This window comes from Pelodiscus sinensis, chromosome 1 (assembly GCF_049634645.1).
Source record: "Pelodiscus sinensis isolate JC-2024 chromosome 1, ASM4963464v1, whole genome shotgun sequence".
NCBI classification, from domain to species: domain Eukaryota; kingdom Metazoa; phylum Chordata; order Testudines; family Trionychidae; genus Pelodiscus; species Pelodiscus sinensis.
Window position 1 is genome coordinate 113,249,386 of NC_134711.1, and position 144,179 is coordinate 113,393,564.

A 144,179-nucleotide genomic window follows, 5' to 3' on the forward strand; every position below is an offset into this window, starting at 1 on the left:
AGACTGCAGCCGCGTTCTTTCGAAATTAAATCGAAAGAATGCGGCTTTTCTTTCGAAGGTGGTAAGCCTAATTCCACGAGGAAGAACGCCTTCTTTCAAAAGTGCTCTTTCGAAAGAAGGCATTCTTGAAAGCAAACAGGCTTTTTAGAAAGAGAGCATCCGGACTCACTGGGTGCTTTCTTTCGAAAAAGCGGCTTGCTTTTTCGAAATTCCGCGTGCAGTCTAGACGCTCTCTTTCGAAAGAGGCTCTTTCAAAAGTATCTTTCGAAAGAGCCTCTTTCGAAAGAGGCATGCAGTCTAGACATAGCCCTAGATCCCTTTCCGCCATGCTCCTTCCTAGACAATCGCTTCCCATCTTGTATGTATGGAACTGATTGTTCCTTCCTAAGTGGAGCACTTTGCATTTCTCTTTATTAAACCTCATCCTGTTTACCTCTGACCATTTCTCTAACTTGCTAAGGTCATTTTGAATTATGTCCCTATCCTCCAAAGAAGTTGCAACCCCACCCAGTTTGGTATCATCTGCAAACTTAATAAGCGTACTCTCTATCCCAATATCTACATCATTGATGAAGATATTGAACAGTACAGGTCCCAAAAGAGACCCTTGAGGAACTCCACTTGTTATCCCTTTCCAGCAGGATTTAGAACCGTTAACAACAACTCTCTGACTACGGTTATCCAGCCAATTATGCACCCACCTTATCGTGGCCCTATCTAAGTTATATTTGCCTAGTTTATCAATAAGAATATCATGCGAGACCGTATCAAATGCCTTGCTAAAGTCTAGGTATATGACATCCACCGCTTCTCCCTTATCCACAAGGCTCGTTATCCTATCAAAGAAAGCTATCAGATTAGTTTGGCATGACTTGTTCTTCACAAACCCATGCTGGCTATTCCCTATCACTTTATTACCTTCCAAGTGTTTGCATATGATTTCCTTAATTACCTGATCCATTATCTTCCCTGGGACAGACGTTAAACTGACCGGTCTGTAGTTTCCTGGGTTGTTCTTATTCCCCTTTTTATAGATGGGCACAATATTTGCCCTTTTCCAGTCTTCTGGAATCTTCCCTGTCTGCCATGATTTTTCAAAAATCATAGCTAAAGGCTCAGATACCCCCTCTCTCAGCTCCTTGAGTATCCTGGGATGCATTTCATCAGGACCTGGTGACTTGCTGACATCTAACTTTCCTAAGTGATTTTTAATTTGTTCTTTGTGTATCCTATCTTCTAAACTTTCCCTCTCTCTGCTTGTATTCACTACGTTATGCACACCTCCAGACTTCTCGGTGAAGACCAAAACAAAGAAGTCATTGAGCATCTCTGCCATTTCCAAGTTTCCTGTTACTGCTTCTCCCTCCTCACTAAGCAGTGGGCCTACCCTGTCCTTGGTCTTCCTCTTGCGTTTAATGTATTTATAAAAGGTCTTCTTGTTTCCCTTTATGCCTGTAGCTAGTTTGATCTCATTTTGTGCCTTTCATAGAACCATAGAATAATAGGACTGGAAGGGACCTCAAGAGGTCATCGAGTCCAGCCCCCCGCCCTCAAGACAGGACCAAGCTCCACCTACACCATCCCTGACAGATGTCTATCTAACCTGTTCTTAAATATCTCCAGAGAGGGAGATTCCACCACCTCCCTTGGCAATTTATTCCAATATTTGACCACCCTGACAGTTAGGAATTTTTTCCTAATGTCCCATCTAAACCTCCCCTGCTGCACTTTAAGCCCATTACTCCTTGTCCTGTCCTCAGAAACCAAGAGGAACAAATTTTCGCCTTCCTCCTTGTGACACCCTTTTAGATATTTGAAAACCGCTATCATGTCCCCCCTTAATATTCTTTTTTCCAAACTAAACAAGCCCAGTTCATGAAGCCTGGCTTCATAGGTCATGTTCTCTAAACCTTTAATCATTCTTGTCGCTCTTCTCTGTACCCTTTCCAATTTCTCCATATCTTTCTTGAAATGTGGCACCCAGAACTGGACACAGTACTCCAGCTGAGGCCTAACTAGTGCAGAGTAGAGCGGCAGAATGACTTCACGAGTTTTGCTTACAACACACCTGTTGATACAACCTAGAATCATATTTGCTTTTTTTGCAACAGCGTCACACTGTTGACTCATATTCAACTTGTGGTCCACTATGACCCCTAGATCCCTTTCTGCCATGCTCCTTCCTAGACAGTCGCTTCCCATCTTGTATGTATGGAACTGATTGTTCCTTTCTAAGTGGAGCACTTTGCATTTCTCTTTATTAAACCTCATCCTGTTTACCTCTGACCATTTCTCTAACTTGCTAAGGTCATTTTGAATTATGTCCCTATCCTCCAAAGAAGTTGCAACCCCACCCAGTTTGGTATCATCTGCAAACTTTGCCTTTCTAATCTTGCCCCTGCATTCTCGTGTTGCTTGCCTATATTCATCCTTTGTTATTTGTCCTAGTTTCCATTTTTTTATGACTCCTTTTTTATTTTGAGATCATGCAAGATCTCCTTGTTAAGCCAAGCTGGTCTTTTGCCATATTTTCTATCTTTCCTACACAGCGGAATTGTTTGCTTTTGGGCCCTTAACAACGTCCCTTTGAAATACTTCCATCTCTCCTCAGTTGTTTTTCCCTTCAGTCTTGCTTCCCATGGGACCTTACCTACAAGTTCTCTGAGCTTATCAAAATATGCCTTCCTGAAATCCATTACCTCAACTGTGCTGGTCTCCCTTCTACCTTTCCTTAAGATCATGAACTCTATTATTTCATGATCACTGTCCTCTATACTGTCTTCCACTTTTAAGTTCTCAACTAGTTCCTCCCTATTTGTTAAAACCAAATCCAGAACAGCTTTTCCTCTGGTAGCTTTTTCAACCTTCTGAAACAGAAAGTTGTCTCCAATGCAGTCCAGAAACTTATTGGATAGCCTGTGCCCCGCTGTGTTAGTTTCCCAACAAATGTCTGGATAGTTGAAGTCCCCCATCACCACCAAATCTTGGGCTTTGGATAGTTTTGTTAATTGTTTAAAAAAGGCCTCATCCACCTCTTCCACCTGGCTAGGTGGCCTGTAGTAGACTCCTAGCATGATATCACCCTCGTTTTTTACCCCTTTTAGCTTAACCCAGAGACTCTCTACACAGCTATCTCCTACGTTCATCTCCACTTCAGTCCAAGTGTGTACATTTTTAATATACAAGGCAACCCCTCCTCCCTTTTTTCCCTGTCTGTCCTTCCTGAGCAAGCTGTACCCTTCCATACCAACATTCCAATCATGCGTCCCATCCCACCAGGATTCTGTAATACCAATGATGTCATAGTTGTATTTATTGGTTAGCAATTCCAGTTCTTCCTGCTTATTACCCATACTTCTCGCATTTGTATATAGGCATCTAAGATACTGATTTGATCTTGCCTCCCTGTTGTGCCCTGACCCTCCTTTCTCCTTGCCATTATAGGCCATAGTCCCCCCCATTTCCAACCCATCTCCCAGTCCCGCACATTCAGCACTTACCTGTGGGATTTGCTCACCTTTCCCCGTCGAACCTAGTTTAAAGCCCTCCTCATAAGGTTAGCCAGTCTGTGTCCAAACAAGGCCTTCCCGCTCCTGGAAAGGTGAACTCCATCTCCGCCAAGCAGTCCTTCCTGGAAGAGCACATAGATGTGTTAGGTAGTTGAGATGCTGTGGCTGGTCATGTGCAGCAAATGTTGAGTTTCCCTCATGTGAATTCTCCTCCTCTCTCTCTCACAGTGGGTGCTGCAACAAACTGCCATTTTCCAAATCATCCGATTGGCTAAAAGAGCAAGAATGTCACTTGTTAAAGAATATGTGAGGATGTGGTGGTTTTCTTAAGTTCAGGAGAAGAACTGTGTCAAACAGGATTCCCCAGTTTTATTCTATAAAGATGACAGGATACACAAAACATGGACATAAATATCCCCAGGACATAAACAACCAGTCTTGGTTCTGTAGGCTTGCAGAGAGAAGGAAGTTAGCTAAAGCTAATTCTGGCTGTCAGCTTTAGGGCTGCATGGTCAACCATGGCTGCAGTGAGTTCTGGTTCTTTTCTCCAGTTTTCTTTCTTCTGGTAGCAGGCCTTTTAAGCCTGTGTGGGCCAACCAGTTGCAGGTGTAATTGGTCTTTTATGTAAATGCTGTGCTTGTAGGTTGTATTTCCTTCCCTTCTAGCTAGTATTCTGACTGCTTCTTCTTTACTCTTTCTCTTTACTTTTGTTTTGTGTACGAGCTTCTCAATACTAGAGAAGGGTATGAACTGTAAAATCCAGATCTGGATCCAAACTTCCCTAAACTAATGAACATACTTTATGAATAATTTATCTTTATTATTAATAATAAATAGGGAAACAGGGGAGAAGGATAACACTTTGGAAACCCTATGGTGCTCTCCAGCTAGTTAGTTAATATCTTTGAATTTCCTCTTAACCATGATAACTCAATGTCTAAGATCTTGAAAATTACCTAATTGCAGATAGTTGTCTTGATTTGGCCATTTTGTTTCTGCAGTCCATTGATCTGCTGATATATTACAGCCACCCTGCTCAATGCACTATTGAAATACTTTATTGTAGCACATTAACAGAGCAATATTCATTGATTGATAACAGGGGAGCACAGCAAGATTTCTTCTATATGTTTTGCATAATGTAAAATGAAAGGCATATTCTGTGTTCACATTGTAAATCCAATAGTTTCATTGTAGTCAATGGAGTTATTTCAGTGGTGCAAGTAAACAAAAGCCCTTCCTGCTATGGGAGGGGGAGGGGATACCAGCTAAGGAGGGTGCCATGTGACCTCCCCAACTGATCCCCATGTGACTCCACTCCACCCCGGGACTGGGACCCTCATTCTCTTCCCCTCCTCATATCCGCATCCCATGTTACCAAGGGAGGAGAGGGGGATGGCTGCCATAATAGCACAACTCCCAGTCCTGCCCCTCCATGGAACTGCCATGTCTGTGTACAGAGCTGGGGATGGGGTGGGGCTGAGATTTCTGCTCCTTTTCCCTGCTGGAAGGGGCAACGAGGAAAGGAGCAGAACACTGATAGCACCTCCAGCTTCCACAGTGCTCCCAGCCTCATTCCCAGGCCTCAGCCCTGTACACAGAGACCCAGCAGCTAATGAAGGGGATGGGGATGGCTTGTAAGTTACCGGTATAGTATATCAGTCCATGTCAGCCCACTTGCACCATTTACTCTAGATTACAGTAGTATGAGTAAGAGCAGAATTTGACTTATGTAAAACAGCTGAAAATCATTGTACTTTTTAGTACATAACCCTTAGGGATAAATTCTGGTTTTGAATGCATCCAAGTGACACCTTGGGACTTCAATGATAGTCTCATGTAAGATTACAACATTTGGCTGAGTATAATGATCACACATTTCTAACTGAGCCCTCTAATAGTTCACACATACTTACACCTGAGGAAAAATATTGAAAAACAATTCTTATGCTGCCTCCATTCTGTGGCTATAGTTTAGCTATTTTTTCCCCTTTTCCCTCATTGCTAAGGATATTTTTGTAAAGGCAACACTGCTGCTTGAAGAATTCCATGCTGCCCTTCAAGGTGTATCTCAACTCTGATCAAAAGAACCACTTCTAGGGTAAAAAAATATTGTTTGGTTCTGACACCAATTTAATTATTGGACCTTTCTGTTAAAAAACCACCAGAACGGGTGTTAATTAGTAAGTGTAGTGAGTTTTGTAATGTGGACACCTGTTTATGGTGGTACCGGAGTCATGCAAAAATATTCCAGAATGTTGTTCTGGCACTTGTTTGGGGAGCTGCAACAGTGTTCTGGTATTTCGCTCAATATCGCTTTCCTCAAGGTGTGGAAGTACTGGGAAACTGTCAGGGCTTCAGAGTATCTCCTCTCGTGCTCTACTGGTTATCTTGTCCTTGGCACATGCTAGGACTTCCTTCCCCATTTTTAGTCCTACAACCCTTCCCCCGGCTACCTGTGGTGTCTGCCAGTTATAAGTTAAGCTGAATCCATGAGGCACGCTGCACCTCATTGTTTTCTCTGCCGTGGCACGTGCACCCTACTGGGGAGGCAACCTCTTCCTGGAGCTCCTCCTTAAGAAAATTCTGTGTGCCTCTGGTTTCAGAACTCCTTTTTATGGTCTCTGAGGTGCTGTAACTGAGATGTCCCTTCTCATTTCAAAACTACTATGTGTAGGAGAAAATATAGTCATTACTAATGAGGTGGAATTTGTTTTAAAAAAAAATTAAAAAAAAAAAAAACCTCAGGGGCTGTAGTCTCATTGAAGGACTTGGACTTCTCCATCTATGGTAAAATAGGTGGGCTAATACAAAGTAATTGAATTTTAAAGAAGAGCCTTATATGCATTATGAGCTATATTTTAGATCAGGTTGGGCAAATTCCAGCCCACAGTCCAGATCTGGTTGGCAGAATTAGACCCCGGGGGTCCCCCACCTCCATATTTACCTGCACCTCCAGAGATATTGGAGGATTGCGGTTCTCATTGGCTGCGAATCACTGTTCGCAGTCAATGAGAGTGGCAGGAAGCAGTGTCCTGGTCCACAATGCTTCCTGCCACTTGCATTGGCTGCGAACAGTGATTTGCAGCCAACAAGAGTTGTGATACTTCAATACCTGTGGAGGCGCAGGTAAACATAATGGCAGCAGCCCACCAGGGACTAATTCTGTGGGCTGCCACTCTTTTTATTGCCCACCTCTGGTTTAGAATATGAAAACACATTTTTATGTAGCCCTTCTGCCAGGTGAAGTCAGCAGCAAAAAGGGGCGATTCAGTATTTAGTGGTTCCTTTTAATAATACAAAACAGAACTGACTTGAGTCCCCACCCAGTAATCTAAGAAAATCTAACATCATCCCTAAGTGTCTTGAAGATGCAGTACTTCCCCCTCTTGCAAGCATTTAGTCTATGTATACAAACCGAGAACTTTTATTAAAAGAGTTCATTTAGGAAAACACTACTACCACATTCAAAAGCTTGTGACCATAAGCAAACCAAATCCACAGTGCACTGCCATTTGTCTCAGTTTCTCAGCTGGCTATGGGAAAATCTGGTGAATGAATGCCCCTTTAACACACCTCTCCCCTCTTTGCTGCACCCCTCTCACAACTGGCTTTCCGAAGTTAGTGAAGACCCAATGTTCAGTGGCTCATTCACAGGGTTCACCTCCAAACTCTGGGAGGAGGCATCCAGCAATGCCTCTGCAGTTGCCCCTGCAACTGGCTCACACCTGTTGCTGCTGGCTGCTGCTGCCACTGGTGACCGACCACTGGCTGATGTTGCTACTGGCAACCACTAGTTGCTGTCTCTCTGCAGCCACTCCTCTGCAATAGCTGCTGCTGGTCTCTCCCATGATTGGCCACAGTCTCTGCTGCCACTTGCTTCTCTCACAACATTGTGTTCTGAGATTCTGGCACTTAGTTCAGCAACACTATATTGAAATAACTAGCGCTATTCCGAAATAACTTAGTCCGCGTCTACACGGGAGGCAGTTTTTAGGAAATAGTGTCAAAATACCGTCAAGCTGGTGGACTTCTTACTCTGACTCCTGTAACCCTCCTTGTATGTGGAGTAAGGGAAGTCAGAGGAAGAGTGCTCTATTTTGAAATAAGTGCTGTGTAGACTGTCTTTATTTCAAAATAAGCTATTTTAAAATAAGCTACACAATTGACGTAGCTCAATTTGCATAGCTTATTTCGGGTTAAGCCTTGCTGTGTAGACGTACCTTTAGGCTGTGTCTAGACTGCATCCCTTTTCTGTAAAAGGGATGCAAATTAGACACATCGCAATTGCAAATGAAGCAGGGATTTAAATCCCCCCCGCTTGGAGCTTTGCTGGAAAAAAGCGCCAGTCTAGACGGGGATCTTTCGGAAAATAAAACCTTTTCCGAAAGATCCCTTATTCCTTTTATTAAGAAAAAGATCCCTTTTTCCTTCATTTACAATTGCGATGTGTCTAATTTGCATCCCTTTTACGGAAAAGGGATGCAGTCTAGACACAGCCTTAGTGATTTCAGTTCTCAGTGATTTCAGTAGATAGAGTGGAACCTCATATCCAGCGTTGTGTCTGTGTTGTCTGACCTCACACAAGATCTAAGGTCAGAAACAAGGACTCTTAATTGAGTCTAATCAATGCTGCCATTAAATACTAGAGAGAAACAGGTCAAATGGTATCTAGGAATCTTTACGCAGAGTCTACACCTCCAGGCAGGCATCTCCTGCCTTCCCCTGTCTTCCCACTCACTCTCATCTCTACAGATATGTGGCATTCCTACTCCTGCTTAGCAAGTGAGGTTTTGCTTAGGGTGACCCCTCAATCATGCTAAGCACAGTTCAACTGCCCTTTAATCAGACAGTAAAAGTAACATTTCATTACCCCTTCATTCACATTCTAGAGTGATCTGTTACTGAAAAGAAGCCAAAATTGATCATTTTGGCAAAACAGCACCATCTGCTCGCAAGTAGGCAGAGTAGGTGTGTCTTTCCAAACACGGGCTGTTCCTGAAATCTTGTTCGTAAGTACATCACTAGATGTCAGTGGAGAGCTCATTCAGAGCCTGCTTGCATCTAAAACCATATTCACTTTTCACTCAGTTATGTTGCATTATTTACAAAAATAGGCAGGTCAGTTTCACATCTTTCTCGGTCATTTTTGTTTCCTAGTCTAATGATGCACTAGACCAATGGAGCTGTATCTGGGTTTGCAAAGCTGCAGTGGAATGAACCATATTTGTTTTTAAGTCTACACTGTAATTTGGAAAACAATTTCTGAAAGCATTTCTGTTCATCTTACAGTGATATACCCTTCTAATGCACACTTTTGAATGTTGGGACTGTATTTTGCTGATTTTGTAGCTTTTGCATATTTAAAAGTAACAATGATATGTTCTTGTACTTTAGTGTTCCTACAATCAGCAATGTTTTGAAAGACACTATGGGCTGTGTCTCATTTCTAGAGGTCTGAAAATGAATTATTTGAATTTGGAAATGATGCTCCAGTGCCTCATGTTCTTATTTCCTTCTAGGGTATGTCTACACAGTCACACATAGCTTGAAATAAGCTATGTAATTTGTGCTACGCAGTGCCAAATTTTGAAATAAAGTGCTATTCCGGCTTCTTCCTTATTCCTCATGCAATGAGGTTTACAGGAAGCTAGAATAAGATGCCCATTATTTCAAATGTATTTCAAAATAATGGACATGCTGTTAAGATGTGCACAATGCTATTTTGGGATAACGGACGTTATCCTGAAATAGCACCGCTATTTCACAAGAAAAAGAGTAACTTCTTTCCTTTGTACCGCTATAGGCAAGATGTACCGCTATAGGCAAGGCTGTCTATGTTTACTATAGCTTCCATGATGCATTATGGTCTCCCTTCTTAGTCTGGAAAGGGACCCAAGACTATGGAAGAGAAAGAAATATGAGGTACCCAAACTACAGCTCTCATAAAGCACTGCAGTAGCCTATCCAAATTGTGTGTGTATGTGTGTTTTCATGATTTTCTTTTTTAGAAAGCAAATACTTAAAAATTATCATTTTGTCAAAATTTCAGTTTTTATCTGACCTTACTCCCTTCTTTTTGAGATAGTTGGTCTGAATTTTTGGCTTAAGCCCAATTGTACAAATTTCCAGTAACAGTCAGAGGGATAACCATGTTAGTCTGTAACTTTAAAAACATCAAGTAGTCCTGTGGCACATTAGAGACTAACAAAAATATATAAGTATCATGAGCTTTTGTGGGTAAGACCCACTTCATCAGATGAGTTGGAATTAAGTCTTTTTTTTTTTTGTATGAGAAACAAATGCTTACAAAGGAAAGAAGTTACTCTTTTTCTTGTGAACCATCATTTTCTAACTCACTAGTTCCTCGTAAATTGGTTTCCACTTTAGTAGCATGGAGTTATCTTAGTTCCTGGAAACAAGCTTCAGTGAATCATCAATCACTGTCTGAAGCATGATAGTGGGTTTTTTATACAGCTGTGTGAAATGTTCAGTATGAAAGACCACGCCACACTAAATCCTCCTAGTTTAGTCCTTCGTTATAGACTCTGACCAGATTCAATGAAAACTTATGACTTTAAATAAATCAGGTCTCTCTTCAGAACTAATTTAGAATTTCACTTCAAAGCGGGGGATAGAATTAATATTACAGGCAGTCCCCGGGTTACGTACAAGATAGAGACTGTAGGTTTGTTCTTAAGTTGAATCTGTATGTAAGTCGGAACTGGCGTCAGCCGCTGCTGAAACTGATCAGTTTCAACCGCGGCTGAATCTGGACGCCAGTTCTGACTTACATACAGATTCAACTTAAGAACCCCAGGCGTCCCCAAGTCAGCTGCTGCTGAAACTGATCAGCGGCTGATTCCAGGAAGCCTGGGGCAGAGCAACTCTGCCTCGGGCTTCCTGTAGTCAGCCGCTGGTCAGTTTCAGCAGCGGCTGACTTGGGGACGCCTGGGGCAGAGCAGCTGGGGTGCTGCTGGGTTGCTCCAGTAGCGCAGCTCCTCGGCACTACTGGAGCAACCCAGCAGCACCCCAGCTGCTCTGCCCCAGGCGTCCTGATTCAGCCGCTGCTGAAACTGACCAGCAGCGGCTGAATCAGGACGCCTGGGGCAGAGCAGCTGGGGTGCTGCCGGGTTGGTCCGGAGCGGCGCTGCGGGACCAACCCAGCAGCCCCCAGCTTCTCTACCCCAGGGGTAGGCAAGAAAAGCCTGGTCTGCTGGGGGGGGGGCACTAGCTGCTCCCCCCCCCCAGCAGACCAGGGAGACGGGGGTGGCGGGACCGCCCAAGTCCTCCACGGCTTTGCTCCGTCTCCCTGGTCTGATAACCTGGGAGACGCGGAGCAAAGCCGCAGAGCACGCGGGCAGCAGGACAGTCCAGGCGCGCCGCAGCTGTCCCACTGCTGGCGTGCTCCGAGGCTTTGCTCCCCATCTCCCTGGTCTGCTGGTCAGACCAGGGAGACGGGGAGCAAAGCCGCGGAGCACGCCCGCAGCGGGACAGCTCGGGCGTGCTTGAGCTGTCCCCCTGCGGGCGTGCTCCGCGGCTTTGCTCCCCGTCTCCCTGGTCTGCTGGTCGAGAGACGGGGAGCAAAGCCGCGGAGCATACCCACAGGGGGACAGCTCAAGCGCGCCCGGGCTGTCCCGCTGCGGGCGTGCTCCAAGGCTTTGCTCCCCATCTCCCTGCAGACCAGGGAGACGGGGAGCAGCTTTTCTCGCCCCAGAGGATGGGGGCGGTGGACCACAGCGCACCTGGGCGTCCCGCCGCTCCTGTCCTCCGGGGCGAGAAAAGCCCCGTTCGTAACTGCGGACCGCGTAACTCGGGGACTGACTGTATTTACCATGAACACTCTATGGATTGAACTATACTTTTCTTAGCTTTTCACAAGTTGTCTATAAACAAATTGCCAAAGAATTTTTTTATTCTACTTTTTCAGTGAAGATATTGTGCTGACAAATTTCAGCATATGGACAGCTCACAAACTGTTCACTGTAGGTATTGCTTCTGAATTTTGTTTTCAAGCTGTTTGGTCACTTTAATCATGTTGTATTTCTTTGTTCCTCAACTGGATGATTTAATTGTTATAAATGGAAGGCGTGGAGGGGATTTTAGGAACATTTGAAAGATCAGTAAGTAGGCCTTACAAAATGTAGTTAGGATTATTTACCTTTTCAAATCTTTAAACAAATCCATTATATTTTGGCCATGTGCATGAAGGCTGGAATTTAGAATAGTCTCAATTACTTCCCAAATGAGGGAGCAAACCCTACGTCACTGAATGTAAGATTGATTGCAAAGGTTTTGTATTTAATTTTCTCTTAACACAGTCTCACCAGGTAATAATGTGTGCACTCCAGCTTGTGAAGGATGTGGTCAGGTGATCCTTGTCATGTAATTGTGTCTTGATCAGGGGCAAGCTATACAGTCCTAGCAATGCAGCAAATGTAACATCCTAATCAAGGAAGTTTCATTCACATAATCATACCCTCACATGTGATTAGATGCCAGACCTCTGACTTGGTGCTTTGGAGCCCTGCCATATTGTGTTGTTAAACATATCTCATCTAATATGCTACAATAATTTGCAGTAGTTAGCAAGTGCTCCCAGCACAAATGATGTTCTCACAGGAATGTCCATACTTGCACAAGAACACAATTGCCTCCCCGAAACTGGTGACACAAATAGTCACAGAAAAGTGAATAAAAAAGGTGTGACCTGAAATCCTACTTCAAAATTTGTGAATTTTCTCAAGTACTTTTCACACTGTTTGCACAGCTATAATCATATGGCATTTATGGCTTTCTTGTGAATGTTTAAGTCCATAAGTGAAAGTGAAACTTGAAGTATGCAACTCCGATTGACTCACGTAAGAAAAAATTAATATAAATCACTGGAAACCAAACCTACAGCCAAACTGGAAATTTTATATTTCAAGCCTGAAAGTTGAGTGAAAGTAATTCTTACTCAAAGCAAAAATGGTTCTCTAGATTAAGTTCCTATATAGGCCCAATTTCAGAAGTCAATCAAATCAAAGTAACCAGGCCTTTCTGGAAAATTCCAGGTTCCTGTTTTTCTCCAGCACTAAATTTGAATTTGACCCATAATGCTGAGTCATTTTCATTCATAGTTATAAAAATGGAAAGTGTTTTCTTAGAATCTGTATTGTGGTAATATGACTAGGACCCAGGCTAAGTCTAGATGTTTTGATGTTGTAAGCAAACCAGAAAATAGCCTTTTAGCCCACTGTGATCCACACAAAGTTTGTGTCTTCAATCAAAAAAAGATTTTTTTTTACATAAAGGGTGCATCTACACAGCACAGTTATTTCAAAATAACTGACGCTATTTCATAATAACAAGCGTCTACATAGCAATTCTGTTATTTTGAAATAAATTTGAAATAACAGACGGCTTATCCCGATTTCTGTAAACCTCATTCCACGAGAAATAATGCCTATTCCAAAATAGCTATTCCAGAATAGCAGTAGTGTGGATGCTCCACTGCTGCTATTTTGAAATAGCTCCTCCCTAGAGCCATTTGTAGTAATTACTCCCCAGTGCCTCCTAGGGCTCTAAATCAAGGTAGCATGTCCACATTAGGGAAGCCTCCCTCGGACTAATTTTGAGGCTTCCCTGTAGAGTAGATGTACTATTTTGAAATAAGGGTATGTCTACACTACCCCGCTAGTTCGAACTAGCGGGGTAATGTATGCATACCACACTTGCTAATGAAGCCCGGGATTTGAATTTCCCGGGCTTCATTAGCATAAGCGGGGAGCCGCCATTTTTAAATCCCCGCTGCTTCGAACCCCGTGCAGCGCGGCTACACGGGGCTCGAACTAGGTAGTTCGGACTAGGTTCCTATTCCGAACTACCGTTACTCCTCGTGAAACGAGGTGTACCGGTAGTTCGGAATAGGCACCCTAGTCCGAACTACCTAGTTCGAGCCCCGTGTAGCCGTGCTGCACGGGGTTCGAAGCAGCGGGGATTTAAAAATGGCGGCTCCCCGCTTATGCTAATGAAGCCCGGGAAATTCAAATCCCGGGCTTCATTAGCAAGTGCGGTATGCATACATTACCCTCCTAGTTCGAACTAGGAGGGTAGTGTAGACATACCCTCAGCTATTTTGGAGTATTTCTTCCAGAATAGTCTATTTTGAAATAAACGTGCAGTGTAGGTGTACCTAAAGAGAACTATCTTGATGTAAAATCTTAGTGCAGGCCAGGCACCAACAGGTTTTACTTCAGTTCAGCGAGTGGAGGTCAATCCTACACCCTGCTTGAGGAAATTATCTTGATTAGAGAGAGTGACACAAAATTTTTTATCTTCCTCAGGAACCTGCCTTGTTCACTTGTATGATGTGTTGGCATTTTTCCATGCTTTGCAGTACAGATGAATACAGCCAGAAATAAAGCAATATCTATAAAGTTTCTTCTTTGATTCAAAGCATTGGATAACAACACTGTTTCCATATGTTAACATTAGCTTTACTAAATAGCTTTTACTTCTGTATATCACAGTTACAATTAGTTAGATGATAGCATCACAATACTAAACAAAGAATGGATTGGGCAGTGTTTGGTAAGAAGCTTGGCTCTATATGTGAAATCGAAGAGGCAGGTACGGAGAAAAGGAAAACAATGTGATGTTATATTGTTAAAATAAACAATGTTGTAGAGTCTATTTTCACTGTTGTTGCTCAAGTAATTAGCCTATTCAGTTCACTTTTAAAAAAATATTTGTACAACCCTGAGGTGTGGTGAATTCATAAGAAGTGGAGTAGACACAGACAACTGGAAATTAATAAGCGGGAAATAGAATTTCATAATATTTGTCCTTTTCCCAAAAAGGATAAAGCAAAGTGAGAGATGAGGGCACTAAACAGCTCTTAGACTTAGGACAACAGATCTGAAGCTCAAGTCAATGCAAAGACTCTTCATGCCTTAAGTAGGCTTTGGACTAGGCATGTCTTTTTGTTTTATTTTTAAATGAAACATTTTAAGAAAATGAAGATGTTTGAAAGGAGTAAAATAAATGCTTCAAGAAACAAAATCACAGGATAATACTGCTGCTGAAGGGAATGACTGAATTATATATATATAACCTGGGAAATGTAATCATTGTCTGTACATATACTGCCTGACGGTAACACAATCCCCCCAAATTTGTATTTAAAGCTATATTTGATAAAAGCTCCCTGGCAAAAATCAATACAAAGCTTTAGTGGGCAGAATGTGTGTAATGCTAACAAGTAGAAAGGTTAGTGTAGAAGTTAATGGCTCTATCCAGAGTAAAACTGAGTTGGAAGTGTGAAGGAAAGCTTTACCACAAGTGGTCCATTAACCTTTTGGAGCTCTAGTCTATCTTACAAGTAAAAATTACAACAAACCTGACTTAGGCCCAACTAGCAATTGCTAGTTCTTGGCTTCATAAACCAATATGTTTTACATTTCCCTTATGAAACCATTGCAAAACTATACTATAGCTAAGGGCTACGTCTACACTGGCCCCTATTACGGAATAGGCATGCTAATGTAGAACTTTGGAAAAGGCAAATGCGCGGGGGATTTAAATATCCCCCGCGGCATTTGCATTTTCATGGCCGCCGCTTTTTTCCGGCTTGGAGATAAGCCGGAGAAAAGCGTCCAGACTGGCGCGATCCTCCGGAATAAAGCCCTATTCCGGAGGATCTCTTATTCCTACTTGCAAGTAAAAAAAGATGTTTAACCCTGTATAGTAACGAGTTTAATTAAATTGGGGTTATATGTCTAGGTGGGAGGAAAGATAACTATCTACCTAAACTCTGCTCACAGTTCCAGGATATAAGTTTATCTTAAAATGATCAGCACTGAGCTAGTTATCAGTGTTGACAGCTAAATGACATATTTAGAATTAACACCACATTGAGGTAAATGGGGGAAATTTGTAGACACTTGCAGTCTGTCTATCTGAAGACTCAGGAGGAAGCACACTGTATTGATTTTTTTCACAATTAATTTCGATCAATTTCTATCTTTATATGAATGCTAAAATTACTGCAGAAGTTCATGTGGCCAAGAGAGACATAGTGGGATAGTTTATTACTGTGGACTAGCTCAGTTGAAATCTTGTGAAAAAGACTGGAAGGATTTGCAATGGATTACTTTCACAATGACCTAAGTTAAAATTTTCAAAAGCATCCAGATGACTTTGGATCCCAGATCTGAAAGGGATTTATGTGCTTAAGTCACATTGGGAGTCAATGGCATTTAGGCCCCTGAATATCTGAGTTCAAAATGAAAAATAAATCCATAGAGCTAGTGGAAAAAATAATTCTTCCAGCAGAAAAAATTGATACAAATGCTACAATTTTGGCCAATAACCAAAATATTTTGATTTGGAAATATTGCCTCAAGTAGTTGAAGAATGCCTCATGCTCCCATTCTTATCTAACAACCAGGCAACCCATACTATACTTGCTTTGTAATACATAAAATCCACAGTTTTTTCTTCTTGGATATGCCTAGACTACATGCCTCTGTTGCCAGAGACATGTAAATTAGACTACCCGATATAGTCAATTAAGCCGGTTTTTAAATATCCCTGGCTTCATTAAAGTAAAAATGGCCACCGGGCTGTGCTGGCTCAGATGATCATCGGCACAGCGCACAAGTTAAGATGCAGATTGGTCAACAAGGGAAGCCTTTGTTGACAGCTCCATTATGCCTCATGATACAAGGTTTACAGGAGTGGTCGACAAAGGCTTCTCTTGTCGACCGATCCGTGTCTTGACTCATGTGCTGTGTTGACAATCAGCTGAGCCGGCACAGAGCAGCAGCCATTTTTATTTTAATGAATCCAGGGATATTTAAATCACAGCTTCATTGACTACGTTGGGTAGTCTAATTTACATGCCTCTGGCAACAGTGGCATGTAGTCTACACATACCCCTAGAGGTTGAACCTCTCTAGTCTGGCACTCTCTGCTCCAGCACCATTCATGGTCCAGCATGATTTTAGTTAGCTGGATGTCCACTTATCCTGGGTATAATTAAGTTTCCTGTGGTCCCATAATGTTTGTTTACAGCCACCAGTCCTAGCTCTTAGTGTTCTGTGCTGTTAATTTATTCTTAAATGTCTTCTAAGAGCCCAGTAAGCTGTGGAAGTGTTGAAAATGCTGGTAGATAATATTCACTTCCCGTGGTTCTGCAATTTTTCTTGTTCAGCACCAGTCAAGTCCCGAGGGTGCCGGCCTAGAGAGGTTCAACCTATATTAGCATGTGACCATCACTGCAAAAATTCCAATTAATTTTGTTAGACGGTGGTATGGGGGACTGAAGATGATTGTTGTATTTATTATTTTATAATAGCTCAAAAATAAAGATTAAACAGTGGCAGTAAAAGGGACAATTGGAAATCAAATGATATTAGTACACATACAAGATTTGGATGTTGTTGTGCAGTAGGCCAGTTTATTTCGGTTTCCAGTCCTCCTAATTTTCTTCCATGTTAATGTTCCCATCTTCTTGCACTTACTGCCAGCAACTTTTAGGATAGAAGTTTAAATAACAGCTGCACAGCAGAGAATGTCATTGGTCACTAACGAATCCACTAACAGGGGATACTCTTAAACAGGCTGATTGGTCCTCTTCAGAGATTGAACCTAACCTTTCTGACTCATTCTGATTTCACCACTTGATGCCTGAAAACCTGGGTTCTTATTTGTCTCTAAGTTTTTGGCAATACATCCTGCTGGTCTGACTCTTGTAAATTTCTTTATAACTCAAAATTGTTTGTCTGCATGGCTTTTTTTTAAAAAAGCAATTCAGTTCATAATTAGGGAGTAGTTTTCGACCCATTCTCTAACATAAAATCTGTTATAAATAGATTCTGCCAAAATGTTGAACAGAGTGCAAATTTTGTAATGTGCCAATTTTTAATAGGCTTAGTTCTTTGGACACTTTCTGAAGTCCAACCCTTGTGTCATTTCACCAACATTTTGTCCTTGAAAGCCTTATTCTGCAACCTTCTTTTAAGGCTACATGAAACACATGCTTAAGCTTCCCAGCTGTGACAGTTCAAGACAAAAAAATCAGCATAGGTTTTGGCACACCTAGAGTCTTCTTAAAGTAATCTCATTTTTTCTTGTCCTAGAACTGTTTCTATTAGTCAGCATCCTTATCTCATAGTCACAGCTGAGGATGGCATTGTGGCTCTCCAAATCATAGTGACTATATTGGCTAAAGGGACATCCAGATTTTAGTCACAGCAGACACCAACTTTGGAATTGACTCGGATGAAAACATTGCAGAAGCTCTTCATCTGTTTTATTCCTCTTTCTTGAATTGTGAGTTCAATAGGCATACTTGTGAGCACAATAGCACCAGCTATTTGAAATGCTAATTTTCATCTTGGCCACAATATGTTGAGCATTTCGATTCCTTTTTTTTATAGGCTATTGGTTGTGAAGATAATGAAATTCTTCTACAAAGAACAGCACACAATCCATGATATTCAACATCCAGCTTCCCTCTCAGTTCCATGTCAAATCTTGCCTATGTACACAAAGACTGAGCGCAAATATAGTCTCAAGAAAAGGCTGTTTAGATTTACAACGTATCATGTTAGAACTTTAACAAAGGTGGAAAGCAGTTCTTTACTTTTCGTGAAGGAATCCAACAGATGCTGAAATTTGTCCCTGAAGGTATTCTTCTGGGGCCTGTTGAATAATCTATATTTTTTCTTGGCTTCTAATCAAATGAGCTACACATATATTTTTTCAGTTGAGTGGAAAGTCAGATTTTATTCAAATCTCTCATAAAAATTGCTTTATTCATCCACATTGTCTGCAGATGACCCAATCTGTTCTTTCATTTTTCATGTTTAGTAAACATTTTCAGGACAGATGTTGCAAGAGCTGTCAGTTATGAATTCTCAGTTTCAAAGATATATTTCAAAATGGGGTAATTGCACTTATCTGCTCCTTGCATATATTTTGATTGATAAAATAATTCCAAAATATGACTGACACTTTAATTCTCTCACCATACATGAGTGTATGGTGCAGGAAGAATACAGCTAGATTTTTAGTTATCAGTGGACCTTGTAGCACTATGAGTGGAGAAATATGACCGAAACGATAGTGAGCAAATTTTGTTATAGAAGTCACTGAAGTGAAGATGTAGAACATCAAATGAAGACCTGTCAGTTTTGCCCAATTGCTTTTAGACATGTACCAGGGTCCACTGTATAGATCAGCCTGAGAAGTAAAGTTCAGCTTTGAGAATTTGAGAAATTTTAGCTTTGTGGTTACAGTTCAGGCGAAATAATAGATGTTCCCTTATATCAGTGTGCCACTTCAGACTTGTAAACCACACACTCTCACTGTTAGATCTCGTCAAACATTTTTCATGGAAACTTCTTTTTGATGAAAACTGGGATTTTTTAGAAAAATATAATTAAACATATATTTGAAAAGAAAAATCAATAGTTTTTTTTATTTTTAACATAATCTGTATCATTTGTAAAGCTAGATAATCCAGAAGGAATCCATCTTGAATCTTATATCCCAGGTAGAGTTTGTGGAGATGGGGATAGAGCACTACAACTCAGCTGATTATCCTCAAAAGCAGAGTTCAGTTATTCACAGGAGAGGAATGACCTCAGGGAGCCAATTCTATCTTCCCAATCCTGTCTGCTGGTCTCACTTTAAACTGTAGGAAACTATGTAATAACAATGACATGTAGGGCATGTCTAGACTACATGGCTCCGTCGACAGAACCATGTAGATTTGTTTACTCGGCAAAGGGAAATGAAGCAGTGATTTAAATAATCGCCGCTTCATTTGAACTAAAATGGCTGCTGTGCTGTGCTAATTAGCTGTTTGGCGGCACAGCGCTGTAGTCTAGATGCTCCGCGGTCGACATCAAAGGCATTTGTTGACCTCCCTGATATACCTCATCCCATGAAGCATAAAGACAAATGCCTTTGATGTCGACCGTGGAGCGTCCAGACTACAGCACTGTGCTGCCAAACAGCTGATTGGCACAGCGCGGCAGCCATTTTAATTTAAATGAAGCGATGATTATTTAAATTGCCGCTTTATTTCCCTTTGCCTACAACCCTAATCTACACGGCTCCATCGACAGAGCCATGTAGTAGACGTGTCTGTGGTAACAATCTGGCATTTTATAGTTTCCCAGACTAGATTTAATTGATTTTAAAACCATATTAGGTTTGGTGGTTTCTTCTGCTTTTTGTATTACTACAGATAAGAGTTAAGGATATAGCCACATTTTTCACTTCCACACCTTCACACATTTGAATTTCTTTTAAGTTTAACCTTAACTCTGATTTTCCTGAATTAATAAGACTTGATCTGGGGAAAATTACAACATCCCTGCATGTATTTTACCCTGCATTCTTTATGTCCTTATGTATATAGTCTCACAATCTTAACTTAATTGTAAAGTAGTTAATGTCTAGGAATTTCCCCAGATTTCATGAAGATTAAACATTTCATATATATCAGCAGTAAACAAAAATGCACAAATTTTTACTAAATTATTTTTCTAATGCTACCTCATTATTTTAAATAAGTTTGTAAGTATTTATTTCTTTAAATATTTATGACCATATTCACTAGTGTATTCTCTCTGATTTATACCACTCAGGAGCAGCATAAAGTAAGCAGAGCATACTGGCCAATTAAGTTGCATTTACAGCTGCTTTGGATTGACAGAGAGCACAAAGCAACCAGGCTGTGTGCCCTAGTTTTCTCCCTACCTTCTGTCCTCCAAATTCCCCCTCTCTCTTCTACCTCCTCATTTCCCCCTGCATGATGGGCATGCATCTCTGCATCCCTCTTCCTCACTTATAGCGTCTCCCCCCTATTCGTTGATGCAATGTATGGCTTTTGAAAATAATTGTTTAGAGGAATTATCATTTATGTCACTCATTTTTGTAACTGCAAGTGTATCTGCTAGCAGGGGCCAGTGCGTACAAATCTTCTCCAGAGAAACTAGTGAAGAATTGGTTTCTGTCAAAATGGCTGCCATCTCCCATTGCCTTCAGTGAGAGGACTGGGAAGATATCTGCCTGAAGTTAGCATGCTTTCTTTAAAAATGACCCCTATATTGTTTGTTCTGAGTGTGAAATCTGCAGCTATTTTTGTTAAAAGCAGCCTTTTGCCCGAAATCTATTGAGGTCAATGGGCGATAGATGTCCTTATTAAAATGTCCACCTAAATGTGGGCAAATTCTGACCTTACTATAATTGGCTATGTCTGCATTACGGGGTATCCTGGAAAAACTCTGCTGCGTCCAAGGAACACGTCTGCTCTTCCGCTTTTTTTTATGGAAGAGCAGACGCATTCTTTTGGAAGCCGTGTCTTTCGCCTCCCACGAAGAAGAAGGACTCTCTTGTAGTCAGGCCAAATTTCCGAAAAAGCCTGAAAAAACTGTCCGTTGCGTACCTTTTTCTGATAGATCATTGTAGTATAGACAGAGCCATTGAGAACAATGGAAGAGGGCAGCCAATTTGAAATGGGACAGTTGTATGTTGAAAATTATTAGACAGCCTTTGCTGAAGAAGAAAATGTCAAGTATGAAGAACAATGGATAAAAAAATAAGCATTGACACTGAAACAAAACAAATGTAGCTTATGTACAAGGTTTCAGTATTGACAACTCAGTCATTGAAAAATATGAGTCTGTTCTATTCAATATCTTCATCAATGATTTAGACGATTGGCGTAGAGAGTAAGATTATTAAGTTTGCAGATGATACCAAGCTAGGAGGGATTTCAAGTGCTTTGGAGGATAGGGTCACAATTCAAAATGATCTGGACAAACCAGAGAAATGATCTGAAGTAAACAGGATGAAGTTTAATAAGGACAAATGTAAAGTACTCCAATTAGGAAGGAACAATCAGTTTCACACATACAGAATGGGAAGTGACTATTTAGGAAGGAATACTGCAGAAAGGGATTTAGGGATTATAGTGGACCACAAGTTAAACATGAGTCAACAGTGTGCCACTGTTGCAAAAAAAAGCAAACATGATTGTGGGACGCATTAACGGGAGTGTTGTGAGCAAGACATAAGTCGTTCTTCTGTTCTACTCTGCACTGATTAGGCCTCAATTGGAGTATTGTGTCCAGTTCTGGGCACCACATTTCAAGAAACGTGTGGAGAAATTGGAGACGGTCCAGAGAAGAGCAACAAGAATGATTAAAGGTCTAGAAAACATGACCTATGAGGGAAGACTGAAAGATATGGGCTTGTTTAATTTAGAAAAGAGAAGACTGAGAGGGGACATGATAGCGATTTTCACGTATCTAAAAGGGTATCATAGGAAGTAGGGAGAAAATTGTTCTCCTTGGCCTCTGATGACAAGAAGGAATGGGCTTAAACTGCAGCAAGGAAGATTTAGGTTGGACATTAGGAAAAACTTCCTAACTGTCAGGTTGGTTAAATGCTGGAATAAAGTGCTTATAGGGGTTGTGGAATCTTCATCACTGGAGATATTTAAGAGCAGGTTAGACAGACACCTGTCAGGGATGAGCTGGACACTGCTTCGTCTTGCAGTAAGGTCAGGCTACTGTACTTGATGATCTCTCGAGGTCCCTTCCATTTCTATGATTCTATGAGTCAACCTCCCCAAACTAAGAAATTGTCCTAAAATCCATGAGTTTTTTTTTTAAATAATTCATTTTGGATTCTTTGTATTTGCCTTCTAGTTTCTGATTTTTTAGGGTACACTTCGGTCACATTTTCATGATATTCTCCACAGAGAAGAGGAAGAAATGCTGGTCACGGCATGGAAGAAGGATTAGAAACATGAGGGTTAGAAACTGACTTTTATCTTTACATGAAAGCTGTGGTTCTGGCATGAATCACATGAATCCTGAAGCTCCTAAAGTCTGTTAGAGAGAAGAATCTACTGCAAATGTTCTGAGGAGAAAAAATGTCTTCTTTTTGACAAGCCTCTCTATCAGTTACCTTGTACTCTATATCTGCAAAGGTCTAGAGGCTTCATTTTAAAATCTTTGAATGGAAGCTTAGGTCTCAAGCAGTTATTTGATGTGTTATGATAGGTACTCTAGAATCTGTGTTCCCTGGTGATGTTACTAAATCAAGTGTTAATAGCTCTTGTAATCAGATTTTAATCAACTATATTTTGGTCCTGGGTATTAGATCTCAGTTAGGGGAGTCAGTGAAACTATCTTTATTTCTCTCCTATGTTTATTTGCTGCAATATAGTGCGGGGGGAGGAGGGAGAGACTTTTGGAGTGCTGTTTCAGACCTCTATATTTTAGGAAGTCAGAGCTGAGGAAACTTAGTTCAACTTCAAGTTTTTCAGTTTAACTTTGACCCAGATAAAATATATCAAGTTTGGGACCAATGAAATTTAATTTTTAATTTTCTTTTTGTTAGTTTTAGCTTCTAATACATTTAACATTGGGAAGTATTCTTTTTTACTTTTGCATTTTTATGTATCTAAATTAAGTATGTTAATTGATTTTTTATTTATATGCATGCTCCTCCCTAGGAAAGCAAGACACCTGCCTTTCTGACATGAATAAAAAAGCCTAACTGTGCTACAGACATGTTTCCATTTTGGCTACTCAGATCAAGAGGGAGTGTATTGTATGATGTGATAGTTGTTTTCATGAGTCTGGTCAGATGCCATCATCTCCAAGCTCACACAGCCAGAGATAGAGGCCATTGCATTAGATCACATCATTGAAGAAAGAAATGGATTGACATTAGGTGCTAAATAATTTTAATTTCTAAATTAATGAACCAATCTATTTGTAAGTTTTCAGAAAACTCCCTCTGTATCAAAGCATGAAAGACTATAATTTTGATGAGGATACACTCTATTCTTCATATTTAAGAAAGTAGAGAGTAGAGGTGGTCTTGATTTTGAAGCAAAACTCAGCTCAACTTTAACTATGGAACTTTAAGCTATTATATGTCTAGTATAAATTACCAGATTCAGACATAACATAGCTCCAGGATGCACATATTTAGAAGCTATAATGTATTTAACCAAGTGTCATTGAGTGATAAGGCGAAGGGACAGTTCTAAGATCTATACTTACACAAAGTCAATAAATGCTTGTGCAGTCCAAAAAAGTGACAGACATATTGTATAAAGAGGATTTCTTGGACATGTTCTGTCAATATAAATACATTCTGTCGACATACATGGGCCTTGTCATACTGCCTTTTCATAATTGTAGTCTCAAGAGCTTTAATTATCTTTTTAAACCATCAGTATTTACATTTGGTTTGTCTCATCGTCTTCGTTGCTAATGTGTCACAGGTTTTTTTTTCTCATGTTGGGGTGACAACTGGTCACTCATCATTAATAAAATGACAAGTCTCCTATTCATGCTGCACTCACAATAGGCTGGAGAAAGTTAGACTTTGAGAGATCAAATTCCCTCTGTGGTTTTCCTACAGAGTGTACACTTCAACAGAAAACAGTTACACATCGGCACTTTTCTCCTGTAAGGCACAATTATTTCCAAGGCACAATTATTTTTTACATATTTGTATGGTTTTGAGAAACCGTCTGTGATTCTGAGAATTCTGTAGTGAAATATTCCCTTACAAATAATACTAGTAAATGTATTTAATCTTTGCATTCAAGAAATTAGGAAAATAGAATGTTTCTGTGATTTAGAGCAAACTTCTGGTTAGCGCCACATGTTTATAAAAGAAATTTTCTAACATATTTTGCAGACATCCAGGCTGCTTGTTTCTATCTCAACTCAATGGAATGGAACTGAAAAATAGTATATCAGTAATGTAGAGAAAGGAAAACTTGGGTAGGTTATCCAGTCCATCCTGCCACAAACTCACATCTTTTATTTCCTAATATTCCCAGCTAGTTTTGAAAGCCCTACATTTCTTCTAATTTAGGGTTTGATCTTCTTATGACATGCTCAGCACCTTTCACTCCCTTAGAAGTCAGTGGGAGTTGAAGGACTCAGGACTGAGCCCTAAGGCCAGTGTAAATGAATCAATTACAGCCTCTGTTTATGCTTTCCTGATCTCTTTCACACTACAGGTTGGACCTTTTTCGTCCAGCACCCTCGGGACCTGAGGTGACCCAGACTAGGGAGTTTGCCAGACTAAGGAAGGTCAGTGCTCCCCTTCTGGCTGCCCCACTCCTGGGCTCCTCTCCTGGGGACTCCTTGCCCTGCTGTTGGCCCCCCTAACACTGGCCCAGCAGGGCTCCCCCCACCCTACTGCCTGCCCACTGCCCCAAGGTCTCCTGGGGTTCCCCACAAGGACTGCTTGGCTACTGCTGGCCCCACTGCCATGGGTGTTCCCTGGGATTCCCAGCTGGGGCCACCTGGTCGTTTCTGACCCTGCTGCTGCCGGGGTTTCTGCAGCCAGGGCATATGGCCACCCCACTGCTAGAGCCACCCCACTGCTAGAGCCATCCCACTGCCACTGGGGATTCTGGTTGCCTGCCTTTGCCAGCCCTGCTTCAGCTGGGGGGTTCCCCGGCAGAAGCTGCCCAATCACCCCAACCTCACTGCCACTGGGAGTTTGCTGGGATTCCTGGCTGGGGCTGTCCATCTGCCAACATCTCCACTGCAACCGGGGGTTCTCTGGCTGGGGCTAAGGCTCCCCATATTCTGCCTGGCCCAGCTGGGGCTCCCCAGCTCATGTGTTGCTCCTGCCTCTGGGGCTCTTTGGTCTAGCAGGGTCCGTGGCCCTGCTGGATCACAGATGTTGCTGAACCAGAGAGTCCCAGATTTGGGAGGTTCAGTCTGTAGTGAATTCTTTGTCCTATGTGATTTCAGTGGGAACTGTGGGGCTTAGTGTATGCTGAGTGCTTAACTGATGTTCTAGAAATGCTAAAGTAGTGGTTACAATTAACTTGAAAACACAGTCATACATATGTGAGGTGGACTTTGGCTTTTCTAGAAGATGAGTCCTGAAAACAAACAATGAGAATAACACTATGAACATGTGTGTGAGTCCATATTTCCTGCAGACCTCTGTCACGTGCTTAAATCAATGGCAATCATAAGCCTGAGAAATATGGGCCTGATCCAAAGCTTATTAACTCAAAGGGAAGTCTTCCTGTAACTTCAGTGAACTTTGGAGCAAGCCCTAAGTTAATATGAAACCATGAAAAATACAGCCCCAAATTCCATTTTTTAGCATTTGGAAACATAGGGCCATGATTCTACATGGTTGTGAATCCTTCCTGGAGGATGGTGATCAGTCTGAAATCCATAGAAGTGTTTGTCATCTTGAAAGACCGAGCTCTTAAGCACACATTTAGTCTTTACATGTAAAATTATAAAAGCGCCTAAGTTTTAGGAGGCTAAGGGCTTACCTTTTTCTGAGACTTATGGCGAACAACAAATTAGACTGTGAATCTACAGCTTATTACAGACTAACTGGCAATGTGAAGCATGCACAAAAATTTCCCTTCAGCTATTGCCAATGTCAGAGTGCACGACAGAAACTTTAGTGCTTGGTAGCAAGGTCCTCATGGCCAGTTAGCCTATGGCAGGAGAATGGGCACAGATTGACATCCTGGTTTGCCGTGCACTAGATCTCCATAAAGACAAACCCTATGCTCCATTTTCAAAAGGAATGAGGCACTTAACTCTCATTGTCTTTCAGTGAGACTGAGGCTATGTCTATATGGCCTTGCAGGTCTGACCACAAGGGTTCAATTGCAGTCTTTACTAGCATGGTGTGGTGTAACTCCCCCATATGGACACTGCAAGCATGAACTAAAAGATACCTAGTTCACATTAATGCAGTCCTCTACCCCAGTGGTTTTCAAACTTTTTTTCTCATGGCCCAATTGAAGAAAATTGTTGCCTGTGACCCAACATAATTTGACTAAAGTGAGGGCTCTGACATGGGGCTGAGGATGAGTGCTTTGACATGCAGGGATCAGGGCTGGGCTTAACTTGAGCAGCTCCTGACACCATAGACTGTGCTGCACCCCAGAAGCAGCCAGTACCAGGTTCCTATCCAGTGGGAGAACAGAGCTCGTGCTCAGGGCAGGGGTAGTTTGCAGAGCCCTGTGTGCTCTTCCTCTTATAACCGCCCCCCTTCCACCACCACCACCTAAGAGCTGGACCTGCTGCTGGTCACTGGCCACTTCTGGAGTGCAGCGTAGTCTGCAGTGTGAGGACAAGCCCATAGCCTGTCTTAGCAACCCCCACCTGATCCACTTATAGCAACGAGACCCAGTGCCTGACATTCTGAGATCCAGTCCTGGGCTGCAACCCATAGTTTGAAAACTACTGCTCTATACCATTTAGACTGTGCTCACAATGCCTACATGGAGTATTTATAGCACAGCATACCAGTTTGTGCTGAAGTTCAGTTTCCCCATCATCAGAATTGTGGACTGTGTCAACAAGCCCTTAGTCTCCTATTTGCCTTCGTTGCTTTTGAAAATGGCACTTAAATTGCTGCACATTTGAAAATTGTGTCCTCCTTGAATGACTACCGTAGTTCTGTGGATGTGTCTTCGATATGATGAGGAGAGGTATGCTGAGGAAATATACCACTCCTAACCAATGGGACCAATTTGAATGAAGATCAGTCATAAAACTTAACAAATGTTAGAGACATTTACAGCTCTCTGCAGATATAATGGCACCTATATCAAATATTTATATTAAATTGCAAATTTTATGTACCATAATGCTATGCACAATAAATTAGCAATGCCCTTATCAATCTCATGCTGAATATGGAGACGCACTAGAAAAATCATGTTTATTGTTAAGGATAAATAAAGTAAAACACTTTATTGCTCTGTGACAAAAGGTTATAAAATATCTTACAATAATAGAGCACATGCCTTAGTTCAGAAGAGCAGAGAGATTGTCTGATTATGGAAAAGGCCTAAAATTCAAGTAGGGGGGAAAGATTAGGTTCAAAGGTATTATTTGGTATTAAATCTTAACTTATTCCAAAGATAGAGCAATAAAAGCTTTAAGGAAATAAATTCCCATCACAGAAAAAGTTTCTTTTGAAGGTAGGCACTGTTTCTGTAGAAGTAAATGACGGATTCCGTGGAAAACAGTAGGATTTGGCCTTCTATAGGAGTTCTATTTTGTTTTCTCAAATCTGAAAATGATAAAACTCGCTTTCTTTCTGCCTTTCTCTGTGAGGTCATGACTAGGGACATACCTTTACTATTAGAAAAAGCGAACTAATCATCAAAGTAACCTACATTTATGTAGCGCTTTTCATCGTGAAGGATCACAGAGAGCGCTGCAACCATGTAAGAAATGTAAGAAAAACCCTGGAAGAAAAACCCTGGAAGAAATTGTCCAGACTGCCTTTAAGCAATATGGCTATCCCTGAAACAAGTGAAGGGATGCTGGCAACAGAATAGTAAGAGAAGTGTCTTGCTGGTGCATGACAAGATAGCTTAGTATGAGCAGGGAGTGAATCTGTTGGGCTGCACAGCGCCTTCTCTCCAAAGCAGAATAGTGGAAGCCCTCCGCTTCAGATGCATTATAACTTTGTGGTCAAGGCACTGGGCTGGGACTCTGGGACTCTAGCTTCTATTCCTATCTCTGTTGAAGATTTCCTATATGACATTGGACTTCAACCTAACACAAATGAAGCCCTGATCTCATTCAGGGTTTCCAGGCACTGTTGTAATACAAATAGTAATAAAAAGATGCTTGCATTCATTGAGACTAACTGTATCTTTGTAGACTTAATAAATATCGCATTTATTAGCTAATGGAAAACAAGCTCTTTTCCTCTAAAATTGAATTTTATAAGTTTACAATGCAGATAAGAGGCATCTGCTTCTTTTCTTTTGGAACAAATTATCGAATACGACAGATGTGAGTAAATATGGGTGCACTTAATTTTTATAACCTTTTAAACATGTAGTAATTTCTACCCTCCCCCCTAAAGTATGAATATTGTTCTTCAAAAATAATAAATATTTCAATAGTGTAAAGAATAACCAACACTGGAACACACATGAGACGAAAGATGTTCTGGACACAAATGCATGACCTTGACACAAACATAAAAAGTGAAGCATGTGATTGTATTTCCAAGTTGATCCTGGGTAGACTTTCATTCCAGGTAGTAGAGCCCTGATTTCAAAAAACATCATTTAGCACACCATTCCTATTTAGCAAAGCACCTAAACAAGTGTTTAAAGTTAAGCAAATATTTATGTCCTATTTACTTTAATTGGAGTTAAGCATATATTTAAGTGTTGTGCTAAATCAGGGCCTAAGCAAATCAGATTAAAACTTTACTAGGTAAGGGGTGAGTTCCAGTCAACCAGTTTTCCCTCTTGTATGTCTATATTGCACCTGTAGCTTGAAATAGTAGCTTATTTCGAGTCAATTTTGAAATAGCTTATTTCATAGCCCAAATTACAAAATAACCCACTATTCTGAAATGTCCCTTACTCCTCATGGAATGAAGTTTACAGGGATGTCAGAATAGCGAGCCCATTATATTTTGAAATAACAAGCTTGCTGTTAAGACGTGGGATAGCTATTTCGGGATACCTCTGCTATCCTGAAATAGTGCTGCAATGTAGACATAGATTAATTCTCTTCTTTAATTATTTCACCTCACTTTGCCAGTTTCTTAAATCCCTCTCCATTCCCTTGCTATTGTTAACTGTATCTCACTATTCTTTTCACAGTCAAAAATAATTTAAGCTGTTCTGAAACAATGATTACAGTTACATATAAGCAATCAACATATTTGTAAGCCAGAGGGCAGAAGACAGAGATGAAGGCAGAAGGCAGATAGAGATGGAACTGTATGTTATCTCTACAGAGGATAAAGGGGAAATGCCAGTTCTAGATAGTCTCATTTATGTGAATTATAATATTGGTTAACCAATACTTTAATTGAAATTTATATTTTGTGTAAATGATAATACATTATTATTATTGTATTCGTGAAAGGGCATGGAAGTTGTGCAGGATATGAATGGTTTACCCTGAATGTTTGGGTAGTGGATCTTGGTATGGCACTGAGACTCACAGGGTCATGAAAAGACTTCAGTCCTATGCCTTATCCTTACTCCAAGGATCAGATGGAGTTAATACAACCAAGTCCATCTACTGGAGCTAGCCTAGCTGAAATGAGTGCAGTGTAAGAATTACCAGCCTGTGAAACAACACTTGAGCTACAGAGAGTGATTTGATTAACATCATAGAATGTTTGAATTACCAAGAATGATTGCACCAGCAGCTGATGAGTTGTAATTCCATCTTCTGCACCCCCACTGCATTATTAGTTCCCATGTTAGCAACTCTGGAGCTTCAACCACCCTATTGCTGAACCAGCTACTTCAAATACAAAACGCCATTTAACTCAAGCTAGAGATTCTTATATGTGGAAGCGGTGAGGAGTCCTGTGGCACCTTATAGACTAACTGAAGTGTTGGAGCATAAGCTTTCATGGGCAAAGACCCACTTCGTCAGATGCATATAGTAGAAATTTCCAGAGGCAGGTATAAATATGCAGGCCAGAATCAGGCTGGAGATGATGAGGTGGATCCAATCAGGGAGGATGAGGCCCACTTCTAGAAGCTGAACTGGAGGTATGAATTCCAAGAGAGGAGAAGCTGCTTTTGTAGTTTAGCGAGCCATTCACAGTCTTTGTTTAATCCAGAGTTGATTGTGTCAAACTTGAAGATGAACTATAGCCCAGCAGTTTCTCTTTGAAGTCTGGTCCTGAAGTTTTTTTGCTGCAGGATGGCTACCTTTAGATCTGCAATAGTGTGTCCAGGAAGATTGAAATGTTCCCCTACAGGTTTTTGTATGTTGCCATTCCTAATATCTGATTTGTGTCCATTGATTCTTTTACGTAGGGACTGTCCAGTTTGGCCGATGTATATAGCAGTGGGGCATTGTTGGCACATGATGGCATATATTACATTAGTAGATGTGCAGGAGAATGAACCAGTGGCAGTATGGCTGATCTGGTTAGGTCCTGTGATGGTGTTGCTGGTGTATATATGTGGGCAGAGTTGGCACCGAAGTTTGTTGCATGGATTGTTTCCTGAGTTAGAGTTGTTATGGTGCGGTGTGTAGTTGCTGGTGAGAATATGCTTCAGGTTCGCGGGTTGTCTGTGGGCAAGGACTGGCCTGCCTCCCAAGGCCATCACCACTGGCCATCACCTACAGTCCTCAGCTAAAACCTCTCCAATGCATCATTAGTGATCTACAACCCATCCTGGACAATGATCCCTCGCTTTCACAGGCTTTGGGAGGCAGGCTTTGGGCACATCCCCTGTTGTGCCAGTCAGAGGTTTAGGGACACCTGGACAAGTTAGGGGTTGTGTCCCTAACTATCTTGGCTAATTGCCATTGATGGATCTATCCTCTATTTGTGGTGAGTTCTGAACCTCCATGAACTGGACAACTATGATTTGGAACTGTGGAGCTGACCAAATTCCTGGTGAGTTGATTTGGGTTGCTCATTTTTTCCCCATGTAAACACGAGGAAAACTTTTGTGTTTCTTTTTACTGTTTTTTTCCATTTCCTCTGTTTAAATATAATTTTATTTACCATGTTTCTTAATGGATTGTGAGTGCTTATGAATGTGGAAGACCCACTTGTAAGGTGACCAATGTAGCTTTTTTTTTATTATTGAAAATGAAACCACAATATAACAGAGGCTTGGGTGGTGAAGGGCCAAGCCATCATTTTTGTAAAAAAGCTCTCCTGGTTTGACTGAACTCAAGCTCTTGTTTTTGCCATTGGCGTGTGGCAGTATGGTTATGTACACATATACCCATAACACTGAAAAACCACTACAACCATACCTCTCTCTTGTCAATCCTCACACATTAAACAGGATTGGATTATGTGAGTGCTTGGATTGGAGGCTACCAAAGGAACACCAGAGATGCAGGAATAGCATTAGGGGTTTCAATATGTGGCTTTCTTTTGATTCAATAATGAACCATTCCATAGATAGTGGGCACAATTCTGCTAGGAATGCCCTCTTTCCGAAAGGATAAAGAGCTGAGCTTCTTAATTCCATGATAGATCTTCTAGGTCTCTGATTGATTTGGCCTGTGCATATGGTGAACCATGGTGCCACTTTCAGTTGGGTATCAAGGACAGCATGGGTCTGATATAAGATCTGAAATTCTAATTTACTAGTAGGTGAGGCCCATTGTTGACCAGGCAAAGTAATTTTGTGTATATTACACTTATAGGAAAGATCCCAGAAATTAAATAAATGTAATAGAATTTTTTATTAATGTGCTTGCAAAAGGGAAGTAAAATAACAGTTTGAAATTTGTAAGATTTCAACTTCAAACATTATTCATTTTATTAAATAATTACCATGCATAGTAAATTTGAATCAGAAACTCCTAAAGCTTTCATTACTCTTTCTATAACTAATTTGAATTAGTATATGATTTGTAACAGTAAAAATTTTCTTTGCACTAAAATGAATAGAAGGTTCAATTTTAATTTTGCTAGCAAATATTTTTATGAACTCTAATACAACCATGATGACATTTTTCCAATGAAAACTAAAATAATTATTTAAACCTTTCACCCAGCATATTCCGGTGTAAAAAGTAGTGCAATCAGTTAATTTAAGTGACAGGATTGTTTATGCAAAATTTGGTATCTGTAGGTAATCACGAAGTATGGTTTTATTTTACACAAGAAATCCACAAACAAACTCTTCAAAATATATAATAGATCTCCACAGATATAAATCTATATGGATAAAATCACTATTTGTTATACTTAGGAATAAATAAGGGAGGTTTTTTTTTATTTTATTCGGTTTTCATAGAAGTTCAAGGGCTATAGGTCTACCCCAATCTGTAGGGCTTTTAAGAACCTTTTGTTTCAACCTGCCAACCAGTGACATGTTAATAGTAACTAGAACTCAGAGCTTGACTCAAAAAATCTCCAGGCCTGGGGGTCCAGTTTGTTTCCCAGCTTCTAATTACAGGCAGTCCCCGGGTTACGTACAAGATAGGGACTGTAGGTTTGTTCTTAAGTTGAATCTGTATGTGTCGGAACTGGCGTCCAGATTCAGCCGCTGCTGAAACTGACCGCCAGTTCTGATTTACATACAGAATCAACTTAAGAACCCCAGGCGTCCCCAAGTCAGCTGCTGCTGAAACTGATCAGCAGCTGATTCCAGGAAGCCCGGGGCAGAGCAACTCTGCCTCGGGCTTCCTGTAGTCAGCGCTGGTCAGTTTCAGCAGAAGCTGACTTAGGGACGCCTGGGGCAGAGCAGCTGGGGTGCTTCTGGGTTGCTCCAGTAGCGCCGCTCCTCGGTGCTACTGGACCAACCCAGCAGCACCCCATCTGCTCTGCCCCAGGCGTCCTGATTCAGCCGCTGCTAAAACTGACCAGCAGTGGCTGAATCAGGACCTGGGGCAGAGCAGCTGGGGTGCTGCCGGGTTGGTCCAGTAGTGCCCAGAGCGGTGCTGCAGGACCAATCGGCAGCGCCCCAGCTGCTCTGCCCCAGGGTCCAAAACAAAAGCCTGGTCTGCTGTGGGGGGGGCACACTAGCTGCGCCCCCCACCCCAGCAGACCAGGGACACGGGAAGCAGAGCCGCAGCGGCAGCGGGGTGCCGTGCCTCTGAGGCTTTGCTCTGGCAAAGCCTCAGAGGCGCGGGACCCCGCCGCGGCTACAGCTTCAGTCCCGGTGCCTGTGGTCTGCTGGGGACGGTCCCCAGCAGACCACAGGCACCGGGACTGAAGCGGCAGCAGCGGCGGTTCCCCGCGCTTCTGAGGCTTTGCTCTGGCAAAGCCTCAGAAGCGCAGGAACCCGCCCGGTGCCCCTGGTCTGCTGGAGACGGTCTCCAGCAGACCAGGGGCACCGGAGCAGCTTACGAATGGGGCTTTCTCGCCCTAGAGCTCGCAGGTAGCAATCCGCCACCTCGACCTCCGGGGCGAGAAAGCCCTGTTTGTAAGTGCGGATCCGACGTAAGTCGGATCCGCGTAAGTCGGGGACTGCCTGTAAATCAAGCAGAGAAACAGAAAATTATCGGTATAACTGAATTTCCCCCACTTAGGACTATCTCCTGTACACAACCTATTTCTACTGTTTGACTTGGGAATCCTGGTAACACGATCCTGCCTGTATCCTGCCATCTGACTCTTAGTCTGTCCTTTCTTGAACTCTGTTCTTTTGGCTTCTGATTCCTGTTATGACCACTCAGCCTGATTCCATATCTCAGTTGTAACAGGGAGTTGAGGGATTTGGCAAAAATGAAAACGGCATTAATTTTATCATAAAGTGGAAAATGTTATTACTTCTTTAGTATTTTTTTACTTTCCAGGACAGATATCTCTAAGGCTATGTCTAGACTGCAAGCCTCTTTCGAAAGAGAGCGTCTAGACTGCACGCGGAACTTTCGAAAGAGCAAGCCGCTTTTTTGAAAGAAAGCACCCAGTGAGTCTGGATGCTCTCTTTCGAAGAAGCCCTATTTACATTCAAGAACGCCTTCTTTCGAAAGAAGCTCTTTCGAAAGAAGGCGTTCTTCCTCGTGAAATGAGGTTTACCTCCGTCGAAAGAAAAGCCGCGTTCTTTCGATTTAATTTCGAAAGAACACGGCTGCAGTCTAGACGCAGGTGAAGTTTTTTCGGAAAAAGGCTACTTTTCCAAAAAAAAACCCTGAGTCTGGACACAGCCTAACTTCCAGGATATTTCCTTATTTGCAGAGTGTAGGGATGCCCTGTTGTAATTCTAGCTAAATGCAAAGTATTCTAATTTTATACTGCAGAATTGTGTTTTCTGACTGTTAGACTTACTACCAAAAAAAAAAAAAAAAAAAAGCAGAAACTTGAACGTTCATTCCTCTGTGTCTTAAAGGTAATGTTCCTAGAATATCTATCAGAAACCAGCAAGAAAATGAAGCTGGTCAGCAAAAGCACTATCAAAGACTGAACCGCACACGATGTTTCTTGGAAGGAGGCAGCATTCACAAGGAGACATAACTAGACTGTGGAACAGGGAAAAGGCAAGGAGCAGCACAGTTTTTCATCAATGTCCACTTCTGACCAGGCAGGTTCCCCTCCAAACGGCAGAGAGAGGCTCTCTTACATTTAATTTGAGTTTAAAATATATATTCCCTAACAAGGATGAAGCTATTAAGGGATAAGTTCTTGTCATAATGCTTGATAGAGAAGTGAACGATTGTACTGTATCAATTGATAATGCTATCATACTTTGGGTTGCAATCCAAACTAGTAAGGGGTTGTGTAATAGCACACCTTTCAGTTCTGGGTGTCTAACAGTGCTTTGCTATTGTAGCACCTAAGCAGGCTGTTGTCAGGCACCATAGACCTCAGATGCTGGTCAACAGGTCTCTGCTAAGCTAGCAGATTCCATCCTGCAAGCCAAGCCTGACTTTGCTTATTTATCCTTGGTTCTTCTCTCAAGCTTGTCTTCTGCTTCTGATCTCCTGGTAACCTGACTCTGCCTGCCTTTTGGTCTCTTGGTTTGCCTCCAACCTCCTGGTATCTGATCTGTCCTGACTCCTGCTTTGACCACTGGGTCAGACTGCCCACATTCTGGTCATAACAGCTGCTCACAAACAACATGCAAGTCATACTCTGAGTACACACAGCTATAGGCCTGGTCCAGCAACTCTGAACTCAGGATTCTGCCAGCAACACACCAGCCACAGATTTCAGCAGCCTTTACTACTGCCTGCAGGGTGATCCCAACATAGTCCCACATTTCCCCAACAATGCATTTTCTGCACTGCCTAGCCCTCTCCTGAACAGTCCAGATATAAGGTCAGTTGTCACTATATGGGGTCAACATACAACCATTTGTCTGTGGCAGTGAATCCTCTACTGACCTAGTTTTCTTAATTTTATTGTAAGCTAACTTCTGGTTTACAATGTCAATGTGACAGAGTTGTTCGTTTCATAAACTTTCCACAGGAACAGTGCTTGTCCCGTTGTTTCTATGCTTCTCTGTTAGACAGCTTAGTGGTCACAACTGCACACATTAGATCCTGACTTTGATTCTTAATGGTGACTCTTTCTAGTGACTGAAGAACATCAGGAAGTTTGGCAGTTTGGCTTAAATGAATACAAAAGCATACATGGCCTGTCAATGGCTGTCCTAGCTCTCTGAGTGGAGTTGTAAGTCTCTGAATATGCGAGCTGACTACGGACACATTAGAATCTTTGGGCATGTCTATGCTTGCGAGATGATTAATCCTCTGGAGGTCGATTTTCTAGAAAAATAACAAGTCCTGTGGCACCTTATAGACTAACAGAGGGTATGTCTACACTACAGCACTAATTCGAACTAACTTAGTTCGAATTAGTTAATTCGAACTAAGCTAATTCGAACTAACGGATCCAGACTAAAAAACTAGTTCGAATTAGCGTTTTGCTAATTCGAACTAGCATGTCCACATTAAGTGGACCCTGAACCGGGGTTAAGGATGGCTGGAAGCAGTGCCGGCAGGGCATCAGAGGAGGACTTAGAGCGTGGAGATGCTGTCTCAGGCTAGCCGAGGGCTGTGCTTAAAAGGTCCCGACCCCCACCCCGGACAGACAGTTCTCAGGGGTGCCCCACTTGCAAAGCAGCCCTGGCTTGGATTGCCCGGACTACCCACACTGGGCACATCACACCACTCGGCCATCAGCCCGGCTGCACTTGCCACAGGCTGCCATCTGGGGAGAGTGGGCAATTGGGGAGCTGCAGGAGAGCTTCCACCCCCAGAAGCCCACAGAGCCAGCCCAGTCCTCCCCATCGGGGGCTCGTGCCCCATTCCTCCCTCACCTCCTTCCACTTACCCTTCCCTAGCCCCTCTTCTTGATGTACAAAATAAAGATAACGTGTCTTCCAACATTGACTCTGTCTTTATTGAACAAAACTGGGGGAGACTGGGAAAAGGAGGTGGGAGAGGGGAAGAGAGAGGCTGGGAGAGGGGAGGGCAACTAAAATGATCAGGGGTTGGGAACAGGTCCCATATGAAGAGAGGCTAAAGAGACTGTGACTTTTCAGCTTAGAAAAGAGGAGACGGAGGGGGGACAGGATAGAGGTCTCTAAAAGCAGGAGTTGGGTGGAGAGGGTGCATCCAGAAAAGTTCTTCATTAGTTCCCATAAAGAAGGACTAGAGGACACCAAAGGAAAGGAATGGGTAGCAGGCTTCAAACTAGTAACAGAAAGTTGTTCTTCACAAAGCAAAGAGTCAACCTGTGGAACTCCTTGCTGCAGGAGGCTGTGAAGGCTAGAACTAGAACAGAGTTTAAAGGGAAGTGAGATCAAGTCATGGAGGTTGGGTCCATGGAGTGCTATTAGCCAGGTGGTAGGAGTGGTGTCCCTGCCCAAGGTTTGTGGAAGGCTGGAGAGGGATGGCACGAGACAAATGGCTTGGTCACTGTCTTCGGTCCATCCCCTCCAGGGTCCCTAGGGTTGGCCGCTGTCGGCAGACAGGCTACTGGGCTAGATGGACCTTTGGTCTGACCCAGGATGGCCTTTGTAAGCTCAGGGCTCAGGGTCGGGGGTCTCAGTGGACATCCTTGATTCTCTTGCACACCTGCTCCTGGGTGGCCAGGCTAGCAGCTCTCCTGCCCTAGCCGGCCACTTTCCTGTGCCTAGTGCGGAGGTCGTGGATGAGGTCCACGATGTCCGCACTAGCCCAGGCGGGTGCCCGCCTCTTGCAGTCCCGGGCAAGCTCCCGGGAGCCGCCAGCCTGGTCCCGGGAAGAGGGGGAGGGCTGGGGCGCATAGGGTGGGTGGCTCGATCCGTGCCAGGTGCAGGGTCTGCTGGCTGGGTGCTGGCAGGCTTGCACCTGGCACGGGCACCGTAGCCAGCCCGTGCCCCTTTAAGAGGTCCGGGGCCGGGAGGGGGGCAGACGAGTTTCCCTGGTGCTGGCCAGAGTGGCCACCAGGGAACCCTGGGGAGGACTAGCCTCCCACTAGTTCGAATTAAGGGTCTACACAGCCCTTAATTCGAACTAGTAAATTCGAACTAGGCTTAATCCTCGTGGAATGAGGATTACCTAGTTCGAACTAAGCGCTCCGTTAGTTCGAATTAAATTTGAACTAATGGAGCGCTAGTGTAGCGCCTATGAAAGTTAGTTCGAACTAACGTCTGTTAATTCGAACTAACTTTGTAGTGTAGACATACCCAGATTTATGGAGCATAACCTTTCATGGGCAAAGACATGCATCTGATGAAGTGGGTCTTTACCCACGAAAGCTTATGCTCCAATAAATCTGCTAGTCTATAAGGTGCCACAGTACCTGTCTTTAGTTTTTGCAGATTCAGACTAACACGGCTACCTGTCAGCCGATGGCCGGGGCAGTGAGTGGTGTGTGTGAGTACTGTTATACACCCGAGTCTTTAACTGCTAGGACACAAAGTCCCTTCGCAGTGGGCAGCCTGTGAAGACTGACGGGTGCCCCAAGGGTCTGTCCCATGGAGGCGACAGGACCCAAACGCCCAGCTCTGCCTGCGTCTGCCCCTTTGACTGGCTGAAGTTCTTTTAATTGTGTCTGGTTCTGTTGCAGCAACAGAAAGAGTCAGGTTAAAACTTAAAGTTACAGGTTTATTAAAGAAACTTATAAAGCATATGGTTACAATGGCTATTGTTCTACTTCTTAACTGCTAGCAAATACAGATCTTAAAAATTGTTACAAAGGAAAAGGAAGATAGAAAATAACGGTACCAAGTGACAGCTTAATCTTTAAAGAGCTCTAGTCTATGTATGCACTAAAACAAAAGGACACATACTGGTACAATTTTTACCCCTTTCTGCATCTCTTGATTCCATCGTGTCAGGCCAGATTGGTCATTCAATTCCTTGGAAAGAGAAACACGAGGCTGGGCGTCCCTGTGTGGACCTCGGAGGCAATTACCTAGCCCGACCAGCAGCTAGATGGTAGATTGACGCTCAAAGTGAGTGTGCTGCTGGGCCCATCTTTATACCCGTGGGGTCACATATTCTCTTTTTTATCTATGGTGCTAAATTGTGCTGGTTTGTCTTTGTGACGCCAGTTCTTACAAGGGAGTTGTGAACGTAATTTACACTTGTAATAGAGATAGCTAAATTGGGAGTACTGGACATTCTTTACTCAGCGGGAGATTCCTCTGGCGGGACGGTTGTGTGATTGTATCAACACAGGTGCCAGCCAAGGGCAGTTTTCTGCAGCCTCTTGGTCAACGGTTAGCTTGGTCACCCTCTTATCTATGTTTATAGTTGTCCAGGGTCATGATGAGCCAGCATATCCGGGCCTCTGTCAAGGCATCAAAGACTATGCTGATTTTATTGCTTTCTGTGCCCTGTCTGCTCTGAGGCATCTTGGAGGGGCAAGCAAGATGGATGTGATGGGGGGGGGGGCCCTGTCTGGCTACACTACCCCTCTGACCTTCTAGCATTCAATTTAGCTGGTCTAATATACTCTGCAAGGAGTAAGGGAAGCCGACAGAGACATGTGCTTCCATTAGCCTTCTGCTGTGTTGACACTGCCACAGCTCAGTTTAACATAAGTGAACTCCAGCTACACGTTTTGCATAGCTGGAGTTGCCTATCTTAAGACGACCTGCCTGGACTAGTATAGCACATAGAGAGCCATTCAGGGCACGGAAACTAAAGCTTTAGTGTCCATGCCCTGAATGACCTTAGTGTCCATGCCTTGAATGGCTCTCTATGTGCCCCAGTAGTGCTTCCCAGGCCTACACTGTTATTTTTAGCAGTGTAGTGTCTTGCTGTAGTTGGAACCTTTCTCCACTCAGAGATAGGCTCCTGGAGTAAGAAAAGGCTCTGACAGAGGAGGAAATGGGGAAAGGCTCTGGCAGTTTGTTATTGTTTCAGAGCATGTCGACGCTACAGAGTTTTTTCAGAAAAAAAGGCTGTTTTTCTGAAAAAAAACTTCACTTTTACATCCACACTGCAATTGCGTTCTTTCAAAAGAAAATTGAAAGAACAGGGGGGGTTTTCCGACATCAGTAAACCTCTTTCTGCAAGGAAGAAGCCTTTTTCCGAAAAAGCTTGTTAGAAAAAAGGAGTGCGTGGCTGGGGAAGAGTGAGTTCTTTTGCAAGAAGAGGAAAGAGGAAAAAGCACAGTTGGCCACTCCACCCATAGTAATCACAGCTTAAATGCAAGATAGCATCCATTCAGTGTGGATGCTATCTTTCAAAAAAGCAGATCACTTTTTTGATGCTCTTTTGCTGTGTAGACACGTTCTTTTGGAAGAAGTTTTTTCGGAAGATCTCTTCTGGAAAAGCTTCTTCCAAAAGAAGCCTGCAGTCTAGACATAGCCACAGTCTTTCCTCACTGCAGGGCTCTGCGGGATATTTCCCTACTGCCTCCCACCAGCTCCAGAGCCTTTCACTGTGGCACGTAACGGTGTGTACCTGACATGCCACTATCAGTGTGGACGAGATTCTACACTGCTGCAGAGGGGGAAAATAGACTTGGAGACGTGTGCTCTTAGGACTTCAATTCCAGGAGCAGGGATCATGAATCTGCAGCAGCCGTTCAACCAGTTCAGGAGTAGTGTTGATCTGTGGTTGTAAGGCACAACAAGTCCTCTTCAGCCAAAAGCAAAATCACTATACCACAGGCCTTTGTGCTGGTAGTGAGGGTGGTGAATAATGAGAAAACGAAGGGTTACCATCTGATCTTACAGATACCCTCTCTTTAGACATGAGATAATATCTTAAATAAAATATCTTAAATATTAATAACATTGTACAAAGTATTGAAAATCACAAAGAAAATATTTTATTAGTATCCTTATGTGCCTATGACCTAGAGAGATAATTAATTTGAAACCTAATAGCCTACCTGATACTGTACAATTTCCAAATCCTGATATAGCAGAATTATATTATACCTATAATATTGTTAATAATGTAAAATATAATAAAATGCCAAACAACATTATGGAAAACAGGAAAAGTAGATAATTATCAATATTATAATATCCTAAGTACCAGAACAAATGGCTTAAATGCTACATGGACAAATGAAACTCTGATGATCCAGTAATTTCTTCATCTGAGAATGATTACACTATTGGAAAAAGTGGACAGAATTTTTGTCTTGACTAAAAAATAGGCTTTTGAGAAAATTAGAAGTGCAATACAGTAGATTTTTCTCACTTAAAATATAATTTAAATGATTAGAAAGCACTGTACTTTTTTTCAGATCAAGGATACTTGATTGTCCTTATCATTTGTACTTTTTCTGCATCTCTGCCTATATTACCTCCTTACCACTTAACTAGCTAATCAATCACTAGCCTTTTCTTACATTTTAAGAACATCTTCATTTAGTAGGAAAGGTGGCAACATGTCCTTATTTTGAGTCGCCTTTGGTCATGCTATCATGTGGTCCCTAAGGCTATGTCTAGATTGCAAGCCTCTTTCGAAAGAGAGCGTCTAGACTGTACATGGAACTTTCGAAAAAGCAAGCCGCTTTTTCGAAAGAAAGCAGCAAGTGAGTCTGGATGCTCTCTTTCTAAAAAGCCCTGTTTGCTTTCAAGAATGCCTTTTTTCGAAAGAGCACTTTCGAAAAAAGGCGTTCTTCCTCGTGGAATTAGGTTTACCACCGTCGAAAGAAAAGCCGCATTCTTTCGATTTAATTTCAAAAGAACGCAACTGCAGTCTAGACGCAGGTGAAGTTTTTTCAAAAAAAGGCTACTTTTTTCGAAAAAACCCCTGAGTCTGGACACAGCCTAAAAGCTTAAAATAAAGATATTACATATTTTAATTCAACAGGCATTTGAAGGTTTACATGAGTAATAGGTATTAATTACTCACTTTTTTAGGATTAAGATTGCCTGTAATTGTAGAAATCTTCTAGAAAGGGAAAAAAGTAATTAAAAAGAATGAACCGAAAATATATGTTGTAGCAGTCTGCACAGGCCATTCATGCCTCTAGTGGATCATTGCTTTAATTACATCTGAACTAGTACAGGCTCAAAGAAAAGCACAGAAATGCTTGCCACAAAGTGCTTCTTAAAAACCAGCCATGCCTGGCTTAGCCTGCCAGTTCATTATCATACCATTGAGTGAGACACATGCTATGAGTCAAGTAGCTCAAAAGACACAAAGAAATCTCAATTTTTCAACAGCCTCATATGCTTATTTATTTCTTTTTTCTAAGGACAGAATTAGTTGTGTGCTACCTCCCAATTCCTGCAGCCTCACTAAAATCACTGAAATCATTGCCCTGCATGTCTACAAAAGAAAGGTGGAAATTCTTGATTAATCAGGATCAAAAGACTATGGAGAAGACATCGACTGAGCTATGAAGGAGCATGGATGAGTTTGTATGTAAGACACTGCATAGGGATTCATAAAATGAAGGTTTTATATCCAGCTGTGGCACAGAGTTTCTTTGTCACTGTGACTTGTGGGCAAGTCACTTAATCTCTTTCTCATTCTCCATTCTCTTCTGACAATAATTCTCTCTCCCACAATGAAATGGGGGCTGTGGCTTACTCATCAAAAAGAATGGTTTTGCTTTCTAGAGGGTTTGTCTCTCCCACCTTTTGCTCTGATCACACTTTGGCACTTCAAATGCAGAAGGGGAGGGGGGCAGGTGAGACTACAATAGACTTTAAAATACACTACCACTAAAAGCTTCGGTTTAAAAATTTCCCATGATCACAAATTCCCTGACCTAGCATGGTACACTACCACCACCCAAATGCAACCCTCCCCTTTGACAACTCAGGAAGGTGCACTTGCAAATTTCTTCCTGTGGGTTACTTCCAAGCTCTCTAATCCTCCCTCAGGAGACAATTTGAAAAATCACCTGTAATTTCTTAATAGCTGACCTTTCAGTCTCAGACACATGCACACAGAACCTTTTGCCTTCTAGGACACAGGAATCAGATCATAATCTTAAAAGGGTGATTTTATTAACAAAACAAGACATACTTGGTAAGGCATATTTGGTTGCGAGGTGTCACAGAACAACTGAAAAAAGGCAGATTAAAAAACATAGGGAATTGTTTCCCCAGGATTCAGTTTAAAAGTTACGTCTATTGGGAGATACATGGGGTTAAAACAGAGGAGTTCAACAAGCCCTCCCACCCCAATCCAATCATGTCTAACTAAACATTCCCTGTTCTAATTTCATCTCTGTTATTCCAATCATAATCTCTTTTCACTGGCTCCCCAGCTCCCTACCAACACTTCCTGGAGACTCTCAAGGACCCACAACCTCTGGGCTTAACTCTTACAGGCAATTTAGTTAACTGAGAGTCTGGGATGTCCAGAAATGGGTAGTTCCCCCTCCCATTCATCAAAGAGTTCAATTATCTTGGGTAGAAAATGACTGTTTTGCTTTTTATCCGATGGAACTGTGTATTTTGGGAACTGATTGTCATTTCCAGAAGGGCATTCTACTGTTCTTCCCACTGATGTTTGAGTTCAGTATAATGTCATTTATTGGTGCTAAAAGAACACTTTTGTGCGCAGCAGCATGCACAAAATAACAGTACCCACTCGTAGGTGGGTATCCGCTCACGGGTGGATTAAGGTTAAATGGGCTACAGACTGATCATATAGTTGAGTATCCAGATTTATGTGAATTTCTCTAAAAAGTAGAAGGGGGGAACTATTTGACATACTTCCTGACAAGTTAGATTTCCTTCCTTCCTCACCATGTTTTTATCTAACCAGTTATGGAAACCCCAACTGAATATGTGATTAAATCAGCTGAAGTGTTTGGTCCTGCTTACATCCTTAACTTGACAGTTGACTTTATGTTCCCCAGTGAAATTATGCTAAATAAATACTTATGTGGAGGTATTTCTGTGCATGTTTTGAAGAAACTGTGTACTGTTAATTTAGTGGTTACTAGGGGGCTGTGCCCCCTGCTTGCTACGTTTGTTAGTCCCCTCTCCCTAGGGGTAGGCAGCCCTGGCTCTATCCCCAGCCACTGGGAGGGCCATGCCATGCCTTGGCCTCTCCCCCCGGCTGCTGTCCCTCTCCCCATTCCCCCCCTCCCCAAGGCCAGGCCAGCCCCTGCTCTCCCACCCTCCCTCCCAGTGGGTTGGCCAGGTTGAGGCTGGCCCAGCTCTCTCCCTTTGGCCACTGGGGGGTTGAGCGAGGCTGAGGCTGGTCCAACTTTCTCCCTCCAGCTGCCAGGAAGGGTTGGGTTGGGCTGACATTGGCCCAGCTCTCTTCTTCCAGCCGCTGTCAGGGCTGTGGCAGATACAGCTCTCTCCCTCTGCCTGTGAGGAGGGAGGTTGTGTGGCTCTTGCCTCCCCCTGCAAAGGGAGAGGCCTCAGGGCTCCACTCCCCCATGAGGAAGGAGGTATCCAGCAAAGGGACAGAAAATGCAGTTCACCCCCCTGTCAGGGGGGAGAGGGGAAGTCACATGGCTCCTGCCCTGCCAGAGTATTGAGGAAGGGGAGGAGAGAGAGGGAGGAGGCAGGGCAGCTGAGGGCGAAGAGAGGGGCTGTGGGACGCGGAATGACATGATTATGTCACTCTGCCATCCTGCAGGAGATTTTTTTATATATAGAGAGAGAGAGGTTAGATTCTATGAATGACAGCTTCCAAGAGAATAGAAAACTTTCCAGCTACCCATGATTGTTAGGAAAGTGAAAAGGTAAATCTTAATGTATCTGTAATCGATACATACGTGTAGATTCACAGTGATGATTTACAAGTAAATTATGAGAAGTTACAAACAAGAAGCATGTACTGTGACACTAACATAAGGGTGTTGGAATCATTCAGAGTGCAAACAGGTAGCCAAAAGAGGAGGGATCATGTTCATTTGTACAGCCCCTATTGTAGCGAGAATGACTATAAAGGATGATGCTCCTTCTCATTACCCCCTCTCTCCATGCAGGGCAGCCAACAGCCATGCCAGGCCCCTGGGCAAGGTGGAGGGGTTGGCTCTGTGCTCCTGGAAGGGGTGGGGCCATGAGCAGAAGGGGAAGAGCCGAGAGAAGCCAGCCCTCAGTACCACCCAGACCACACCATGATACCTCCCCCAGACCTTAGAGCCACCCAGAGTGTACTACATTGTGCTCTAATGGTGATTTAAAGGGCTTGGGCCTTTGAGACCTTCCACTGCCACTGTAGCAGCATCTACAGGAGCCCCAAATCCTTTAGAATTGCTGAGCCCCAAGGCAGTTGCCCCATTTGCCCTGCCCCTACCCCACCCCCACTTCTGTTGGGTGGGCCTGTCTCCAGGTCTTAGTTTCATCACATTCACAGGCATTACAAGTGAAGCCAGCCATACTTTTGTCTATTCTTTATCTCTTCAGTAGAACAGGAGTAAGAATATGCTTTTATGGGTGTGTCTAGACTACAGGGTTTTGTCGACAAAAAAGAACTTTTGTCAACAAAACTATACCTGCGTCTACACTATGTGTTTTGGGATATGTCTAGACTACAGGCTTTTGTTGACAGAAGCTTTGTCGACAGATACTGTCGACAAAGCTTCTGTCAACAAAGAGAGTCTAGACTGCATCCAGTTCTGTCGACAAAGCGGCCCAGCTCTCTTCTTCCAGCCGCTTTGTCGACATGCGAGTGTAGATGCAAAGGACAGTGTAGATGCAATAATGCCTTTTGTCGACAGAACTCTGTCAATAAAAGGTGTTATTCCTCGTAGAATGAGGTTTACCACCGTCAACAAAACTGCCGAGTTCCATCGACGTTCTGTTGACAGAACTCAGCGGTAGTGTAGACGCAGGTATAGTTTCGTCAACAAAAGTCCACTTTTGTCAACAAAACCCTATAGTCTAGACCCACCCTTAGATTCTTGCCTTTTGTTCCACTGAGTCTTTCCTTCAGGCATAATAAAACCAGTTCTCTTAGCCTTTCATTATCTTTATCTTTATATTGCAAACTAGTTTGAATTGTTCTCTTCTCTTACGAGGCTCCTCAACATGAATTCCAGTCTCCTGGTAGATAGAGAAAGAAGCCACTGGAGAAGTATCAGATAGGGAAAGAGTGGGTAACGTGGAAAGAAAAAGTCTGGTTAAATTTAAATAGATTTCAGTAAATAAATGGAAACGTTTGTGATTTTTGGAAACATTTTAGAAAATTAGAACCTATTGAAGTATAAAGGCATATCATTTTGCAGTTTTTAGAGGACCCATCAGAAAGGCCTTGTGTAGATGTAAAACTATTCTGAATAAGAAATTTTAACAAACCCAATCCACATAATCGAAAAAAGAATGGGCCATTCTTCTGGTCTTAGATGATCCTTGAAAAATATTAACCAAGAAAAGATTACTGCTCCTGCAGACAGAAAAATACTCATCCACTTTAAATACATTGGTAGTGCAGTTGCAATCAAGACTCATGGGCTACCACAGGATTAGGTGCAAACCCTGAAAAAAAACCTACTGAATCTAGCAGCTATAAAAATCTTCTAATCTATCAATTTAGCTAAGAAATCAAAGAAAAAGGAGTAAGATGGTAATTGGGAGAATTTAAACCAAATTCTTAAAGCGGTCTAAAGGGACAAGTGAAAGAAACTGGTAATATAGTCATGGATGTCACATGTAGAATTCACTCACTATGTGCATTTGGCTATTCTTGAATAGCCATTATGGTATGTATATTACCAGTTCTGATTTGGGTAATTTAGTATGTCACTAAGCTATATTCTCAATATGCTCAAGCTATATTACTCTGTATAATGCATATGAAATCTACAAGAAGTCAGCATGTAACGACTTTTTTCTTTCATGCTTAAATCAACTGTTGGCAAAGGTTATTATTTTTTTAAAAAAAGATTTAATAGGAAACAATCTGCTTTCTGGGGCTTTGGGTATGTTTTTATTTTTCTTGTCAGCCCCTGGTCTTTATTATGGCTTGTTTTTCTATAAAAAAAACCTAGTTGATGTTAATTTGGACACGAGTAAATCCTTTTAAAAACTCATTCCTACTATGATGCCTATCAGAAGTTATCTGACTAATAATGATGAGTCAGATTCAGGAGTGAATTTATATTTGCAATTTCTGCAGAACTTTATGTTGTATTATTAAAATGTGCCCCATTGCCATCTTGAGTATTATGTTTATATTTCTGTCACCTACCTTTTGTCAGTCTGTTGTTTAGGCCCTGATTCTGATAACTATGCACATGATTATTCTTAGTCAGAGGTACCTCCTATGCTTACAAGTAAACACAAGTTATAGTGTTTCCTTGATTGAGATCTTTGATTGTTAAGTCTTTAAGGCTAGATCTTCCTTTGTCTGTTTTACATGGGTGTTATCAGAAGCAAATAATTTGTTTTTGTACTTTCTAAATCTTTCATGCAGACTGTACATGGAAAATGGATACTTAAAATGCACTTTAGCTTCCTTCTCTGATTATTTCTTATAGACCCTCATGTTCTTTCCACACAATTCAAGATAAATAACATCGTCTGTAAATGTATAGCGCCAAATTTTCAAACACTAACCTTTTTTTGCAGTCTCAAATTGTAGGCTTAAATAACTCTGGGTGCAAAGATGCCTCAGCAGTTATTTGTAGGTATGACTTATTGTATTATAAACATGAGCCCAATTTGCCATCTTGATTACTTTTTTTGTTGCTTTCTAAGTACCCATTTGGACCTGTGTCTAAATTAGCTGAATTACACATGCAAGTCATTTTGAACATGGAACTGTGCCAGCTGAAAAAGACTCATGACTAGATTGAAACTGTCCCCTTTGGGATCATTTTGTGCTTATTAACAATAGGGAATCTGATTTAAATCACTGGTGTACCTGAGGGCATAATCTGGACTAGCATTTTCTTATAGAATGCTTGGAATATTTATTGCCACAAGCTCCCTGCCAGAGATTGAGCATGTTGACTTATAGAAGTTAGAGATGCTAAAAGATCTATTAGATCCTTTTTTTCCATTCCAAATATAGGTGAGTGCCCTCACCAGTCTTTCCTGCTGGAACTATTTGATCTTGTATAAATAATGTTTGTTGGACGAGAGAGACAGACTGGCTCTATAACCTGATCCTACCTAAATTAGAGTATATAAGAATGGTCATGCTGTGTCAGACCAAAGATCCGTATTATGTATCTTGTCTTCTGACAGTGGCCAATGCCAAGTGTCCCAGAGGGAATGGGCAGAACAGGTAATCATCAAGTGATCCAGCCCTTGTTGCCCATTCTCAGTTCCTGGCAAACAAAGACTAGGGAAACCATCTCTGTCCATCCTAGCTAATAGCCATTCATAGATCAATCCTCTATGAATTTATCTAGTTCTTTTTTGAGCCCTATAGTCTTGGTCTTCACAACATTCTCTGGCAGGGACTCCCACAGGGGAAGTTGCATGGGGGGCGGAATACTTCCTTTGTAAACTGAACTTGGATCTCCTACAATGAAGATGAGTGACTTAACTTTTAGATTATTGGGTGTTATGTCACCCACCAGAAATTCCTTCTGGGAGCTAAAAGTCTTCCCGATGAAAATTTTATTTCTGAAAAAAGTTTCAGATTGAAAGAATTGTCATTTTTCTGGTGGAAAAAAACCATTTTGTCAGAAAATTCTGAACCTGCTCTACTTAGGACAGACTTTGGCTCCTGTAGTCATTCTCCTGTATTTCGGTATACTTCCCCACCGTAAATTCTCATGCATAAATGTATTTCCCCTGTGATGTGTAAACTCTGATACGTTGTATATACATGTACAGTATGATTTGTATTACCAGGCGGATATATTCTGCAATCATCAACTATTTCTATTTGAGTCAGTGAACACTTTCCATTTTGTCTTCATATGCTCTAAGGGGCATAGCAAGATACTGCAGGATAATGTTCATACTGAATCGTACAGATAGCATCAATGAAAGGATGTTAAGTCATCTACATAATTAAATAGCAATTGGCCTTAACCATTACTCATTATGGTGCAGCTTTTTGTCATTCTGTTTGATGCTAAAGGATGTTCAGTTGCTTGTAATTGATAAAGAGGTTTCATCTGTCGTGGTTTCCATCTAATGAGTAAATCAGTGAAATCATTTTTTATTTTTTTAAATGGGTAAAAGACCCTTGTTTAGGTGTATGTATTGCCCCGATACACCCCGGAGCCTGGCAATTCAAAGGGACCTGGAGTTTCCGACCACCACATGCCGCAAGCTCTGTGTATCTCTGAGGACTGTGGGAGCAGCATGGAAGGCTGGCTGCCCCTGGTCCTGTCCTTCCTTTCTGAAGCCCCGCCCCTCCCAAGAGAGGTGAGCTGCCCTCCCCCACCTTTTTCAGGGGTCCGCGAAGACTGTTGGGTCCCCTGCACTGGAATAATTATTTTGTATGTTGTCACAGACTAGAAGCTTTGAAGACGACTTTCATTTTCATTTTAAAACTGCATCTCTACCATATTAATGAGCATGACTGGACATAATATGTAATTCACATGACTTTAGCTAAATCAGTAACTCCAGGGGTATGTGAGAGGAAGAAGAAATGTCCTGGTTGACTTCTTTTGAGTCAGTTTACCAGAATGGAGGAAGAGAGGAAAGGACCTTGGCCTGACATCAGAGTTTATCAGAAGTGTACCTAAAAGGCACAGAAAATCAAAAGCAAGGAGATCCTCTTCTCCTTAATTTGCAGAGAGGTTCCTGCAGACGTCAGTTCCAAAAGAAACATGCAGACTGAGATATTAGGAAAATGTAGGCTATGGGAAACATTAACAGCAAAACAAGAAAAACATCAACACTATTCGTTGTTTTTAAAGTTTTTTATTAAAACACAGATTACTCATATTGAAGTAACAGGGAGGTTGTTGAAAGACTGTGTTTGTCTGAAACTCAAGAACACTTCGGAGAAGTGCCTGTAATCTGAGTATGTTGTCTAGCTTTGGGAAAAATCATGCAGGAAGAGTTGCCACACATTTGTGAAGCTCATAAGGACAAAGGGAAAGGACTCCTCTCCCAAGGATCTAGAGATCAAAGAAGCTATGAGGAGCTTACTGTATTCGGGGACATTTCAGAGCTAAAGGCTCCACTGCTGCCCAGATCCTCTACTATTTCCCCTCTTTGTATATAATATATATGTCAGAAGCTGTGGAAGGTGATGTCTTCCATAGGATAGAGTAAAACAATTCTCTGTAATTTGGAGAAGAAGCTTCCCTCTTCCTCACCTTTACCTCATCATGATGTATCTAGGTAAAGCACAGCTCCCTGCACACAGACCAGCCACTTGAACTGGCCACTAGAAACAGGACTTCAATATATATACCTCCGGGTGAGGAAAATGCTTAGGCCAAATTTTTTTCTGTGTTTATGCAAGGATACAGGATGGAGAAAGCTCCTTCCCTGGGAAGCAGATGATTATTTCCTTGGGGAAAACTGTTTACACTAAGTTGAATATGACTGAAATGTGATGGGAACATTCTTAAATAAAGAAATTGAAGCTGCCGAGATGAAAAGAAACGAATTGCCTAGTACATGGGGGGAAATGCATAAGAGAGTAACATGGTTGTCTTGTTTTCTAGATCATGGATTTGCTATGTGTGGGATAGGCAAATGTCTTAAATTACCCACTAAGAGATGATGATTGCGACTCTTCCTGCAGACTGGAGTCTGCTACAATGACAAATTTCTAAAATTTCGGGTATCGAAAGAGCTTCACAGTGTTCTAAGGGTGTCAACTCAACAGATGGCTGCACAGAAAGACCCAGAGGGACTTGAGAATCATTTTTTAAAACTTTATACTTTTTCATAGTGATCGAGAAAGCCATGCAGCAGTATATAAAAAACTGGGAAACAATAGAGAGTCATCCAAAACACACTGAGAAATCACATTGATCACTGCTGAAATATAGCAATGGGCATGGCAGCTATTTAGCAGTGCATAGTGGGCATAAAATAAATCAATTAATATTAAATTATTTATCTTGGTTTCAAAGTGACCCCTAATCCCTAAAATAATTAGTTTAATTCCAAAAGATTCCTTAAACACTTCAAAAATGTTATAGTTAGCTAAATCACACTAATCACTGCTGAATGGACCACTGCTGGATGGCAGCTATTTAGCAGTGAACAGCTACTGTATGATAGAGTTCTAAGAAGGGAAATCAAGAATAGAAGACTATAGACTGTCAGAACCTAATTACTGATGCTGGAATTTGGCCAGGACACTGAGATTAACACTCCTACCCTTGAATAAAATGTCATGGGCTCTTAATGACCACAAGTGTCTAGGAGTTTGGATTTATGTCTCATGCAAAAGACAGACAGAGCACAGATTTGGTATAGAACTGGCCAGTAGCGTACTAGTCATCAAGTATGTTATTTGGCATTTTTTCCATTTCTTGTCAAATAATGTATTTGGTGAATAATATTGTACTGCATTTGACCAGCTTCTGTGGCTGTGATGATTACATTATTTGATGAATGACAATAACATACATCAAATAATGTAATCTGGGGATGGGGGGGGGGATGGTATTTGACCTATGCTAATACAGTATGCAAATAAAACATATCAGAAAAATGGAAGCAATGGAAATATAGTGATAAGAATGTATGCAGTTGCCCCCAGAAGGTTTCACAAAATGGATTGGAAATGAAAAATTGCTGTGAGTCATGTGGCTCATGTTTTCTTTCTGTTTTCTTGACTTATTTATCTTTAAGACACACACAATAATTAATGGTTTAATTGGTGCTGTAAAGAAATCATGTCACTGGATACCTGACGCTATTCATTTAGGCAAGAATACAACTGGGTTCTTGGAAATGAAAAGAACAAAAAAAAACCCTATATCACTGTTTGAAGAGATATTTTTGAGTTGTTCAATGAGGCAAACAGATACATTAATAATTAGCATTCACTTCAAGGCTTACTTTTTTGCTTAGAACAGAAAAGAACACAGTGTAGCATGCCAACGTGTGCTAGGAGAAAAAGGAAGTGGAGGGAGAGGTCAGAAGTGGTTGGCCATGTGAGCAAATTTGTTTGTTGCACTGTGCTGCTGTTAGATTTGAAAAAATGTGATAATGAATCCTATTGCTTGAAGTCTGTAGTGATTTGTTTTGCTCAGCTGTGCTTAATGTGCCGTATCCACCTCTGGAGTAACTCCACTGACTTCAGTGGAGTTAAAGAAAGGAAGAATTTACCCCCTCTTGACTACCATTGAGATATTTATGGCAGATCTTCAAGAAATTCAGGAGGTGTGGTGTATTGGAAGCACTCAGAGGAGACATATTGGATGCTCTACAAATCTAGGAGTCATGAGTAATCTCAGCATCTAAGCATCTTTTATATCTACATAGAAGATTGGTGCTAGAACTAATAGTACTGGGAATACTCCCTCTCCCCCCGACTTGAAGTGGTTTCCATTACACACAAGATCTAGAGTTTGGATCAATGGCTCTCAGAGCACACATACATGCTCCATACAAATTGTTTTAGCAGCACTGCCATAGAAATGAGAAGTAGGGATTCTGGAAAGCTTCAGCATTAAGGTCCTGATCCACAGTCCATCTGAAATCAATGAGTCTTCCCATTGACTTCTTGTATGATTTGGTCCGGCCTTAGATTATGACTGATCAAAGGTTACACTTGATTGTCCAAAGGTTTGTGGGAGGAAACTTAACTACTATAGTAAGATAAGTTTTTTAGCTCCAGATGCTCTTGGTTCATGGTTCTGGGTTAGTGTGTCTTTTTAGCAGCACAGTAATAGGCTACAACTGATGAAGTAAACACATACTTCATAAAATTATAGGTCCATGTATTTCTGGTATTCAGTACTGATGCATTTGTCACTACTAATTGGGTCCTAAAGTGGGCAAAAGCAGTTCACAGCATGCCCTCTGTGAGCTGTCATAAACAGAAATCTGAGGTAGTGCCAAATTCTCTAAGGCTTGACAGCAAATGATTAGGATGTTTTAATTTACTGAACATACAAAACTCCCTCTGACATCTAAATGGGTGCATGCCATCAGAAATCCAAGTACAAATATTTGGAACAAAAGTGATTTGTTTTAAGTTTTGAGGAAATGGACGCTTTCAGAATGAATATATAATAGTGTGGTGTGGGGAGATGAAGGAATGGCACACTTAGAAAGATGGTATAATGTGAAAGACAAGAATAGAGATTTTAGAATTTGATCCCTGTTTTATTGCCATCCCATCTTGGTTCCCAGTGTATAAACATCTACAGCACAAATTGGGCTTTGTGAGCTTTACAATTCTACAGCCCTTACTATGAGAAAGGTCTTCTGGACTGGCCCCCTGTGACTAGAATTACAGTGGGGCAGAAGGCAGAGGTCTTTGAAAATGGGATCCTGCTGCTTTTCTCTTTGAATTTTGTAACTCTGGGGGTGTCCGATAAAGATAATTTTAGCATGGACCCTGGGAAACCTCACCTCACTAGTCTGGAAACATCTGTGGTCTGGCATGATTTTAGATAACTGAATGCTCATTTATCATGGATATGACCAAGTTTCCTATGCTCCCATAAAGTTTGTTTACAGCTGCCAGTCCTGGCTCTCAGTGTTCTTTAGCTCTAATTTATCCTTAAATGTTTTCCAAGAGCCCAGTAAGCTGTGGAAGTGTTGGTAAAGCTGCTAAACAATATTGACTTCCCATGGTTCAGCAAATTCTCTGGTTTGGCACCGGTCTGATCTCAAGGTCATCAGACCAGATAGGTTCAATCTGTACAACAAAAACAAGATTATGCGAAATGGTAGGTAATATACTTAGGTGTATTTGAGCTACTTTCTGACCCACTATCTGCAAAACTTTATTGAAATGAGTAGTATCAATTTAGAACTTGAGGTGTTGACTTTGAGAAAGGTTGCCAGTCCATGTATATACCTCCTGCAATGCGTGTCACCTTTATTCACAATTAGCAGAAGTTGTCACCCTTATTTCAATGCCTCACAGTCTCCTTGTTAAGTTTTTTTCCCCTCATTCATGGTCTTCTCAGGATTTACAGCATGCAAATATATTGAAATACCTTTAAAACTGCTATAAAAATTGTAAGGTAAGTATACCATGACCTCCTCGGGAAAATGAGTGCTTTAGAGATTTAAAATCATTATTGTGTTGCCCCTAAATTCATCTTCACCCAATGCTCCCATGTGGGTTATGAGAGTGCACTTTGAATGCATTCAGATGATGCTTCAGCTTCAGAACTAAGGGTGTGTCTAGACTACATCCCTCTATCGAAAGAGGGTAACTTTGGGTAACTTTGTCATATGAGGTTTTTCTCTTTGAAACTAAATCCTCTGTTTTATCCAGACAGCCCTGCCCACAGTGGAACCCGGGAAGTTCTGCTGGGAGATGGGCAGGATTTAGGGAGCCTGCACTGATCTGTGCACCATTCTACATTCTCACCAAGAAGCATAGGAAGAAGTAATTTTTGCTGTCATTAATGTATCACTTGATGGTCTCATGGTATTTCAATGGATTTCTTTGAGGAACTTGTCAAACCTGTTTCATAGGGAAAACTGGATGATATTTGAGTTTAGCAAAACATCACAATTGTTTTGTTTCATTCTTTCTTTTCATTTTGGGGTTCTAGAAAATATTTAATTAATAGATGAAATGCGTTGTCTTTTCTGAACCGCTGCATAATGCACAATAACTCGGGGTGGAGCTAGAGCTTATCATTCACAAAGACCTCAAATCTTATTTAAAGCCTTCAAGTGATGAAGAATTTATTACTTGACTCTTTCCTTGAAAGCTGTTCCAAGGAATAATTATCCTCATTGTTATAAGACTGTGTCTTATTTCTAGTTTGATTTTAGCTTCAACTTCCAGACGTTGGATCTTGTTTTGCCTTTGTCCGCTAGATTAAAGAGCCCTGTAGGCAGATAGAGTTTCTTAAATCATTTTTCATTTTATTTAAATGATTGATATTTACAAAGGGAAAAAATTGATTGCACAGCATCAGCTTTTATTCCATTAAAAACATTTTTAAGCAAGAATCTAGTTTGAAGACTGTGAAGAATAGTTTTGTGGAGTGGGCCCTAAACTACCAGTGCAGATGCCTCAATTCAGTTCCTCATTCTGTGACCTTGGGCTCCTCCTGTGACAAATCATTCAGTTCTGCAAGGCTCTGAACAGTCTGACCCAATCCAGCAAAGCATTTAAGCTACAATCTTAAAATCAATGGAGCTATTCACATGCTTATAGTTGGATACAAGTTTAAGAGCTTCATTTGATTGAGCCAGAATACTCAGCATCCTCCAGAGACTCAGGTCCTTGTGGCTGTTCCGCATTTGTAAAATGGGGATAACTCTCCCCTTCACACACTTTTTGACTTGTCTATTTAGACAATCAGCTCTTTAGGGAAGGATTGCTTCTTACTACATCAGTGGTCACCAACCAGTAGATTGGGATCCACTGGTAGATTTTGGATCCTCTGACAGGTGATCCTGACTGGTTTTGCAATGAGGCTATCAAATACCAGCACTTCAGCTGCCCCTTCTCCCACTGCTGCACATTTCCTGCCCTTTGTCTTGGCGTTCCCCCACCCCCAGAAGCATCTTGCTTTCTGTGCAGAGAAGGGGAGGGAGAGGAAGGGTGCTGATGTCAAGGTGCCCCACTCCCACTCTGTATTTTTTCTCCACAGAGCAGAGAGGGGGCACAACAGGGCTTGGGTTGGAGGGACTTTACTGGCTGCTTTTGGGAGTGGTGCAGAGGTGAGCCTGCCTTAGCCCCACTGCATCTCCAACCAGGAGCCACCTGAGGTAAGCAGTGCCCCGCTGGAGCCCACATTCCAAACTCTTACCCAGCCATGAGCCCCCTTTTACACCCCAAGACCCTGTCCTAGTCCTCAGCACCCTTGCATCCAAACGTCCTCCCAGACTGCCTGCCCCCACAGCAGTTCACAGTCCTTCACATTCCAGATCCCTTAATCGAAGACCAGAACCTGCACTCCAATCCTCTGCCCCAGCCTGGTGAAAGTGAGGGAGGATGGGTGAGAGAGGGAGAATGGAGAGAGTAGGGGCAGGGCCTTGGAAAAGGGGCACAAAAGAGGCAGGGCCAGGATATTTGGGTTTGAGGTAGATCTTGGATTCATTTAAATTCAAAAAGTGATTTTGTACTTAAAAAGGTTGGAGACTACTTTACTACATGTTTGACTGATGAAAATGTTGCACAATGGAGTCCTGATCTTAGTCAGAGCCTCGAGGTACAACCACAGTACAAATTATACATAAATTAAGTTTGAAAGGAGGAATTTTTTTCCTGTTTCTAGGACCAATGGAGAAATAAAACATATGAACATAAAGCAACTAAGAATTTATATTTTGCTAGAACCAAACAGAACATAAAACTCAAAGCCTGGCACTCATTTTTCAATCTAGAACTTTCTCTTTACAAGTGGGTTTGAATGTGGCAAAACAATTTCTCTTATCTCCACTAGCAAATACCTTTCAACTCCTACCTATGAAACAGAAGCATTTTCTGAAGAAAAAAAAAAGTTAAAAGATAAGTGGCTTATGAACTACAGTAATTAAAATCTAAAAGATGCTTTCCCAGCTGTTGCTTTTGAAGTTGGGCTTAGTTGGTGGCTAGGTGCCAGGATTCAATTAGAAGTAGGGAATTTTATTAACAGAATATCATGTGTTATATTGTGTCAATAATTCCCTTTAAATTAATTCTTTTTATTTCTTGAGATAGTCACAGGTGTACAAATCATCAATTATTAAAACATGGCCCCATTGCTAATTGTGGAGCATTTTATGTTTGCTTTATTCACACACCATTTGAAGTTCAAAATTATAATATCTCTGAACTTTTTAGATGGAAGTTTTGGCTAAGATGAATACCCAAGGACACAGCTACACAGCCAAAATAAGCTACGCAACTTCAGCTATGTCAATTGTGTAGCCTAAATGGAAACAGCTTATTTTGGCTTTTGGTGCTGTCTACAAAGAAGGAAGTCTGAGGTAGAGCACTCTTCCTCTGACTTCCCTTCCTTCTTATAAAATGAGGGTTACGGGAGTCAGAGTAAGCAGTCCTCCAGCTCACCATTATTTTGACATTATGTCAAAATAACTGCTTGTAGTGTAGATGCAGACTATATTATTTTGGAATAACGTCAGTTATTTTACAACTCAAAACACAGTTAGGCTCTCCTGTGCCTACCCTTTGGGCTCATCTCTCTCTGAGTCTTAGCACTGTCTCAACCATGAGAGGGATAGAGGGTACAGCAGGGTGGGGACCTCAGCCTATGCGGGCCACAAGGTCTGACTTCAGCCATCAAAGGCCACAACATCTCACCCTATCACATGAGCTGAAGGCTCAGCTCCAAAATCTCAGGCTTTTCATCTGTGGGACGCCATCTGCAAATGTTATGGGGACTATGAGATGCGATAATATATTGAGATTAATATTTATTAAAATTGCATTGTGTCCCCCCCTGCTTTTTATGTTTATTGCTAGTAAAAAGTGCTGAACTAACAGCCATATTGTAGACAGAGGATATCAATCAGTACAGCTGCAGAGCATGGGTACAGTGTGCTTCGTTATCACTGACCTCAAGGAGCCACTTCTAGTTGTACAGAACAACTTAGCCTGTATTCTGATTTAGTCCTTGGTTCTTCTGATGAGGCTCCCAGTGTAGGAACTATAGGATTACCCTCACAGATTTGCTCCTTCCTCTCTCTTATGATGACTTGGTAGAATTGAAAGATTTTTTTTCAGTAAACTGTTTCATTACTATTAGTAACAGCAATAGTATGACTTAATGGATTGTGGCAGAGTTCTGGCTGTATTCTCAGGGTCCTCTGCTTCCAGCAGATAGTATTTGTCTCAGAGGCTCGCTATGACCCTTTACACAGCCTCTTTTCCTTTGCTAGAGGCCAGGGTCACAGCCTACTGAGCCATCTTCATCATAGATTAGTCCACAGTTTGGAGTGAATACCCCTCCATAGTCCTGGTCTCCCCTCTCAAGGGAAGACTCTGAATGGCATGAGGAGGGTTGGGGAGAACTCAAGCCTGCCCATTACTCCAGGCTGTGGTCCAGGGACCTTAAGGCAGCAGCAACAGACAGAGTTGCCTTTGCTCCCAGTCTGGCAGCTTCTTCCCCGGGCCACTTCCCCAAATGATCCCTCCCAGTACCTTTCCTCTGGTACCTGAGAAAGTCAGTCCTACTCCATCATGGCACTCTCAGTCCTCAGCTCTCTCCCAGTGCACCTCTTCATTCTCTCACCTTGTGCACCTGCCATCCTTGCAGGGAGATCTTTTAAACAAATTCTGGCAGAAGTTTGCATGTAAGAGAAAACTGAAGTTAAATGAAGCTGATTTGATCAAACTCAAAGCTGAGAATAGAAGCCATGTGCCCTGATTCTAAATCTTATGTTGGTAGTGTCTTTTAATTTGGCTAATAAAATACTATTTCTTGAAGGTTTGGGATTTGCCAGGATTTGATACAGTTGGGCTGCGTCTAGACTGGTATGATTTTGCGCAAAAGCACCTGCTTTTGCACAAAATCTAGCCGACTGTCCACACTGCCCGCGAGTATTTGCGCAAGAACACTGACTTTATAATGTACAAAATCAGTGGTTCTTGTGCAAATACTCTGATGCTCCCGCTCAGGGATAAGCCCTTTTGCGCAAATATTCTTGCACAAGAGGCCCGGTGTAGACAGCAACGTTAATTTCTTGCTAAAATGGCCATCAGAGCTTTCTTGCGCAAGAGAGCATCCACACTGGCATAGATGCTTTTGCGGAAAAGCAACATGACAGTATAGACGCTCTCTTGCACAAATACTTTTAACGGAAAAACTTTTCTGTTAAAAGTATTTGCGCAAACTCATGCCAGTCTAGACACAGCCTCAGTGGATAGCAGAAGAGATAATAGTGTGGATTTTTAGGCACAATTGCCTCCCACCACATCTTTGTCAATCTCAGTAGGGTTAAGCAAAGGCCCAGGTGGGACAAAACAATGGAGTGCACCATTAGAAAAGAACAAAAGAGACCAGATAACAGTGATGGAGGCATTGGAGAATAAGGCAAATTGAATTTATGAATTCTCTCCTGGTAACACCTTTTCAGAATGATTTAATTAGAAAATACAATTGTTGTCTTGACCTGTTAGTCATTGTTCATTGTACTTTTGAAGTTTCAGATTACAATGCAGTTCTTAACCATGTGCAAATAGCTAAAGAAAAATGTAACGCTCCTGTATTGTGCTTTGAAAATTGGTAATATCCCATGGAGCACTCAGACAATAAACTGCAATAGTTATTTCATTTAAACATGGCTCAGATGGTGGCTTTAGACACAATCCTGTGCAGAGGGTGGTGCTTTAGCTGTGCCATCCCAGGGCGCAATTCTATTAAGTCACCCTTCTGAGGCACAGCTCTTCCCCCTACTTTTTCCTTCCTACTGGCCTATACCAGCAGCAAATTACAATATCTCTTACACCAGCTCCACTGCACTGGCCAACAAGTGAAGGGGAATGGGAAACAGGAGACATCAAGGTTTTTTTCTGATCCTTGCTCTTCTTCACCTACTGCCTGCCCAGCTGTTCCTAGAGGGGGAAATAAGGAGGTTTGCAATGAGCAGAGTCAGGAGAACCCATGCATAGCTACAAGGAGAAATCTTACTTCAATTTCTTCCTCTATATGGGGTATGAAGGCCATACCATCAGCTCTTGGCAGAAGCTTTCAAAGTAGAGGGAATTTAGTTGTTCTAATTTCTTACTCCTGCCTATATAAGGGTTAATCATGTGCTTTTTAAATTCCTTGCTGGCCATGCGAGTGATGTGAACAACTGGCTTCTAGAAAATGGATGAAGATTATTAATTCATTTTACACAGGTGACCAAAAAGACATAAGTCAAATACCTGTTGTAACTACTATCATATTGGATCAAATCCACAGGTGAAAGATTCCTTATCCTATTACTCTTCTCCAATGAGTCATTTTTCAAACTTGTCAGTTAGTTAACTTAGATCCAGTATGTAGAACTATTGTATTAGGGAGAGTGGAAAAATTAAATTTTCCTTAACTTCTGTTTTCAGCTCGTGGTGTGATTTTTTTTGTTTGTTTGTTTTTTTTGTTCTTGGAAATATATTTTATTTTATTAGGGATGACACCAATTGCGGTGAAAACAGACAAGAGAGACTTTATATCATGAGTCTGAAGCAACTGCTCAATGATTCAAAACTCAAATGTAACAAGAAAGGAAGACTCACAAGAAAGAAAAATGTATGCAGCCACAGTTATGGGTAGAGCTGTGTAGAACTAGTTGGTCTCAGTCCATAGGGATTTGTTCAAACCCTTCCATTGATCTGTGAGGACTCAGAACTGTTGGCTCATGTTTAATGATACTCAAAGGCTGAAAGTGAAAGTACAGAGTTTCAAGTTACATTATCTCAAAACCATAAGGTGGACCTCTGTCATAACCCAAATTCCTCCAATTTTTGGAGTAAAGGGAAGACAGATTTGAACTTTGCAGTTGATCCCTTTTTTGCATCAAAATTCTTTGTGCCTGATTTTTCAGATCCTTGTATTTTGAGAAATCATTTACATTGGTTCCTAGAGGTCTTGACCTTTTATTAAATCCAGACAAGCTTTTTACCCAATCTCTTTATACAGATAAATAAGTATAATAGAGCAATGTACTAAATAACTAAGTCCCAGATCTAAAGCGGGCATTAAATATTGGAGAAGAGGAGACAAAAATTATTCAAAGGTTAGAAAAAAATATAGTGAAACAGAAGTTACAACTTACAATTGGAAAAATGGTGCAAATTTGAAACTGTGTGGGTGATTAACCACTGGAAAAAAAACATCCCGGGAAAGTGATGGATTCTCCATCCCTTGAAGTCTTCCAGTCAAGATCAGATGCCTATCTGAGGTAAGCTTTGGTCAAACATGAATTATTGGGATCAATGCAGGAATAACTGGATAAAATTCTATGGTCTGTATTGTAGAAGGGGTCCAACTACATGACCTAATGGTCTCTTGTGGCGTTAGAGGTCTGTTAACGTGGTGCCTCAGGCCTACTTTAGGTTTTGATGCACAACTTTTACTTTAGCCTAGGTGTGTTGAAAAGAGCTGAAGTTATTGGAGAACTTGTTGAGGAACCTGCACTAAGTTTAAGTTTGAAACAAATGTCAAAACTAGGCTAAGCTTCAAAAATTTCTCACTGCTCATATTCTGCACCTACTCTCATGGACTATTGGTTCTGTAATATTAACTAAATGTATTTTAGGGAAAAGCTGGTTTATATTAAAGAAGGCCTGATTCAAAATTTGAACTGAAATAAAACTATATTTGAGATCCTGTTAATTGTTCTGTTTTGGGGGTGTTTTTTTTATTAATTATGTTCCAACTGCCTGCAGTCCGTGCCAGAATTGTAAGCAGCACTGAAATAGCACAGAAGACTATTGTCCAGCCATTCCTAGCCAAACCCAAGCATGGAAGAATTTCAAACCATGATAGAACCAGATGCTACAAATCCCCTAATACAATTTGCAGACCAAGGAAGCCAGTTAAGATTTTCCATCATCAAGGTGTTTTCATGAAAAATGACGTTTCCTTCTCATTGAAATTGTCTATGGGAAATATTCTTTTTTTTTTCTCAAATTTTTCATGAGAAAAACCAAAACAAAATATTTATGTGCAGGTAGTTTGACCTCATTTGAAGTATTTTAGTTTCTTGAAAGGATCCAAAACATTTAATTTGGAGTCAGTTATACATTAGACTGCATTTTTTTATAGCTGCATATTGCCCTCACAGGAGTTGTCATGCAGATGGTTGGTGCTTCCATTCTCTCCTAGGGCACAACAGCATTATTTTGAAATAATATCAAAGTAAAGGGCATCTTATTTTGGATTATGTAACCTGCATTTTAGGAGGAATAATGCCTATTCCAAAATAGCTATTTCAGACTAGGGCATGTGTAGACAGGGCAGCTGGAATTATTTCTAAAAAAGAGGCCTCCAGGAAATCCCACAGGTACCTTGCTGGCAACTCTGTCCACACTCAACAGAACTCTCTAGTCCATAATCCCCCGCAGGCTTTAAAGCTATAGCCAAAGGGGAAAGGGCTTGTGGAACAGCAGCACCTGACAGCACAGCAGCAGCCAGCACAGCATTGGCAGCAGCCAGGAGTGACTCTGTTGTTCCCACTGAGCCTTCCATGTTGCAAGGGAGCCAGCAGCCAGCTCCCAGGATTCTGCCCAGGAATGAAACAGTTGCGCGCATTCCTGTTTTGGTGTGAAGATCCTGGACCGCACTGAGGTCTGGAGAGAGGAGGCAAACCTCCAGGATCTCCACACTGGATGCAGGAATGCAGATGTGTATGGATGGATGGCTGACAGTCTGGGCCACAAGGACCATATGCGCACCCAGGAGCAGGTGCACACGAAAGTTAAAGAACTAAGTCAGGCCTGCCCATATGCCCAACTCCACCACATCCTAGGGGGCAGGTCAGTCCCTTCCTTCCCCTTTGTTGTTGACTCAGGGATGGAGATGCCTGTTGTTGCCCTCCCAGGAGGCAGAGCCAGTGTGGAGGAGGAGAAAGAGGATCAGGAGGAGGACCTGGATGAGGCCAGCAACATTTCGATGCCTGCCAGTCAGGAGCCAGCACCCACCACCCAAGATGTCTCCCAGGCAACATCAGAAGCTGGAGAAAGCCCATCTGGAGAGTTCCATTACTTTTCCTAGACACACATGGGTGGAGGTGGCAGGCAGCGAGTGGTCTTCTCAATGTGGGGATCGCATGGTATGGAGGAGGAGGAGGAGGCAGATGAGGCCAGCATCAGCTCTATGCCTGCCAGCCAGGACTTCATGCTTGCCCTGCAGTAGGTACCCCCTCCCAGGATGTCTCCTGGGCAACATCCAAAGCCAGGGAAGGCCCCTCAGGTGAGTGCCATTACTTTCCCTAGACACACACAGGGGTGGAGGTGGTGGGTGGCGAGGGGCTGCTGTGTGTTCCTCACTCAGCCTTCTTGGCCTGGGGAATCGCACAACAGCCTGTGCACATGGGTGCACATGGAGCACCAGTCCAGGGCATACAACCCCAGGAGGCTGCAACAGAGGACCCTTGTGCTCTGCCTCACAGGGTGTCTGGAGAGGCCTGCCTTACTCCCGACACCAGGGTGGGACAGGCTACCAGTATAAGGAGGCTGGGGACATGGAGACATATGCACATGCACACACACACAAACACAAACACACCAGTGCCACACATGGGCATGCCCGCACTCTCCGGGCAGCATCCACTCCCGGGAACAGCACACACCTCATGACACCCTGCCCTCCTCTCCTCCAGCAATCAAGGACACAAATCCTCTCCCTGTGGGACACCACCACTGCTGGACCTGGTGTGTGTGCAGCACAGAGGGAAGCCCAGCTGCTCCATGGCCTCCCTCCTGCCTGCAGGCTCCTGGTCTGGCTGGCACCTTCCATGCCTGTTTGCCTCTAGGACGTGGGGGTGGTGAGACTCCCCCCTTGGACATCTGTGCCCTTGCAGGAAAGAGCCCACTGTCTAGGTCACAGACGGCCTTGCTCAAAGCACATCACCTTTGTCTGACCTGAGACCTTTCGGTCTCAGCTCAGAGACGAGGGCTGGGCTTCATGCACAGTGTCTCCTAGGATGACTGACCTTCTCTTTGTTCTACACAGCTGGACCAGCTGCAAGAAGGGGGCGCTCTACACATCCTGTGCCACTCTCCTGACTTCGTGTGGGCCACAAGCACAGGTAAGCCCACAAGGACCTCCAGAGAGAGCACATCGCCACCCTGCAGAGCTCTCTGGACTGGCAGGACTGGAGACTGCAGGAGGACCTGCAGCTGCACTGTGACACCTGGTGAGAGCTGCTGCAGAAGGGCAGGAACATGTGTGCAGGTTACACTGCCATCCTGGACCGACTCCTAGTCTCCAAGGGTCCATTATTGCAGCCTCCTGAGGTTGTATGCCCTGGACTGGCGCTCTATGTGCACCCACGTGCACAGGCTGTTGCCCGATTCCCCAGGCCAAGAAGACTGAGCAAGGAACACACAGCAGCCCCTCGCCACTCACCACCTCCACCCCTGTGTGTGTCTAGGGAAAGTAAGGAGACCATGGAGCAGCTCCTGATCTCACTCCTGCTCCTGCCTCACCCCACCTTCTCCCCCTAATTCCTTCTGTGGCCACCAAGGGTTCCACACAAGAGGTGGTGGATCCACCCAAGCAGATGCCAGTCATAGCCCCATCTAGGGGCCTCTCTTCCATCCCTCTCCTCCTCCCAGGTTCTTTCCTCAGTCCCTCCCCTGTTACATTTACCCCAATAAAACAACACCACTTTATTCTTTCAAAATGAAAAGTGTGGTTTATTGTGTCTGCTGGGAGAGGAAGGGGGTGGGATAAGGAAAAGATGGGAAAGGAGGGTAGGGAAAGGGAGGGGTGGAAGAGGAAAGGCCCACTGGCCCACTGCAGAGTCCCCTTGTGGGGAGACCCAGGGGAGAGTCTCATAGCTGGCCCTGACTGAAATGCTCCCTTAGGGCCTCCCAGATGCACACAGCCATCTGATGGGCCTGCTGGATGGCAGCCATGCATGGATGCTCGAAGGCCCTGCTGAGCCATGCAAACTCTGCCCCTCAACCTGGAGGAATGTCTCCCCCTTATGTTCACAAAGGTTGTGGAGGACATAACACACAGCTACCACTTGGGGGACGTTCTGCTCCCCAAGGTCCAGGCATTGGAACCTCCCCTTCAGATGCTCAAAGGTGCCCTTCACCTCAATGAAGGCCCTGCTGAGCCTTGCATTAAAATGTTCCTAGTAGGGTCAAGGTGTCCGGAGTAGGGCTTCATCAGCCAGGTTATAAGAGGGTAGGCTACATCCCCTACAATACAGATTGGCATGTGCATGTCCATGTCCCCAACCATGATGGTGTGGTCAGGAGAAAAGTGCCAGCATACAGCTTCTGGAAGAGGCTGGAGTTTCGGAAGATTGCAGTCTTCATGCACCTTCCTGAACCACCCGATATAGATGTTCATGAACTACCCACGGAGGTTGACGAGGGCCTGCAGGACCATCAAAAAGTACCCCTTGAGGTTGATGTATTTGGATGCGCGGTGGTGAGAGGCCCAGATGGGGATGTAGGTACCGTCAATGCCCATCCCCAGCAGTTGGGGGAGCCCATGGCGGCAAAGTCGGTGACGATAGGATCCACATTGCCATCCACATCGCAGAAAGTTGCCAGGGCCCTTGGGAGTTCTCTGAGCCCAAACTGTGCCCCCCTCCTAACACAGCAGAAGCAACCCCTACTTACCCCATCCTCTGTCAGAGCTTTGTGGAAGTGGAACTGAAAAACCTCCCATTGAGGGGGTTTCTACCACTGCCACCACCTCTCCCCCTCCTTCCCTTGGGAACCCCAGTCCTACAGTTCACCACTCTCCTGGGACAATAGCACAAGAGTACCATACCTCATAACCACTGCCTTGATGGTCTATTTCCCGACACCAAACTATTTTCCAATGGATTGGTAGCTGTCAAGTGTGGCGAGGTTCTAGATAGAAATGGCTACCCACTTCTGGAGGGGGATGGTGGGTTGCATGTAGATCTCTATAAAATCATGACTGGTGTGGAAAAAATGAATAGGGAAAAGTTATTTACTTATTCCCACACTATAAGAACTTAGGGGTCACCAAATGAAAATTAATAGGCAGGAGGTTTAAAACAAACAAAAGGATGTTTTTCTTCACTCAGCGCACAGTCAACCTGTGGAACTCCTTGCCAGAGGATGCAGTGAAGGCTAGAACTTTAACAGGGTTCAAAAAAGAGCTAGATAGTTTCATGGAGGTTAGGTCCATCAATGGCTATTAGCCAGGATGGGTAGGGATGGTGTCCCTAACCTCTGTTTGTGTGGAAATGGGTGACAGGAGAGGGAGCACATGAGGATTACCTGTTGTGATCCCACTCTCTGGGGCATCTGGTATTGGCTAGATGGACCTTTGGTTCTTATGGTCTTATGTCCCATTGTGTCAGGGCAGGGGTGAGCCACTCACACAGCTCCATGAAGCTGTCTTGTTGTATATGGAAATTCTGGAGCCGCTGCTAGTCGTCCTACCACTCCAGGACCATCTGGGCTCACCAGTTGGCACTGGTGTCCAGTCACCAGAAGCAGCAGCGTGCGGGGGAGGGTAGGTGGTGGTGTGCTGCATCAGCAGCACCTGGAGAGAGGTGAGAAGCTGCCACTCAATGAACTGGGGGTTGTTCTCCTGCAGGGCTACAAGGGCAGCCCGCAGAAACTGCAGCAAGAGGTGCAGCATGTGATATAAGTGCCATCAACTGTTTGGAGGCAGGCCTGGCTCCATGGTAGGAGTGCTGAGGTGTCCACCAGGGGAACCAGAGCAGGCAGAGAAAAGACTTTGCTGTTCCCTCAAGGAGGTAGGCAAATGAGAAGAGCCTGAGATATGACTGTACAGGGGGCTCCTTTAAACATGAACCTCAGGCAATAGCTATGGGATATAGAATCATAGAATAATAGGACTGGAAGGGACCTCGAGAGGTCATCGAGTCCAGCCCCCCGCCCTCAAGGCAGGATGTGAGTGCTGTCCTGATGCCCTGCCTGAAGTGCTTCCGGGTGGCCTTAATTCAGCATCCAGTGAGTATGGACGCTCTATTTCAAAATAGCGCAGTGCTATTTCAATGGACCTTTTGCTGTGTAGAAGCTCTATTTTGAAATAATCTATTTCAGGGTATTTCTTCCAAAATAACGTAATTCAAAAGAAGCGTGCAGTGTAGATGTGCATCCTTATAGGCCAGCCTTCCTGATTTGATTACATCTCCCAGGCTGGAACATCATCTTGTGTCACCTCTGCCTGAACAGGGTAGTGCATCAGGGCATTTATATGGCTGTGTGTGCATCATGGGAAATGTATTCTAGCCGGCATGTGTTGAGAAAGAGGTCAACGTTCTTTTCATAAGTCAAGAGCAGAAGGCCCTAGTGCAATGGAGCATTCTTTTGGTTCATTAAACCAAACATCTGGCTTGCCAACAAGTACAGAATCAAATATCGGTATATATAATATATATGCACTGCATTACTGCCAGCTGACACATCTACAGAGCAGGCCATATACCAGTTTAACTTTTTAGGATGGAGTGGGCTAGAGATCCATTAGAGCAAAAGTCATCTGTGTCCCATTTATTTTCTGTTTCTTTTTATCTCCTCTTCCAGTTTCTGTTTTTCTTATTTGTCAGGGATATTGAATGCCAATAAAATTATTCTTGGTCCAATCTCAGGCGCTCATTTCCAGGAAGTGTACTTGGCACCATAGTAGCACTTTACATATGCATCTCTTGACTTGGAATTGGTTGACTAAAAGGTTCAGCATAGCACTAATTTATTGCCAGATTAATTGTTTTTTAAACTAATGCCTAATCATTTGTTTTCCTTCCATTAGCTTTACTCTCTTTTAGGTAGAAAGTGAAAGGAGGGAATGGTGTTATACTACAGCACATTGGTACGAGATGATCAGAGCAAAATGTTTAGTTATTCTTTTTAAGTAGTATCAAGCATCACGCATGCGATATGTTAGTGGTATTCAGTTGTCGGTAGATGCACACAGAAAAGGTTGAGAACCGATTCCCATTGGTATATGGATGATTTCAGTTGCTACATATCCCATTGTCTGTCCTTAACATTGTCAATGTCCTTAACTCCACATTGATAACTAGAGGTGAGTTGCTCAATAGTACTCAAAATTAAACACCACCAAAGCATCATTCACAACTCTCTGGGCTTGAGCCTCTCATAGTTCTTGAGCTCCTCCTCAGTTTCCTGTTCCCTCTTGTAGAACAACAACCTTCAGCCAGCTATCCTGATGCTTGCCCAGGTTCCAGTCCCCACAACTGCTGTTAGCTTTACTTGTGTGGCTCCACTCTCCAGCCACAAACGAGCTTGACTGCTGTAGTCCATAGCCAGCTCCTGAGTGGATTCTCTTCAGCTTTTTTATTATTAGGCTCAGACGTTCACTACACAAACACTTGACCCCTTTAGTCCTGCCCCCAGAAGCTGGGCTACACTTAATTACAGTAAAAAACGGTCCCATTTTCATTTAAAGGGTCCTGTCATCCTTTGATAGTCCTACAGACATATAGGGCCAATCATGCAGCTCATTGGTCATTTAACATGAGTGAAGACAGAAGCAGTTGGCTATTAGACTTTATAAACAAGCCTTTAAAAAAATTCTGCATTTTGAAGACCTAATACTAGTGGAGTGTCTCATTAATGTAGAAACACTTTTTTTGAGCAGTGCAGGAAAATGGAACCACATATTCAGAAGTTAACTTTGTATTTCCATCCTTTTAGTGATTCTCTCTTTGTTTTTCATATAAAATTATTTGAACATATTTAATACTGTGTCTAAACTAATTAATCATAATTTATAATGTCTCCATTTTTATTGCTTTTCCCTTCAATGTGGAAAAATTTAATTTTTTCCGGGGTAATGAAGATCGTACAAGAGCCAAAGTACAATAGATTATTTATTTGCAGTGTAGGGATATTTTAACATTCCCTTTCCAGACAAAATCTTGTTACTGGTGGACCATTATTTTAGGTCAATTTCATACAGACCATTTTTTCTCTTTTTTTATATCAATTCTAAATTAATATACTAGGTGCTCTGCAGCCGCTGTGGTTTTGCATTGATCTTGGCCAGCTTGTTTACACTGTTTTGGCAAGTTGCTGATGTACTTCTCCCTGGGGATAGAGCAGGGGTTAATTGCTGTTAAACTCTCAGTGCCAAGTAATGGTTCAGACTCTCTGCTACATTAAAGATGACACTAATAGGGAAAGAGTGCACTGGATTGCTCTGTGTTGAAAATTGGACTTGTGGTGACAGAAACTTGGAGCTGAGCTGATGTAATAGGGAGGCCATAATGTAATTATAACTGCTGAACATGTGTCATACCAAGTTAAATGATACATTAATGAATCAAAACAGGTGATGGAGTGTTGCTCTTTTAGCAGATAGAGGTGTTTTCAAGGTTAGATTGTCATTAATTTAATAATCTGTAAAATGGCTATTCTCCAAATGATAAACAAAATCAACTTTAATGTTTTCTTATATTGCACCTAGTAGGTAAGAAATAAAAAAGATATGACACCAGGCATTTATCTATCTACCTAGGTATCTTGTATAATATAACATGACTTCTGATCTCATACTATTTTCTTTTAAATGGTATAACTCCATTGGTGTTTGTAAAAGTACTTCTGATATTTAAATCCCCGCTTCATTGACTATGTCGGTATGTCTAATTTACATGCCTCCGTCGGCAGAAGCATGTAGTCTATACATACCCTTAGAGTCTCCATGCTACATGAAGCTGATAGAGAAGTTGCAAATTGTTCTTACATACCCATTGTCTGTTTTTTATGTCATTAGGATCTGGAATGTAGTGAGCTATCCAGCCAATGTCTTTATTCCTACTTTTGTGATAGGAATTAAACCTGTAAAAGAAGTTAAGTTCCAAGGCTTCCCTGTGTAGTTGCCTTGTGGAATTGGCCTGAAACAATACAGTAACTATAAGTTCCATTAATGGGTTCCAGGGCAAGTTAAAATGTTCCCCAACTGGTTTCTGTGTGTTTCCTTTTCAGATATCTGATTTGTGCCCATTAATTCTTTCCTGTAGAGACTGTCCAGTTTGGCCAATATACATGGCAGTGGGGCATTGCTGGTACTTGATAGCATAGAACACATTAGTGGATGTGCAGTTAAATGAGACTCTGATGTGGTGGCTGATGTGGTTAGGTCCAGTGAAGATATCGCTTGTATGGATATGTGGAAAGAGTTGGGACCAGGGCTGATTTCAGAGGTGGGTTCCTGGATGATTATGATGAAGGGGGACTGGGTGGTTACTGGAAAGAATTTGTTTGAGGTTAGGGGGTTGACTGTAGGTGAGGATTGGCCTGTCTCATGAGGCCTGTGAGAGTGAGGGACCATTTTCCAGGATAGGCTGTAGATTGTTGGATATTCATAATAAATGAGGCTGGAATTTTTTAATGGGGTTAGATGCACATTTCCATTGACTCTGAATGCAGTGGGAGTGCTGAAGCCACAGTGGCCCTTTGAAAAATTCTGACCTAAAAGAATCCTTATTTTATGGAGTTTTATATTTTTCAGTTCTTGATATCATGAATAAATATGAAGGATTCTTAGTTCTAAGCTCTTGAACTCATGTGGCAAAATATACCCTGTGCTGTATTTGTTATAATTTTGGATACAAAAATCTCTTAAATTAGATCATTTTTCCACTGGGAAAACCTGAAGAAGGAAAATGTGGGGGGAAAATCTGGAGATTCCCTTTCGGGAGATCCCCTTTTTGATCATGCCACTCAATAAGACAGGGTTTGCTCCCTTGTGGAAAAGCACCTGTGAACAATTCTAGGCACTACATCACCTTTGAGATGTGCTACAGGTTAAAGTCATTTGTGACGTCCCTTTGCTACATGCCAGGTTTGGTCCCCAGGAATTTCTCCCTCCCTGCACGTTCACTGGCAGAGAGTCCTACTGGCATTACCGTGAGTTTAGTTTGGCTTGTGGGGGTGCGACTGAAAATACAATATGGCATCTGAGTTGTGTTAGTTTTGCAGTGAACATCTCCCTTGGAGACCATGTGCATTAACATACTTCTACTCTGTCCTGGCTAGCCTCCACCCTGACCCCTATCCTAGCCCCCAGGAAGTGGATGGATGTTATTGTGGTAGCAACTGAGCTATCCTTTATTGTGGTCACTTCCATGCATGGATTTAAGGGAGATCATCCTTATCAATCACAGATAAATCTTAATTTGGTTAGTTGTTTAAATATGCGTTTGTGTAAGAACTTCCTTCCTTCCTTCCTTCCTTCCTTCCTTCCTTCCTTCCACTGCTTCAAATTTAGCCTGAGAGACATTGTTCCTTATGAATTTCTGAGGCCTCTGTGAAATAAGATGGTGATCTAATTCAAACTACTAATGAAGGCAAGTGTCCATATTGCAAAAACCACCAACACAGATAACCTGTAAGTTACATGCTTGCTGCCTGTTTCATCAGAGAGACCTATAATTGGCATTCTCAGTTCCTGAAATATAGTCTATCCTGGTCTTGGTGGTAGGAAATGGCAAAAATTATATTGCATGCCCTCCTACTTGTAACTGTACTGTGGATAAAGAATCCAGCCTTCACAGCCAGTTTAGCACCTTTTAACACTATATGTACTGAATTTTTCTTTTTTCAGGAAATTTTTCTTTTAGCTGTGTAAAGACTGGCCCAGCCCAGAATGAAAATCAGCTTTGCTCATGTTATGAGAAGCATGTATTTGCTGAATACAGTAACACTCTCCCACCAAACATCTTCTGTAATCAGCATTACTCAGGGCTTGTTTTCACCACAGAATTCACTCAAGCTTAATAAGAGATTTTCCCCTGACAGTGCTTTGTGTTCAATACTACACAGTGAAGTAGTCACCACTCCGTGAGCTAAAAAGGCAGAAGCTATGGTAGCTGTTAAGGAGCACTGCAGTCCCAAAGTAACTACAGTGAAGGTATGCAGCCAGGGACTTTCACAACAGTCTATGGTCCATTAATTCCTTTCCATCTGACTACTGAATACCAATCTGCCTCTGCTTGGTTCTCTTTTGGTCAGTTTCCTACTAGCAGTTTGCAATTCCTCCAGCTTCATATATCTCAGGTATTGTATGCAGCTGCCTGGCCACATGAATAAATAAATACAGTTCTTCAGGGTGGGCAGACAAGTTGTTCCACAGCACATGGAGAATGTGAGGACACAGCAGTATAATGAGATATGGCACTAAGAATCTTGAGATGTGTGTCCAGATAGCTGTATTGCTTGTAATAGCCAGTTACAGAACCAATGCAGACATGGGGCAAGGCAGCACAGTAATGCAGGTTAGAGTATTGTGAGTTAAGCCTACTTCATGCTTAACATCTAGTGAAGACACTGGCCGCTTGATTTTGTGCAAAAGCACTGACATACTATTGTCTGAAATCAGTGCTTCTTGCGCAAATGCTTTGACGTTCCCATTCGGGCAAAAGCCCTTTTCCGGAAATGTTTTTGCGCAAAAGGGCCAGTGTAGACAGCTAAAAACTGTTTTGTGAAAAAAAGCCCCGATGGTGAAGAGCTTTTGCAGAAAAGTGTCCGTGCCAATCTAGATGCTCTTTTCTGCAAATGCTTTTAACGGAAAAACTTTCCCGTTAAAAGCATTTGCGGAAAATCATGCCAGTCTAGACGTAGCCAGTCTGTTCGATATTCCATATCTCTATTGTTTGGCTGATCAGTCAACCAGACCTGAAAATATTTATTATATTGGATATTTATTATAACTGACAATCCAAAACTAAGTTTCACCTTTGGAATCGATAGGAAATTTCATTGCCTATTTTATTTATGACATTAATTTTAGCATTGTAATGCCTGATAAGATGACATGCTCAAGGCAAATTTCGTTATTACAAAGGAGAAAACATCTATGTATATTTTATTATGCTGGCTTTGTAGGATCTTAAAATTGTCATTATAGGTGAAAGTTACAATGCCCACACATGAGCTCGGCTACGTCTACACTGGCCCCATAAAACGGAATAGTCATGCAAAGCAGGTAAGTCAGAATAGGGAAATCCGCGGGGGGATTTAAATATCCCCCGCGGATTTAAATAAACATGTCCGCCGCTTTTTTTCCGGTTTGGGGAAAAGCCAGAAAAAAGCATCTAGACTGGCGCGATCCTCTGGAATAAAGCCCTTTTCCGGAGGATCTCTTATTCCTACTTTCAAGTAGGATCTCTTATTCCTACTTTCAATATTTCCCTATTCTGACTTACCTGCTTTGCATGACTATTCCGTTTTATGGGGCCAGTGTAGACGTAGCCAGTCTGTTTAAATTTGTTCTTTGCAAGGGTGTTACACATAGCAACTTCGTGGAGACATAATCAGCCCTAAAGTTTTAGACCAGTTATGGAGTAGAGCTGGTTGAGAATTTTTCCACAGGAATGTTTTTCCATTGGAAAATACTGTTTATTCACCATTTAAACTTTCTCTGGGAATAGGGTGTATTTAATTGAAATGTCTATGATAACAGAACAGAAAGCTTTGATTATTTCTTTTTCAAAATGAATTTTCATTTTCAATGTGTATTTTATTTTATATGATAAATTGTAAGATTTAAAAGGTCAAAATTGGCACAAATCATTTTGATTGTATTTCTACTCACATAATTTTTTTTTTCCAGAACTTGAACATGTCAAACATTATTGGTTTTGTTCCAATTCAGAATGAAAACTAAGTTTGAAATGCTGGAATTTCATATGGAATGAAAATTCTGAGTTTTGATTCACTCTAGCATGGAGTAGCCCTGATCTTTCTTACACAGCTCCACTCTGGATGTCATCTGGCAAGATAGTTATATGAAAAACTTTTGTCTTCATGTCCTTTTCTGACTCTCAGCCAGGAAAGTACTCAACAAATCTAGGCTACAGTCTCCATTCATCTTCTTTCCCATCTCATCAATGTCTGGTTGATCAGCTAAGTATCAGTTCCTGATTTAGCACAACTAAACTCCAAAAGCATGGTTAAGCTTGCCTCCTGATATTTCTCACATTTGAAATTGAACCAGAAAAGCAGAAGGCTCTGTGTAAGATTATCATCAAGAATTTATCATGGCGTTATCTCCTATAACTGATGACAAAAATACACGTAAAAAGAAGGGAAAAAATCAGCTCAATTCAGCAACTTGCGGATAATGAACTCTATTTAAATTTCTCTGGTTGGAAAGTTTTCATAGGTATAACTATAAAATAAAGTCCATCATCAGTGAGAAGTGTTTTTTCACAGCTGTGGCAGAGTTGTGAATTGAACTGATTCCTGTTCAAAGTCCTTTGTCTATCACTTTAACAACAAAGCCAAGCTCCCTCTATGTAGATTTTGACCATATATCACATTTTGACTCCTTTATAAAATATCTGCTTAGAAGATGCAAGCAATACATTTTGCTAAGTGCTTGTTAAATAGAACAATTAGTTGCAAAAAGAAAGTAGCAATTAGCCAGGCCTGTTTCATTGATTTATGTGTTACATACAGCTTTTCTTAATCCACAAAGCTCAGATTTCAGAATTCTCTCTCGAACATGAACATGTTACATTTGCCCTATGTTTTTACATTGCCTGCTTAGAAAATGCAAATAGACTGCAGGCTAGATTGATGGTTTTTAAGGCTTTTGGAGGTGCACGATAGTCATCTGAATATTCCCCAAGCCCATATGGTCTTCACCCTGATAGATATCTCTGTATGACACCTGTTATCAAAATGCCACAGATTCCTCTCAAGCCCATAAGCAATCATGAACTGACTGTGGGGAGCCACGTCACATGGAGCTCACGTTACTATGCAATGGTCCTCCTCTCTCTCCCCCATTCCCATTTTTAGAAAATACCTACAAACCCTTTCCCATAACATAATTGAGCCTGGTTTTATTGTGTTATCCAGTACCCTGAGTGCCTGCAGAAGGTTAGGGAGCATTGTAATAAATATTGGTATAAATTATTTTTTTTAAAGGTTGCAAAATATAGATCCATTTGTTGAATGGGCTATTTTCAGGAGTGCGAAGCATCTGTAGCTTAGTTCAGTTCTCTGAACATCATACACTGTATTTCTTTGCTTACTTCAAGTCTTCTATTGCTTATCCCTGGCTCTAGGCACTGGACAATAATTAAACTAACAGTGTTCTTACAGACCTAACCAACAATACACCTACTGATCTGCCCAAGGAGATAACAAACCCAACCATTCAGAAGTCCACTCTTACACCTTGTGAAGCTTTCAGTCCACCTACCCATTCTCATTATTCCTGAGGATTCTTAGCACCTCCCAGAAGATAGATGCACAGCACCATGAAGGATTGTACCATATATTTATAGTATATACAACGTACTGCTGGCTAATACATGTATTATAATGAAAAGATGAGGGGAGTGTTGCCCTTTCGAGTCTCTAATGCTGCATGATAGTGGGGACTCGGCTAATAAAGTTTTTATATTAAGAAAGTTATGGTTTACTAGCTGGACATTTGGCAGACGTCTGTGGAATAAAACAGTACTCTTTCCCTCTCCCTAGTGGGCCTAATTCCCTGGTAACCTTATTGGAAATGTGCATGGGCTACAAAACTAAAGATTAACTATCCAGGGACCTGCTTTCTGGATCTTACTTGAAGATTAAATCAAATGGCAGGCAATATATATTTAGTAATTCAGCTTTGTGTCAGACTTTTCCTGGCTAGTGGCAAGAGTAATAGAAGAATCTGACACACAAAATCAGTAAAAAAGGATGTTTTAATGTGTTTTAGTTTTGTTTTATGGTGAAATAGGGATTAATAATTATTTTTGCATGACTGAAAATCTGCTGCTTTTATTTTTTGAATAAAAATAATAGAATAATTTCAATTTACAGATGATCCTGGCTTTATAAGAGATATTATTCGTTCTTAACTTGTTGAATAACAAATGCTAGTTCAGACAAGACAAGTTTAAAATGCCAGCTGTAATATAGTAGCATTTATTTAAACAGAAAGGGCAACAAATACATTTTAAAACCTCTGTTTAGGCTAGGTATTAGTAAATGGATTTCTATTCAACAGATTGGGTGAGATGGATGGAGATGTTATGCTGTTTTAAAAAACCATATCTACAAGGCACGTACAAAGACACTGAAGTGTGATTTGTCCTAGTAGCAGACATCTGAAGAACAAGTGACATTCTTACACAAAATCTATATTGGTGATGTATTTAATTACAGAGTTGATTGAAATTGACAGCTTTAGTGACCTATGTGTGCACTGGTAGTGATTGATGGATGCTTCAGATCTAGTTACTTTTAAGCCAATTCACATATTGTTCAATAATATCATCCTGTCAAATTGCAAAATACAAGTGTATGGACTAGGCAGAGCACATTTTTAATTAAAATAAGGTAGAGATGAATTATGTTTAAATATTCATGCAATTGTTAAAAATATTATCATTTTAATTTGAATGCAAGGTGAAGAAAATTCAATATTACTCAAACCATGTTCCCCAAGATATGTATATTGTACTTTCATGATCTTTCATATCAACGCAAGACCTTTAATCACAGATTAATACTGTGAGGTCTTGTCTCTTCTGTTTATGTACTAGTAACTCCTATTAATATTGTGTCACAGTCATTGAGAAAGCTGCTCCAAAAATATGTGACATCTGCTGATATTTTGAATGCTTTCCAGTCTGGCTTCCGGTCAGGGAACAGCATGGAGACTGCTTTGGTAGCACCAAAAGATGACTGCCCTATGCACTGATTATGCACTGAGTGAAGAAAAAGATCATTTTGTTTGTTTTAAACATGCTGCCTATTAATTACCCCTAATAACGCACACACATACATATAGGCTAGGTCTACACTGTGGAGCTATTTCAGGATACCAAAGCTATTCTGCGTCTGAAGAGAAAGCCTGTTATATTGAAATATAATCGGTTCGCTATTCTGATGTCTCTGTAAACCTCATTGCATGAGGATTAAAGGATATTTTGGAGTAGCACCTTATTTTAAAATTTGGCACGGTGTAGACAGAGCCAGATTTCAAAATAAGCTGTTCTGAAATTACCTTGTAATAAGATACATAATTTGTGTAGTGCAAATTGGGTAGCTTATTTTGAGGTAAGGGTACTGTGTAGATGCACCTATACATAGCTGTGTGGGTATTAAGGACAGTTCAGGTAGTGATGCCAATAATTGTTTTCCTAACACTTGCTGTTATAAGACCCTGTTTTGCACGGATTATATCTATGTCATATTTTAAAAGGGTGGTCTCAAATTTTCAAGTCAGCTGTCAGCTGTAGGCTGATTTTTTTTAAATTTGATTTTTCAGCCATTTCCAAGAACAAGACTATAAAGGAAATGTTCAATTCATACAATATTTTCATGTAGACTTTCTAATACCTCCATATCTTGAATGCAGGAGATTTGGTGCGTATGTCTCTGATGCCTTTAAAACTATCATTCCCAAGTCAGTAGTAAGAATCAAACATTTAAAACACAGATCCATATTTGTAGGCCAAATCTATGTTGCTATGATTCTCTCAGCACAGGTGAGGAGTCGGTCCTCATCAGGGATCCGGTTTTGGCTCCTTGATTCTGAGAGATTTTCTGTGATGGCCCCAAGGATAGGTGTTGTCTAAATTATGTCTGCAGTTTATGGTCTCTTGATGACATACAGAATCTGATGACTGCCAGCTTTACCAGAGTGAATTTTGGATTCAGGAATGAGGTTTATGGCAATAGATATAAGAACTGGGTGCAACAGTTAGTTTGGGCTCTTACCTTCAAAAAATGTTGGAGGTATTCATTGCTAGATACTTCTTTTGGTCTTAGCGCTTGTTTTCAAGGTCAACTCTTAAAACATCTTTTTTCACCTCTCTTTCATATTATCTCTCTTCTCCCATCTAATTATTCTGAAATGAAATTATATTTTTGTGAGGTAAGACCATTTATAAAGACTCAGGTTACAACACTCAGATATTAAGGTAAGTCTAAATTCATTTTTTTCTTCAACTTGTTCATTCTGATTTAAACGTATTGTTAGAATAATCTCTGTACTAGCAGGCAAAGATAAGGTAAGGAAATACATTGATGAGAATATTGTATATAATTTTAAAAGATCTTAGACTCAAGTAATATTGATAACATTTTTTATTTCTCTTTATATTTCTCTTTGAACCATTTTTGGATAGACACTATAAGACAATCATTGTGACTAGGATGTAACAAAAGCCACCAGCAGGTCAATTAAATCCATCCATCAACAAGTGGACCTAAAACATTTATAGAACTTTTATTCATGAGAGAAAGTAATCATTAATTGGTGATTAACATAAAAAGGTAATAATGAACACAAAACTGTATAGTAGGTTTTTTATTACTCATCTTTGGCAGGCAAGATAAGAAAACAAAATGAAGAAATTAGTTTTCACATGCCGGAAAAGCTGTATTTGTGTAGGCTATCGATTGAAATAAATGTTGACGTTCAATGCTAAAGGACAGATCCAGATTCAAATCATTAATCTAGCTAAAAGATCACAAATACATTTAAAGTGCTACTTTTCTGTCAAACTATAAAATCTGAATCAATTACAGTGTATTCAATAGAATTCAAAGCAGCAATATTTTATGATGATATTTAACTATAAAATTCTATACATTTTGAATTAGAAGTATGGGGATTTGTACCAAATGTTCAAATAACTTTAATAGATCTGATGCCATCATGCAAACATCTTTGTAGTCAGCAATTACTGGGTATAAAAATATGAAAATTAAAATATGAAAACATGAAAACAAGTTCAATTTGTCAGAAGTAGACAGCCATATCTGAAATAAAGGTAATGTTCCTTTAAGTGGCCTTCTTCATCAGGAAAAGACACGCAACAGCAAGTGTCATAAAATTATATCCAGTACTTCCCATACTATTGTTTAATTTCACTTTAACTTTATATAAACATTTCTTTACCTTCAGTAACTGTGGGTGGGGGGAACCCTGGTCTTATTCATTTTGTATGATTAAAACTACATTAGCAATATAGATGTATTAATTTACAGATACAGATACTAATTGCTTAAATATTGAGTTCAAAACTAGACACCAGTACTGGGAAGGGATAATTGGTTCTTGCAGTAGAAAAAAAAACTATAATAAAGAACTTGAAAGTGCTGTCACATTTCACATAACAAGCGAAATCTCAGAATATTTGAAAAATATTCTGAGAGAAAATGTCTTGGGGCTTTCCTAATGAGAATGAATGTGGTTTGAAAAGATCAAATAATATCCACATATGTCAAATACAGGTTCTAATAACAGTTAGAGATAATGAATAAAATTAAAGTAGGTCATTTTAAGTCATTTAGGATCCAACAGGAGGCATACCTTTTCATAACTGCTTGTTAAAATATAATTAGAAGCATTAGCTGTATTTACAAAAACTGTCAATATCAAAGATTTAAAACAAACAATGAAAATGAGATATTTTACCATTCTTTAATTTTTACTTGTGTTTTGGTTTTATTAGCATTTCAGTAGTAAATGGGCATATAAATATATTAATAACTAGGACAGTGAGTAATAATAAGTAACATTATAATAGAGTTGTATGTATTTTTCCTATAGAAGGTAGTCTTTAGAAGTGTTCATGGGGTTTTGTAGATCTAGGTGGGTGGGTGGGTGGGAGGGAGGAAACAGATATCTATATTAAAGAAAGGAAAATTCAGGCAAGAGCATTCTTTGAACCCAAAGATAAATTATACTTTGAGGCTCAGTTCTTGGAGAAATATAAAGAATTCTGTTAAATAAATTTTTTAAAAATATAGAAGTGAGTATATAGGTTGTGATATAAAGCCCACTGAAGTCAATGGGAGTTGCAGGTGCTCAGCACCATTCAGAATTTGGCCTATGCTTACAAAGCTCATAATATATGGTTAATAAAAAGATACTAGAGGGTTGCACCCTCTACTCACTACACTTGCCTACCCCCCTTTCTCTGGCTGCTTTTGGTTCACTGAGAGAGAGCCTGATGATGTTGATGACATGATGACATCATTCTGTCACCCTGCAGGAACATTCTGTCATCCACCAGGAAAAACTTTTTTATAGAGAGAGAGAGATTATTCATCTGTAATGTTGATCCCAAGAGGGAAAACTATTAATCACAATGTTAATATCAGAGCCAGATTCTAAAAAAACTATTTACAATTCATGCTGCTAATAACTATGTCTCCTGGGCACATGTGTGTGTGTTTGTTGGATCTGAATCTGGAAAACTGTCAAAGAAAGCTATTAGTCCCACCTATTGTGGGTTCAACTGTGCTCTTTAGGCAGAGCCGTGGCTGGGGTCAGTGCATAGTTCTGTGAGAAACTCTGTCTTATGAATTAAATGTTTCTGTGATGTTGCACCCCACCTACCTTATGGAAATATGCTTATGAATTGGAATCTAACATAACTCAAATATTCTTTATGCAAAATACTTCATGCAACCTATCATTTAAAAGTTACAATCTGCTGAATGTGTTTATTCCATTTGTGTGCACATGTCATTCTTGTATTTGACATGAGAAATTTGAAATATAAACCTGACATGATATGTGAGGGCCATTAGTAGTAGTCAAGCAGCTTAATGGCCCAGTACTCGGGACAATGATCTGTTGTGAATAGTTTTAGCCTTCTTGTGAGCCTGGACTATGGATGCTGGAAGCCATCATGGACATTGTACTTTTCCATGGGAAGTGTGAAAAAGTTTAAACTGAGTACAGAGGCGTCCCACCTTAGGCAAATTCAACATATAGTTGGGGAGCTAGACAAGAAGGGCAGGGGCCAAATTCCAGGACACCCCTATTTGTCATCTAAGATGTCTGCCGCAACCACTTGGAACTGAACATTAAGAAGGATCTGGCCCAAGCTGGGAGGCTACCCAGCTTGTGAGAAAAGATTATTAGAATTATTGTTAGGGTAAGAAATTGCATGAAATAAGTTTCTTCGAGAATTAGACTTAGCTGGCATGTTTTGTTTTATTTAGCTTAGTAGCTTACTTTAATCTGTCTGCTATTACTTGCAACCACTAATATCTTACTTTTTATACTTAATAAAATCAATGTTGTTACCTGGGTGGGTGGGAGGGGGAGACAACAGCTGTGCATATCTCTCTTTCATTTATAAAGGGACTAAACAATTTATAAGCTTGCTCTGCATAAATGTTATACAGAGTAGGATGGATTTATTTAAGGTTCTGGTCCCATTGGATGTGTGTACCTGTGTGCTGTGTCAAGTCACTTTAACAGAGCCTTCCCAGAGCTGAGGTTATCTCAGGCTACATCTACACTATGGCATTTTTTCAGAACAGGAAAAGCAAATGAAGCACTTATTTGCAACTCTCACGCTATCATTTGCATATTCTCTTCTGATCCTTTTTGCGGAAGAGGTTTTTGCACAAAAAAATGTAGGGTAGATGGGGCCATTTCTTGGAAGAAAAACCTTTTGCACAAGATCCTATAAACCTCATTTTTTGAGGAATAAGTGATCTTGCGCCAAAGGGTTTTTTTCTGAAAAATGGCCCCATCTACACTACAGTTTTTTGCACAAAAACCTCTTCCGCAAAAAGGATTGGATGAGACTATGCAAACGAGAGCACAAGATTTGCAAATGAGTGCTTCATTTGCATTTCCTCTTCTGCAAAAATGCCATAGTGTAGACGTAGCCTCAGGGTCTGTGTTGCTCTGCTGTGGGTTGTGACTCCAAGTTTGTGCCAGTGCTAGAGGAGACTGGAGGGTCTGTCTCAGCAGGATAGAGTGGTGAGGTGCCCCAGAGGGCAGGAAGGCAGAGTCATTGGTATTTCAGCACATAAGATGACTGTCTTCAGGGGATATCTATGACCAAACCGATCACAATTCCAGTTGTCTCTCTGTCACACAGGAAGAGCACATTTGCTACAATCCTTAGAGACATGCAACAAACTCCCCTCCGTGTGCTGTTTCTATTTCAGTGCTGCTGTAGGGAATGGGCTGGCATCATGGTCACATCTTCAAACTGTCCCTACCTGTCCCTCTTTGGGATGGTGAGTACCCTTGGGCCTGGGACAGTGTTGGGAATGAAATGGGGATGGTACTGGAGCTCAATGCATTTGACATCCTTCAGGGTGAGGGAGGTAAAAGGAGCATAACATGGGTGTCATCTTCACCTTGACCTCTTTGTAGTTCCTCACACTCATGATATGTCTAAATCTAGCTAATGCATTCTGCATAGCATCTTTAAGATACAGCTAAAACCCTTGTATAGACTCTCCTCTTGATTACTGAATTGCTGGCCTCAACCAATGCCATTTTTTCCCTGCAAATGTCATTTTCCTAGCCATATCGCTTGGGCCTTATCACCTTTCTGTTTGAATTCCTCCACTGGCTCCCCCAAAGATTTCCCTACACCCCCCCATAGGGGTGTATACCTCCCCTGAATTTCCCCACTCCCAGTTTTGTGAACTAGTTACATTCCAATGTAATGATTGTTTGGAAATTGGAATTGAAATTGAAACATTAATACACACTTTAAAAGCATAAACAGTGTATGATAAGATATGTGTATCTGAAAAAGTATAATAGATTTGAAAAGTATGAACATAGACTAGCTTCCTTATACAGCTGTTGTTTTTTATGACAATGTCAGTGCATTCATTTTGGTGGTGTTGGCCAACCTAATAATTTCAAATTATGATTTGTAAGCAAAGTCAAAATGAGCTCTCCCTGACAGCTAGTGATGAGCTGGGGGATGTGGGGGAAAGGCTTCAGGACCAAATTATATTTACATTCACACCTAATCTACCTAGGTATCCAGCAAACAGAGCTGTGTTGCCCAAGTGATAGATTTTGGCTGGGGTTGGGTTACAAATCACTTGAATGCAGGGGGCGGAGGAATGAAATGTTGTTGTTTTTATTTTATGAGTAAAGTGCAGTAGAACTGTACTTAACCTGTACTGATTGAGGGCATCAAGAGAGAGGGTGGAGACAGGTGTTTTGCTTAATGGTCTGTCTGAGTGACAAGTACTATTTGACCTGCCCCTCTGCACTGAACAGTGAGCAGCTGGAGGAACAAGCAAGGTAACTTCTTGCCCTCTGCCTGGGAGGTGTATTCACATGAAAGCACCTCTGAATTCTGAGTCTCCACTGACCAAGGACAACACCGGTGAGTGGGGTGACGTGGAGGGAAAAATGAGGGGCATGTTAAATAAACATTTGTTCGTTGGACTATATTTTAGTGACTTTGCTCCAGAATGCTAGATTTATGACTGAGAATGGAAACTTATATAAATGTGTTTCCTAGTAGGCCAAGATTTTTAAAATGCATTATTTGCCAGAAGATGCATTTTTAGATGTTCAAGTTATAGAAAACACATCGGATGTTTCTGTGACAACCCACATCTTAGAAGAGTTAAATGCATGTCAATTGGACCCCAAACAGATGGTTGCTTGTGAATTTGATGGAGCTGCAACCTTCTCTGGAAGACATGGTGGAGTACAAGCTTTGCTCAGAGAACAGTGTAACCCTAATCTCTCCTATTCTCACTACAGAGGCCATCTACTCCAACTAGCACTAGTACGAGCTGCAGAATCTTCAAAAGACGACTACGTTCAGAGAAGACTATTGCTATTCTCTCTCTCATAAATCGACTGTTGAAACCACTTGGGTCATTAAACAATGCCATCTAGGCATCTGCTACAACAGTAGTAGATCTTTGTTCAGCAATAGAAGCTACGTTTGGATCAATCAGAGAGCTATCCATTGAAAAAGTACTAGAAGAAGCAAAGATTTCAGTCCAGCAGTTGACTAATGAAGGCATTTATATTGAATCCTTAAGTGAAGAGGACAAGAAGTGTTTGTTAAGACAACTGAAAAAGTACACAGACTTGATTATTAAAAATCTACTACAGCAACTTCTAGATTCTACTCATCCTCTACGTAGCTTTTACAGATGCCTGTCCTAAAAACACCGACAGTTGAATGGAGTGAGGCACTACCAGCAATGAGGCTGCCATATGCTCAGGACAGAATAGAGAATTTGAACACAGAGTGGAATATCATATGACGAATGAATGAAGATTTAACGTCAACTTCCTTTTTATCATCACTAGTGGCTCGACCAAATCTTTGTGCTATGTTTCCTGGGATGAAAGAAGTAGGAATTCAACTCTTGCTACTCCCAGTCACAACAGATCCAGTTGAGCGTTCTTTTTCATCACTGAATAGAATGTTATGTTCTGAAAAAAAGTCGCCATTGCCTGATCATGTGACCGAACTAATGAGCATATCAATTGAAGGAATGGAAGTACCGGACACACGAGAAGCCACTGAAGATGAACACATTGCATTCAAGAAGTTCATTAAAAGAGTTGTGGAAATTATAACAAGAAACCAAGAAGGATGTAGTACTTCATAGAAGGCTTGAGTAGCCAACTTTAATGTGTGATTTTAAAACATGAGTTAAACCTAATAAAATGATGATGAAACATTTTTCAGTTTTTACTGTGGTGCTATACAGCCAACCTTCACCCTCACGGTCTCACCCCTCATCGGCCCTGATGTCTCCCCCCCCCCAGTAAATTCAACCCCTTCCCCCCAATTTCAATTCCTGGGGAAAACACTGCTGTTCTCCACTACATTAAACATAAGTTGCTTGTCTTCTCTCACAAGCCTCTTCACAGCCTAGCCCCACCCCACTTATTAGCTCTCATTCGCTGCCAAGATGTTGATCTCCACCTCTGGTCGGCCCATGATGCCATCCTCCATTGGCTGCTTGTTACATTTTAAATCTGTGATTTCCCTGCAGGCTGCCTATAGTCCTCCAAATCCTTCCTTTGCTTTGTGTCCACAGCTTGACAATGGTTAGGGGGCTAGTGTGCTGATACCACTGCTTGCCATGCTGATTAGGATTGTTTCCTTGCACTGCCCCATCTGTCTGCCTGTATTCACGTGTAGTCCTTTGTTTTACACTTGAGTACGTCTAGACTACAGGCTTTTGTTGACAGAGCATCTAGACTACATCCAGTTCTGTCAACAAAGCGGCTTGCTTTGTTGACATGAGAATGTAGACACAAAGGACAGTATAGATGCAATAATGCCTTCTGTCGACAGAACTCTGTCGACAAAAGGAGTTATTCCTTGTAGAATGAGGTTTACTGCTTTTGATAAAACTGCCGAGTTCTGTCGATGTTATATCGACAGAACTCGGCGGTAGTGTAGACGCAGGTATAGTTTTGTCGACAAAAGTCCACTTTTGTCGACAGAACCCTGTAGTCTAGACACACCCTTAGATTGTAAGCTTTTGGGGGCAGGGATAGTCTTTTTGGTGTATTTTTAAACACCTAAGTACAGTGGGATCCTGGTCCCTGCCTGGGACTGCTAAGGTCCTCCCCATCCCACATAGCCTAAGTTAGATCCAATGGTCAGGACCTAGGGAGATATGTTCAATTCCTTGCTCTAGTACAGACTTATAAGGCCTTGGACACGATCCCTTTGTGTGTCAGTTCCTCCTGGTGATAAAAGCACTGCCCAACCTCATAGGGATCTTATAAGGAGGAATACATTAAAGATTTAAGTTATTCAGATACTATGGAGGCCATAATGTCATATCTTTCTCAAGTAACTAAGATCAGGAGAGTGGTGATTGCAATACTAAAAGATCATTTATTATCACTGCCAATGCAGTGTAATCAGTAATGGGCTTTGGGGTCATAGGAGGAAAGGCACTGCTGTTATCCTTTCTAGGTGACAATTCATCCTGAATGTATAGATGTAAATAGAGCATAAGATTCATCCTGAAATTTCTGGTTGTGGGCCAGATTCAGTCACTCTCACTTTGTCATAGTATCAACTGAAATCAATGGCACAGCTAACAGTTTCAGAATCTGGCCCCAGGCACATTCTCTTTCTGAGTTCAATGGGACTATCTTCATGTGTCAGGAGTGTGAACCTGAGTAAGAGTTGTAGGATTGTGTTCTGCTATCTCATTTATGCAGTACATTGAAATTTGATAAATGGGGAGTCTTCTTTCTATTTTTTTTCCTTTTTCCTATCTGTGATAATAATGGGTTTCAGTCTCCCTAATGCTTTTTCTTTGCTTTTTACCAACTTTTTCTGACATTTTTACTACTTTGTTTTCTCCTGCTGTTTTCTCCTGGCATCTCTTGCCAAATGCATTTTTAAAGCTATTATTTATTTGCTGCTGCTTGGCCAAGCCCAGTTCTTTCAAAAATTCCCTTGGTGTTTTTTATACGAGTATTGATTTCTAAGCACCCCAGAGATGAAGTGCAGCTGCCAGTTAGAATGTGTTTCTCTATCTGCAGTAGCTCCTTCTTTTGAAATGGTTGACTGAGTGGGCTATGGCTCAGGACATGAGCAAGAAGCAAATGATTTCCTTCTGTGTGATTCTAAGACTCAGCAAACGCCAGGTGATTCTGCCAAAGTACCAAGTCATCATTTGGTTCATTTTGGTTCATCTTTACACATCTTTTCTCTGGGATGAAATTTTTGTCAGTGACACAGCAATTCAGCAATACTCCCTGGCTACGTCTACACTGGCATGAATTTCTGGAAATGCTTAAAACGGAACAGTTTTCCATTATAAGTATTTCTGGAAAAAGAGCGTCTACATTGGCAGGATGCTTTTCTGGAAAAGCCCTTTTCCCAGAAAAGCGTCCGTGGCCAATGTAGACGCGCTTTTCCGGAAAAAAGCCCCGATCCCCATTTTCGCGATCGGGGCTTTTTTGCAGAAAAGACTACTGTGCTGTCTACACTGGCCCTTTTCCGGAACAGTTTTCCGGAAAAAGGACTTTTGCCTGAGCAGGAACAGCATAGTTTTTCTGGAAAAGCAGCTGATTTCTTACAGTAGATCGTCAGTGCTTTTCCAGAAATTCAAGGGGCCAGTGTAGACAGCTCGCAGCTTATTCCGGAAAAGCGGCTGCTTTTCCGGAATAAGTGGCCCAGTGTAGACACAGCCCCCAAGTCATTAAAAATGATAGGTCGAGATCATTTTTTCTCTTACTATTTGAAATCTGCTCTTGATGCCACTGTATCTTGTTAAATACTTCAAATGCATGCAGGCACTTGGCGACCACTGAAGTCAATGGGAATAAGAACATAAGAATGGCTATACTGTGTCAGACTAAAGGTCCATCTAGCCCAATATCCTGTCTTCAGACAGTGGCCAATGTCAGATGTCGCGGAGGGAGTGAACAGAACAAATAATCATCAAGTGATCCTTCTCCTTTCAACCATTACCAGCCTCTGATAAACAAAGGCTAGAGACACCATTCCTACCCATCCTGGCTAATAAGTATTGATGGACATAACCCCCATGAATGTATCTTGTTTTTTTTGGAACCATGTTAAAGTCCTGGTCTTTACAACATCCTCTGGCAAGGAGTTCCACAGGTTGACTGTATGCTGCATGAAGAAAAACTTTCCTTTTATTTGTTTTAAACCTGCTACCTATTAAGTTCACTGGAAGCAAAATGGTCTCTCTTATGGAAACAGCAAGTAAATCTGTAGCAGTTTGAAGCAACTTTCATTAATCACCCAGTTTTGTTGTAAGTCTACAGTCCTATTTCCAGATAAGAAAGAGGGACATTTTTAAAACTAAAGTAAACACTTCAATATAATATCTGGCATAGTTAAGTTGTTGGTAGGATATTTGATCTGGCCATAACTTGGGTCTGTTTCATTAGTAGTAGTAGGTTCAATAGAATGTAAAGAGTGCACATAGACTTGGAAAAATGGTCATTAATTGTAGAATAATGCACACTCAAATAAATTAACCCATATGTGCTGCAATTGGACAAGGAAATATCCTTGCATATTTAGTACAAAAATCCCTTTAATAAAATCACATTTACACAAAAATGTTTTTTGAAAATGGCTTCCCAATGTCTAACAACATATCTGCCAAGGACCTTGGGTTTTGACTCAAAGATCACATAACCCTCAAGAATCATCATCCTCAACTTCTGCTCATTACCCCAGTAGAAGGAACCATAGCTTCAAGAACTCCAGGGTGAGTAGCATTTTCCTATCTTACCAGCCTATGATTTCATAAAGAAAAATATAACTGTCAAACTATCAATATATAAATCACCACATTATGTATTAGCCCTCACTGGGTTGTATAACAGAACTTTCATTTTATAATTGGTATCTTATTTATTTACCCTTTCCCAGAAATTACAAACTGCTTGTACATTCAAGGAAGTTCTCTTAATGATACATAACTTTTAGACCACTCCTTTGCTCAGTATACTTTTCAGAAAAAAACAACAAACGGTCTGGTAGATTTTGTAGACCAACAAAACATGTAGATGGTATCATGAGCTTTTGTGGGCACAGCCCACTTCTTCAGTGATGACTGGAGTATGAGTAGGGGATATGAAAACTCGTAAGGTACATCTAGACAGCAGGGTTATTTAAAGATACCCTGGGTATCCCGAAATAGCTTCCCGATGTCTTTTAAACACGCCCGTTATGTTGAAATATTTTTTCAGATGTCCCATGAGGGTTGAGGGATGTCTCAAAAAAGCACATTATTTCAAAATTTGGCACTGTGTACATGTTTCAAATTTCAAAATAAGCTATTTCAAAATACAACTGAAATAAGATATACAATTTGCATAGCGCACATTGTGTATCTTATTTTGAATTTAGGGTGCTGTGTAGATGCACCCATATTGAAGAAAAGATAGAAAGTCCGTTGGCCCAGAAATGAACCATGTGTACCCAGTGATTTACATACAGCCTACTGTGGTGTAAAAGAGGAGTGGGGCACCATTTCTCTGAATGTTCCAGCCAATCAGTTAGCTAAAATCTTTTCTCAGTAGTTGTTAACTCTTTAACTTTAATTGACTCACCTATAAGACGTTAAAGCCAGAGACAATGAATCCTACAGAATCCCTAGGAAGAGAGGGAAGCATGAATGAGTTGGCAGTATGCTAGAAGAGTGGATGAAAACAGAGTATGGGCTTTTGAATTGCAAGCAGCAGCTCTTTCTGTTTTCTGTGGCTGAGGGAGACCTCCAGGAAGAACACGTAAGAAGCCAGGGAGCCAGGCATGGAGAATCCAATGACATCCATGCATAGGAGAGGGCTAAGTCTTAAAACTACAAATGTGTGAGTAGAATTGAGAATGTTTAATCAGATATGATCAGGTTATTTCTGGGTTGTTGGACTTCACTGAGCTGATAACATCTAACTTCCCCATCATACTGTAGGTTTCCAAGCGGAATCCCAGGGAAGCAATTCTCTATGTTTTTAATCCTGTTCTCAGTTGCTCTGTAACACCTAGCAACTGTGCAATGTTTTACCAAATGTGGGTTTTTTAAAATGAAAATCACCCCTTTAAAATGTGATCTGATTCCTGTGTCCTACAAGGCAGGAAGTTCTATGTTCACTTGTCTAAGACTGCTCAGCCAAATTACTATAAGAAATTAAAGTTCCATTTTCAGTTGATCTCAGCAGCTGGGTTTCAATTTCTCTCCACAGGGAGGGATAAAAGAGACTGTGGGTACTTCACAAGAAAGAATTCTCAAGTGCTCCTTCCTAGGTTCTCAAAAAGGGTTTACATTTGGGTGGCAGTGACCATATCAATCTGAGGCCAGGGAATTTGTAACCTTGGAGTGGTTTAACACAAACCTTTAGTGGCAAACTATAGTAAAATCCTTTACAGGCCACAATCTTCTGGACTCAAAATGCTAGCATGGGGAAACGGCCTTGACACCTACTCACATGCTAAGAGTCTTTAAGAGAAATAGTTTTCCTGACATTTAAAAAAAAATTCATGTTCTGCTTTGGAATGAAACAGACCTTGTGTCACTTTCACATAACATGAAAGAGAAATGCATCTTGCAATAGCCAGATCATTAGGGAACTCTCCTGGAATAAGGGTAAGCCAGAGTCAAATCCCTGAATTTGATTTGGAGCAGAGATTTGAATCCAATTTTCACACATTCCAATGAGATGCTCTAACCACTGGGCTATAGACTCTGTCTTAAATGTATATTTCATTATACAAAGTGGAACAGTTCCAACAAGAAAACTAGACAGACTCCCCTCCACCCCAGACAGAATAACTAATAGCCTGGTCCTCTTGCATATTCTCTCTCTCTCTATATATATATATATGTAAAATCATGCTCTCTGCTATCTGTGCCAATCAGATGTTCAAATAATTCTTTAGATAATTTTCTATTTTTCTACTATTTCATTTATCAAATGCATTGTAATATGGTCTACATTAATACAATAGATAGAGCCATGTTGTACAAAGCTTACTCCTGTGGCTTTGTCTTCTCATGTCTACTCACTACAATCACAGGTTTTTCCAGGGTAGTCCTGTCAAGCTCTCCCATGGTACACAGACCAACAGATGTCCCATGGTTGGTGTTTTAAGGCAGTCTCATGTGTCTGTGCTGTTGAGAAGGCCTCACCTCCATATATTGACTTTTGACCTGCTAACTCTTGTTCAGAGGTTATTTAAACATCTCCAGGTCAATCAATCCTCTTCTGTACCTGTGGGAAGACATTTGGCAACATCAGTATGCATTTTGATGTGCACCTATTTATATGAGCTGCCCTTGTGACCCTAATGGGTCTATTTGTTTCAGTTCTCATGAAGCTGAGTAAGACTTACACAGTCAAGCCTTATAAGTGAGATTTTTATTGCCCAAATGTGTAGAAAATCACTTATAATTCCCACAGCAACCTTCACTGTGTTCTTGCTGTCATAAGCCAGACAATTAGACCTAACATTACATGATCAAACAACAATTTGAGAGTTTCTCCTCCCTCTGGCATCACCCAGAAACATGCATGTGCTCAATTCTTGCTTGAGAGCCTGATGCTCTTCAGGATAATGGAGATCATGTCCGCCTGCAGCAGATCTCTGCTCATATGAAGACAAGACAGTGGCAGTGTCTCCCTCAGGATATGTGCCACGTACCTGTGTTAGGATACCTTGGTTACTTTCAGGAACAAAGCTGGCCTAAACCATGCATTGGTCTAGTAAAGAAAGGAAGATGATATTCATCACTATAAGGAAAGCATTGCATACCAAAGGTCGAGCCAGGAACAGCTTCACTTAGAAGTAATACAGGCAGTCCCCAGGTTACGTACAAGATAGGGACTGTAGGTTTGTTCTTAAGTTGAATTTGTATGTAAGTCGGAACTGGTACATATTGTAGGGGAAACTCTAGCCAAACATTTTTTTTAGTTTTGGATAGCATAGGGAAAGGTTAACTCCCCTCTAATGTTTGTTTTGCTGTCTGTTCCCCTGTTCAGAAGATTTCACATCTATTTCTGTCCCTGTGACAAACTCAGGACTAAAGGAGTAACTCATCGAATACCAAACAGCTCTGCACCATGCTTTGAGCTAATAGCTTTATTTCCACACACCACCCAGGGTTCTAGGAGGAGGGTCCTTTTTTTGCTAAACACAATGAGGCCAGCACTTTGTTTTGGTGGAGTCTTTGTTTGCCCAGGGAGCCCAGCATGTATAGGGGGAGGAGGGTGCTTTTGTCTGCTGTTCGGCAGCCTGTTGCTCAGGGGAGGGGGCAGCCTGTTGCTGGCAGGGGGGGAGGGGGGAGGCGTGCAGGATGCGAGGCCGCGGGGGGGGGGGCAGCGGGCGTGGGGAGGCACTTTTCCTCTGCCCGGCAGCTCTGCGGGATCCCTGTCCCTGTGGCCAGCTGCTGCAGGCAGAGGCCAGTTGGAGCCGGCCGAAGAGGAGGAGGAGGTGGATTCTAGGACCCAGGTGAGCGAGCCCCGGGGACGCTGCTGCGCTCCGGGAGCCCGGCATGTATAGAGGGGAGGAGGGGCAGAGAGGCTGCTTTTGTCTGTTCGGCAGCCTGTTGCTCAGGGGAGGGGGCAGCCTGTTGCTGGCAGGGGGGTGGGGAGGCACTTTTCCTCTGCCCGGCAGCTCTGCGGGACCCCAGTCGGAGCCGGCCCGAGGAGGAGGAGGATCCTAGGACCCAGGTGAGTGAGCCCCGGGAATGCTGCTGCGCATGTGCGGGAGTTGCCTCACCCCGTTCGTATCTAGGGATCCGACGTAAGTCGGATCCATGTAAGTCGGGGACTGCCTGTATAGCAAAATGCAATGACATTGTACTAGAATAAAATAAAGTACCTACTGCAGTGACTGTGACAAGTCAATAGATGGCACAGCAAAGGTTCAGTGTACAGTGCCTACTTACAAACATTAGAGTAAACTTACCCACCACTTACTTTGATAGAGACTTATGTTTAAAAGAACCTTTAAACTTACACAAGGCCATACACCATTATATTATGCAAACATACTCCGTTCCTGAGTATGTGGTAGTTTTCAAATCCTAGCCACACTTGCAATGGTGGCAGGGCTGGTCCTAACCAATTGGTGGCCCTGAGAAAAAAAAAGGCTGGGAAAAATTTGCCAAGCAAAAAAAAAAAAAAGGTTGGCAGAGGTTTCAGGAGGTTGGACCATGACCGCTCTGTCGGCGACCCCTTGAAAATGTCAGCCTCGGGCTACCACCTGGCTTGCTCACCCCTATGACTAGCTCTCAATGATGGACTTAATGAATGGGAATTCAAGGGCAGCACTAGGCATCTCTGAATTAGCAGATGGAATCCAGTGAGACAGTTTCCTATAGAGCATGTTAAAACGTAGCCAGCATTATCTGCTGATAATTCTGGCTATAGAATAGTAGTTACTAGCTCTTAAGCCAGCAACCACTTTTCTTAGAAGGTCCCCAATCGTCTCCTCAGCCAGCACATGGACTTTAACACCAGATCACCCTGAGGCCTGTCAGAATCTTCCCAAACAAGGGTAGCCTCTGGGATACTCACACTTCTCAATTCAGTTGGTAGTTCGAGTATTTTGACTCCAATAAGCAGTACAGAGAGACCTAAACAAAACACCTCAGCAAGATTTGGAGTTCTCCCACACCAGGAGGGGGCTATGTATACATGGAAGTCACTGCTATTTATGCAAAATACATTACATAGCTGGGTTGGCATATTACAAATATTGGTCATTGACAGTGGGTTCCATTTGCATTGCTACCTTTGAATGGAAGAAGAATCCCTATTTAGGCATCTAGTTGAGAAACTCTCAGCCTAATATGTTGGGTCAAAATTTTTTGTCCTTTTTTCACCAGTAGAGAATTTGGCCCATTAGTCCCATTGTTCCATTTCTTCATAGTGATAAGGGTGCCAACAGTAGCAGTACTGACTTGAAAACTTCAATCCCCACATCAAAACTTGCTTTCGCAGCTAATTCTGATAACAATATTGCACTATTTGATGATGTTGCATCATGGTTAGAAGTGCCATCCTTTAAATTAAGCATTAAAGAGAGGTCCATTCTGCCCGTCCCTGTTATCCATTAAAGAACTGAGTCCCTATGACACTCCTCTAAAGATTAAGGGATAATCCCCAATATCGTGGCCAATATTTCCTTTCTGTTAAACAGTTTCTGATATCTTAGGCTATGTATGATCTATTGCTGCATGTATAATGACAGTCAAGTTTGCCAACACAATCACTGCACTACATTATCTAACTCATTGCTCTGTAAAGTGCTTTGAGATACCTTGAGTATGAAAGGTCATATATCAAAACAAATTTCATTTTATTCTGTATGGTGCCTGAGTTGTGCCAATACATATTCAACAAGCGGGGGGGGGGAACCCTCTTAACTGTACTATACTAGCCTTTCTTTGTGTCTTCCCTTCACCTTTATTTTCTGATGTTTGATGTTCACTCTGAAATTTGTTTTCGCAGTTATAACTCTGTAATGGAGCACGATAAGGAACCACTTTGAGGTAATGACATTTAAAGGACTGCCATCAAAATAACACACTGTTTCAGTTTTGCACTCTAATGATAAAACAAAGATTTTTTTTTTTTACTTTTATCCCAATAATATTTTTTGAAAAAACTTCCAGGACTTTTCATTCTACCAGGATTACAAGTTCTTGGAGGAAAGAGACCCTTGTTGAGCTTTGGGATGTCACTGTCCTTGTAAAAAGAGTAGCACTACATGGCATTTCCTATCTCACTACATTCAATTACTCAACCAGTATCTATCTGAATCTCATCAATTTAATGACTTAGCAGTCTCATCGTACCATATGGCTATCTTGTCTGCAGGGGTAAGTATATTTCTTTGAAGTTCATGCTTGCCTTATGACCTGTTTGTATGCAAAGTTGTGAGCAAGGTGGGAATACTATTTATTTTACTTCTCTAACACTAGATTGAGACTTTTATATTTATTGAAGTTTGACTATTTCTTTACTAGCTAATTATTTATACAAGAAAGGCCAAATTATGCTTTTAACCCCCAAATGTCGTTCTTTCCCACTATGAAGGAGAATACTCTAATGCAGGAATGGGGGACCTTTTTGGGTCCACTGACCCACAGAAAAATCAGTTGAGGGCCGCACACAAAAACCCCTCTCTGATGTGATGCCCAACTGGGAAGGAGGAAGACACTGTCTACATTCCTGTTGTACACCAGGGCCTAGCAGGGGCAGCCTAGTATATTTTGTGTGCTATAGCTCTGTGGTGCAGCAGTGGCAGGGACTGGAGCATTGGAAGGGTGTGGGGAGCTGAGCCTCGGGGGTCAGATCCAGGCCACAGGACCTGAAGTTCCCCACCCTTGCTCTAATGTGAAGGAGAGAATGTTTCTACATGTTTTTTTAATTTCAGCAAGATTTTTAAATTATTAATTAAAATATGTGAAAGCCATGTTCGAGTCAATATTCCAAAATATGAATGATTATCCAAATGTTAGTCAAATAATATCACCCTTTTGAGGATGCAATACTGGCCTGGAAAACTCTCAATAACAAGCTTTCTCATGGTATTTCAGCACATATTTTTCTGGGAATGCTGGAAGCTGGAGGGGAGAATCAAGCAAAAAGGAAAAAAAATACATAAAAATGTAACTTTTTTCAAACTTCAGGAAAATATTTTATCTTTAATTTGTTACAAAAGATGGCCTCCAGCTATCGAATTCAAATCTAGCTCAGATTCTGAAGAGCTCAAAATACTGAAAAGATTGCATCAAAGAGCTCTTGCAGTTTTAGGTGTGCGTTTTGTAATTTGCCAAGCTTTGGGTGTGTTTGGATAAGAAATTTTAGCTGGACCCATCTCTATATTTAAAACTTGTGTGAATGTCTGAGGCATTCCTAATTGTATCTGAACTAGTTCTCCCATCCCTACTTAAACTGAGGGTCTGATTTGTACTATTGGTAACATAGCTTGTAGGAAACTTGTATCATGTTTCTTCTGCTTTCAGGTTATCTCACGGATTTAGCATTGGACAAGGCAGACATCTATCTTGGGCTATATTAATTGTAAGCGGAATGGATGGCCATACATCTCCAGTAACCACTTTTTTAATGTTGTCATAGGTGTCATCTCTTGTTTCCAGCTTTTTGGTTTCATTGCAGTTTTATTTTCTGTAATTTTCTTCAAATGAGAAAGATATAGTTCTGCTATGATAAATGAGATGCAGAAGCCATAGCTCAGGCACTAGTTTGTGCAATGACTGACCATTGAATGTAAAATATGCGGCGCTAAGAACAATTTAAAAATGATCCATTGTTGCATGGGCAATGATTCATTCTCCTTTTCTGAGCATGCTATCGTTTTCTTCATTTTTTTCCCCATTTGACATCTTTCCCTATGAATAGGGAGCCCGGAAGACAAAAGCATGATCACCACCAACTCTAAAATTCAATCCAGAATAAATGAAACAAATATACTGGACAGAAAAAATGTGTACATGACAGTGTACAATAGAGAAAACCAGGCTCCTTGGTATATCAAAAGAGTTCCTAGAAAAGTGATACTGAGATTGAGACTTGAACTTCACTATCATTTGGAAGTATATTGATTTGGGTTTGGGTTCTGTGTCATCTTAAATCCTTGGTGTGTGTGTGTTTGTGTCTATGTAAAAAAGTGTATCCTTATCTCTATCTATAGATAATCTTAAAGCCTGCTCATGCTTTGTGTTAATCCCTAATTCACCAAAATATGTAAACATATGCTTTAGTACATCCCTAGCCAGCAAATAACTTGAGCATATATTTAAAAGTAATCACTTGCTTACATTCTTTGCTCAATTGGGGTCTTAGTGGTTTGAGAGCTTAAGCATATGCAATAGTGTCATATAATTATGGACCACCCCATTGACAAGGAATGAATTGTTTTAGGGAACTTGTATCATTAGTACTGCTCTTTACTGGAAACCGGCGGCTTTGAAATGTGATATATATTTAATATGATTTCAGTAAAAATACATTGCCATTTATTTTAATGTAAAGAAGAAGGCGGTGTGGATTATTCAGTTGATGATACCACTGGATTAAAAACAAGACAGGTTGGTAGCCATCCAGTCAGTGTTTTAGCTGAGGAAGAAAGGAACAGGTAAGCACATATGGCAGAACAGCTGCTTTCAAATTTAGGAAATATCTTTGTTAATCCCTGCAGCTTTCTTGGCTTTTTTCTCGTAATTCTCTTTCTGCACAGAAAACACTGTGAAAACCATTCTGGATTTTTTTATTGTAATTTTCCCCAAATAGTAAATCACTTCAAATTTCACTGTATAATTGTAGCTTTCAAAATACCCTGAATGCAGAAGCAAATAAATGTAGAATAGTTAAATACAGATTCAAATCATAATGTATATAAAAAAAAATCCTCCTACTTGAGGAGATTAAGATTGTTTATCTTTGTATGTTGATACATTTTATCCATGTTCCCTATTGTTGTAGCAGAGTTGAAAGGATTTTTATATTCATTATTTTCATTCCATTCCCAGTCCAGACCAAAGACCAATCTAAAAAGTGTTCATTCATCAACCTCGAGATAATAATTTTCCAATAAGAATACTAGTTCTTGAGTAGTCTATAGTATTTTAAATTCTTCATATAATTTTACAGACATGATTTTTTTAAGTTTCATAACACTTGGATGGTAGAAAACTAGACCCATTTTGCACTTACGGCATGTAAGGCTGAGAGGTTAAAAGAATTTCCTAAAATCATACAGAGAGTCTATGGCAGATCCAAAGTTAGAAATTTAGAATCTTCTTTCCTAACTTTAGTTTTAACCTACTGAACCATATTTATTTTCTTCCTTCCAGCTCATAGTTTTTAGGTTGAATTGACTTCAGGAAGCACTCATAATGAAAAGTCACAATTAGCTCCCTTTTTATTTAGTTACCATGATGATTATTTTGTGATTAATTTATTTTTTGTGGTGTTGCAATTCAATGCTAGTGTCTTGCTTGAAAAATTATATCATTTTTTAAAATTTTCCTTTCAGTTTTTTTGCTACCCTCTGGAACAATGAAGATAAGGATTTAAAACTGTTCACCAAAAATGGTTTTTAAAAGCTATTTTTTTATTTCAGTTTTTCAGTGAAAAAACCCCCCCACGTTCACTGAGGAAAATTTGGAAAAAGTATGTTTTTCAAAGTTTCTCAGCATTTTTTATTTTATTGTTTTATTTTATTAACATTTTCTGACCAGTTTTTACTTGGAGCTGATCAAAAAAGTTGAAAACCTTTTAAAACAAAGAATGATTGTTCCACACTGAAGACATTTCAGTTTTTGATGGATTTTTTCAAGCTTTTATGAAAAAAAGAAAAATGTTTCCAAAAAGTGATTTTTGTTTAGTTTCGGGGCATTTTTAACTTTTTGTGTGTGTGTGTGTGTGTGTGTGTGTGTGTGTGTGTGTGTGTGTGTGTGTGTGTGTGTGTGTGTGTGTGAGAAAAGAGAGAATGGGGTCTGTTTTTCAATGAAAGCCTGAAACATTTCATGAAACAAAAGAATTTCCTGACCAGGTTTAGTTCTAAGCAGGATTCCCATTTCTGAACTGATAAAAGAAGCCCACAGAATAACCTGATGTGGATTCACTGTTGATCTTATTACTGAAATCCTTTTCCTTCTGAATTAAAATATCATCAGTCATTGCACCTTTTGTACCTGAATAAAGAGTCATCACAGTCTTCTTACTTAGCTAATTATGTTCATTCTTGGCGTGTTGAGAAGATGAAAGCTGCTGACATTTCTCTTTCTCTGAAGGAATGTTGCAAACAGAACATAATTTAACAGGCATTTTGAACTGATACTGCAACCCTGCTCTTTTCTAAGCCAAAGGGACTTTTACTATTGACTATTGTAGTGTAGTAGCAGGTACTACATTATTTCCCCTTGGCTAAGGAATTAGTGTGTAAATTAAGGCAGATTTCACATCTTCTTTGCTGTGAAGATGGTAATTTGCAACTATATTTTCAAGGGTTTAAGCGACTTAATCTGTCCTGTTTTCAAGGTGATTTAGGCACTTAGGGCCAGATTTTCAAAAGTGTTTAGGTGTCAAAGATGCAGATAGGTGCCTATTGAGATTTACAAAAGCACCTGGACAGGTCAGGTACCTAACACCCATTGATTTCAAAATTGACCAAACTCCAATTGAATGATTGTAATCAATAGGCATTAGGCACGTAAGCTTTTGAAAATCCCACTAGGCATTTATCTGTATCTTTAAGTGCCTAAATGCCTTTGAAAATCTGCCCCCAAGGGCTCATAACACATCAGAATTTTTTAGGTGAAATGTGTCGAATTATATATAAGATGTTGATATTAGAGAACTGTGTTGTATGGGAGAGAAGTAGTAAAACTAACTCTTTACAACAAACTGCAAGTTAATTGCAAGGTTGTTGGATTTAGGGGGAGTGACTTGGAAGGTGGGTTGTTGGTTTTTTGGTAGGCTGTTAAGTGCTTTTTGTATAAAAGGAATCACTAATCTTGGCTTGACATTTCAAATATGTTTTGCAGAGAGAAAAGATCACTGGAGTTATGAGTACATCTGCATTTGGCAGTTCAGTAGATCTGTATTTTCCCCTTTCTTTCAACACACAGGAGTTTAATAGCTTACCTGTAGGACAAGAAGTTTAGGCCAGGTCTTTGAAGTCCTCTGTCCTATTCCAAAGAAGACCTCTATCATTATTCCAACTATGCTGACAACACAGAGCACACTGTCAAAGTCTTCTAGGTAAAACCCCTATTACATGTGTCATTAGAGGATGTTTGCCATATCTGCTTTAACACCGTAGACATTTTAAGTAGGTTACTCCATCACTTTGCCATTTTGATTATGACAACAAAATGACACCATATTGAAATGGATTTTGGAAAGAAAGGCTAACTGTCCAAAGAGGTCCATGCTCACTCTAATTAAAATTGGCTTAGGTGGCACAACCTTCATAATTCAGACTATGACTATGAAGGATATGCATGTTGAAAGCGCTCTTTGCTCATTAGTGCTATTTCTGTCAGACACTGCTACCTGCTCTTTTCTTAATGAATGCTAAGCCATCTCTTTAGAAGATTGTGCTGCTTCCCTGAACTGAAGGAACTGTCTTATTTCCTCCCAAGTTCGTCGAGAGTAAAATCAGGGAGTCACCTCTTTGACATTTCCCAACCTCTGTACTTATTTATCTCTTTGAGACCCTGCGCTCCAGAGATATCACTGTCTTAATTAAGAAGAAGGATGTGACCATGGTAAATTGACTGATTTCATTGATTAAGGACTAGCTGTACAAGTAACATTGATTTTAACAGTGGGTCTACATAAATGTAATTGTTCGAACATGGGGCTGCATAATTATGGTGATGTACGAGAATAGTTGGTTTGTCCTTTTCAACCTTCACTAACATTCTTTTGCATGATAATGCACCTCGTTCAATTAGCAGAAATCTTAAATGCTACAAAATGTCTTTTGTGAAGGCACACAGTAATCATGACAGTCTAATTTAATCTAACAGTAACAGACAGATACATCTCTTTCTTTTTCATTCTCTTATTCCATAGGCTTTTCCCTTTTTTGTGTCCTCATAGGAACACATATGTCACACATGAGTACATAAGCACAATCCGATGGGGGAAAAAAGTATTTTTAGCAGCTCCCACCATGTATGGATTTGAGGACCTTCAGGACCATAAGGCAGGTTTACTGCTTACTGCAGCCCCACGCTGCTCTGTGTGGCTGGCTACTCCCTGTGGTTCTCTACTCCGGGCACTGAGGGAAAAGAGGTTGTTTTGTGTGCTTCCCTCCTCACTACAATTTCTCAGCTCCTATTGGCCAAAAACTTATTTAAGCCTAGCTGGTTTAAGCAAACTCAATAGATGTATTTCTGAGGGCAGCAGGAAGTTTTTCAATGTTGTTTCTTGCTACTGTGCCACAGAATACTTGGGGCCTTGCTTAAACTCATGAGGCTTTAAGAGAATGCTGGGCATCCACCCTCTAAAATTCACATGGCTCTAAGGGGCCTCTTGTTAGATCAGTGTTGGGCAACCTGCAGCCAAGGACCTCAAGCTGCCCATTGGGAGTCTGTGTGTGGCCTGTTTTCCATTGCCCAAACACAGGGTTACCAGATTCTGCTGGTTTTCATCCACATAGATTTTTTTCCCTACCAGTATAACAAAAGCAACATGCATGTAAAGCAAGGGCACATAGTGTGAGGTGAACCCTGATTGCACACAACATAGTGTGAGGTGAATGCCTGGCTGCGAGGATGGTGTCTCCAGGAGGGCTTCAGCTTCCTTGACCACGGGGTGCTCTTCCAGGAAGGACTGCTTGGCAGAGATGGAGTTCACTTTTCCAGGAGCGGGAAGGCCTTGTTTGGACACAGACTGGCTAACCTTGTGAGGAGGGCTTTAAATTAGGTTCGACGGGGACAGGTGAGCAAATCCCACAGGTAAGTGCTGAATGTGCGGGACTGGGAGATGGGTTGCAAATGGGGGGAACTACGGACTATAATGGCAAGGAGAAAGGAGAGTCAGGGCACAACAGGGAGGCAAGATCAAATCAGTATCTTAGATGCCTATATACAAATGCGAGAAGTATGGGTAATAAGCAGGAAGAACTGGAATTGCTAACCAATAAATACAACTATGACATCATTGGTATTACAGAAACCTGGTGGGATGGGACGCATGATTGGAATGTTGGTATGGAAGGGTACGGCTTGCTCAGGAAGGACAGTCAGGGAAAAAAGGGAGGAGGGGTTGCCTTGTATATTAAAAATGTACACACTTGGACTGAAGTGGAGATGAACGTAGGAGATAGCTGTGTAGAGAATCTCTGGGTTAAGCTAAAAAAGGTAAAAAATGAGGGTGATGTCATGCTAGGAGTCTACTACAGGCCACCTAGCCAGGTGGAAGAGGTGGATGAGGCCTTTTTTAAACAATTAACAATACAATCCAAAGCCCAAGATTTGGTGGTGATGGGGGACTTCAACTATCCAGACATATGTTGGGAAACTAACACAGCGGGGCACAGGCTATCCAATAAGTTTCTGGACTGCATTGGAGACAACTTTCTGTTTCAGAAGGTTGAAAAAGCTACCAGAGAGGAAGCTGTTCTGGATTTGATTTTAACAAATAGGGAGGAACAAGTTGAGAACTTGAAAGTGGAAGACAGTATGGGGGACAGTGATCATGAAATAATAGAGTTCATGATCTTAAGGAAAGGTAGAAGGGAGACCAGCACAATTGAGGTTATGGATTTCAGGAAGGCAGATTTTGATAAGCTCAGAGAACTTGTAAGTAAGGTCCCATGGGAAGCAAGACTGAAGGGAAAACAACTAAGGAGAGTTGGAAGTATTTCAAAGGGACGTTGTTAAGGGCCCAAAAGCAAACAATTCCGCTGTGTAGGAAAGATAGAAAATATGGCAAAAGACCAGCTTGGCTTAACAAGGAGATCTTGCATGATCTCAAAATAAAAAAGGAGTCCTATAAAAAATGGAAACTAGGACAAATAACAAAGGATGAATATAGGCAAGCAACACGGGAATGCAGGGGCAAGATTAGAAAGGCAAAGGCACAAAATGAGATCAAACTAGCAACAGGCATAAAGGTAAACAAGAAGACCTTTTGTAAATACATTAGAAGCAAGAGGAAGACCAAGGATAGGGAAGGCCCACTGCTCAGTGAGGAGGGAGAAGCAGTAACAGGAAACTTGGAAATGGCGGAGATACTCAATGACTTCTTTGTTTCGGTCTTCACCGAGAAGTCTGGAGGTGTGCCTAACGTAGTGAATACAAGCAGAGAGAGGGTAAGTGTAGAAGATAGGATACACAACAAGTTAAAAATCACTTAGGAAAGTTAGATGTCAGCAAGTCACCAGGTCCTAATGAAATGCATCCCAGGATACTCAAGGAGCTGATAGAGGAGGTATCTGAGCCTTTAGCTATGATCTTTGAAAAATCATGGAAGACAGGGGAGATTCCAGAAGACTGGAAAAGGGCAAATATTGTGCCCATCTATAAAAAGGGGAATAAGAACAACCCAGGAAACTACAGACCAGTCAGTTTAACGTCTGTCCCAGGGAATTAATGGAGCAGGTAATTAAGAAAATCATATGCAAACACTTGGAAGGTAATAAAGTGATAGGGAATAGCCAGCATGGGTTTGTGAAGAACAAGTCATGCCAAACTAATCTGATAGCTTTCTTTCATAGGATAACGAGCATTGTGGATAAGGGAGAAGCGGTGGATGTCATATACCTAGACTTTAGTAAGGCATTTGATACGGTCTCGCATGATATTCTTATTGATAAACTAGGCAAATATAACTTAGATAGGGCCATGATAAGTTGAGTGCAAAATTGGCTGGATAACCGTAGTCAGAGAGTTGTTGTTAACGGTGCTAAATCCTGCTGGAAAGGGATAACAAGTGGAGTTCCACAAGGGTCTGTTTTGGGACCCGTACTGTTCAATATCTTCATCAATGATGTAGATATTGGGATAGAGAGTACGCTTATTAAGTTTGCAGATGATACCAAACTGGATGGGGTTGCAACTTCTTTGGAGGATAGGGACATAATTCAAAATGACCTTAGCAAGTTAGAAAAATGGTCAGAGGTAAACAGGATGAAGTTTAATAAAGAGAAAGGCAAAGTGCTCCACTTAGGAAGGAACAATCAGTTCCATACATACAAGATGGGAAGCGACTGTCTAGGAAGGAGCATGGCGGAAAAGGATCTAGGGGTCATAGTGGACCACAAGTTGAAAATGAGTCAACAGTGTGATGCTGCTGCAAAAATAGTAAATATGATTCTAGGTTGTATCAACAGGTGTGTTGTAAGCAAAACTCGTGAAGTCATTCTGCCGCTCTACTCTGCACTAGTTAGGCCTCAGCTGGAGTACTGTGTCCAGTTCTGGGCACCACATTTCAAGAAAGATGTGGAGAAATTGGAAAGGGTACAGAGAAGAGCGACAAGAATGATTAAAGGTCTAGAGAACATGACCTATGAAGCCAGGCTTCATGAACTGGGTTTGTTTAGTTCGGAAAAAAGAAGATTAAGGGGGGACATGATAGCGGTTTTCAAATATCTAAAAGGGTGTCACAAGGAGGAAGGAGAAAATTTGTTCCTCTTGGTTTCTGAGGACAGGACAAGGAGTAATGGGCTTAAAGTGCAGCAAGGGAGGTTTAGATTGGACATTAGGAAAAAATTCCTAACTGTCAGGGTGATCAAATATTGGAATAAATTGCCAAGGGAGGTGGTGGAATCTCCCTCTCTGGAGATATTTAAGAACAGGTTAGATAGACATCTGTCAGGGATGGTGTAGATAGAGCTTGGTCCTACCTTGAGTGCAGGGGGCTGGACTTGATGACCTCTTGAGGTCCCTTCCAGTCCTATGATTCTATGATTTACCGTGAAAGCGATGTATTCCCTCTGCATCCAATCAAAGTGCTGCAACAGCCTGCAGATTCTAGGTATGCAAGCGCAATTAGTAAAACTATCTTGATTACAATAATCTTGTAACCCACTGAGATGGAGGAGAATCATTCATGTGACCCACTCACTAGCCTATGATACCCCTCACCGAGGCTATGTCTATAACTGCAGCCTTCTTCCCCAAAAGCTTATGCAAATGAAGTGTGGAGTAGACTATCACCACGCCTCATTTGCATAGTTAATTAGTAGCCATTTTTGCGCAAGAGGTTTTTGCGCAAAAAGGAGCCATGTAGATGGCTCCTTTTTGTGCAAAACCCCCTTCTTGCACAAGAGCTGTTCTTCCTGAAAAAATGAGGAAGAACATCTCTTGTGCAAGAGGGAGTTTTTGCACAAAAAGGAACCATCTACACAACTCCTTTTTGCTCAAAAGCCTCTTGTGCAAAAAGGCTGCTAATTAATTATGCAAATGAAGCATGGCGATATTCTACTCTGTGCTTCATTTGCATAAGCTTTTGCGGAAGAAGGCTGCAGTATAGACATAGCCTGTATTAGGTCAGGGGTGGGCAATATTTTTTGATGAGGGGCCACTCTAACATTTTGGTAAGTGGTCAAAGGCTGCACTTTTCTACTGTGGGGATGTGGGGTCTTTGATGGAGGTAGGGTACAGAATGGAGCCCAGGGTAGGGAAAATGGGATGCAGGAGTGGGTGTTGGGTTTGAGAGGGAGTTTGGATGCAAGAAAGGATTCTGGACTGGGAAGGGATATAAAAGAGGGTACAGGGTCTGGGAGGGAGTTGTGACCTGTGGGGGGGGGAGGGGGAAGTGCAAAGGATTTTGGTGGTGATCTGGGGCAGGGAATTGAGGTTTGGGAGGGGGTGGCTTACCAGAGGCAGGCTCTGGGCCAGATGTGCTTCCTTAGGTGGCTGCCAGCCAGCAGCCCTTCAGGACTACAAGGCAGGCTTACTGCCTGCTGCAGCCCCATGCTGCTCGGTGTGGCTGGCTACTCCCTTTGGTTCTCTACTCTGGGTGCTGAGGGAAAGAGGTGGCTTTGCGCACTGCCCACCCCACTACAATTTCTCAGCTCCTATTGGCCAAAAACTGGCCCACAGGAGCTGAGAAATCATGCTGGGTGTCAACTGGCCTATAAGAGTGAGAAATTGTGCTGGGGTTGGGAGCAGTGCGCAAAGCCTCCCGCTCAGCATCCTGAGGAGAGCCACAGTGAGCAGCCAGCAGCAACGTGGGGCTGCTTTGTGCCTGTGTGTCCCATTGGGGTGTCCCAAAGGCTGGATCCGGTGGCCTCGTGCTCTGGATCCAGCCTGTGGGCTGGATCTTGTCCACCTCTGAATTAGACACTCAAAAGACTGGGATACTCAAATTTGCTAGTCATCCCTGATAATCTTGGTTGTTGTAAAGTGGTTGATTGCAATTCACAAAAGTTTCTTTTACATTTTCAACAGTGGGTAACAGCAGATGTTCCTAATAGTTGTAATGGGATATACCCCTTAGGGAGATAATCTTTCATGCTGTTAGAAGAAGTAAAATTGGTCCCAGGGCAGATGGGTTTCTGTATAAGAATGATACTCAATACAACTAAATGAGAATATGCACACTTTAGCATTTTAGTATGTGCACAAGTAAAGTGAGGTGACACAGGGGCATAAGCTGCCGCACATACAGATGCCTACACACAGAAAATCATAGCCTGGAGTTAAAAAGCTTGAAGAGTAAAGGCCAAACAGGCTTAAAACCTATAGAAATGCTCTTGCTGCGTTATTGCATATTCATAAGAGAGCATTTCATCAAGCAGACTGAGCAAAATAGCTTACAGAATTATTCAAAGATTAGTGTTGATTCCTGTGTGCCACAACAGTGTTCATAAAAAAAATGGCAAATAAAAAATCATACAACTATATTTTCTCTCTACTACAGTATGTTTTTACAGCTTTTTGAGGCATGTAAGTTAGGGAAGGTTGATGCTGTTTTGCTCAGCAAGCCTACCTCATTGGGGTACAGGTCACTCAGCTACAGAAAGACAAAAGGTACATAGAAAAGAGGGGACCACACTTTTCATGCTGGCACATTTCAAAGTGAATGAGTTTAAAGCTGAGATTGCTCCACAACTTGAGTTAATTCTGGCACTCCTAAAGGCTGGATCCAAAGCCCTCCCATTGACTACAATGGGTTTAGATTTGAGCCAAAGACATATCACAGAAGACGCTCTAAGTTATTCATACCTCATTCCTGGAGGAATCACAATGTGCTAATTTGTTCCCTTCCATCTTTTCTAGACCTGCTAATTTGAACCCTAGAAGATGGACCATGGCTGCTTCTATCTTATCTGTAGTATGACAGGGCCTCAAGGAGCAAAGTGTATGGCATGTCTATCTGCCTTTTCTAATAGAAAAACAAATAGGGTGTTGAGAGTTGGTCAGAACATTTTCAACTAAATGAAATTTCATGGAGATGTATTAGTTTTGACAAAAGTTTGGGCTGTAAGCACAACTTTGATGCGCTCTGTGGCTTGATGCTTAGGACACTTGTTAGATGTGGGAGATCAAGGTTCAAATCCCTGCTTTATGTGATCTAGGATGAAAAATGCTTTTCTAAATGTGCTGAAACAAGGATGTGAACCTGAGTATCTCACTTTTCAGGCCATTGCCTTAACCATTAATCCACTCACTCACAAAATGAAGAAGCCCCGGTTTCAGTCAGAAAATAGATATTTCAGTACATTTCCATTTTCTTTAAACCATTTGAAATGTAAGGAGGGTCTGAACCAATGCTTCTATTACAGGCAGCTGGAATGGAAAGGAATCCTGGGTGTGGTTATGTAAATGAAGTTCACTCAGTTGCTTAGGCCTGCTAGATATTCAATTGTTAGAATGGTATTTTGCCTATTGTAACCAATTTGGCTGTTGTAGGGTCACAAACTATGCTATCCCTAACTGTAAAAATTGTAAAATATGACCAGCCAATGCTTGCAGTTATTGGGAATGCAGAAAAGTCAGACTGTGTTTAACGCAGTTCAAAGGAGAGAAACTGTCACTGTAAAGAATCTCAGCTGGACAAGGCTTTCTCTTCCAAACTCTGGGAAGTGAATTGGGGGGAAGGGCAGAGTTCTAAACCGTCAGCAGGACTGTACTGCAGGCCAAGAGCTGAAATCACTGAGAAGCTGACATCACAGAGAGCTGAAATCACTAGGTTTGGCCTAGAGCCAAATCTATCACAAGGCTGGCCGGCAGGACCAGTGGCTGGTGGGAGCAGCAGAAGGCAGCCAGCATGGTGGCTGGAAGGAGCAAGTTGCCTGGAGGCAGCAGGCGAGAGCTGCCAGCAGGAGCAATGGCAAGCAGCAGTTGGGCAGCTGGTAGGAGCAAGCAGGTGGCCGGTGTGAGCAGCTGGTGGGAGTAGCAATAGGCAGCCGGCGGGGCAGCTAGCAGGTGGCTGTCAGGGCAGCCGGTGGGAGCAGCACATAGATGGCATTACCACATGCTCAATGAGTGAGACATCAGGATGATATACCTACGCACTCTGGGTCTGCACTGACTGAACAGAGCCGTGAGTGGGATGTTTGAAGTGGGGGGGAAACCACACTATATGGCTACGTCTAGACTGGCCTCAAATTCTGGAAAAGGGATGCAAATCAGGTAAGTCAGCACAGGGAAATCCGCAGGGGATTTAAATATCCCCCGCGGATTTAAATAAACATGTCCGCCGCTTTTTTTCTGGCTTGGGGAAAAGCTGGAAAAAAAGCGTCTAGACTGGCGCGATCCTCCGGAATAAAGCCCTTTTCCGGAGGATCTCTTATTCCTACTTTCAAGGGGGTGGCGGGATGCCCAAGTCCTCCACGGCTTTGCTCCATCTCCCTGGTCTGCTGACCTGGGAGACGCAGAGCAAAGCCGCAGATCACGCAGGCAGCAGGACAGTCCAGGTGCACCGCGCTATCCCACTGCTGGCGTGCTCCGAGGCTTTGCTCCCCATCTCCCTGGTCTGCTGGTCAGACCAGGGAGACGGGGAGCAAAGCCACGGAGCACGCCCGCAGCGGGACAGCCCGGGCGCGCTTGAGCTGTCCCCCTGCGGGCATGCTCCGCGGCTTTGCTCCCCGTCTCCCTGGTCTGCAGGGAGATGGGGAGTAAAGCCTTGGAGCACGCCCGTAGCGGGACAGCCCAGGTGTGCCTGGGCTGTCCCGCCGCCGGCTTCCCCAGAGGCTTTGCAAAGCCACGAAGGGGCTGGGTCTGGGGCTGTGGCTGTGGCTGTGGCTTTGCAAAGCCTCGGGGGAAGCTGGCGGCGGGACAGCCCAGGCACGCCTGGGCAGCCCCAGCCCCTCCACGGCTTTGCTCCGTGTCTTCCTGGTCTGCAGAGGTCCCGCAGTCCGTGTCCTCCGGGGCGAGAAAAGCCCCGTTCGTAACTGCGGATCCGACATAAGTCGGATCCGCGTAAGTCGGGGACTGCCTGTAACGGCTTACAGTTCTTTGCATCAACCCTAAGAATAACTCCAGTCTTCAGCTATGTCCCACAAGCCATAGGCTCTAGCATGTGGAAAAAGCTGGAAATAAGATTGTGAGGGGTCTGTGATGCTGATTCAATATTCATAATATTTCCAACCCAGGGATGATTTATGGATTTGTAGAGCAGTATATTATTATTTTTAGTAGACATGTTGGTTAATTAAGATCGCCAACTTAAAGCTCGTGTTAATTTTTTAAAAATCTGAATAATCCATTATTTTATTAAAATTCAAACTTATTTAAATGATTTCTGCACTACCTTTAGCTTTTAGTATGAGCTAGTATAATATATGTCTGAAAATGTTTAGTCTGTGCCTTAATTGCTAGAACTTCCAAGCAGGAAACAATCCTCCCTCTTAATGAATGTTGGTGTTGACTCCATAATTGAAGTTATCATTACAGTTACCTTTAAATGCCATCGTTTGATCCTTCTACCCTTAAATTTCTGTAAAAACACTCTTTTTTGCTGAAAAATCTTCTTGCTTATCTTTAGAACAAAAAACAACTAACGGCAAAAGGTTACTAGGCTATTAATTGGGATAATGTAACTTTGAAAAAATGGTAACTCTTTTTGAAAAGTCATTACATTTTTCTTTCAAAGTATATTTCAAAAAACCTATTTTAAACAAAAATGACAAATATATTTCATCTTATTTTTCAGCAGAAAGAGTTCATAAGAAGATTTTGATTAAGGTTGGTTGGGAAATTCTAGATATATTAGATATGAAAATGTAATGGCTGGGAACTGTGTGAAGATACCTGAACATTATAGCTTCTGAAAGGACATGCTAAAGTTACAAGCAATATGAAAGAATGTACAGAGCACATACATTCCATGCAGCAGATAGATAGATAGTTAGATATACGCTTCTCATTGTCAAAATAAAAATTCTCTCTGTGTGAAATTTGAAATCTTTTGGGGGAAAGTTTGATGTCAACTTCTTCTCTGAGAAGTTCTTTAAGTAATTTTTGTTTGTTTTGTAGTTTGTAATATTTTGCAACATCCCATCTCAAAACTGATACTCTATATATTTTTAATATTTCTAAAATCTGGATGGGGATTTTGTGAAGCACACAGTATTGCCCTAACGTCTGTTTCTAAATCACAATGACAAACTGTTTCATTGCAAAATAAGTAGGAGACACTTTGATCTAGATAGAATCATAGAAATGTGGGAATGGAAGGGATCTCAATAGGTGTTTTAGTCCAATCTCCTGCACTAAGTCAAGACTAAGTTTTATCTTGACCATCTCTGACAGGTATTTGTCTAACCTGATCTTAAAAACATCCAGTGACAAAGATCCCACAACCTCCATAGGTAATCTGATAATAAGATAAGATGTTTCAATATTCAGTAACAGCAGCTCCCTTTAATAATTTTTAAAATTAAAAAAACCCCAGTAATAGAATATTTGGACTGTTGCCATATATTGTACTTTGGCATGCCTTGACAGACTATGATCTGTCCTATTATGCACTCCCACAACTGACATGTCATGAAATAATGTAAACATTATTTTAAAACTAGCTGGACTTACCCGGCGTTGCTCAGGAAATTGGAGGAACAAAATTTAGGAAATTTTGGAAAGGAGGGGACCCTGAGCCAGAGGACCCCCAGAGCCACAAACCGTGGGGGCTGATGGCTCCTGGCTCACATCTGACCCTCTGAGAGCAGCAGGACCCTCCTCCCCCCAGGACCGAGCAGCCAGCCCCCAAGAGAACACAGTCATGTGGCCAGAAGCAAGGGGACTTCTCTTTGCAAGGTTGGCTCAGGGATCCACCTCCCGTGCCTTGGCAAGCAAAAGCTCAGAGCTCACATCTAACCCCAACAGCTGAAACCAGACACAGAAGAGCCCCACTCACAGTACGAACAGCAGCCGGCTGGCTTCACAGCAGTGTAATGCATCGAGGGTTTAATCCTCACAGATTCCTTCTGCTCAGATAAGCTCAGCGAGCTGAGCAGAAAGGCTGGCGGGCTTTGGTTTTGGTTTCTGGAGGTGGGGGGGTGGCAGGTGGGGAGCAACCCTGGGTGGAGGGGAGGTTACATGCGGGAGGGGCACCCCAGCTCACACCCGGGGATGCAGGTGCTGCAGGGGGCAGGGCGGGACCTCAATCGAGTCCAAAAGTGCCTTAAAACCTTCTCCTGGATGAAAGGTAATCACATGCAAATTTTGGTTGCGGTAGCTCTTACAGTGTCCAAGTTATTCGCGCACAAACATACAAACATTCTCTTTTATATATTAGATAGCATGATACTTGGACAGATATGGTGGAAGAAAATCAGATTCTCTGTCTGTGTGGGGCACAGGCCAGCAGTTTGGGAGGTGGCAGGAGAGAGGTAGGGAGGAGAGGGGCATTGTCTGTGTGGGGCACAGGGTGGCAGTTTGGGAGGTGGCGGGGGAGAGGTGGGGTGGAGCGGGATGCTGTCTGTGTAGGGCACAGACCGGCAGTTAGGGAAATGGTGGGGAAGTGGAGGTGGCAGTGTGCAAAAGAGCCAACCCCTCTCCCTCTTCCTCCTTCTCTCTCTCCCCCTCTTGTGTCTGGCCCGGCGCTGGTTTTAACCATCAGCGCCCTTTTCTACGCTGGCATCCCTGCCAGCACCCCTGCTTTCCCCGGGTCCACCTGTCCGTCGGTTTGCACGCTGGCTGAGGCGCACCTGCGCCATTAGGGTGGTCCTCTGCATGCTGCCTCTGTGCAAGCGCCACAAGCCCAGAATAGCAGCGGCCTGGGAGTGCATTGCCGCCAGTGGAACTAGTGCGGGGGAGGGGGGAGGAGTGAGGCCCCTGTCACACCCTCCCACAGTACCTTAAAACCTTCTCCTGGAGGAAAGGTTATCCCATGCAAAGTTTGGCTGCGGTAGCTCTTATAGGGTATGTCTAGACTACAGGGTTTTGTCGACAAAACAATACTTGCGTCCACACTGCCTTTGAGTTATGTCGACATAACGTCGACAAAACTCAGCAGTTTTGTTGACGTATGTAAACCTCATTCTACGAGGAATAACGCCTTTTGTCGACAGAGTTCTGTCAATAGAAGGCATTATTGCATCTACACTGTCCTTTGTGTCCACACTGTTATGTCGACAAAGTGGCTTGCTTTGTCGACAGAACTGGATGTAGTCTAGACGCTCTATGTCAACATAAGTTTTGTCAACAGATTCTGTCGACAAAACTTATGTCGACGTAAGCCTGTAGTCTAGACATACCCATAGTGTCCAAGTTATTAGAGCACAAACATACAAACATTCTCCTTTATATATTAGACTAGCACTGGACATAGAATTCTCATTGGAGGGGTTTTTTTTCCAATAAAAAATGTTTTTGAAAAAAAACTAAACATTTCAGTTTTGCCCCCACAAAAAAATCACCTTTCTGGATGGAAACATTGGCTGCTTATGGAAAGACCCTGATCTGCTGACTCTTAGGGTTGACCCCTGCTCTGAGTTAGACAGGAAGAGATCTCTGCCTACTCTGTAGCCTGAAAATGTGAGCTCGCCTGCTCTTCGGCAGCTGGTCAGGAAAGCTTCTAGGTGGGCAGCCTGGACACTGGAAAATTCTGTTTCCATTCTTTTGAAAAATAATTTTTTTAAAATCCTTTCTGTGATAGGGTGGACTAGACCCCAAAGCCTTCTGCTGGAGGCCCTGTTACTCCCAGCCCTATAAAAGAGAAATACAGAAGTCCTCCAAGCTCCCTGGAGTGGCTATGTGAGACACAGCCAATCAGAGCCCAGTAAGCTAGTATAAAGAGCCAGTGCAACCTTTTGGGAGCTGCAGGACTGTAGAAAGTGTGGCTGGCTAGCAGAGCTACAGCACCCTGGACAGGGTGGCGCTGCTAAGAGCGGAAGAGAATGAGAGTGAGCCCTGAGATGGTTCCTGGGCCAGGAACAAGAATAACGGGCAAACTGGGATCCCCCAACCTCTATTAGCCTCTGGGGGAAGTGGCCTGGATATTGAGTCACACCTCAGAGGGAAACTGAAGCATAGTGGTCCAACTTGAGAGATGTACTCCCAAAAGTTAAAGGCCTTGTCTGCAGGGAGGGAGCCCTTGGATACTGCTCTACCTGGAAGCAGGAAGAAACTGCAAGAGAGGGGGTGCAGGTGCAACACTAAGCCAAAGTGAGGAGCCAGGACAGGAGAGTAAAACATGTCACATTCTCCCATAAAACTTTTTACAGAAATTGACATTTCATCCCCGTTTGGAATGAAAATATTTTAAGGAAGATTTTCCATTTTCCATCCAGCTCTCATATCAATGATCATTTAAAAAATAAAATTGAAAACAAAAAATTTGGTTTTGAAACAATATTATGAAATATTCCCCAAACAGAATTTTCTAAAGGGAATGTTGGAATTTCTGTTTCATGGGAAATATATATATTAAACAAGGGCTTTATTCTGATTTAGAATAAAAACAAATTTTGCAATGTCAAAATTTCCTGCAAAACAGAAATTCTGTATTTCAACCAGCTTTATTTGTAAGCAAGGAATGTGTTGAGAAAATATGTCCTGCAGGGCAGGAAGAATTTTTCCTTTGGGCTCATGGTATTTTGATGGATCCAGGCTCTCTTTAGTTCTTATCCACACCTGACTGACCCTGCAGCATACTCAACCACGATTAGGTAGCAGGGGGGCTGTGAGCACTAGTTACAGTGCTGATTATAATTACCTCACTGTTATGTGATACTGTCTCTTTCTGTTTGTTGAATCCATATGTTGTAAGTTGTCTTATGAATTAGACTGGAAGCTCTTTGGAGCAAGGACTGGAGGAGCACTATTCAACAATGTGACTCTGATCCCTGCTTGGGAACTCCTGCCACTATTGCAGTACAGATAATAACAGCTAACATGTTCTAATAACAATATTTTGCACTTGTATACATAACAGTTTTCATTCATACCTATCAAGGCTCTATAAAAGAAGACAGTCTATTATCATCTCCATTCAACAAATGGACAAACTGGAACATAGAAAAGTTAAAGTGGGCCACCCAAGGTCCTATAGCAAGTACACAGGAAAGCCAGAAATAATTCATGGATCTCCTTACTCCTACTCCTCTTGAATCACTGGCTCACAAGGCCTTTATTTGAGACTAGAGACAAATCTGGGCCAAAACTCTGGATCCTAAATTTTGGTGGAGTGTAAAATTTAAACACTTAATTTTAATCTGCTTGACAGAACCAAAACCTCTGAGACATCTTCCTTCACAACACCCAGACCTGACCTGTAGAGTGGCAAGCTCCAGACCTTGGGCTAACCTTTCACAGAGAGGTATTGGCACAAGCGTGGCCATCTGTTTAAAAAATGTTAGCCTGCTGTGGCTTGACAGCTAAGCTCTCTATTTCTATGGTAAAACAGTATAATAATAGCAAAAGTAAAGATTTTGTTACACTGACAACTATTGAATTTCTTCATGCACTTTAACATGTACAGTTACCAATTTGTCCTCAGACCTCCCATATGGCAAAGGAGTTTTAGGCACTAGTGTCTAGCAGGTTAACCCTGCATAATGAATCAAAGGCTAAACTGTAACCTTCATCTGACTACATGGGATTAGCAATCAAAATCATAGATCAGGCAGAAGCCTCTGCATCACAGATCATCAAATAGAATTCACAGGAGCTGATTTTTTCCCACAACGAATAGAAAATATCAAAGACAATATGACACATTTGCAGAGACATGGCAACTCGTGGGACTGTAATCATAGCAAGTGTTGATTAGGGCACTGATATTTGAAGAGAACAGCAGTGTGTGGTACATACAGTAAAAGTAAAAATACTACAAGGCACAATGACTGTATCGACAGCCTTCCCCCCCACCTCTGACAATTCCAAATGTGCCTAGGTTTCCTAATGTTGTGTTTCTTACAAAACAAAGTCTTTGTTAGATTTAAACGTAATCTATGGATGTCCCAGATACTTATTTCCTTTGGCAGAATAGATCTGGCAAGGTGACTTTTGCATAGTTACATCGACCCGCTATATACTGTGTTAAAGAATTCCCATCTATCTGCAACTGTCTACATAGGAAGCTGAGTCAGCATCTCAGTGAACTATATTTATATTGACTATCTGATGTCATGGTGATGGGGCAGGAAAGTTGGGGGGAGTTACATGCTTTTATAGTACAGTGCAGTGCTCAAGGTTATATTGAGAAAGACCTCCGTCCAAACCTCAGTTGGTGTTAATCAATATAGCTCCACTGACTACACCAATTTATACCAGCTGAAGATATGGTACTTTGTATTTTTTATCTCGTCAATGGTGGACTGCATTAAATTACCAGCATGGCACCTGGTTTCCCTGAAAACACAGGGTGAAATCCTGGTCCCATCGAAGTCAATAGCAAAATTTCTATTGACTTCAATATGAGTAAGATTTCACCCCAAAGTGACTTGAATTAGTGGAGTTTTATGAGGTAGAATCATAGTTCTTTGTATTCTTATTCAAATCCATGTTACAGTGAGAAAACAAAATTAAGATCTGGACCTAAATTTTTGTAAAGTTCAAGAGGGCTTACTATTAAACCAGTGTCTGGACTCAGCCCCCTATGTTTAAAAAAAACTATAGAAGATACTCAATTAAAGGGCACCCAGCATTTATGTTTTGCTCTAAATATGCAAAAAGCTAGTAACGGCCATTTAGATCCCTTTGTCCTCAGTAATATAACTATTGATTAAAGAGATTTCAGATAGCCCGCAAATCAAATGTGATGAATATAGGCAGCAGTGGATATTAGAATAGAGTACATTGGAATTCAGTGACTCACATGGGCAGAACTAAGACCATAAATTGAATGTTTGTCCTGTTATGGCAGGACAGCAATTGATTTCACTGTATCCTATTGGAAATACAACTCAGAATCCTCACAGTGTTAGTAAGAAATTAGAAAGAAGGACTTGTTTTGTGTGCGGGAACAGTCCTTACAGTATAACTAGAAAAACTTTTAATTGAGGTATGTTTCATATTTTCCCCAAAACCAGACCCATTGAGTAGCTACCACTGTATGCATTCTGCTCAGTGGCCTACATGAAGTGAGCTTGGTTGTATTAATTTAGTTTTTCGTGGACAGGTGTGAACATCATAAAAGATATTTACAAATGGCATTGGCTTACCCACTGGTGACTGCCTCTAGAGAAATGTCATGGATTGAATTGGCTATTGAGGCTAAACTGCTTTATCGCCAAGGCAGGTTTGAGGCATGTTGGTACATTGGAGTGGAGACGTCAGCATGGTCCCTATGCTTGTACTGTTTAAAATCGCTGGATTTCCATTCTATCACCAGTGCAGTCAAACCTTCAAAAGTCCTCCTCTGTTTTTAAAATCTTGTATATGAATTACATTCAGAGAGGATGATGAGATTTAGTGCAGCCCATTCATGTGCACTGGAAAAGAATTGGTCTCATTTTCCCTGAAGGATGTCTGTCTGGATCAAATATTCTCTAAAAATTCACTACTTCACAGTCCCTGACAGTCCTGAATCAGGACGCCTGGGGCAGAGCAGCTTGGGTGCTGCTGGGTTGGTCCAGTAGCGCCGAGGAGCGGCCGCGCTACTGGACCAACCCAGCAGCACCCGAGCTGCTCTGCCCCAGGTGTCCCCAAGTCAGCCGCTGCTGAAACTGACCAGTGGCTGACTACAGGAAGCCGGAGGCAGAGTTGCTCTGCCCCGGGCTTCCTGGAATCAGCTGCTGATCAGTTTCAGCAGCAGCTGACTTGGGGACACCTGGGGTTCTTAAGTTGAATCTATATGTAAGTCAGAACTGGTGTCCAGATTCAGCCGCTGTTGAAACTGATCAGTTTCAGCAGCGGCTGAATCTGGATGCCAGTTCCAACTTACATACAGATTCAACTTAAGAACAAACCTACAGTCCCTATCTTGTACGTAACCCGGGGACTGCCTGTATCCCCGCTTCATTAAAATAAACATGGCCACTGCGCTGTGCCGACGATCAGCTGATCCGGCACAGCGCGGTAGTCTAGACGCAGATTGGTCGGCTGGAGAAGCTTTTGCCGACTGATCCTGGAAGCCTTGTTTCATGAGTCATAAGGGATCGGTCGGCAAAGGCTTCCCCAGCCGACCTAGCCGCATCTAGACTACCGCACTGTGCCAGATCAGCTGATCGTCAGCACAGCGCAGCGGCCATGTTTATTTTAACAAAGCAGAGATTATTTAAATCCCCGCTTCTTTGCCTATGCCGGGTAAACTAGTTTACATGGCTCCGTCAACAGAGCCATGTAGTCTAGACATACCCGTAGTGACACATTAAGAACGTAAGTAGGGAGAGAGTGAGATATAAAGTTAAGATGGAGTGCATGCCCTCTGGCCCATGGCATCTTAGTTTGATTATGGTGGAGAGGAGACCTTGACCAAAAAGATTGCCCAAGATGTTATGCATGTGCATCTAAAGATCCTAGTCTTGTTAAGTGCTAAAGGGTCTCAACTCCCCATTTAAGCCAATGGGGGAATTTCGGGCATTGAGTCCTACCCCAGGGGAAAACAATTGCATAGTATTTTATTTAAGAAATAGTAAATGATCCTGTAATTGAAGACTGTGGGCCAGATTCTGATATCATTTAACACCATTTTAATCCAAAGAAATTGAGATCAGATGCTGTCTGAAATAGCTACACATGAGGGGACAAAGTGAAGGGTGTGCATTCAACCTTGACTTGCATGTTTCTTCACTTCAGAGCTTGTTAATTGGTAAATTTAACATTCGATTATAGTTCATTGTATTTATCCTACGTCACAACCTGCTTTATGGAATAAGATGGGGAGCTGGTGGGAATTAAGATAGAAAGGGTTTAGATCTAAGAAGAAGCCTTTTTAAAAAACATATTGCACCATTTAAAATAAAATCTATGCAGAACAAGTTTAAGAGCAGCAGGTACCTAAAAAACTGTCAAATAGCACTGTTAACTATAGTAATTTATTCTATAATTTAATATAGCCCTGACCCCTGTCACAAGTTAATACACCATGAAGAACAATGTGCAAAAAACATGCTTATTAATGAATTGGAGAAATAATGTGACATTGTTTTTGCCATGTTCCTATGAAATATCTTAATATCGGAGTTAGCAGAGCTTAGACAATTTTACTATGTAATTATGTCTGTCCATATCGTGCTAACTTGTGCTGTGATTAAGAAGCTTTTAAATTTTAATTATGGTATCTGGAGACAGTTGTTTGATTTCAGGACAAAGATAATATGGGACACGAACACTTTTTTTTGCCAAATGAATCTTTTTGTCTTTATTATATATGTATATAATATCTGTTACTGGTTGGCAGGTAACAGATTGCACGCTTTAAAGATTCTCTGGTTAAAAGATTTGTATTTGTGACTCAACATCTGTAATTAAACTTAAATTATGAATTTTAAAAATTAGGCTTTCAGGTTTAAAAAGAGAGGTTTTGGTTATAAACATGCAATCCCACTGAGGTCAGCTCCTGCAATAAACTTGGAACAAAATGTGACCCAGAGCTCTTCTAGAATTCGATATCTTTCTTAGGTTCTTAGTAATGAGCAGACCGCTAAAGGTCTAGAGGGTCAATTCAATTCAGCTGAAGTGGAGTGACATACACCTGAAAATGAACTGAAACTGTTCTGCTGGAGTTCTCTTTATAGAGAGCCAGACTGTGTGTGACACTGATTATTCTATGAGGGGGTTGTAGACGGACAGATTGCATAAGAGTTTGTGGCTAGTTGCTCCTATTGTACACATTCAAGGTCTCAGTCTTCATATCCTGACATGCAATGTGCCATTATTATAGTATAATACATGAATTATGGCAATGCCTGTGGACCAGATCTGAAGATGAATTCATCACAAGGTTTTGGGGAGCTAACCCAGAAACCAGGGGTAGGAATTGCACTCTGGCTGCTCTGCTTTTCTTTTAAGGCTGCTATCTGGTTCAGGAAATCTTGAGAAAACTGTTTTTCTTGAGCTGTACATTACCTCTTCCTTCTGATAAACTCAAACACAGCAACTGCACTTTAGAAAATACCTTGCCAGCCCATGCCTAGAACTGGACAATGAACATTTTAAAAAATTATCCAAACTGTTTGCAGTTCACAAATGAGCTTCTTTCTGGGTGAAGTTTAAGGTGAAAGTAATGAATCTTTTCTTTCTTAACCTGAATGCGTTTCACCAGGCTCAACCCTCTTAGACCAAGAGAATTTTATAATTATTTTAGTAAGAGAGAACCAAACCTTTGTACCATCGTATTTCAAAGGTGGCCCTGTTGCACTCCTGTGCCAATGAGCATATTGTGTGTGGGTTCAGATGAGCTTCCTTGAATAACTCCCTGATGACAGCATACATGACAAATCTATTGCAGCGGCTTTAAAACAAAAATAAAACCACAAAACAACCTTTAAATATGGTTGTAGTCTGCAAAATTACTGCATAAAATAGCATTATAGGGCTACATATTAAATTTTAGTGACTCCTTTTTGAATTTACTCGTATTACATATGTGAGGAAGTTTTTGCTATTTGAGAGACCTGAAAACTCAAGCAGAGATCTGAGAGTCAAGCTGTGTTCTGATTTGTGGATCATCATAAGTAATAAAGATTCCAGAAGCGAAATTCCATCCAGTTACAATTGTGCATCCACATTCTCTTCAGTGACAATGTACAGCTGTTACGGAGGGCAGAATTTGATCATACAGTCGGAATTAAATTAACATTTCTGCTGACAGTGCAGAGTTAGCATCTCCATCTCTCGCTCTTTAAGTTATGTTGGCTCTCCAGTGCACTGTGTTGTATAAATGTAAAGTTTTTTTTTTAGTAAAGTCAGTTTATCACACATTGTCTATCCATCCCTCAGTCTGTGAGTTTGTTTGCTCAAGAACTCCTCCTAATCGGTAAGAGCTAGAACCACCACATTTGGTGTGTGGTTTTTTCTTATGTGTTCCCCTTACTAAAGGGACCTCTGTTTTATTCTAAAAAGACCCTGTGCTACAATCCAGACTACAATTCCCATGAGCCCTTGGAACAAAAGAGGTAGGAGGGACTCTTGTGAGAGAGAGGAGGTCTCTCCATGTGCTTGAAGAAGAGGCCTAGCAGTCTGGGATTCTGCCTTGGAGTTGGGAACCAGAGGGGGAGCCAGGCTGCTGCCAAGGACATTGACCCAGTGCAGGGGCTGTTGGATGCAGCTACTACATGCCTGTTGGAATTGGGAGTTAGCAGGCTGCTTCCTATAGGCACAGCATGAGGCAGTAAGTTTGGGCCTTGCTGGAAGAGTGCTGCCTGGGACAGAGCTGCTGTTTAGCCTGGACCAAATCCTCACCACAGTTGCAACATCAGCGCGCCAACGCAAGCAAGTGTCTGGGGCTGAGTCTCAGGGTGTGCACACTCTGAGGTGGAGTAACTGTTGTCTAGCTATATAAGCTTCAGTTATTGTTATGTGTTTTGTTCATGCTATTCCTTGCTAATCTGTTAATCCCTGTTTAGTTAAGTAAAGATGGTTTATTTTAAAGTATTCGATTAGATGTATATGATTTGTAGTTATTCTGGAATTAGATCCAGCTTTTTGTTGGAATGAGAATATTCCTGGAGGCTCTCAAGGCACCAGTGTGTGTACAAGGCCAGCCAGGTGGAGGCACCGCCACTTTACATTCATTGCCAGCAAGGGACTGCAGCAAGGGGGTGGATAGGGCTTTCCCCAGCTAAACACCATCACCACTGGGGTGCTCAGGATCTCTTTTGGGTTAAAACACCAGGTGCCCCGGCACACCTATGAGTGTGACCTGCTCCCCAGTAACCCGGGGAGGAAAAAGGGGGGTTACACTTATAAAGCAAGTTCAGGGTTTGGTTGTGCCAGGACAATGGGATGTGCATGGAGTGGGATTAATGGGCTTGCTATTCATCAAAGAAAAAAGGAGTTCTGTGATAACAGGGACAGTTATGCCCCAGAATAATTACAAGAGACATGAAGCAAGCACCATCCCACCACCCTGACAGCCCTGGAGTGCTGTGGGTTCCCTTGTCTTAGACATTTTGCAAATATGTATTCAGAAATACAGTCCCTGAAATAAAGAACTTGCAGTATAAGGGGAAGATTTTGAAAAGTACTTAAGGGATTTAGGAGCTTATATTCCACTGCGTGTATGCTCCTAAATTACATAGGAGCCTTTGAAAACATCCGCCTTTGTTGTGATATTTGCAAAGTTATTCTGTGATGGAAATGTTTTTCACAAATTTAGTAATAAGTTAACAGAATAGCACAGTTTATTGTTTTCTCAGATCTTGGATGTGTGCACTGCTAGAGCTTTAATTTAAAACATTACACATAAGCATAAATATGAAAAAAGGAAAAGGTAATTCAGAATTCCCTCTTTTGTCCTGCACTCAGATTGGAGCTGTGTTCTATTTCTGGAGTTCTAACCTGTGTTCCTAAAGTGGACCTCCTGCTGGAAAATCTCTGTAAAACAGGAGCTGTTAGTGTGAGCCCTCTGGACTACTGTGAAGGTGGTAAAAAAGAGCTATTTCTGCACCCCTCTCCTCGGCCCCCGAATTCTTTAGAAATATAGATCCTAATCCTGGGAAAGGGTGTATGCATCCTGCAAGATGATGAGTACACTCAACTAGAAGGGATGACATCACACAATCAAGCCCTCAGGAAATAACTAAACAACCATGTTGTTAGCATAGTTTTGGAATGGTTTCTTTATTCATGCAAGACTTCATTACCCATGAGTTAATCACCCGAACCAAGAGCAGCCAAATGCTGTTGTAGTCAGTACAAGCCATATATTTAGCAGATACCTTTTTTAGACATGTTTATTTTACATAATACTTTCATGTGTTTGTTTTAAATTGCTATTTCTAGCTTTTTTCCCCAAGAATTTCTAATTTCTCTTGGTAAGATGAACATCTGGATTTTGAACTCATAAAAATGTACTGAAACCTTTATCAATAGGACACAGACCTGCAATCCTAGACTGATGTAAATAATACTCTCAAAATCTGTAGTTCTAGTCTCTTAAAAAAGGGATTTCAGGATTGGACCCACAGTCTGCATAAAAAGAGAGTTTTTAAGTTTGTTGATGTGGTTTAAAAGTTTCCTGCAGATAGAAAACATATTTTCTAAAAGTGGTTGGGGGAAAATATCTTTTCAATTTTAAGAGTGCTGTTTACAAGAATTTGATGTTGCTGTCCTTGTTATAGAAGTTCACCCTATAATTGTAACACTAATTTTTCAATGTACTACTGCACTTTACGAAGTCGCTATTTGTGTCCCTTTCTCTATGATATTTCATATCTTAAAATACTATTAATGGAAATATATTAAGAAAGATTCTTCATGGAATTAAATTGCTAAATATAAATTTAACTGCTTTTTATAATATGAGACCTGAGTTCTGAGGCTCTTTTCCCTTTAGTAGCTGACAATTTGTCTAACATCTGGAATGCAACAGGGAAGTACACTCATGGCCCTACTAACATCTTTAAACAATCAGTTCCTGAAGGGAAAAGAAAGAAGTCCAAACCTGAACATTGGAATTTAAGTAGATAGCTCTGCAATGGGCTAAGTGGTATAACAACCTGGATAGAGATCAGTGGTCATCTAGCCCAGTCCCCTGTAGTTATGGCAGGACTAAGTAGTCCATCCTTGACAGGTGTTTGTCTAATCTATTCTTAAAAGTCTCCAGTGATGGAGATTCTACAACCTCCCTAGACAATTATTCAAGTGCTTCACCAACCTGACAGGAAGCTTTTTCTAAGGTACAGCCTAAACCGCCATTTCTACAATTTAAACCCATTGCTTCTTGTTCTATCAACACAGGTTAAGGAGAACAATACTTCTTTCTTCTTCTTGTACTATTTATATACATGAAAACTGTTATCGCGTCTCTTCTCAGTCTTTTCTTCTCAAGACTGAACAAACTTAACTTTTTTAGTCTTCCCTCATAGATTATGTTTTCTAGGCCCTTAATCATTTGCTATTGCTCTTCTCTGGACTTTTTTTTCAATTTGTCTTGGTCTTTCCTGAAATGTGGCACCCAGAACTGGACAAAATAATTCAGCATGAAGTAGAGAAGATTTCTCTATGTTTGGTTATAATGCAGCAGCTAATGCATCCAGGAATGATAATGGCTTTTTTGTTTTTTGCAACGAAGTTTCAATGTTCACTCTTATTTTGTTTGTTATCCACTGTGACCCCCAAACGCCTTTCTGCAGTACTCCTTCCTACATAATCATTTCCCATTTTCTAGGTGTGCAACTGATTGGTACTTTCTAAGTGGAGAAGTTGGTATTTCTCTTTGCTGAATTTCATCCTATTTACTTTAGACCATTTCTCTAGTTTGTCGAGGTCATTTGTATTTTAATCCCACTTGCGATCCCTCCCGTGTTGATATTATCTGCCAAATTTATAACTGTACTCTCTGTGCCATTATCTTAATCAGTGCTTTGTTTTATAGGTATGGACTGTTGAATTGGGGCCCTAAATTAAGTGGCTTGGTTGCCAAATTACCGAGCACCTGTCAGAGCCAATGGCAGCTGCTTTCAGAATTAGGCCTCTTCTTTAAATGCCTAACTAGATTTGGAAGCCTAACTTTAGGTACCCATCTGGGAAAATCTCTCCTTGGTTTTAAAATGCATTTAGATTTGACTTTTAATGTAATCCTTTTGCTGGTGGCCTTTTGTTGGGTTGGTTGTGTGCCTGTTATTCCAATAATAGTGCAGTGAGAACAGTGGACTGTTCAGATGCCTTGGCCTTTGTTCCATGTGAGTAGAGCTACAGAGGTTTGCTGCTTGGACACATCTGGAACATTTACCAGAACCCTTTCCAGTGAAAGGGTTAACTGGCTTGTTGTCTGGAAGCTGGCACTGTATAGTGGGAGTTGACATTTTCATACTAATTAGAACAGACTGCTGCAGTCCCTATGTACATGTAACTCATATTTAATTCAATGGAAATGTTGAGTGTGTATCAACTGCTGGATTGAGCCCAATGTTTGCATTAAGCTGGGTATTTTTGCTGTTGTGACATTCAGGACCAGTCTTATTGAGTTGTTTACTTTTTCCCCCCACAGCTTTAATAGAGAGTCTTTAGAAAGTTTTCATTAAATGTTGTATTAATATTCATGGGCCAACTTCTGAAGCCCTTTTATCAGCCCATGCAGGCAAAATTCCCACTGAGGTTGAGACTTGGCCCTGTGGGCATGATCCTAATGTCACTGGCATCTATTGAAAAACTTCTATTGATAGGAATGGTATTTGAATCAGAGCCTATGTGTCCAGGAATTCAGAGCAGTTTAAAATATGCTTTTGGATCTTTTTAATTTCCCATCATAGCTATTATTCATAGGCCTCTTCTGTGTAAATACAGTCTGTTTAAAAATATGAGCTCTGTGAGCTAAATTCTGATGATGAAGCACTAACAGGCTTTTGAAAGGAAAACCATAGAGACACTGTAATGTAAAAACAGATTGTCCTAATCCTGGCTTCCCTCAGACTCAGCAGAGCAGATACTTCAACGTTATCTAAGGCAGACATAGGAATTCATGGTCTCTTTGTTCCTATATTTGGGGCCAAATCCAACTCCCATAAAAGTAAAAAATGGGAGTCTTTCTATTGTCTTCATTGAAGCAGAATCAGGGCCATATGCTCTCACCAAACAAGTTCCCCATCTCTCACACCTATGTCAATTATTTGTTCTCTTATGAATAACAATCTATGTGGGGGTACTTAATGTGGGAATTCTGCTAGTCAGCATAATGGTTCAATTAAGACAGTATTGTCACGGTCTAGGGATGCTTGTTATATTTACCCCCATATTTGCAAAGAATCCAAAAGAAAAATATTTGTCCTTTCAGATGACTGCATTTTAAATATAAAGATGCTAAATAATCAGAAGTTGTTCTCTCTCCTAATTTTGGGGTGTTGTATATTTATTTATTGATATGAATGTTTTCTTCCTTCAGATCCCTGCAGGTCTGACATACAGTTTCTTATATTTTGGTGAAAATTCAGCTGTAGATGTCATCATGACTATGGACTTTTATAGTACCATAAAAATTCAGTGTCACCATAAATCCATGCTGCTGAAAATGTTGACATTTATGGCAACTTCTACAAGGACATATTTTAAAATGATATTAAAACTTGATGCTGCAACTTTTATTTCGTTAAAAAAGTAGAATTACAAAACAAAATATTTACTCATACAACAAAGGGGGTTGATGAATATTTTAAAAAATGAAAAGCAATTGCATAGGTTTCTTTTTAAGTGAATCAGTTAGCTATAGAAAGCACATGAGACTCATGTCCTATTCACATGTAACTACTAATTGAAGGACATCATTAATATTCACTTAAACTGCATTTAATTCAGAGTGTTAATAATTCTACTTTGAGGGCTCAATGTCTATATAATTGATTTTCATTGCTTTTTTTATTTTTATGTGACTTCATAGTGCCATAGGGCAAATGGGTTGCCTGAATATTGTTCATGTATTCACTGAGGGTCTCACCAGCTCCACATCCACTGTAAATTTCAACAGTCGAATGGGATTCCCTTTCCTTTGGTAGTTCTACAGAAGGTCCTGTATAAGTCTGAACAGAGACAGCACCCTTCACATAGAGTTTGCCAATAAAGAGGCAGTTACTTTCAAGTGGCCTCATCCCAAGCCCAATAGAGTAAATGGAAAGATGCCCTTACATTTCAGTGGGATTTGGATCAGGCCCAAAGTCTACCTCACAGGAAGTCATTCTGCAATGTGACAGACGTGTGTGATGATACAAATGCAGGATTTTCTAGAGGATGCTGAGGATGCAGTGACTTTGTGGTTCAGTATGACTTCTTTTGACATCAATAGTAAAATCCCCATTGACTTCAGTAGCAGCTGTATCACAAGTTGGTATTTCTCAAAAAGCTGTGCAAAAAATATCAGGAATTTGCTGGCAACAGTGACACTTGTGTTTTTGCTCAGTATTAATATTAAGTATGTTTAGGGATTGATTGTGCCCACTGAAGTCAATGGTAAAACTGCCATTGATTCAACTGTGGCAGAATTTTCATTGAGTGTTAGGGACCTAAAAACATTTTGAGGATTTAGGCCTTAGTGTTGATGAAAGGTGTTCTATAAAAGATCTAATGTAAAAACGAAGAGGAGTCCTGTGGCACCTTATAGACTAAGGGTATGTCTACACTACAGCACTATTTCGAATGATCTTAATTCAAAATAGTTAATTCGAATTAAGCTAATTCGAATTAACGCATCTACACACAAAATCTATTTTGAAATAGCGTTTTGCTATTTCAAAATAGCACGTCTACACTGAGTGGACCCTGAACCGTAGTTAAGGCCGGCCAGAACCAGTGCTGGCAGGGCATTAGATTAGGACTTAGTGTGTGGGGCTGCTGCCTGAGGCTAACTGAACTCTGTGCTTAAAGGGACCCTACCCCCACCCTGGACAGACAGTTCTCAGGGTTCTACCTCGATGAGGGACAGCAAAACGGTTCAGTCTTGGAGTGCCCTGAGTGCCCACACTCGGGACACCGCAGCACTCAGCCACATGGAGCCAGAGCTGCCCCTGGGCACGCCGGTGTGTCTCATGGGGTCGTTGCCATCAGCCCAACTGCACTTGCTGCAGGCTGCCATCCGGGAGGTCCATTGGGGGGCTGTCAGGATCCAGGTGGCCCTGCAGGAGAGTGTCCACCACGGGGAGCCCTCAGAGCAAGCCCAGTCCTCCCCACCGGGGTCTCATGCCCCATTCCTCCTTCACGTCCTTCCATTTACCCCTCCCTAGCCCCCCTTCCTGATGTCAAATAAAAGACAGGTATGTTCAAAAATAGAAACTGGGTTTATTGAACAAAACGGGGGGGGGGGGGGTTGAACCTCTGGAGACACTGGGAAAAGGAGGTGGGAGAGGGGAAGAGAGAGGTTTGGAGAGGGGAGGGGAAAACCTGGGAGGAGGGAGCTGGTAGGGGGAATCAAGGGGAAGAAGGTGGAGGGGAAGCTCAGGGCCCAGGGTTGGGGGGGTCTCACTGGACCAACTTGATTTTCATGGAAACCTGCTCTTGGGTTCGCATGTGGCCTTTGGTGGCCAGGCTGGAAGCTATCCTGCCATAGATGGCCGCATTCCTCTGTCTAGTGCGGAGATCATGGAAGCTGGGGTCATCCCCCCAAACCTAAATAAGGTCCATGATCTCCACCCTGGACCAGGAAGGCACCCGCCTTCTCCAGCCTCTGTCAGGCTCCTGGGAGCTGGCAGACTGCTCCTGGGGAGCAGTGGAGGGCTGGCTGTCAGTGACTTGCTGGCTCATGTTTTGGGGCCACTGGGTCAGGGGCCCCTGTGGCCACTGCTGGCTCTGGGCTGGCAGGCTTGGAGCTGGCACAGGCACTGGGGTCAGGGTCTACCCCTTTAATGGCTCCGGGGCTGTGGGAGAGGAGAGTAAGCTTTCCTCGTTGTGCCCAGAGTGGTCACCAGGGCTCTCTGGAAAGAGTTGGAGGCCCCCTATTTCGAATTAAGTGTCTACACAGCACTTAATTCAAAATAGCTATTTCGAATTTGGCATTACTCCTCGTAGAATGAGGTTTACCAAATTTGAATTAAGCACTCCGCTATTTCGAATTAATTTCGAAATAGCGGTTTGCATGTATAGACGCTATTAAAGTTCATTCGAAATAACTGCTGTTATTTTGAATTAACTTTGCAGTGTAGACATACCCTAACAGATTTATTGGAGCATAAGCTTTTGTGGGCAAAGTCCCACTTCATCAGATGCATGTTGCATCTGACGAAGTGGGTCTTCGCCCACAAAAGTTTATGCTCCAATAAATCTGTTAGTCTATAAGGTGCCATAGGACTCCTCATCGCTTTTGCAGATTCAGACTAACACAGCTACCCCTCTGATACTATCTAATGCATGTGATTTCAGCTACGCAAAATGGTGTTGTTGAAGTCAATGTACTCACTGCAGCATCTTGCATGCGGTAAGGTAAGTGGGGGCTGCTCTCCCATGGATGCCAGCTACTCTTCTCATCCTGGTGGAGTATCGGCATTCATGGGAGAGAACTCCGAGACTGATTCATCATGTCTAAGCAGACAAAATACACGGCTGGATGGTGGATCAATTGCTGCAGCGTCAATCCCTGGCATAGTAGAGACAAGCCCTTAGTCTGGACAGTCATCTCTCGGTGTCAGAGCAGTTTAGTCTCTGTATTGCTGTGCTTTTTTCATATGCAGTGAGCAGCCATATACTTTTGTTTTAGATTAAAGGAAAAAGCAAAATTAAAGTTACTCTGTGAGAGCACAGTGTGTGTGTGTGTGTCTCCTGCATGTGTGATATAAAGAAAATGGCACTTACATAGAACATGTTCATTTCATTCTTGGCCTTTCCATTGGGACTGTCAACCAAGTTGCTCTGCCATTCAGTGTTAAGGGTGGTGATGCTATGTGTGATGGGGATGGTGGTTCATTGTGGTCTATACTGAGACCACTAGTTCATTCCACATAGGGCACCGAACAACCTTTAAGTAATGACTTTCAGTCCTGGACTGCATTTGAAACAGAAGCCCCACGATAAACTGCACTGTATCCTATTGCCATTATGCTTCCCCCATCATGTTTGACAGGCTCTCTCTACTCTTATATTATCACTAGGCATTAGCCTCTATAAACAGCTCTGAGGCTGCCCACAGAAAGCAATCAATGACAGCTTATTTTATTTTCAAATACGTTTTATTGAGATTCTTGTCAGATCAACAACACTTTGACAAGCCTATGGGGCTGATACAAGAAGTGTCTCCAAGGCTCAATTTTCACATGACATGCTGCAAATAACTAATTTCTATGCCCCAAAGAAAGAGCTGCATACGATCACTAAACAGTACTGGTTGCTCTAAAGCCATCTTATTTCAGAGAAGGGTTCAACATAAGGCTGCAGGTGTGTAACAATGCTCAGTTGTATTAATACCTGGAGATAGTCTAGCTGAGATATAGGGGAAGTAAAATATACATGGAGAAGGATTTTTTTCTTTCAGTGGTCATAACTTAATGCATTTAAATAAAAAACAGATAGCAAGAACAAAAAGACATGTATGCCTGATATGGAATAAAAGGCTATTTGCACCTAATATATTATAGAAAAGTTCAAAGACAGCTTAACCTTGTAAAAATGTTACCTCTGTAATGCTGCCAAGATAAGTGGCTGTATGAATTATTACTTTGACTTGCACACATGACTTTTTCAGAAATTATCTAACTTGTGATTCATTAATTGGTGATTTTCATATGCCGAGCTGTTCCCTTTTCACTCCAACTCCCATTTATTAAAAACTTGTGCATTCTTCTGCCCTCAACCACAAAGCATTGAGCTCTCCCATTGTCTGGTAAATACTTATTATCTGTCTTGTTGAGTATACATTACAAGGAAAATGAAATGAGTGGTAGTTATGCTAACCTTAAAACAACCATTCCCAAAAGGTGCTCCATGAACTGCATGCTGGTGAACCATGGAAAGCTCTCAGGTCATTTCATACTGGCCCCTGTTACTTTCATTATATTTAATAGGTCAACAGATTCTTTCACTACAAAGAACAATAGTAGGGCCTTAAAAATACAGAGGGAAACTAGAAAGAAGAGCAGCCCTAGCTGATTCTATAAGGGATGTTGCCACAGAGGCTGAAGTGGCAAAACAAGGGAATGAGCAGACCACCAACAGGTCTTTCTCAGCTGTGCGGTACAGGAGATAAGTGAATGAGTCAATAACTCTGGCTTTGGAAGCAGAAAAGCAGATAACCATATGGCAAACAAATGTGTTGTTAGGAACAGCATGGATGGGAACTGTAGATGAAACGAAGAAGAAAAGGGGAGAGACTTTCATTGACACTTTTTCTAAAAGGACAAAGCACTTATTGCAATAAAGAAATCTAAAAGGACCTAAATACATACCTAAATAGAGATGATTGAAAAATAACTGCAATAATTTTATTTTAAGTGTTCAGAAAACGCATGGCCAGTTTGTTTCAGAGTTCTACCCTCCTCTGTCTCCTCTTCCTCAAAAATAATTAACACTTGGCCTGAGATCAAGCATAAGAAGGGTGAAGGAGATATTGGAAAGTGGCAACTATAAGGAAAGCTAGGTTGCAACTCAGCTATAGAACTGTAGTCATGGCTCCATAATAAGTCAACTCCTACATGATCTAAGAATTAAGATTTGCTGGGTTTTACCCATGGTCCATCTAGATCATTTTTCTGACTGCAACAATGGCCAACATCAGATGCTTAAGAGAAAATGCAAGAAATTTGGCAGTAGACAGGTATAGGGAAATATCCTCTCTCCCCTCCACCCAATTAAGGTCTTATTCTAGTCCTTAAAAGTTAGAGTTGTCATAAGATTTAAGAGAGAGATTTATTTGCCTTTTGGTACTCTTTTTGTCAGCTCTATAACTCTAGATACTCTTGTAACATCCAATCCCTCTTGGAACCTTGCTTAGTTCAGGACCACAATAACAGTCTGTAGAAGTTTGTTCCATGGTCCAGTTCTACATTGTGGGGGAAAGAATTTATTTTGCTCTGGCTTGAACTTTTGACCTTTACATTTAATTGAACGCCAACTTATTTTGCATCATGACACAGAGAGAATAGAAATCCTGATCTCCTTTCTCTTTGCCATTCATTATATTACTAGCCAATTAGCCCGTCATAAGATGGGATTTTCAGGTCGCTCCTCCATGTTGGTTTTCTCTCCTGAGCCTCCCGTCTCTCGCTCAGTCTCTCTTTCTCTCCTTCTCCTATTGCCTCCCCCTCTGTCTCTGCCAGCTCTCTTCCGCCTCCTGCCTCTCTCTTTCTCTTCTCCTACCCCTCCTGCCTCTCACACGGGGGACCACGGAGCCCAAACAGCTGTGGGAACAGCCAGCATTTCAGGCAACAGCTCCTTCCAGAGGGAACAGCCAGCATTTCATCGTTACAGACTCACAGACACTGGGCTACTATATATATGATTATATCCTGTTAGCATGTTCCTTCTTATTTTTCCCTTTTCTAAGGAAATAATCCTGTTCACTTCAAATTCTCTGTGCACAATTTTTTTTCTACACCCCTCTTCCACTTACTGGGAACCCTCTCTAATTCTGTAACATCATTTTAATGAAAGAAGAAGCATACACCAAAGGTTAACCCTTTTGCCACTGTTATCAGAAAGAAGGCAAAGTAAAAAAGTGGTAATCTAATAACATTCATTTATTATTTTAGATGTCTTTTCTAAATGTAACTGTTTTCAATGAAAGACTGCTTATGGTGAGAGGGAATAGAGTCACTTAGAGCAAAATTAACTTCATGATGGAAAGCTGAACAAGACAATAGTTTGAGCTGAAATAAGAAGGCTTTGGAGAATTTGGAAAAGCTGGACGCTGGTGAGTAGGTTTATATCTTTCCCCTTTTAGCAGTAATTCCTTGTAGTACCTCTTTACTGTAATTTATAATTTCACATCCAGATCCTGTGGTGCATGAGGGCACTTTTGCACTGCTCTGCTGGTGCAAAGCTACCCTAAAGCTGACTTAATTGACAATAAGGATGATGCAGTGTGCAGGCATTTGTGTCTAGTTGCATACAGCTGCCATAGTGGCTCTTACACAGTCACCCTCCTTTTGGATTGTTTAGGAGTCATGACTAAAGGAAAAGGATGTGGCCATGACATCCTTGCACTGTGATGATTCCCAACTTCCAGTATATCTCCTTGGGGCCATTGGCACCCACTGCAATAAGCGCTGCTTTAAGGTTCTTCAGACTTGCTCTGATGGACTGGCCCAGTTAGAAGATCCTGGGATGTAGATATGGGGGCTAGTGCTATCCAAGGTGTCTGAAAGCCACTTTGAACTCCTCATTAATTCTGCTTTACACTAGAAAGTTTGATCGAGGTAAGTCACCTTGCATCAACCTAGCTGTGCATGTGTCTCCACTCAAATTTGTCTCATGCCTATGTAAGCATCCTGGCACGGTGACAAAGTAACATCAGCTACTTGAACAGCATTCAGCCACAGTCAACTTACTGTGCTCAAAGCAGTGCAAGTGTAGATGCTGCCTGACCTATCTTGATCCTAACAGTTCTCCAACAATAGTCCTTCAATGCCCATTTCTGACCGCTATGGTCACAGTTGTGAATTCCACTGCCCAGGAATCACTGAAATCATTCTATCCCCACTTTGAAATACCCCACATTTTTAGAATACTTTTTTCTGATTGTCCACCTTGGGCTATGTCTAGACTACAGGGTTTTTACGGGATACCTTGGTATCCCAGAAAAACTCTGCTGCATCCAGGAAGGACGTCTGCTCTTCTGCTCTTTTTTTTTTTTTTTTAAGAGCAGAAGCACTCTTTCGGAAACCCTGTCTTCCTCCTCCCACGAGAAAGAAGAGCTCTTCTGAAAGAGGTTTTTTCGTGAAATTTGGCCCAGTGTAGATCGGCCAAATTTCAGAAAAGCCTCTTCTGGAAAAACTATCGGAAAAAGGTACGCAAATTGTGGAGTACGATTTGTGTACCTTTTTCCAATAAAGCCCCGTAGTGTAGACATAGCCCCAGAGAGCCCACCTAACAGCATTCTCTTGTTGCGTAAAACTGCCCAGCTGATCATGCCAGTTACACATTCCAGACACTTTCTTTTCTGGAGCAGACAGGAAGTATTGGGTCTCTTGGGCCTATGGAGAGAGGAGGCTGTACAGGCATAGCTACTGAGCAGTCATAAAAATGTAGACATCTACAAACAGATTGCCTGGGGGTGCTGTGTGAAAGTGAAAGAATAGCAGCAGGCTTATCAGAGAGCTGGAAGGGTCAGTAGCCAACCAGTGCTCAGCCAGAGACCTGCTCCTTTTATAATGAGCTGTTTGCCATACTTGGAGGATACTGCACCAGCACCCTGAACAGCAGTGTGGATACTTTCAAGAAGTCTGAGATGCCACAAATAGCAAAGAGGAGGATGAGGAGACATGAGACTGGGAAATCCAGCTATGCTGCCAGCCAGGACCTATTTAAGACTCCCCTGCAGTCTAGCCAGTCCCATAGCTGCGTATCAGGAAGGAACCTTAGGTAAATGCCTTTTGCATTACAACATTGAAATATGCAGATAGCACTTGACCCTGTACTGAGAAGGACACAGCTATTGACTTCCCATTAATTTATTCATACTAGAAGAGCTAGTAGTACAACTATGACAGGTAGAGTTGTTTGCTTTTCATTCCCCTGGGCATGTAGAGCAGTTTGTCTGGAAACATGGGGACGTCCTTTGACTCATCCTGAAAAATCTTAATAAAACTTCCAGGGACGTCCTCTGCAATGCTCCCCTTAAGGTTTCTAGGGATAGTCTCATTTCTTCCCCTACAATAAAACACTTTATCATGCCAAGCTGCAATGACTTCAATGAGCATCATTACTGTGAACTGGCTAGAAGCATATTGCTCCTGGCGGTTTTGGAGCATCTGTGTGAGTTTCTGGAGAAATCCCTTTATGTCCTGGTACATCCCCCCCCCCCCCCCACCCCCCCACACACTCCTTTTTCTGCTTGGACTTTCTTTTGCCTACTCTTTCTTTCTCCAGGATCACTGTTAGAGTTAGACATCAACAATGGTAATCCACCAGTCAGGAAAGAAAGTCCTCAGTTGCATATTTCTGAAAAGTCCTGTGCTCTTAAAAATGTGAGCACTATGGACTTTTCCTGACCAGCCAACATTGATACTGGTTAAGTGTCCCTGGTGATCCACCACTTCTTACATAATGATAGGAAAGTAGCCCTTTCTGTTGATGGATTCTATGTCAAGATTGTCTGATGCCAAAATGGGAGCACCACCCTCTATTCCAGCACCATGCTTTGGGAACCCCTTTGCTACAAATGCACCCATGATGTCCTGCACACTAATGAAATTCACAGTCCTGAAAAGGAGGAGACAATTAATGGTGTGATGTTGTCACCCAGACCAGTAAGGGGTTCTCCCACTGCCTGCCTTGTAACTTTAATACTCAGCTGCTATGACAAAAAGCCCTGACAGTACTCAGCCCATAAGCGTAAAGGTCTTCCCATGATGTCCCTCTGCCTTTTTGCACCATGACCGCCAAAGCCCTTCTGGTCCCATGTCTCCCCAGATCCATTCCCCAAGTTCTTAATTACCAGATCCTTGAATTTTTCCCTTCTGGCTTGTCACCTCCTTCAGTTGATTGGAACCTGCCCCTCAGCTAATAGTCCATTCAGGGCCAGACACCCACTCCAAATTGTCCAACAGAGCTCCACTTAGGGTAAAAATAAACAAAGTTTATGTAATAGAAAAATCCCAGAATCAAGGATAAAATAGTAAGAAAAAGGAAACACAAGTCATACAGAAATTAAACATAAAGACACAACCTTAGGCTTTACACTCCTATATTAGCTTATTTCTCTTCTCTGGTACAAGTTACTCATTGCCTCTGAACAGACCCCAGCATGCCCGGGGAACTAGTGTTTCGTTCACAAAGTCTACACAGCCAAATGGAGGGCTTATCTCAAAATTGGTAAACCTCATTCCACAAGGAATAGCGCCAATTTCAAAATTTCTATTTCAAAATAAGTGCTGTGTAGACTTATTTCGAAATAGAGGGCCTCCAGTCCTTCCCAGGGTGCCCTGGTGCCCACTCTGGGCACAACCAAGAAAACTCCTCTCCCTCCCCCGGAGCCCATAAAGGGGTAGACTCTGGCCTCAGTGCCTGTGCCAGCTCCCAGCCTGCCAGCCCAGAACCAGCAGTCCCTACATCTGACCCAGTGGCCCCAGCATGAGCCAGGCAGCCAGTGCTAGCCAGCCCTCCCCCACTCCCCAGGACCAGTCTGCCAGCTACCAGGAGCCTGCCAGGGGCCAAAAAAGGTGGGAGCCTGCCTGGTCCAGTGTGGAGATCAGGGACCTAATTCAGGTTTGGGGGGGATGTGTCCAGCATCCTTGATCTCTGCACTAAATGGAGGAATGCAACCGTCTACAGGTGGATGGCTGCCAGCCTGGCCACCAAAGGCCACATGCGAACCCAGGAGCAGTTTCACATGAAAATAAAGGAGCTATGGCAGGCATATGCCAGGGTCACAGAGGGCAGCTCCCAACCATGGGCAGACCCAGACTCCCGCCCCTATTTTGATGCTGTGGACCACATACTGGAGGGCAGGATGGTCTGTGCCCCCCAGGTGGTCATTGACCCTTGGGCAGAGCTTGCTGCTTCCTGCTGCTCCAGCCCCTGCTGCTTCCCCAGCTACCACTCCTCCACCAATTCCTTCTCCCTCTCCCACTTCTTCCTCCCCACTCTCCCCACACCCGCGGTGCTGGGAGACAGTTGGGCCAGTGAGACCCCCAACCCTGAGTCCTGAGCTTCTCCTCCCCCTTCGTCCCCTTGCCTTTCCCTGCCAGTTCCCTCCTTCCAGGTTTCCCCCTCCCCTCTCCCACCTTCTTTCCCCGGTCTCACCTCAGTTTCATCCCCCCCCCACCACCCGCACCTCAGTTTTGTTCAATAAAGAGGCTTTGTTGTAATGAACACAGTCTTTTATTGTACAGCAGGAAGCAGGGTTAGGGAGGGGTAAGTGGAAGAGCGTGAGGGAGGAATGAAGCACAAGCCCCCAGTGGGGCACAGCAGGGAGACCGCAGAATGTGTTGCCAGGCTCGCAACACATCCAGGAGAAGCACCTTCGTGCCCAGGGGCAGCTCCGGCTCCATACTGCAGAGTGCTGTGGTGTCCTGAGTGAGGGCAACTAGAGTATGCAGAGAAAAAAATGCTTTGTTATTCCTCAGTGAGGTAGGCTAGCAAGGAGGGAAACCTTAAAACCGGCTGTCTGGGGGGGGGGGGGGGTCCCTTTAAGCGCAGGTCTCAGATAACCTCATGCAGCAGCCACACAAGGTAACTCCTGACCTGATGCCCTGCCAGAAATGTTTCCGGCCAGCCGTAAATGCGATTCAGCTTCCTATCAGTCTGGATGCACTATTTTGAAATAGCAAAATGCTATTTCGAAATGCATTTTGTGTCTAGATGCATTATTTTGATATAAGCTATTTTGAAATAAGATATTTCAAAATAACACTATAGTGTAGACATACCCTTAGATACACATGCTCTGTGTCTGGAGAGGCTTCACTTCAAATCTTATCCCTTGTAACAGGCTGTGCAGTTTTTTTTCTTTTCATACGATGGCCATTCATGATTGCACAGGGCAGGGGAAAACACTCACTTGCTTTATTTTTCCTAAGGGAGGGGAGAGGTGTCTCCTTTCAGTTTCAGGGTCCATTCATTGTAATGGTCCAGCACAGTGTTTCCCTGAGTTGTGTGCAACATTGGGTATGGGGAGTTAATTTTGTTTAAATAACTAGCCTGGGGATGCCACTCTCTGTCTGATTGCTTCCCCACACTGCTGTGAGATGATGCTGTAGTTGCAGCCAAGTTAAAATTGCCATATTCTAGACATATAAACATACATAACCCGTGTGCATCTCCTAATGACCATCAAGTTCAGAACATGGCATACTTTCATAAAGACCTAACTTAACATGTGTTTATACACAATGATATTGCATATAATCAGTTGCTTCGATTGCATATCTTTTGGGGTTCAGACCCCTACTTGCCCCTTGAGGTGTTTAGACCTTGATTCTTACAAATGGCACTGAGCATCTGCATGAAAATGGGCCGTGGTAGATTTTCCAGATCCACAATAATTTCCTTGAATTTCCTAAAGTGGCCTTTATCTGTCTGGCATTACAAGCTTCCATAGGGCAATGACCACTCACTTCTCAGCTGTCAAAGTAGCTCTCATTCTGGTGTGTCTATATTGGGCAGCTGGGGCAAGCTCAGCACACAGATCCAGGAATGTCACCTTTCTCATCTGAGAGTTCTGTAGCCACTGGTCAGCATAGAAACCTGAATTCAGGAGCGCCGACAGCCTCCTCAGGCCCTTGAACAAGGTAGGGGGAGGCCAGGTCTGTGCTCCTGGTAGGGGAGGGGCTTCATGCAGAAGGAGCAGAGTTGGGGAGCAGCCAGCTCTCCATCTCCCCTCCTCCCTGCCCTCAGAGCTGCCTGGAGTATGTAGCACAGCACTCCGGAGATGATTTAAAGGGCCCAGGACTCTCACCACTGCTGTAGTAGAGCAGCAGTGGCCAGGAGCCCAAGGCCCCTTTAAATCGCTAGTCTCTGAGCCAATTTCCCCCTTTGCTCCCCTCTCGGCGGGTCTGCCTGCATTATGATGCAAACTCAACAGTTGGTACAGATCTCCTGGAGCCAGAAGCAGCACCTGACTCTATGAATGCCACCAACAACCTTGACTTGATTTTTGCTCTGCTCCACGGCAGTCTGCCCTCCAGGAAAGTGTCATTCCTCCTAGTCACATTGCTGTGGTTCTTCTTGGGGCTCTGCAAATATTGGAGAGTCATTTGTCCAGTGTTTGCAACACCCGTGAGAATAGTGCAGCGCTCTGCAATCTCCATGTGTCTGTCAGAGAAGGTGGATAGAGAGAAGGGCTTCATGGGTTTGCAGGAGATTGAAAAAAGGCATGAACAATTGGTATATGGGATAATTATGGGAAGAAAAAAAGCCACATGGTAAGGACTTTCTCCCTAGCTTCCAGCCAACTCTGCATGATTTTTTCCTGCCCCACCATCAGAGCTGCAGACAGAGGGAGACAAAAGGGGCAGTTCCCCCGGGATACAGTGATTCAAAGGGGCCCAGGGCTCCCAGCTACCACTGCAGCAGGGGTCAGAGCCCTGGGACCTTTAAAATCACTGCTGGAGTGCTGCATGCTCCAGGCAGTGCTAGGAGCTGTGGGGGGCCATGTGGTGTGCTCTGGATGGCGCTCTGGGCTGCTGTAGGGCCAGCATGGTGCACTGTGGGTAATGATCAGGGCAGGCTGCCTCTCGCCCCACCCCTTCCACCCAAGGCCCCACCCCTTTTGGGAGCACAGACCCAGCTGCTCCCAACACCTTGCCCAGGGACCCTCAGAGGTTATCGGCAACCCTGTCCACCGTGTGTTGCAAAAATTTCCCACAAGAAAAGTGTGCCCGATGATGGCAAGCTGAACACTGGGATAACTACTCATTGTGTACTGCACTGTGCATCAACACATGCATTTCTGGGGAGTACATGATGTGCTAATGCAAGCAGCCAGGTCTGCATATCCACAAGCAATATATTGACTGCGATGGCTTGCCAACATTTCATGCTTTGACAAAAGTTTTTAGTGTAGACGTGATTGTAGCTGCAGATTGCTCCTAGGCTATGAATTAGGATCCCAATGGGTGTGTCTAGACTACATGGCTCCATCAACGGAGCCATGTAGATGAATTTACTAGACATAGCAAAATGAAGCGGCGATTTAAATAATCGCACTTCATTTACATCAAAATGGCCACCACGCTGTGCCAACGATCAGCTGATCTGGCACAGCGGGGCAGTCTAGACATGCCGCGGTCAACAAGAGAAGCCTTTGTCGACCACTTCGGTAAACCTCGTTTCACAATTTAAATCGCTACTTCATTTTGCTATGTCTAGAAAACTCATCTACATGGCTCTGTCAATAGAGCTATGTAGTCTAGACACACCCAATGTGTCTGATTGTTTGTTTTAGTTTTAGAAGAGATGCTTCTGAAACTCCTTTGACATTCAAAGAAAAGAGTTCACACACTTCCTTGGTTCTGAAAATAATGTGCTTGGCACTGCCTCACATAGAAAATATATTTCAACTGGACCAGCATCCTACTTTATGCAAAGGGAGAAAAAAGGCTTTTAAATGAGACAGTCTTGCTTCATTTTCTTTCGAAAGCCACGGTCTATCTTAGTTACATGAAATGCAATGATTTAGGAGCATGTAAACTAATAATAGTTACTCAATCCAAACTGTAAAGCTAACTTACTATGGGCACTGGAGGCTGTGATGGGATATTGTACTTGCATACATAGGGGAAACTGTTCTCCTGTTTTATGGAGCAGCAATCATATTTAGCTTAATGTCTTATCAGTCCCATAAAAATGACATTAGGAAATTTTGCTATTGGGCTGGTGAACAATCTAAGCAGTGGTGTTAACTCCTCATAACACTACTACTTTGAATATTCAAGCCTCATAAAATTTCGGATATAAATATGCCAGATCATCCAAATGAAATCAGAGAGGCTGTTTAGGTCCTTTTGTAGATTGGGGACAGGCTATGTTTGGATTGTACAGGCTAGGTTTGTGTAAAGCCGATAGACCCAGTTTAAACCTGCAATGTTAGGGGCTAAAGCAGGAACAGGCAAGATACATCCCATGGGCTGGATCCGGCTCACCAAGCCTTTGAATCCAGCCTGTGGCCTGTCCCCCTGGTGAGCAGCCCCAAGGCTCAGAGCGGCTAATTTCTCTATGTAGCTCTTTGTGCTGAACATGGCGGGGAGGGGAGGCTTTGCATATTACCGCCAGCCCCAGCATAATCTCTCAGCTCCTATTGGCTGGCTCCCATTGGCTATCTCCACCCTCAACACAGTCTCTCAACTACCATTTGCTGGTTCTGGCCAATGAGATCTGAGAGATTGTGTTGGGGGTGGGGGCATCCAGGTGGATACAGAGACACATAGAACAGTTGTGAACCCTGGGGCTGCAGCCTGCAGACCACCTGCCTTAGGGTCTCACTGGGCTGCTGGCTAGGAGCCATTCGGGTAAGCTCCTTCCAGCCAGAGCCTGCCTCTGGCACCCCCACCTCACCCTCCCTTTAAACCTCTGCCTTCCTGTCCCAGATCACTCCACAACTCCTCTGCATATATGAATTCTTCCATGTGTTGGTGGAAGCTAACAATTATTTTGTTACATGGATTATTTGCAGTTGTGACACACAGATAATACTGAAATCGACTTCTTAAGGTGTGTTTCTAAAAAGACAAACATGCAAACACAAGTCTTTATTAACAGCTTTGATCCATTGTGCCCTAGGAATGTCACCTTAAAGTAAAGGATGGGCAATAATTTTTGATGGGGGGGCACTCCAAGACTTTGGAAAGTGGTTGAGGGCCACATTCTTTCAGGATATTAATGGAGGAGGTGCAGGGTCTGGGGTGGAGGTTGGGTGCGGAAGAGATCTTGGGGTAAAGGATTGGGGTACAGGAGGGAGAATGGGGTCTGGGAGAGAGTTTTGGTGAAGGAGGCAGGGGACTGGGATGCAGGATTTGGGGATTTTGGGTGAAGAAGGCAGTTGTGACCTAGGCTAGGAGGGGCTTGTGATCTGGGGCAGGAGATTGGGGTGCCAGATCTGGGAGAGGGTATGGGTGCAGAAGAGGGCAAAAGGTTTGGGTATGTGTGTGGGGGGGGGGGCAGAAGGTTGGAGAAGAGAGGGGCTGGGGTGCCAGAGGCAGGCCCTGACTGAAAGTAGCTTGCTGCTCCACATGGCTCCACTCCGGGCATGAGAGGGAGGGGGAATGAGGAGAGAGGGAAAAGGCTTCCTACACTGCCCCTGCTCCCATCAAAAATTCTTGGCTCCTATTGGCCAGAAACTGAGAGATTGCCCAATGGCAGCTAAGAGATTTTACTGGGGGACGAGAGCGGCATGAGAAGTCTCCCTCCTGCCACCCCAGCCGGCTGGAGTGGAGAACATCTGGCTTTCTAAAACGTGAACTGATCTCCACTTAAGGGTTCCAGTGAGGGGGCTGTGGGCCAGATCTGGTAGTTTGGTGGGCTGGATCTAGCCCACTGGCATACTCTTGCCCACCCCTGCCTTCAAGCAGATATCCTGTATGGAGGGAGGGAGGATGGATGGTCATGATCTTAAAAGTGCCGAGACCCACATTCTGTGCTCTGGCTGAGCTGCATTCAGTCATAGGAAAGTAACAATAACTTTATAACATCTTTAAATGCCTCTGGATATGTCTACACTTGCCCCCTAGTTCAGACTAGGGAGGCAAACAAAGCATACCGAATTTGCTAATGAAGCGTGGGATTTAAATATCCTGAGCTTGATTAGCATATTCGCGGCCGGTCGCCATTTTAAAATGCCGGTTGCCTGCTTTAACTTGCCGCGTGTAGACAGTCCAATCCAAAACCCTTTCCTCGTATTAACTGTTACTCCTCATTGCACGAGTCTTGCCAAGAGTGTAAGCCACAGTGTGCTATAGGCAGTGTAAGCCATAGTTAAAACCATAGGCTGCTTTAACATATGCCACGCTGCCAATGTGCCCAAAGGGCTGCTTTGTTAACTAGGACATAATGATGTCTTGATGGTCTTCTGTTCCCTGACATTCTCTAACCAGAGGCTGCCAGGGAAATGACTATATACAACACAGGGATTCACCCCGAGCAGCAGGAATGCTGAAGGAGCTGGCCCTGGAGAAGTATATAGGATGGACACCAGGAATGGGCCTAAGAACAGAAGACTTCTAAATTCTATTCCTCACTCTGAAGCAGTCTTCCCATGTTACCTTGAGTGAGTCACAGCCTCCCTGAGCCTTTGTTCCCCTCTGTGATACAGGGATGATATTTACCTTCCTCACCCATTAGAAGGTGTAATTCATTAATGCCTGTTGAATTTTGAGAGTCTCAGATGGAAGGTAGCACAGAAGTCACTACTGGGCTCCTATGGATCTCCTTACTATCATGATCCGTGGTCTCAGCACCATCCTTGTTTGCATCTTTAGCATTTACTACATGATCAGTTTGTTCTCTTTTCCCATCTTATTGTTTACAAATGGATCAAAAAGCAGAATGAATCAACAGAACAAGTGGTGGAAAGTTATTCTTTTGGCAAAATGCTGCCTGCTGTCATTTTTTATAGTTAAGACTTTTGCCGAAGCTTTGACTATCTCACCCTGACACCAGCCTGCAGTAATTAATCATTAAATACCAATTGAGGCAGTGGACCCCAGAAAATATCTTCATACTCTACCATATGCTGGAGCCAGCTGCAGCTAGTATTCAGAGAGAAACAGCACAGAGGAAAACACTCTGTCTGACAGTCCCCTGCTGTGAAGTCCAAGCACAGTAAACCTCTAACAAAGGTCCAGAGACAGAATGTTTGCTTGTATTGACCTTCATTACCTGAGATTGTTTGGAAGGCAAAATGCCAATGGTAATGTACTGGAATTTTAAACATTATCCTATTTTAATGAATATTTCCAGCCTCTCACATACATACAAAACTATGGATTAGTTTCAGAGAAATTTAATAACTTCATTACCCCCAAGCATCTTAGCTTGGCATCAGGAACACTTTCCACCAATCTAAGTGTCACATTCCATTGAAGCTCCTGGTAAAATGTCACTTATGGGCTGTTGCTGCTTACAGCAGCAGCTCTGAGCTAGGAGCCCATGCAATAGGCACAATAGGCCCAATTCATCCTATGCCCATGCTAGCACTGGAGCAGAAGAGAGGTGGTTTGCCTCAGTTTCACAGCCATCGAGGGACAGTTCACAAATTGCATCTCAGCTGCCATTGTTTCTATGGGCCTACCACAGATAGGGGACTGCTCCCTTGATATATTCCTTGATATATACTGCTCCCTTGATACATTCCTTCTGTGGTGGGACGACTGAAGGAGGGCACTGGTGCAGAGCCCTAGCCAATCAGAGAGAGGCTTTTAAGAAGCCAACCAGAGGGCAGGTGGACAGGGCAGTCCCGTATTATAAGGAGCTACCCAGCAGAGAGTAGGGAGATGGGTCCTGACTAGGGAAGGTGCAGGACCTGGTTCTCAGAGAAGCACTTTTGGGAGAGCAGCACTGGGCAAGCTCAGGGGGCTAGAGAGGGAGACTCCAGCGTGATACCTGCCAGGCTGCAGGCCTTGCTACAAGGGCCAGGAGGATGCAAAGGGGAAGTGGCCCAGGAGGAAGAGGCAGTGGAGGGAAAGTGCCGGAAGGCAGGACAAGGCTGCCATCAGAGAATCCCTGGGTCAGAACCCAGAGTAGTGGGTGGGTCTGAGTCCCCCCTTTCTCCCTTGCATTGCATCTAGTCACATTGGATTGTGGCTTGCCCCTGAAGTGAGGGGCTAGACTGAGGCTGCATTTGACCATCGTGGCACACGCCTTATCAAGGACTGTCAATACAACCCCCGGAAGGGAAATGAGAGACCAGTTTAGGGGGCACTGCTAGAGGGCAGTGTCCAAAGGAGGACGCCTTGGTCTGGGAGTGATGCGGGTCCAGAGCAAGACCGTGGAGCACGGACGGGGGAAACACCTGCCTGAAGGAGGTGCCCTGTTGATGAAAGGACTGATTCCCTGGAGCAAGGTGCTCTGTTGATGAAAGGACTAATTCCCAGCAGGAGGTGCCGCAGCAGTGAGTCGACCCTGTGACACCCTGCCTTCCTGGAACAACTCCTGCTGTGTAAGGAAGGGCTTCTGCAGAGGTAGTGCAGAGCTGGCTCTTTATCTGGAAAGGGAGGTAAAGGGAGCTATTAATTTCAGGGATGGTCATATGATTGTGAAAAGGGACCACAGAGTAACCGTGATTTGTGACCTACCTCTCCCCTAGTTTCTTCTTTTTGTGTCCTACTTACACGACTGGGATGCACCATGTGATCTTCCTTCTAGTTAAGCAGAGGGAAAGCAAGAGAAGAACACATTCATCTATAGCTTTACAAGCACCCTTTCCCAGGCCTCTGGGGAAAGGAAAAATACCCTGTCCTCTGAATTGGTGAGGAGGGGATAAAAAAACATCCCTTACTCCCTCCTATGTCCTGCATGTAGGTAACGTTTCATGAAATTGACTGATATTTAGCTCTTGCTCCATGTTCAGTCATGTAATGTCTTACGTTGATGTTACCAAAAGTTCTGTACATGTGCAGTACATAGCTCAACAAATAGAACAGCTTGAGGATTCAAGAGGGTAGCTTCACCTTAATTATAAACAGAGACCTTTGTGCTATTGTACCCAGCATGAGCACATTTTCCCCGATGAAGTGCTCAATACTTGGTTGTGTGTTTTTCTTTTGTTTTCCTGTGGCTCGCTGGATTGACCTGCTTAAATTTCTCCATTGATTTATGCAAACATGATTTTAAATGCTAAAACATTGCTTAAAAACAGAAAATAAAATATAAATAATGTTCTTCAGTTTGTTTTTTGAAGGGTGGAGGTTCAGCTCTCACAGATCTATTAAAAATATCCATCAAGCATTTTAATGTTTAGCTTCTTTCTTACTGACCTGATCCTGCAGTATATTAAACATGACACCATAAACTAAAAGAGAGTCTTATGCAATTAACACTTCTATTTAAATAATATATGCTGTAATAGAGGAAAGCACAGGTCCTTCAGTGACATAAAAAAGGAAAATAAAATTCAACTAGTAATACTGTTTATCCAGGCTATGTCTAAACTGCAGTGCTATTTCGGGTTATCAGAGGTATCCCAAAATAGCTATTCCATGTCTTTTGAGTGCGCCTATTATTTCAAAATATAATGGGCTCGCTATTCCTGCATCCCTGTAAACTTAATTCCACAAGGATTAAGAGATGTTTCAGTATAGCAGTTTATTTCAAAATTTGGCGCTGTGTAGACAGCACCAAATTAGTAAATAAACTATTTCAAAATTAAATCAAAATAATCTATACAATTTTCATAGCTCAAATTGTGTAGCTTATTTCGAGCTATGGGTGCAGTGTAAATGCACCCCTATAGTGCACTAGCCTTTGATCAGGGAAAATGCTATTCAAGTTAATGACTATATACTCGGCATCATAATTTGCATATAAATAAACTTCATCGACTTTGTCAGTAAGGCTGAGAAATATTTTTTTTTCTTTTTCCTAGAGCTCTTTCCATTCTGTGACTTCAAAGCACTTTACCAACATTAAAGATTTTAAGTTTACGAATCTATACAGAAGTAAACTAATTAAAGATGTAGATCTCAGTATAGGTCTTCTGAGATAATTAATTAACAAAGTAGTCTCCCTAATTTTCAGATGGAGAAAATGGGACACAGATTTTAAATAGCTTGTGGTCACACAGACATCTGTGACAGGGCCAGAAATAGACTCCTATGCTGAAATCCTTCCACTGACTTTAATAAATCCAAGATTTCACCTAGGATTCCTAGATCTGTACTTTAACCACTTTTTTTTCACATCACAGTGGTAAGGTTCTTACCAATGTGTGACTCCATTCTATCTATCTTCTAGCTAGTAATATAGCTGTGTGGCATTGAAGGATACTGATAGGGCTGATCGAACTGATATTTTTCTGTCACTCTCACAAATTTTGTTTTGGGAGCAATCCTTTTAGGAGCTATTGATGATGGAACCCTGATCCACAATGAGCTCCAGCAGGCACAAGGATCTGCCAGCATAGAATTCCTTATAATATTGAGGTCTTAGTTTGCTGGTAACAAGATCTGTTTTGAGGGGAATTCCCCCCAAAAAATCTCTCTCACTGGTTCCAGTAAAGAACAAGTGTGATCAAAACTCTCTCGTTATGTATTTAGAAGATCCAATGTCAACCTTTACTATAATGATGTAGTTCTATCAGGCAGCTATATAAACACAAAATTAAAAATAAAAGGAAATAGTTCCCCATTAAAATTTCATATGTTAAAATAGTATTCGACGTAGGCTGTAGTTACACTACAAAGAAAAGTCGGAAAAAGAAACACAAATTGCAAACTGCAATTTATGTATCTTTTTCCACTTTTCTTCTGAAAGAGGCTTTTTCGACAACATGAGGCTGAATGTCGGAAAAAATCTCTCTTTCAGAACATCCCTTCTTCCTCATAAAGTGAAGTTTACAGGGATGCCGACAAAACTTGTCTGCTTTTCTGACTTTTTTTTTTTCAGAAAAAACAGAGGCCTTCCTTTGACGTGGCAGAGCTTTTCCGGGATACCTTCAGGGTACCTCCTTACCCTAAGAAAAGCAGAGACAATTCAGACTTAAGGCTAAAATATTATTCTTAACATGTCCCAGGGTACTTGTTGATTGTTCACAGACCTCTGCAATACTGAGGCTATGTCTAGACTGCAGGCTTCTTTCAAAAGAAGCTTTTCCGGAAGAGATCTTCCGGGAAAGCTTCTTTCAAAA